General features: G+C 41.9%; 2 protein-coding genes across 4 annotated transcripts; one reads left to right on the top strand and one right to left on the bottom strand.

Annotated features, from left to right (window-relative positions):
- The first annotated feature begins 20673 nt into the window (after window positions 1-20673).
- On the top strand, window positions 20674-76095 carry WASHC4 (WASH complex subunit 4). Of its 2 annotated transcripts, XM_065408035.1 has the most exons (34): window positions 20674-20747; window positions 25812-25951; window positions 28152-28205; window positions 28380-28445; window positions 28628-28673; window positions 31883-31950; window positions 36194-36276; window positions 38092-38134; window positions 38575-38678; window positions 40889-41009; window positions 43591-43714; window positions 43828-43955; window positions 44815-44975; window positions 47372-47498; window positions 47841-47843; window positions 49276-49401; window positions 49920-50027; window positions 52958-53104; window positions 53276-53355; window positions 54521-54626; window positions 56107-56223; window positions 57394-57562; window positions 58081-58235; window positions 58926-59000; window positions 59095-59199; window positions 61841-61975; window positions 62811-62919; window positions 63701-63767; window positions 64552-64638; window positions 70191-70338; window positions 71962-72058; window positions 72856-73052; window positions 73886-73985; window positions 76031-76095. In XM_065408035.1, exons 1-34 carry the CDS (start codon window positions 20687-20689, stop codon window positions 76093-76095), a joined length of 3522 nt encoding a protein of 1173 aa, XP_065264107.1. In that variant the 5' UTR covers window positions 20674-20686. The 2 variants fall into 2 exon arrangements, with proteins under 2 accessions (XP_065264107.1, XP_065264099.1); XM_065408027.1 differs by lacking the exon at window positions 47841-47843.
- Window positions 76096-80220: 4125 nt separating this feature from the next.
- On the bottom strand, window positions 80221-132479 carry APPL2 (adaptor protein, phosphotyrosine interacting with PH domain and leucine zipper 2). Of its 2 annotated transcripts, none has more exons than XM_065401943.1 (21): window positions 132187-132479; window positions 123988-124086; window positions 115353-115412; window positions 114854-114925; window positions 108778-108865; window positions 105807-105848; window positions 105639-105697; window positions 103851-103997; window positions 100835-100917; window positions 92897-93055; window positions 91092-91280; window positions 89984-90026; window positions 89846-89902; window positions 89649-89737; window positions 87609-87767; window positions 87389-87438; window positions 85934-86108; window positions 84614-84650; window positions 84316-84456; window positions 82403-82450; window positions 80221-81510 (listed from the first exon to the last, which is right to left on the bottom strand). In XM_065401943.1, the coding sequence occupies exons 1-21, from the start codon at window positions 132238-132240 to the stop codon at window positions 81379-81381; spliced, it is 1983 nt and encodes a 660-aa protein (XP_065258015.1). In that variant the 5' UTR covers window positions 132241-132479; the 3' UTR covers window positions 80221-81378. The 2 variants fall into 2 exon arrangements, with proteins under 2 accessions (XP_065258015.1, XP_065258023.1); XM_065401951.1 differs by lacking the exon at window positions 132187-132479 and adding an exon at window positions 122883-122965 and having other exon boundaries at window positions 123988-124074.
- Between the last annotated feature and the right edge of the window lie 6228 nt (window positions 132480-138707).

The raw sequence follows: 138707 nt of genomic DNA, 5'->3' as shown, positions 1-138707 counted from the left end.
CCTCTGAAACATCTAATTCATTTGAGCCCTCCTCCATCCTGAGTCCCCTCAGTTTTCTCTACCCACTGGAATTCCTTGTTGAAGGAGAAGGCTGTTTTAGTGTTCCATGGGGAGAGGGTGTGAGGGGGGACCTCCTCAGGGGGTAGGCAGGATATTGGTAATCTGACCACTGTTTCAAAATTGTACCAGGATTAGGCTATCTTGCAGGGTCCTAAAGCCCAGGCTGCAGTGTGAGCCCAAACATCTACCCCATAATTAAATAGCCCCTTCACCAGAGTCCCAGTCAGCTGGCAGTAGCTAGCCCTGGGTTTTTAATTGCACTGTAGACATAAGAGGCCCATCTCTAGAAGGAGATGGGGAAGACAGAGGCACATCCTGTTCCAGTCTCTAATACTGTCCCGAGAAGATCAAACACATAGGAGACGAGGCAGGGAAGAAAATGGAGAAGACATCAAGACAAGCTTCCTCAATGAGCTTGTAACCGGAACAGAGCTCATTGGAATGCAATGGATGGTAGGCAAGGCACCGGTAAAGAATATGCACCTGCCCACTCCTTACCAGATAGGAAAAAAACATTGGCTCCCTTTTTAGTGTCCATGGCAAAAATCTTAGGGCTTAATTGTAAGCCCCCTTTCTCCCCTTTCTACCCTTATTGCCCATCTGCGTGCAAAGGAGAGAGCTATCACTGCAGGGCTGCAACTCCCCCTCCAATGCAGGGGGCCAGAGAGTGGATTTGCAGGGATGAGGAGTACAACAGAGCTAGCACAGAGTGGGAAATAAGTCATGCCAGCCCTTTATCTGGTACAGCTTATTTCCCCCTGGGATAAAGGAATGACAAGGACTGAATTGTGACTATCTCCTAATTCGCTCTGTGGTTTGTTCTGGGTAGCACAGCCATGCACTCCTCCTTATTCAGACCTCACTGTAATTCCACTACAATCTAGATTGTGAATGAGTCTACAGAAATTATAACATTTTTAATAAAACATTTCTAATTAAAAGGATCCTCTGGATATTTTTTGGTAGTAAATTGAAAAATCCAGAAAAGGGTGCCCTTGGCCAATTCTTAGTTGGTGTTGTTTTCCTCTCTGGACAGTTCAAATACGGGGCATGCATTTCCCCCCACATTCTTAGAATTTGTTTAAATGGTTTTGGGTGGGTGGATTGAGTGAATACAATTGAAAGGAAGGAGGGTTAAGAGAAAATGCAGAGAGACAAAGAGAACATGGGGAAAGTGATGGAGGGGAAGATTAAGAGAAACTGGGAAGATTTAATGACAACATGGGAAAAGAATTTACAGAAAGAAGAAGAATTGAGAAAGTGATGAAAGCACATAGAAACTTTACATTCAGACCCCCAATACTATCAGACAGGCCCTGGCAATAGACACTGAAGAGGATCCAGATTCTGTGAAAAATAGCGGATCAGCAATTGTATACATTTCTAATATTTCTGGGAAAATCCCTTTGCTCTTTCCATATGCTTGTGTGAGCTAAAATTCTGCATTCCAGAAGTACTGTAGGCAGGAAAAGACAGGAAAGTGTATTTGCCTGTAATTGCAGATTGTGAAGCTGACTTTCAGAAGGTGCATGTTATTTAGTTACAGTTTTTGCATGTTTGTTCACTTGAACCCTGATTAAAATAACAGGACAAAGTGGAGGGAATGAAAGGAAAAACCTCAAGAGTGACTAGGTGGCTGGAGGGATTGATTTATAAGGAAAGCTAAGAAACAAAACCAAAAAACTAGATGTCTAGCTTCACAGAGTTAGCACACTAAGAATAGAAATTCAAGGACCTAGCTACTGTAGTACATGCTTGGGGGCTCAGATGGGATTGTGGCCAGAGCTGCTAGCCCCTCCTACTTCTTGTGCTGCAGTGACACCACTTCTATTTTCAATGTACTAGTGCAGTCAGAGCTAGCATGTGCATGTCTCCTCAAGCTGGGAATCTCCTAGCTCTACTGCAGACGTACCCTAGAGACACCGAAGCAGGGTACATAGCTGTCTGCAGATATTTGAAGGGAGTGACAATGAGGATCAGATTGTGCCTGCCCCACATGGGTATGTGAAAGGGAAAAGGCATAAGGAGCACTCCTCTCCCTGCAGTCTCTTGTGCCACTGCTGGGCAAGGTTCTAACACAGTCCCCGTTCTGCTCAGGTAGCACAAAGAATGCTCCAGGCTAATGCCTACAGTGGTGCTAGCCTCTACAAAGAGGCGTGGAGAGGCAAGGGTGGGGCTGTGGTCCTTCCTTCTCTGCACCAGTCAGTAGATCCATCTCCATGGAGAAGGGAGCACATGTTGTACCTTATCAAATGGCACACTTCCCCTGTTTTCCCATTGTGCTTGCAGCACACTCTGCTTCTTGGGAACTTCTAGTAAGACCTGGTCTACACTACAGCATTAGATCGATAAATGCCGCGTTAGGTCGAATGTATAATGTGCGTGTCTACACTACCGAGCCCTTTCTGCCGACCTAAAGGGCTTGTAAAATCGATGCCTGTACTCCACTTCAGCGAGGGGAGAAGTGCTAGAGTCAACCTTCCTGGGTCGAATTAGGGGTAGTGTAGACACAACGCTGTGTAATTGGATGGGTTTGGCCTCCGGGAGGTGTCCCAGCCCTGTTCTACACTACAAGTTTAGGTCAAATTTAGCAGCGTTAGATCGATTTAACCCTGCACCCGTCCACACAACGAAGCCATTTTTGTCGACTTAAAGGGCTCTTAAAATCAATTTCTGTACTCCTCCCTGACAAGGGGATTAGCGCTGAAATCGACCCTGCTGGGTCGAATTTGGGGTAGTGTGGACGCAATTCCACGGTATTGGCCTCCGGGAGCTATCCCAGAGTGCTCCATTGTGACCGCTCTGGACAGCACTCTCAACTCAGATGCACTGGCCAGGTAGACAGGAAAAGCCCCTGAACTTTTGAATTTCATTTCCTGTTTGGCCAGCGTGGCGAGCTGATCAGCACAGGTGACCATGCAGAGCTCATCAGCACAGGTGACCATGGAGTCCCGGAATCGCAAAAGAGCTCCAGCATGGACCGAATGGGAGGTACTGGATCTGATTGCTGTATGGGGAGACGAATCCGTGTTATCGGAACTCCTTTCCAAAAGACGAAATGCCGGAATATTTGAAAAAATCTCCAAGGGCATGAAGGACAGAGGCTATAACAGGGACCCGCAGCAGTGCCATGTGAAACTTAAGGAGCTCAGGCAAGCCTATCAAAGAACCAGAGAGGCAAACGGCCGCTCCGGGTCAGAGCCCCAGACATGCCGCTTCTATGATGAGCTGCATGCCATTCTAGGGGGTGCCGCTACAACTACCCCACCCCTCTGTGTGGACTCCGTCAATGGATTCTCACGCAACAGGGATGCGGATTTTGGGGACAAGGAAGATGAGGAGGAGGAGGAGGTTGAAGATAGCACACAGCAAGCAAGCGGAGAAACCCTTTTCCCCGACAGCCAGGAACTTTTTTTCACCCTGGATCTAGTATCCTCCCAACCCACTTAAGGGCTCCTGGACCTGGAAGGCAGAGAAGGGACCTCTGGTGAGTGTACCTTTGTAAATATAATACATGGTTTAAAAGCAAGTGTGTTTAATGATTAATTTGCCCTGAAGACTTGGGATGCATTGGCGGCCAGTACAGCTACTGGAAAAATCTGTTAACGTGTCTGCACGTTAACCTGAAAACCGCAGCCCCTCCTTTTAAATGGCCAACCCATTTTAAATGGCCAACTCAACGGGTGCTTGGTATGGGAAATGAGGGCGCTGCTGTTTGAAACCATCCCCACATGTTATGAAGGTTAAAGAAGCCAAAAGACTGTGGCTTACCATGTCTGCCTGCATGCCGAATTCTCACACCAAACCGGCAGGCCCTCAATATAAGAGGCAAAATGCGACCTTGTAAAGAAAGCACACATGCTATGTAATGTTAACAGCTTGGTTCACCGTGAAAGAGTCTACCCATTGTTCTCTAAAACGTGTCTCTTTAAATACTACTCTCCCTTTTTTTCCTCCCGCAGCTGCAAATGTTTCAACACTCCCCATATCATCTCCGTCCCAGAGGCTAGCAAAGATTAGAAGGTGAAAAAAACGCACTCGCAACAAAATGTTCTCTGAGCTCATGCAGTCCTCCCACACTGAAAGAGCCCAGCAGAATGCCTGGAGGCAGACACTGTCAGAGTGCAGGAAAGCACAAAATGAACGTGAGGACAGGTGGTGGGAGCAAGAGGTGAGATGGCAGGATCAAGCTGATTGGTGGCGTCAGCATGATAAGAGGAAGCAGGAAGCAATGCTTAGGCTACTGGAGGATCAAACTGATATTCTCCGGCGTATTGTTGAGGTGCAGGAAAGGCAGCAGGAGCACAGACCGCCGCTGCAGCCCCTGTGTAAACAACCGCCCTCCTCCCCAAGTTCCATAGCCTCCTCACCCAGACGCCCAAGAACACGGTGGCGGGGGGGAGGGGCCTCTGGCCACCCAACCACTCCACCCCAGAGGACTGCCCAAGCAACAGAAAGCTGGCATTCAATAAGTTTTGAAGTGCAGTGTGGCCTTGTCCTTCCCTCCTCCCCTCCTCCGCCACCCCACCCAGTGCTTCCCTCCTCCCCCACCCCTCCCGGGCTACCTTGGCAGTTATCCCCCCATTTGTGTGACGAATTAATAAAGAATCCATGAATTTGAAACAACAGTGACTTTATTGCCTCTGCAAGCAGAGATCAAAGGGGGGGGGAGGGGAGGGCAGTTGGCTTACAGGGATGTAGAGTGAACCAAAGGGGTGGGTTTTCATCAAGGAGAAACAAACAGAACTTTCACACCGTAGCCTGGCCAATCAAGAAACTGGTTTTCAAAGCTTCTCTGATGCGCAGCGCGCCCTGCTGTGCTCTTCTAACCGCCCTGGTGTCTGGCTGCACGTAATAAGCAGTCAGGCGATTTGCCTCAACTTCCCACCCTGCCATAAACATCTCTCCCTTACTCTCACAGATATTGTGGAGTACAGAGCAAGCAGTAATAACGATGGGAATATTGGTTTCACTGTGGTCTAACCGAGTCAGCAAACTGCGCCAGCGCGCTTTTAAACGTCCAAATGCACATTCTACCACCATTCTGCACTTGCTCAGCCTATAGTTGAACAGCTCCTGACTATTGTCAGGGTGCCTGTGTATGGCTTCATGAGCCATGGCATTAAGGGGTAGGCTGGGTCCCCAAGGATAACTATAGGCATTTCAACATCCCCAACTGTTATTTTCTGGTCTGGAAAGTAAGTCCCTTGCTGCAGCTGTTCATACAGACCAGAGTTCCTAAAGATGCGAGCGTCATGTACCTTTCCCGGCCATCCCACGTTGATGTTGGTGAAACATCCCTTGTGATCCACCAGTGCTTGCAGCACCATTGAAAAGTACCCCTTTCAGTTTATGTACTGGCTACCTTGGTGGTCCGGTCCCAAGATAGGGATATGCGTTCCGTCTATCGCCCCACCACAGTTAGGGAATCCCATTGCAGCAAAGCCATCCACTATGACACATTTCCCAATGTCACTACCCTTGATAGCAGCAGCTCAGTGATCACATTGGCTACTTGGATCACAGCAGCCCCCACAGTAGATTTGCCCACTCCAAATTGATTCCCGACTGACCGGTAGCTGTCTGGCATTGCAAGCTTCCAGAGGGCTATCGCCACTCGCTTGTGAACTGTGAGGGCTGCTCTCATCTTGGTATTCTTGCGCTTCAGGGCGGGGGAAAGCAAGTCACAAAGTTGCATGAAAGTCCCCTTACCCATGTGAAAGTTTCGCAGCCACTGGGAATCATCCCAGACCTGCAACACTATACGGTCCCACCAGTCTGTGCTTGTTTCCCGGGCCCAGAATCGGCATTCCAGGGCATGAACCTGCCCCATTAGCATCATGATGTCCAAATTGCCAGGGCCCATGCTTTGAGAGAACTCTGTGTCCATGTCCTCATCACTCTCGTCACCGCACTGCTGTTGCCTCCTTGCCTGCTTTTGAAGTTTCTGGTGCTGCATATACTGCAGGATAACACGCGTGGTGTTTACAGTGCTCATAACTGCCACAGTGATCTGAGCAGGCTCCATGCTTGCCGTGGTATGTCGTCTGCGGAAAAAAGGCGCAAAACAATTGTCTTTCATTGCTCTCACAGAGGGAGGGGCGACTCACGACATGGCTTACAGGGTTGGCTTACAGGGAATTAAAATCAATAAAGGGGACAGGTTTGCATCAAGGAGAAACACACACAACTGTCACACCGAAGCCTGGCCAGTCATGAAACTGGTTTTCAAAGCCTCTGTGATGCGCAGCGTGCCTTGCTGTGCTCTTCTAATCTAATCGCAAACAGCCTAGTCAGCAAACAGCGCCAGCGAGCTTTTAAATGTCAAAGGCACATTCTACCACCATTCTGCACTTGTTCAGCCTATAGTTGAACTGCTCCTTACTATTGTCCAGGCTTCATGAGTCATGGGAGCAAGGGGTAGGCTGGGGTAGGTGGGGCCGGCTGGGAGAGCAGCCTGAGGCAGAAGCCTCCAGTTGGCATGATATTCCAGGAAGGACTGAATCTCCATTAGACAAAACTTAAAGAAGAGAATGACTTGGAGTCATTCCCATTTTTGTCTAGGCGCCCCTCACCGAGGTCGGCCAGGAGCACCCATGTCTGCCCAGGCGCCCCCGACCAACCTCACCGAGGTCAGCCAGGAGCACCCATGTCTGCCTAGGCGCCCCCGACCAACATCACCGAGGTCGGCCAGGAGCAACCAGGAGATGGCGGCAGACGCTGCAGTACGACTGCTAACCATCTTTGCTAACTTGCAAAGGCAAGAAGTTGCTGCTGCTGCTGTGTAGCAATGCAGTACCGCGTCTGTCAGCAGCATCCAGGAGACGTATGGTGACGGTGAGCTGAGTGGGCTCCATGCTTGCCGTGGTATGTCGTCTGCACGGGTAACCCAGGAAAAAAGGCGAGAAATGATTTTTTGCCGTTGCTTTCATGGAGGGAGGGAGGCCTGATGACATGTACCCAGAACCACCTGCGACAATGTTTTTGCCCCATCAGGCATTGGGAGCTCAACCCAGAATTCCAATGGGCGGCGGAGACTGCGGGAACTGTGGGATAGCTACCACAGTGCAACGCTCCGAAAGTCAACGCTAGCCTCGGTACTGTGGACGCACTCCACCGACTTAATGCGCTTAGTGGGGACACACACAATCGACTATAAAATTGATTTCTAAAAAATCGACTTCTATAAAATCGACCTAATTTCGTAGTGTAGACATACCCCCAGAGTGCTCCAATATGACTGCTCTGGACAGCACTTTGAACTCCACTGCACTTCAGCTAGGTACACAGGAAAAGCCCCGGGAACTTTTGAATTTCATTTCCTGTTTGATCAGCATGGAGAGCTCACCACCAGAGCTGATCATGCCTGCCCAGGGCTGCAAATGCACTCCAGCATGGAGCATACATGAGACACTGGATTTGATTGCTGTGTGGGGAGAAGAGTCTGTGCAGGCAGAGCTCCGAACCACCAGAAGAAATGCTGACATCTATGCCAAAAATCGCACAGAGAATGGTGGAAAAAGGCTACATCATGGGGACACAGCAGTGCTGTGTGAAAATAAAGGAGCTCAGGGAAGCGTACCAGAAGACAAGGGAGGCAAATAGTTGCTCTGGTTCTGAGCCACAGACATGCCACTTCTATGAGGGGCTGCTTGCGATTCTAGGTGGGGACCCCACCAGTACCCCAACACTCTCCATGGATACCTCCCAGGGGACCCAGGCAGCCATGGGCAACAACGAGGAGGACATTTGTTGATGAGGAGGAGGAGGAGCAGGAGAATGCGCAGCAGGCAAGTGGAGGATCCATTCTCCCCGACAGCCAGGACCTTTTCCTAACTCTGGGGCCAATCCCCTCCCGGGACCGACTGTTGCTAGACTGTGATGGTGGGGAAGGCACCTCTGGTGAGTGCACACTTACATTTAACCCCTGTAGTGTGATTACAATTGTGGTTAATGTTTAATTTGAGGTAAACAATTGGGATTCAGTGGCGGCCAGTCCAGCTACACAAAGGGTGCTCCCTGGAAAATCCTGTTTATGTGCCAAGTGTTTCCCCACCAAAAAATGTCCCCGGGTGTGCCCTGACACCACCTACTCTTTCTTGTGTGCTTACCATGCCTGCCTGAAAACCGAAATCTGCTGCCCAGCGCTGTGCCATGTGTTGTACCTTACTGACAGGCGCTTCTTTTAGAAGACAAAATGTGGCCATGTACCTCAGCGAATGTATTTACTGCTGTGAAGTGTTTCATTCATTACAAGAGTTAACCTTCTGTTTTCAACAATGTATGTTTTTCCTTGCAGCCGCAACATTGTCTGTGGGTGCTTCCTCCACACCAGCACAATGGATGTCCCAGATTAGAAGGTGAAAAAAGCAGACAAGGGAAGACATATTCTGTGATTTGATGCGTTCCTCCAAGACTGACAGGGCCCAGCTGAATGCATGGAGGCTTACACTGTCGGAGAGCATGCGCACCGACCAAGAGGGCAGGAAAGCATGCAGGGATCAAGAGCGTGACACGCAAAAGGAGATGTTGCGGCTTACGGGGGAGCAAACAGACATGTTGAGGCATCTGGTTGAGGTACAGGAAAGGCAGCTAGACCTTAGAGTCCCGCTGCACCCAATGATGAACCAGCTGCACTCTCACCAAGTTCCATATCCTCCTCTCCCAGACGTCCTAGAATCCGGGGTGGGGGGGAAGGGAGAGAAGGGGGGAAGCTCTGTTATCCCTTGAACTCAACTCCAGGGGATGGTTCATGGAGCAGAAGGCTCTCATTCCCACAGCTTTGATTACTAGACAGGGCAATTGTAGTAAGCTATGTGTCCTTGCCCCTCCCCTCCATGTTATCAGGCCCTTAGACCCAGGTTATCTTTGCTATTTATTGCTGTCTCTGTTCAGTGTTTGTTAGCATAATAAAAATGCATGAATTGAGGACAAGAGGCTCTTTATTCACTGTGCACACTGTGGTTGGTGCGGGTTTAGTTTACAGGGCAGTACATGCAAAAAAGAGTAAGGAACAACACACAGAACTGTCCCATCAGTGTTGGATCATTCATGAAACTGGTTTTCAAAGCCTCTCAGAGGCGTGGTGTGTCTCAATGTGCTCTTATTGCCCTGGTGTCTGGCTGTTCAAAATGAGCTGCCAGGCCACCTGTCTCAACCCCCCACCCCGCCAGAAACTTTTCCCCTTTACTTTCGCAGATATTATGGAGCACACAGCAAGCAGCAACAACAACAATGCGAATAGTGCTTTTGCTGAGGTCTAACCTAGTGAGTAAACTGTGCCAGCGGCCCTTTAAACGTCCAAAGGCATATTCTACCACCATTCTGCACTTGCTCAGCCTATGGTTGAACTGCTTCTTACTGCTGTCCAGGCTGCCTGTGTATGGCTTCATGAGCCACAGGAGCAAGGGGTAGGCTGGGTCTCCAAGGATAACTATTGGCATTTCAACATCACCAACGGTAATTTTCTGGTCTGGGAAGAAAGTTCCTTCTTGCAGTTTTCTGAAAAGACCGGAGTTCCTAAAGATGTGCCCATCATGTACCTTTCCCGACCACCCATGTTGATGTCGGTGAAACAGCCCTTGTGATCCACTAGCGCTTGCAACACCATTAAGAAGTACCCCTTGCGGTTTATGTACTCTTTGGCAAGGTGGTCTGGTGCCAAGATAGACAGAACACACATCCCTATCACCCCACCACAGCTAGGGAACCCCATCGCGGCCAAGCCATCCACTCTGTCCTGCACGTTTTCCAGAGTCACTACCCTTCTTAGCAGAAGTGAATTGATTGCCCTGGCTACTTGGATCACAACAGCCCCCACGGTAGATTTACCCACTCCAAACTGATTCCTGACTGACCGGTAGCAGTCAGGCGTTTCAAGCTTCCACAGGGCTATCGCCACTCGCTTCTCAACTGTCATAGCAGGTCTCATTTTGGTATTTCTGCGCTTCAGGGCTGGGGAAAGCAACTCACAAAGTTCCATGAAAGTGGCCTTACTCATTCGAAGGTTATGCAGCCACTGCTCCTCATCCCATACCTGCATAACTATGCGGTCTCACTAGTCTGTGCTTGTTTCCCAGGACCAGAAGCAGCGTTCCACTGTGTCAACAAGCCCGGCTGCCGCTGACAGCATGTGCGAATTACTCCATTCCATGGCTTCCAGCACGGCTATTTGCATGGCATCACATTCTACCGTGCGGCGACTCCTGGCTAGGCTCTGCAAATATCGCAGGACAATGCGCGAGGTGTTTGCGATGCTCACAACAACAGTGTATAGCTGAGCAGGGTCCATGCTTGCCATGCTATGGTGTCTGCACGGGTAACCCAGACATAGGCGCGAAAATGGCGAAGGGAGGGGGGAGGCAAGTGCATCATGGGAGGCTGATGATATGTACCCAAAACAACTTGTGAAAATGTTTTTGTCCCATCAGGCACTGAAAGCCTAACCCAGAATTCCAATCGGCAGCAGGAATTGTAGGATAGCTGCTCACAGTGCATCGCTCCGTGAGTCGATGCTAGCCATGGTAGTAAGGATGCGCTTCGCCGACAGAATGTGCATAATGGGGATATGCAGCATCGACTTTGTAAAATCGGAGGCTAAATGTCGACTTAAATAAATTCGACCTAATTTCGTAGTGTAGACATGCCCTAAGATGGGGGCACTTCCACTGCACTCCACCAAGGGCTGTGGCTTAAGGTCCCAAGGAAGGGGAGGAATTATTTAGGATATAATTTAGGCATAAAAACTTATAGAACAGGATGGTACAAGGGGAAATAACTAGGAATAATGTAGTGAAATTAAGAAAGGGAAAATAAAGGACTAATGTAAAGGAGCAAAAAAAAATTTATGATGGGGGTAAAATTTTCAGAAGTGCTTAAGGAGCCTAAGACCCATTTCAAAAGTGATTTAGGCACTGAGAGCCTAAATCTCATTGAAAGTCAATGGACTTAGGCCCTTAAATCACTCAGGTGCTTTTGAAAATTTTAGCCAAGATCTATTGGATTATGGAAGTCTTCCAAAAGAATTAGTTGGACTCCCATTATTTGGGACATTAAAAAAAACCCAACCTAGATTGGACAAAGTACCAGACTATATTCTATAGGAAGAAAACTTATACCTGCAGGTAGATGGATAGAATGTTTTAATAGTAGCATAGAAACCAGAGAAGGAAAAAAATATGAATTTATAAAGAATAGCTATGGAGTAATCACAGTTTTTCTTTTTAAACGTTAAGCACAAAAAGCAAAAATCTCTTAATTTCCAAATATGTTATGCTATCGCTGCTGGTATTTTTATGCAGACACACTAAAATGTCTCCTAATTATATGGTGGAAATTCTTAAATTGTACAACAAAGACCTTGAAAACTCAATATTGTTGCACTAAAATGTATCTTATGACAGCTGTCGTTTATTCTGAAATGTTTGTCAAATTTTTATATTCTATACAATCTGCATTTTTTAAAGATAACTTAAGTTTTACAATTTGGCAGATCCTATTGTAACCATCTGGGGCCATATACATACAGAACTGTAATTTCAGGAACCAGCCAAAAGCATTGAGGTAGCAACAAGAATAAGACCTTCAACTTAAAAAAAAAAAAAAAGTAATCTTTTTCATGAGCTAAACAAACTATTTCGCTAACTCAGCCAGCAATAGGAATTAGTCCATGTGTTTGTCTTACTGATCTATATAGATAGAACTTTCACATATTCCATCCCCAGAATGGAGACTACCTCCACACAGGTTGGTACTAGAAATAGATCTAAGCCACAAAGTTTAGATCTAGATTCAAACTTCTCCCATGTTTAAGAATCTTTAGATACAGGCTTTTGTGTCAGACTGTCAATAATGTGATGTAGCTGCTAAAGATCAATCTAAGAACTGACATTTCAGCTTCATGCAGCATATCTGGGCTTCACAGGTTAGCAACTGGTAATGATCTATGGTGGTATTCTGCACACACCTAAAGCATGGCATTAATCAAATGCACTTGTGAAATACTGGGATTTTAATTACTTAATTTACCTTGGACTCCAAAACACCTCTGCAAAGGAACATCTCCACTTACTTCACAGCCTTTTGAAAAGTAATGCATCAAAGGGGAAAAGAGACCACAGAAACCAGTGTCCCTCTTCAGCAAGGAGAAGGAATACATCCTGCATTAAAGAACACAGAGGGAGCAGGTCTATTGATTTTACTTTAGTTTCCATAGTGATGAAGAGCACAAAGAACTAGGATGCACATGTTGAGAAGTATGTTAAATCACATGTATGGATGACAGCATTCCTACGACTTCTTCCAAGATGATGGAAATCATACAGATGTCCATTTAGTAATCACCAAACCAGTTGTCCCGAATTTCAAGAACCATTACAGCAATTCAGGCCAGTTCCAATGATGTTTCTGCCATAGAGGTAGACCCAGTTCCACAAAGGGATTTAAATGCCCAAGTCCCTGCTCAGCTGTCACCTAACCCTGTAGGTGCCTAAACTCATTTGGTGCCTGCATTTTTGCTGTAAAAGTCTCCATGGTGCCTAAATTTCTGCCTCTGGGCACATGCGCTGCTGCCTCAGGCAAACGTTCAGGTGCTTATCTCATGCCTAAACCCCAGCATGATCCTCAACCAGATGGAGGTAAGTGTTTCCCCATCTATCTTTCTTGTGGAGCCTAATCCTGTAGGTGTGCTCTGAACATACCTAACTCCGTACAGAATGGTCATGGGTGGGAGAAAGAGGAGGGCTCCCTTATAAACTCTAGCCTAGGGTGGGAAGCCCAGATTCAATTCCACCTTCTGTTACCTGCAAAAACCTAGGGCACCTCACTATACCCTACCGAGGGTTCAAGGCATGCCCCGGTTAATTTAGGTACCGCCGCCCATTCCCTACTGAGGGCTCATGGTGTGAGGCACCTACCCTTACCCATAGGGCTCAGGGAGAAACCTGGTCAATTTAAGTATCTGCCCTTTCTCACAGGGCTTAGGGCTCTATGGGTCTGTGGGATCTTTTCCCAGTGAAAGAGCCTTACACTAAACCTTATTTATTAGCAATACACACTGAGAACATATATGCCAAGCAAATCTCTTATGCTCACTACTCCCAATATACAGACAAACTTCACCCAATGGCCAGTCCACTTGTCTGTGGATGCCGATGATGCCTCTGCACGTCACGGTCATGCAAAGGGGTCAGAGATCTAGCAGCTTGATGTTGAACTGCAGTCCGGAGATGATTCCCAAATATGGAATCCCAAATATGGATGATTCCCAAAAACTAGCTACCTCCATTAACTTCACTAAACCTATCACATTATTCGATACCCCCAGGTAACAAAATGTAACCAATTGTGCACTGGCACTTATGTTTCCTCATCCCTGCTCAAATCTTTTTTTACATTTTATCTTTCATGCCCGAATTGTAACTTATTTCTGACCTTTATTTGTGCAGATGGTCAGCATAAATTCGCTGGTCAGAGCTTATCTTATCTATTTTACCATTTGTTGGGGTCTTTCTGTATCCTCCCTAAACTTCCCAGTGCTTGGGTGTCTCTACTTTACAACCCTGGGTGTTATAACTCTTGTTAGGGGCATTCCTGAAGTGGGGGTGCCTTAGCAGCAGCCGAGCATTTTTCTTAATTTTAGTGGTGAAGTCCCAGAGTTTCACCCAAGGCTAATCAAGGCTAGTTTAGTATGGGAGAGAGTTAAGTACCAGGCTTACACCTCTGTCTGATGAGACAAAGGGATTTGAATAGGGATCTCCCACTTCTCAAATAAGTGCCCTACACATGGGACTACGGAGTCATTCTCACACGGTCTCTGGCCCAATATATAAAAAAAAATTAAATATGCAAAGTGGAAAAGCTTCACCAAGAGAGCTTGAGAGACACCCACATCAGACCAGCCCATATTTAGAGCACTCTTCTGCAGTGTGGGAGACAAGTTCAACTCCCTTCTCCACATCAGGCAGGGGGACAGATGAACACAAGTTTCCCAAATCCTGGGTGAGTGCCCTAACCACTGTGCTAAGCCTCCTTCTCTTCCTTCCTTCCTCCTCCCACTTGCTAACGTAAGCAGCTATCCACCTAGTGTGGATTCCATTCTCAGGCCTCTCTCTCTTTGCATGCATTGCATAGGGAGCACAGGCAACTAACCCAGGGTTTGTGGGATCCACTGATTTTCAAGGTACCTATAAGGCACTTTGGTATGTCTACACTGCAATGTAAGTCCAGGGTTAGGAGAACTTGAGTTAGCAGACCCTGGGTGTGTTAACCTAGGTCTTGGAGTGTCTACACTTATTTGTAACCCCAGGTTAGGAATTGTGGAACCCTGGGTCAAATCTGGGGTTCCAGTGTCTACACAGCATTATGAGGGCCTAAGTCATATCCCAGACTTTCTAGCACTCTTCCAAAACATGGCCACGCTAGCCCTTTGGTCATGGTGCAGTGTGGGAAAACTTGACTGTCCAGAGGACAAGCAAAGTAGGCTCATGGGATTGTGGGATACTTTTGACAGACTCTCAGAGAAAAAAATCCAGTGGGGCTGCATCTATACTACAAAGCAATAAGGCTTGAACTCTGGGTCCCAGCTTGACTCAGGCTTGGACCCCCCAGAGACCTGGGACCCTGGGTGCAAGCCCTGAGTTAGCCTAATTTGTACATAGAAAGAAGGGGAATCAGGCTTGAGCCTGAATTCAAACCCTTGGGATTACATCACAGCATAGACACCCTCAGCATTGCAATACTTAAAGACCTTTTGTGGATCTAGGCTGTAATGATTAAAGTGATCTATTCATCTGAAAATGAGCAATAGGTCCTCTTGTGACATAGTAATGTTTCACAGCAGCAGAGTGTGCATTACTCTGTACACTGATTACAATGCACATCTTCTGTGCTTTTGGAATACTACTACTGTATTACAAGTTTTTCACCATTACCCCTGTATCTGTGTGAAAAGATGCCCCTCAGGTTTAGTAATTTGAGATAAAATCTTGGCCTCACTTCAGTCAATGGTCCAGTGGGGCAGGATTGCAGAGCTGGTATTCTCTGTTGGAGATTAAATATTTTGTTTATTTTCTAGTTTAGTAAAATTCTTATTTTTGTGGCTTGATATAAATACAATTTTCAAAAACATTCAAAACTAGGCATGAACAGCTTCCCAGGATGGTTTTCCTTCTAATCTAACTAGTTTCGGTCCCTAATTTTCAGTACCAACTCTATCAGAGAAGTGTATGCGCCAACTGGTGATCTAGTCATACACATGGCCAGAACCCCTCTATACTTACAAGTACACAAACTAACAAGAGTGTGTACATACATGTCCAGCAGCATCAACTCAAAGTAGCATGTACACAAATGCACAGCAACAAATGTAGGGCCAAATCTATTGAAGCACTGAGCACCATCAATTCCCATTGACTTCAGTGGAAGTGGGAGGTGTTCAGTATTCCGCAAGGCGTGTTCAGCACTTTTTAAGATCATACCTGAAGGCTACATTCTGAGAATAAGTGAATACCTGCAACTCTGAAGGTTAATGGGAGCTGCAGGTGCTCAGGACCTTTCCAGGGTTTGGTCCCTCTTGAAAAAAGTCACATCCTGGATTTATTGATTAACTAAGTCAGCTCTGTGTAGTTTTCTTGCAGCTAGAAGCCAGCGTTGACAGGACTTTTGGTCAAATTTCTCCTGCATATTTTCTCTTTCAACCATCCCTTCAAGATTGACAAATACTTGGGCAATTTTGTGTTATAAGTGAGTTAGTTAAAGAAGAAACAGAACAAAGACTATGCTAATTGCGCGACAGTTTCATCTCAAACACGAGATACTGTGGCAGCTTTTTCCCATGTTTTTCTACTTACTAAAGCAAGCTTTCATGAGAAACTTGTATTTCTTGTTTTATCGTTTTTAAGATGCTCTCACCATATATGCTTTTATTATTTCTTTCATCTGGTCTTGACTGGATTTCATTTCAGCCTAGTTGGCTTTGCTTCCATGATCAATGGTGGCAAGATTAACTACCTGATGACAGAATTGTATGCCACCCATACAGCTGTTAAAAGTCACACTTGACTCTCATTTTTACAGAGTAACCAAAAGCAATTCCTGAGACTTGTTTTTTGGAAATCCAGCCACAAGATAAAATTCCTGCCTACAATCTATTAAAAAAAAAAAAAAAAAGCTAACAGGTAGGCTGTAAATGTTCTACAGAGAGTCATTGCATAACCTGTGCTGTTGCAGATACACCAGCCAAGAATTCACCCCACTGTAAGTGCAGCTCCATTGAATCCAGAGGAGTTTTGCCCATTTACACTAGTAATGAATTTTCTCTGGATGCTCTTCTCCAGCAGTTTATAAACTAGCTCCAGGAATAATGTTGTTTAGCAGTTTTGCCTACCCTCTTTCAGATATCCTAAGCTACTACTGACAAATACCAAACAAACTTAAGGTCCAATGCTGCAAGATTTTCAGTATTCTAAACTTCCACTAACTTCAGTAGGAATTAGGATAAGGATGTGTTCAGCACCTTATAAGAGAAGGCTTCTAGTGATTTACAAATCCATAGTTATTTGACCCCAAAGTATTTTTCAAATTCCATCAAGAAAATAGATAACCAGAACACTCAATTAAGTCTTCTGCATATTATTTGTGATAAAATAGTACCTAGAAGCCTTACTCATGGCCCAGGACCCCATTGTACTAGGTGCTGTACAAACACAGAACAAGAAGACAGTCCCTGCCCCCAAGAGCTCAACTAACCACATACATGGAAGATCCTTATCATTTTCTAGTATTCTGTGGTATAATAGTCTTAAGTTACTTGTTGAACTTTACATAGAATGTGACACACAATGGTCCAACATAAATCATACATTCACAGACAATGAAATGACCAGAACAATAAACTACTCTCCCCATTGTATCCCTCTTTGGTAATATTACAATTATCAAACAAGAAATTATTGTAAAAGTTCAAGTCAATTACAGCATTTTCTGAAATTAACAACAGATTTTTTTTGGCATTCCAGCACTCCCACAGACTTCGCCATAAACATGTATGTGAACAGACTCCACCTTCAACTCATGCAAATCTGGGTAGATAAGCCCTCCTGGTGGATTATACCTGACACTACAATACTTCTCCAAGTGTGTTTATTATTGCTTCTTCCTTAAACTCCATATACAACACAATATAGCAGCAGATGAATAAAGACCCCTTCCTTCTCCCTGAGTCAGCTTGCTTTCTTCCCTGGGTTCTCCAACAGGTGAGCTAATTACCTCATTAGCTCATCATGCTCCCTGCGGGTGTAAGTGATCCCTTCTACCCAGCGGCGTATTATCGCCTAGGCCAACAAGGCCTAGGCCGGCAAATTTGCTCTTGCCCCCTCCCCAACTCTGCCCCTTCCCCAAATCCCCAGCCCGCCTCCTCCCCCAGGCGCGCCGCGCTTCCCTCCTTCCACCTCCCTCCCAGGCTTGCCGCGCTGGGAGGGAGGGAGAAGCGAGTTGCAGCGCGCTCGCAGGAGGCGGAGCAGAGGTGAGCTAGGGCCCGCGGGCGTGGGGAGTAACGGGGGGCCGGGAACCGCACCCCGGCCTGCCCCAGCTCACCTCTGCTCCACAGCTGCCGCCATCCCCCGAGCGCGCCGCAACTCCCCTTCTCCCCCTCCCCCCCAGCTTGCCGCGCAAAAGCGCTGGGAGGGAGGGAGGGAGGGAGGAGAAGCGAGTAGCGGCGCGTTTGGGGGATAGCGGAGGTGAGCTGGGGCCGGCGGGCACGGGGAGTAACTCTTGGGGGGGGACAGGGAACCACTCCCTGCCCCAGCTCACCCCTGCTCCACTGCCGCCATCCCCCGAGCGCGCCACAACTCCCCTTCTCCCCCCTCCGTCCCCGGCTTGCTGGGGGGAGGCGGCAATTTTTTGACGGCCTAGGGGCGGCAAATTTGTTAATCCGCCCCTGCTTCTACCCTTCCAAACCCAATCAGGTTACCTAACTCCTTCCTACTCTAACCATACCTGGTGCCCTGGGTAATGTAAATGTCCAAGCTGCTGGCCTTCAACAGGCTCTATTTGTAGATGCGAACAGCACCATGTCACACTGTAGGAAATAAAAACTTTCTAGCACAAACAAAATTCCATAGAGGTTAACTAATTTTCAGAAATGATGCTCAAAATCTCCTAAGAAGCTCAGCTGAGCAAATTGCATACAAACCACCGCTTAGTCAGCACAATATACTTATCAATCAAAGCTAGTCTTGACTGGCTGTCATTAGAAACCTAATAATTTTCACTAGCAAGTCTGAGTCAGTGTCAGATAAAATCCAGCAGCACTAACAACTGAACTACAAGACCAATGTAGCTGAACAAAGAGTGCCACCCAGTGAATAAACTGAAAAGCATTAGTCAGTCATTTCAAAAACTGCATCATAAAAGGGCAACATGTAACTTTAAAAAAATCTAATTGTTACTTAAGCTTAACTCACTTAAAACCTTTTCTCCAAATATTTTCTTTCACTATAACATTTTCATTCAAAAGAATTCCCATTTCTGTCTTCCATTTCGTGCTCACATGGACATCTCTATTTTATGCACATCATAACAGTGTGGCTGTTGTGCGCGCTGGATGGTTAGCTCACTTTGTCCTCAGGTTTCGCAGCCTTCATAAAAACTGCACACACCCTGGAACATTTTATTTTGTACATATTCAGTTCACATATTATTTTATTTAAAAAAATTGGAAGCCATATTCTAGCTTTGAATATACATGAGGGCTCCACTGAGTTCAATGAAAGCTGCATGTACATAGAGTATGGCCCTGAATGTCTAGCCTAAATTAGGGCCAATTCTTAATACCTACTTAAAGATACTGTGCACCCACAAGTCCTATTGATTTAAATGGAAAGTGAGAGATCCCAGTCCTTTGCTGATGGTCAGCATGTTGCACAATCAGGCGCTTAAACTTTTTGTGACCTTTTAAAAGAAACTAAAGTAGATATTTGCACAGAAACCAGGGAATTGAGGGGAGACACTGGTGGTGCTGTGTAACTATTTGATAACACAGACCAAAAATACATATAGCATCATCTCTCTTATTTTAAATTATCTTTGAAATAAAGATTGGTTTATTGTTTCTGTAATTTGACAAGAAATGAATTTCAACGCCATTGTTTCAAGTCTGTTCGGTTCTTTTCACAGCCATTTAAATGAGATGAAAACTGATCAGGGAGATGTCAAATGTCTTAATGAAACACACAACAAAATGTGTCTTCCCCAGAAACAGCTTTAAAATGAATAAACGCCAAATGGTGGATTTGCTGTCTTTACCCAGATAAGTGCAACATGGAGCAAATCTGCTGCTGCTCTGTCTATAGCCGCTGGTGCTGCTGACACTATTGCAAGTAGAACAGGAGTACTTGTGGCACCTTAGAGACTAACAAATTTATTAGAGCATAAGCTTTCGTGGACTACAGCCCACTTCTTCGGATGCAGAAGTGGGCTGTAGCCCACGAAAGCTTATGCTCTAATAAATTTGTTAGTCTCTAAGGTGCCACAAGTACTCCTGTTCTTTTTGCGGATACAGACTAACACGGCTGCTACTCTGAAACCTGTCACTATTGCAAGTGTTCACTTTGCTCTGAATGGTATTGCTACTGCTGCTGCAGTCCCCTTTGGGGCTGTTATTCTTTCTATTGAAATTGCTGCTACCATTGCTCTTGATGTTATTGCTATCTGGGCAGCTGGTACACAGGATGGTGGCGCTGCTGGCCTGGGTGGTCCTATTCTTGCTGCACCTCCTGGAACCGTAGGTGCTCCCCACTACTGCTATTCTTAAACCTATTATTATTGCAAATGCTGCTGTTGCGACTGTCCCTGCTGCTGCTCTGGGCCACTCCACTTGCGGATGTGTTATTTGCCTCCTAGAGGCCGGAGTCGGGACCCCAGTATATATTGTACAAACACAGCACTAACTCCCTGTGCTTGAAGAACTTACACAGGGGTTCTCAAACTGGGGGTCGGGACCCCTCAGAGGGTCGTGAGGTTATTACATGGGGGGTCGCGAGCTGTCAGCCTCCACCCCAAACCCCGCTTTGCCTCCAGCATTTATAATGGTGTTAAATATATTTTAAAGTGTTTACAATTGATAAGGGGGGTCGCACTCAGAGGCTTGCTGTGTGAAAGGGGTCACCAGTAAAAAAGTTTGAGAGCCACTGACTTACAATGTAAGTAGACAAGATAGACACCGGGTGGGGAAACTGAGGCACGGGGGGGAGACGTCACCTGCCCACGGTCACCCAGGAGCTCAGTGTCAGAGCCGGGAATAGCATCCAGGGCTCCTGACCCCCAAGCTAGAGCCAGGGGTACCGGCCCCGGCTGCCGTGTTGCGCGGCTCCTGGCGGGGCTGTTGCGGGACCTTTCCCTGGTACCGCGGTCTCCGGCCGAGCTGTGGCGGTGGCGGCTGCTGCAGTTCCCGCGGCTGCCCCAGGAGGGGGCGCTGCTGCGGCGGCCGTTCCGGGCCGTGCCCGGGCTCCTCTGGCGGCTCCAGCCCTGCGGCCGCCGCACGCCCGCCCGCCTCGCCGCACTCCATTTCCCGGCGTGCAGCGCGCGCGCGCTGCCGGAAGTCCCGTGTCGGAGCCCGGGCGCTGCTGCCATGGCGCTGGAGACCCTCTCCCCGGACTGGGACTTCGACCGCTTCGACGACGGCTCCCAGAGTAAGCGGGGGGCGGGAGCCGGGCCCCGGGCCCCTCCCGTCAGCAGCGGGGCGCGGGCAGGAGCCAAAGGGCCAGCGCGCGGTGGGGGACGGTCGCACCCGGTGCCCCAGCGCCTCCCTGGCGCGCGCGCGCCCTGCCCTGCCGGCGGGGCCGGGGAACGAGCGACCGGCCCAGCCCTGGGCCTCTCCCCTGGGGGGCAGCGCGCCCCTGGCGCCGCCCTGCCCAGAGCCGGTCGGGGGCTCAGTGTCACTGTCCGGCTGCCTGGGTTGAGGGTGGGGTTGCGATCGTAGCAAGGTCACCACCTCCAGCCCCCTGCGCTGCGGCAGGGCCAGGTAACCTGTCAGAGCCCATCGCTGGCTGGCGTCTGCCCCACCTGTTCCTACAAACCGCCAGCGATGGGGATTCCACCGCCTCCCTGGGAAGCCTGTTCCAGAGCTTCGCTTCTCTCACAGTCGGAAAGTTTTTCCTGGTATGTAACCTGGATCTCCCTTGCTGCAGTGTAAGGCAATTTACTCCTTATCTTGGCTTCAGTTGCTATGGAGAGCAATTGATCAACTTCCTCTGAACAACATCCCTTAACGTATTTTAAAATTATCAGGTCCCCCCTCAGTGGTCTATTTTTCAAGATTAAACATGACCTTTCCTCATAGGTCAGGTTTTTTAAACCTTTTATCATTTTTGTTGCTCTGGTCTGGACGCTCCGATTTGTCTGCATCTTTCCTAAACTGTGGCACCCAGAATTAGACACAGTCCTCCAGCTGAGGCCTCACCAGTCCTGAGTAAAGCAAGACAAGTAGCTCCTTTGTGTTACATACCACACTCCTGATAATACCTCTCAGAATATTAGCTTTCTTCATAATTGCATCACATTGTTGACTCATATTCAATTTGTGGTTCAAAGGTTCATCTTTCTTTTGTTTCTCCTCCCTCCACAGGCCCCCATTTGAGAGGTTTTAGCAAATATCCCAAACACTGAGGTGGGAATCAAACATGGGGAGACACTGATTTTTGTCTGGTGTATTTGCATGAATTGGGGATTTTTCCTGCTGAAACAGTGAAGCTTCTTTCATTGCAGTTGCTGTCTTGATTAGCTGGATAAGTCATGCTGGAATAAATTAGTTCCATGATGTGTTTTTGCTGTGGCTCAAAGGGAACTAAGTAGGGCATTCGCTTGCAATTTCACTTCAACTTTTTTTAAAATGATGCTTAACTCTTTGTCAGCCTGCTTGTGTGCCTGTCAAAAATCCATTCTTTCTCTGTCCTTGTAGACAACTTACTTTCTAAACAGAGAGTGCATGTGTTGTAAAATGAACGGTCAAGCTGAATTAATTACACCAGTTATTACTGAGCAAATATGTCTGTTATGAGCTGCTGTTTCACATAGACAGTATAAGTTTCCCAAGTGGTTGTCTGTTCATGCCACATTTATTTTATTTACTTTCAATGAAAACTGACTTGACTTATTTATGATTTCTAACAATTGTATGCACCGAAAAAGGAAAGTTTAAAGTATAGCTTTTCATAAAATGGTGCCTAATCATTGCTTCCCAGACATTAGCAGGTGTGTGGAGCTGAGAACCTCTGACATGAGGTACTTCTTTCACACCAGCTTGATAGAGGACAAGCAGCTTACTTCTCAATGAGCAAAGCGATAGGAAAACAAAATGGGTATGCCTGTTTTTAAAAGGAAGTTTCTTGTATTCCAAGTAAGCTGGATAAAAATCCACAATATGAAAGATTTTTTTTAAAGTTAGTCTCATTTAACTTTACAACTAAATCTTATATCTAACTATTAAGTATTACAATTGTTTAAACAGAGGAAAGGGGGGGACCAAATCAGTCTGGTGTAGAATCATAGACTCATAGAAGTATAGGACTGGAAGGGACCTCGAGAGGTCTTCTAGTCCAGTCCTCTGCACTCAAGGCAGGACTAAATATTATCTAGACCATCCCTGACAGGTGTTTGTCTAACCTGCTCTTAATGTTGCATTAATGTCACATATATAACTAGGCTTGGCAGAATTCAGCTTTTATTTTCTTACAATTTTGACAGATAATATTGATGTTTAAACACAGAAACAGAAAAAGTGATTAAAAATAAATTTTCACTGTTGCAGGAAATTGTGGGAGGGTTAGACAACAATTATATAATGACAGTAGATGTTGAGATTCAAAAGGTTAAGGCTGGTTAACCATTAAAATAGAAATTGTCAACATCACATGTCAAAATAAACAACGTAAATATTCTTATATCAGATCTAAGAAGTTCTCAAGAAGAATTCTTTTTACTTGGCCTATCTGTGAATTTTGATTATCGATGGAAATACTGTTTGTTGGTTTGTGTGTGTACGGTGAAATTCAGGTTTACCAACATATTACCAATAAAAATCTAATCTTTCCATGCCTATATATAACAATGCAGTTATCATTAATGAATCCTCATGGGATGATGTATACCCAGTATAGAAGTACTGTCTGTCTTATTAAAGAATATTAATACAATTAGAGTCAAGTATCAGAGGGGTAGCCGTGTTAGTCTGGATCTGTAAAAAGCAACAGAGAGTCCTGTGGCACCTTTAAGACTAACAGATGTATTGGAGCATAAGCTTTCGTGGGTGAATGCCCACTTCGCTCCAATACATCTGCTAGTCTTAAAGGTGCCAATGGACTCTCTGTTGCTTAATACAATTAGAGAAATTTTATAATCTTCACTGTTGAGTAAGGTTTTGCATTCTCCAAATCTTAGTGGTTTCATTTTTAATGGCTGAGAGGAAATTGAATCAATCAAATCTGAGTACAGTTTATAAAGTGTTGTCTCTGCACTGACTTCCTATCCTTCTGTATAATATCTACATTGTCTGAAGTAGGATTTTTGTTCATTGCATGGAAATGACAAAATAAGATTTACTGCGTTCTCTGCTGTACTGCCAATTAATTTCTCAAATGAGTGAACTTGTCCAAGTGAAGAAAATATTATCTTTGCACCTATATGAGAGGCTACAAACAAAAGCTGCCTTATTACTTCAAACTCTTTCTATAACTGGCTGGCAAACAGCTTCTACCAGTTTAATGGTTGAACATATCTCTAAATTTGGCAGCCAACGACAGGTACTTCTAAATTATTCTAGCCTGGATGTTGGCGTGATTGAGAGATGATTAGTAGATACCATTGTAACACATCAATTGCTTCAGGGGCTAAGCATCTAGCCTGGCATTTTAACTTTTGCCCTTTGGGTGATTACCTTCACAATCATAAGAGCTGGAAATGTTTATATTCAGTTAAAGCTTACATTCTATAGAAATGAATGGGTATCTGCCCCACTACCACGAAGTGGCAAGCTTCCTACTTGCCTCTTGTGAATGAATTTTTTCAAATACTGAGGTAGCTACAGAATTCCTTCTGTATCCAATTGAATCTGCTCTGGTCCTGATCCTGAACACATCTATTTATGTGCTTAAATTTATTCTCATTAGTAGCCTCATTGAAATCAATGAGACTGCTTGTATGCTTAATGTTTTTGTGTGTGTGTTTGCTGCATCAGAGCTTATATTTTTGTCCACTTAATTGTTTTTTATGGGGACAAGATAGAACAGCTATTTTTCTATTCTACAGGAGGCTGCACATCAGTGGTGGAACAGTATAAACGGTGTTAACACCAATTACAAAGTATTTTCTCTGCACTGGCTCCCAGGGGGAAAAAAAATTACTGCACACATTTTACCCACAGCAATGAATAACTAGCAAAACTGATTCCTTCAGACATATTAGGTCCTCATATGGCACTGTGCATTTGACTGTAGATGGCACTGTGCATTTTGATGGATATCTGTTAAGCTTGCATAGCATTATACAAAGTTGTTGCCATCTGTACGTTAATCCGTTTGCTATGATGCGGTGTGTACATTTAATTGTAAGCATTAACCACAATCTCAGTTTTGCTTTTGCTGTTATTACAATGGATCATTGGCTCTATTTGAATCGATGCCTTACTGTTTTTAACAGTTAGTGAGAGTTGCATGTTGATTTTTTTTTTTATTGGTATATGTATTTGTGTGGTGGGAGTCGGGGCATAAACTACTACAGACAGAAAAAAGGTGGGTATAGTCAAATAAGTTTGAGAACCACTGATCTAGGCTGTAAACAATTTGGGACAAGCATTCCATTTCTTTGGGGCATTTTAACTACAGTAGAACCTTAGAGTTATGAACACCAGAGTTATGAACTGAGCAGTCAACCACGCACTTTATTTGGAGCCAGAAGTATGCAGTCAGGCAGCAGCACTTATAAAGATCAGTGACCTGCATACTTAATTTACCATCTAACACAAATATTCTTGATATTTGCCCAATGGAATGTTGCTTGAATATATCACCACTTTTGGCAGTGAGTGGGCTGCCATGCTTCATTTGGCCATCTAATTTCTGAGTGGTGGTAGAGCAGAATGCTCTGACAGAGGGAGAGTTAGCTTGAAGATGGTTAGAATTTTGGGTGGTGACTTAAGACAACGTAATCCTGCAATCAAAGTAGGAGGTAGTGGTAGGAACAGCTATTTTTAATGCAGTTACCAGTGAGTTCTAAGAAGTGATAAGACACTCATTGCCTCAAGGGTATAATATTACCATAGATGTTTGGCTAGGGATCTCTCTTTCAACTAATGTGCAATATTAAGTTTAAGATGTCATAATTTGTGTTGTCTATATATGCTATCTACTTGGTATCTTCATGTTGTAAAGTTGACATCTCTGGTAATTTAGCTTGTTTAAGGTCAGTCTTGAAAATACGCATAAACTAAAAAATGACGTAACTGTTTTGCTGCTCCTGGCAAATAACATAACTTCCCTTTAAATTGATATGTTTGAGTTTATAAACCAAGGGAAAAACTTGCATTTTCTTGGTGTCAGCCTTGTTAACTGAAAGTGATTTCAGGAGACAATGTTGTAAACTAAATAACGGATTAAACTAGATCTTACTTTAAATAATCTGTAGGATATTGCAGTTCAGTGAGTGTCCTGTAAAATACTTTAACTTTGTGATACTACATAAATATTACTATTTACTCTTAGAAATTCATGCTGAAGTACAGTTGAAGAATTATGGGAAATTTCTTGAGGAATATACTTCTCAGCTGAGGAGAATAGAAGATGCATTGGATGACTCAGTTGGAGATGTTTGGGACTTCAATCTCGATCCTATAGCATTAAAGGTCTGTATATATTTAATGCATATTGGAATTATCTATGTCTTCTACAAATTAGAATAATGCATTTCAGAGGAATTCAGTTGTGATTTTACTAATGAAATTCTGGAATGATCAGATTTATTGGGCAAACGTTTTCGTATTCAATCAATACAGAACTGTCAAATTAAATGGAGAAATGTGATTGTCCAATAGCTTATAGTTCTGTTACCAAGCATCTATGAAAAGCCTTCAGAGATGGAGCTCTCATTTCAGAATACAGTACTTATTCTCTCCTGGGCTGCATGAGAACCATAAGGCTGAAGCTGTTGGTATCATGGTGTGCCAATCTGGAAGCCAAAAAATCTCTCGCTTGCAAATGAGTTGTATAGTTGGAAGAGAGTTTGAAGGTATTGCAAGGTCTCTGCTGTTGAACTCTACTAGTCAGATTTCTGAGCTGCATTTATGAGAGAGTAGAGTCACCCTGAGCATATGGTCTTGGCCTAACGGCCTCTTTATCTCTGATCAGTGGAATGCCGTTGTCAGCCAAGCTTTGCCTGTATATTTCAGGCTTTAGAGTATTTTTCCCCAAATGACTGAGGGCAGGTTGTTTTCTGATAATGTTAGAACATTGGGGTGCTAAATGAGTCCTGTCCCTCCATCATTGATAATTAGGCTCTTTGGAGCGTAGATGGCGATTGTGTTGGTCAGACACAAACTCTTGGGAAAAGGGTGCTTGCAGGGTGTCTAATTTGGCATTCTACAGCTGCTGGAAAAAGTGTACACCATCTCTTTCTTGTACCCTGTTCAGACCTTTTAGAAGAGTTAGTAACCACTGTCTGTAGAGTCTAGGATGTTCATGGCACTTCTATGGGCCAGTAGCCATTGTGCCTTCTGTCTGGAGTGGACCTGAAGCCTTTTTTAGTTGTGATTTATTTAAAGTGATGCTTCTGTTGGTAGACCCAAACAGAACTATAAACTTTTTTGAATCTTACAAATTACAGAAAACTGTTTCAAATATCTTTCTAGTAAAGTTACCTTCAGGTAAAATATTTAAAAGTATATTAGCATTAAGATATTTTTAAAGAGCTAAAACAAAAATATTTTTGAGGCTAAGCTTGCACTGTAATCAGACAGTCACTAATATATATTTTCCCTGTACCCTGGAAGGGAAAAGGTCCATGCAATTGTGCCCTTATATTTGTTCAGTTTTTTTAGTTGTGCCAAAAAAAATTCCCCTAACCCATTTTAACCATAAAATAGCAAATCATTGTTGATTGTCAGATAATATCATTTCACATTATTATTTTTTCTCTGTCCTTTGGAGCTTAGTGAAACTTAAAAAAATCCTACATTCTGAGCAGTTAGGGAACCAAATTCTTGCATACAATTCTTGTTCCGTACAGAAGAACAGAATATTTGAGCACTGTGGTGTAAACTGAGCCATGCTTAGATATATTTGCAACTAAAATACAAGTTAGGTTACATTTTGGCTCACTAGCCTCAGTGATTGCATTTTAAAGGAGGGCAAAAAAACTCTCACAATAGTCCTCCTCCTTCTAAAGCCAGTTATTTCCCTGGTCACAAACTTCCTGTCCTTCATGAAGTACAAAATGTTAATTCTTTTTTTATGTTGAATTTACAGGCATTATTTAAAAACAGAAATTAACTTTTATCCCCTTCTGGGAACATGCCTGCCCAGAAGCCTTAGCAGGCTAAACTTTGAACGTGTGCATCCAGACTCAGTGTTAGCATGCACAAATGGGGTAGAAAAGCTCTTGACTGACTTTCAAATCCAAAATAAGTGTTTATGTATGCAAATACATGCCCTGCCTGCACAAATAGGTATGCACACATTTTTGTGATTACAAAATTAGAAGCCATTTAAAAATTGGGCCCAGTAGATGTCTTATAGCGGTCATGACTTTTTGCTTTAATATTTCTATAATTGTTAAACATTTCACATAGTTCATTTGTCTTTTACCCTTACATACCTTCATGAAACATTACATGGACTCATCAAGTCCTATGAGAACTGGATATTTTCTCCACGGTAGCCTGCCAGTAGCATATACTCAGTGTCTTTTTGGTACTGAGTGCATTTGGAACTAGGTTGAAAAATTAAGTTGCTTAACATAATCATATAAATGGTGATTCCTTTTAGAAATTAAACATATGCTTTTTTAAAGAAAGTCTTCTAATATTTCTATTTTCAATTAATGTTTAGCTTTTGCCCTATGAACAGTCTTCCCTGCTGGAGCTCATAAATACAGAAAACAAGGTAAAATGCTTTAAATTTAGAATTTTTTAATTACAAGGTCTCTGTAGTAAAATATGTAAATATTTTTTTTCTGTAGAGCGCTTTGAACATGAAAAATGTGTCAAATATGTTTTTATTTATTACACTTTTATACAACACGTGTAACTCTGTGTTTTTTTTCCTTGATGAGTCTAGGTTCTGAACAAAGTAATAACTGTGTATGCTGCCCTTTGCTGTGAAATCAAGAAGTTAAAATATGAGGTAATTCCTACAGCCTGTCTCTATTACTGTTATAAAAATGTTTACAGTTTGGCAAATTGAAATATAGATTTTACATCTTGGCTTTTTTTAGCTTCTAATCCTGCAAACATAAGCCATGTATTTTTGTAAATTGAGTATTTATACCTTTTTAATCTGGAAAAAATCTCTCCTTTTGTTGGTAGGCGGAAACTAAATTTTATAATGGCCTCTTGTTTTATGGAGAAGGAGGTAAGTAGTTCCATTTATAGTGTCAGTTAGTGTTTTCTTATGCTGTTGCTGCTTCTTATATTCAAATAATTGCACTCTTATGTTATAGGCTTAGAAATGTACTTTTACTACATTTTGTCTATTGATGAAAACCTGAACTCCTGGTCTCTGTTACAATACAAGCCCTGCATATCAGTGTCTTGTAACTACATTGAATTAACATCAAACATCATTAAGATTTTAGCCAGAAATAGCCATTATCTGCTGTGAAGCACTGGTATAGTAGTGGGAACTTCCTTGATATTTTGTCTCTGCTTTATGTATGTGTTGACTGCTTATGTGAGAGGCAGGAAATGGGGACTGATGACAAGAGAGTGTTTGAACACTTTTGGCTTTTAAGGAAGGATTTGGAGAGAGGGCAGGGCACTAGGCATACAAAGAGAGGGAGACAGTTTCTTTCAGAAAGTGCAGCATGAGGCTTTTTTAAAAAAAAAGATTTCATCTTCCCTTTAAATGCTGAAACCTTTAAAGTAGGTTCACACTGTCTTGTATTTTAAAAAACGACTTTGTGAGCACATGTACTATCAGGGCCGCACGGGGGGGGGCAAGTGGGGCAATTTGCCCCGGGCCCCGCAGGGGCCCCCACGAGAGTTTTTCGGGGCCCCTGGAGCAGGGTCCTTCACTTGCTCCGGGGGCCCCGGAAAACTCTCGTGGGGCCCGGACCCCGGGGGGGGGTCCTTCCGCCGAAGCGCCGGGTCTTCGGCGGCAATTCAGCGGCGGGGGCTCCCTGCCGTCGAAGACCCCAGGCCCCCTGAATCCTCTGGGCGGCCCTGTGTTCTATTGCAGTTATTTTTCAAGGTTTATATATTGAATATAAGTTATTAGTCCTAAAACTCGTATCTAACTCCTCCTCCCTAATGAATAGATTTTTGCAAGATATCTTCAGACAACATGTGGCAATATATACAATGGACCAAATCCTCCTTGCCTTACTCATGAAGAGCCATAATGGCTTCAGTACTTCATGAGTAAAGTGAGCAGGGTTTGACACTGCTTGTGCTGTCAAAACATAGGCATATTAGTGCTGGTTAATCACTTGAGTCATTATCTTGGCATGAAAACCACTGGTGTCAATGGATTTAAGGCCATGATACTACTGAAGGATGGAGGCCTACCTATACTTAATTCTGAATTTCTGCATTTTAAGATAGTGTAAGCCAAATTGTAACACTTTAACATAGACACTTGTTTTTAAAGTAGTAAGGGGTGGGTTATAGTGCCTCATGCCTCTGTGTGTGTGTGTGTGTGTGTGTGTGTGTGTATATATATATATATATATATATATATATATATATATATATATACATACACATACATACATACATAATGCAGGACTCTGCTTTTTTTCCCCCAATTGATAAGTCATAAGATCTCACTCTGGGTGAAAGTTACTTTTTTTTTTGAACAGCGTAAAACTGATAACTCATACATGAAGGGGTTACTAGTGACATCTTGCTTTTAAGCATGGTGTTTGGGGTTAAAGCACAAGACTTAAGAGATCTGAATTCTCCTCCTGACTGTGCTACTGACTTCCTGTGTGACCTCAGAGCTAGTCACTAAACTTCTGTTTTTCCCATCAGAAAGATGGGGAAGATAATGCCTCTTTTACAGTAGCCTTGTGAAGCTCAGTTCATTAGAGTTTTGTAAAGCCTTTTGAAATCCTTGGATAGACAGGACTATAGAAGTGTGTAAACTCTTTGAGGTTGAGACTGTGTCTAGCATATTCTAGGTGCGCTGTAAAATATGACTATCTTGGTTCTTTTGATGAATCATTTCTCTAACTGCAGATAACTTTTTAAAGCAGACTTCTACCAGACATGTTTAAAGCCTTTTGAATCATAGTGACATACTGCCAAACTGTAACAAAGGTCTCCCTCAGAAATGTTCTGCCTCATTGGCAGGGAGAAAAGAGGGCTGCAGCAGCTGTAAGCTGCTTATTCTCTGACAGCAGTTTGGTCCTGCTGTTTCTCCTCTTCCTCCTGGAGAAGCCAGCAACAGGGAATGGATGGGAATGCAGTCCTCCAACCAACAGCTCTAGATGCATGAGAGCCAGCTGTTCCTCTTGTAGCAGCTGCCATAGCAATTGTAGGCTTACCTGGGTGAGCAGCAGCTAGCTAGGTCCCTGTCTTGGCAGGGTCTGAAAATAGGAGGCAGAGCATTTTTGAGTTGGTCTCTGGGGAAAAAAAATTCTGTTCTCCTCTCCCGATGTGACAAATTCCTGTCCTCCACCATCACATCACTATGCACAGGGCTGACCTAGGGGAGGTCATAAACAAGATGTTTATTTGGGGTACACATCAAATTTAACAGAATGACTTGTACATTAAAAAGTGTGTGTTGGAGAAAGATACAGTCTTTAGGAATCTCAGAGCCTTCTACTGCAGAAGAGGGGAGCCTAGCTGCTTGTGCCTTTCATCCCCATTGATTGGTTTATATTGATGTAGATTTTCAAGGCTATCTTCTTAAAGCAAAGGGGGTAGAATTTAAAACGGCTGAGATTTTCTTTCACTGGACCTGAAGTCAGCTCTTTTAACAAAGGACTTGCACAAGCCCCCTCCAGACTGCCATTAGAAAAGCAATTATTGTGCATACTATAGTAAGGTTTCAAATTAAATCCACAATACCACAGGTGCTTAATCCCTATTGTGGATTAACTTCTTACCCAATTTAATTTTTAAAATTAAAGCTATTGTTATTCATAGTGGTCTTGTATAAAAGTCTTATGCATTAAGTTTTTAATAACTCCCAGGTTGATGCATTTTAAGACTCCGTATGCCAGATTTTGTCAAATGAGATTTTATGGCCAATTATAATTGCCAGAATAATGTGTTTACAGACATAAATGCTGACACAATGTTAAACTGGTGCTCCAGGAAACTTGGTACTTTGTAACATCCTATTATTTATGTTGAGGCTAGTGCTCTGGAGCCCCAGTCATGGACCAGGACCCCATGGTACTAGGTCCTATAGAAATACAGAACAAGAAGATGTTCTCTGTTTAGCAAAGCACAGTCAAGTCTTTGTTAAGGATTCATTGGAAATACATTGCTTTATAGCAGTGTGCTTTAATTAAAGGTCAAACAAAATTGGTTTGTCATCCAGGCTTCAGTGTAATGAATAGGTTTGTCTGATATTCCTAAAGTCAGTGAAGCTTTTGTTTATCTTTCAAGCTACAGATTCCAGCATGGTGGAAGGTGATTCCCAAATACAGATGGGAAGATTTATTTCATTTTTACAGGTAAAGAGTGCATCTTGGCTTTGGAGAAGTTGTAATCTGTTTTTTTTCTTCTACTTGTTAAGTGGACTCATCAATTATGATATCCTATTTACATCCCATTCAACGGTACTGGGAGTCACTTTTGTATGCAGATTACAACTTCTTGCCTGCACAGCTATCAAACCAACCTCCTTCACTCATCTTTTCAAATAGAGAGCTGTTAGGTGCAATTTGTTTACTATTGTGTTTCTGCACTTGAAGCTGTTTCAAGCACCGTAAGCCCAGTGTGAGAAGTCTAAAAGATTTTCAGATTCAGTGCCCAAATAAACTAGTTTACCTAAACACACTTCAACAGGAGAAAATATAGTGGGACTCTGTCATTTTATGTTAAAGGTCTAGCATTCTGTTGCATGTTTCTGATGGTAAATTTTAGTTTGCCATTGAATAATATAAAAAGTGGTAGTGCTAGCATGGAATAAACCATTTGTTTGTTCATCTTCCTTCAGCTCATAGAATGAGGTAAGATTAAAACAAATGATTTAAAAAAAATTGTTGATGCCTCACAAAAAAAATTCTGGGGAATAACATGCCTTTTAGAAACAATTGTGCTTATTACCAAGGACATTTGAATGAAAACAGGATCTGTGTTTCTGAGGATTTCCTTTGTTCTTGGTGTTCATTCTACACTAGAAGTTATCATTCTTTTTCTGGCATGATTTCCATAGCAAGTGATTGTGCAATCACAACCAGGATCCTGTTGTCATGAAAAATGTACTTGTAGTAAAAAATGAAAAATATATACTGCTTAAGCAAAACTGTGTCTAGAAAATGTCATTTCAGTCTTCATTAAACAGGACTTTATTTACTGTCTTGTAAATATCGTGTATCAGAGTTCTTAGTGGTCCCCTTTGGTAGACCAAATATCAGAGGAAAATACTTGCTAAGCTCTCCTGCATGCAGTTGCTAATATCTCTGCCTTTTATTGTCCACTTTCTGTCTCCTGATTTTTGTTCTCTCCCACCCAGCCATCAACTTTCTCTTTCACTTTTCACCTCCCAATTTCTCCTACTCATCTGTTCAGAGGAGAAGATTTGTTGATGGCTCTGTGGGCCCATGCTACATGTGCTCCTGTGGCTCAGCTGAGAGTTCTGGGAGCCAGGAGGAGAGAGTGGCTGAGTGGGTGTTTGCTTACACTCCTGTATGTAAGATATCACCCCAGGACCATAGAGGGAAGGTTGGGGAGCTTTCAAATAGCTGTATCCAATTCCTGCTTTATAAGAATCTGTAGGAAGAATCTCTCCTTACTGAGCCTGTCCTGTTCCCACTGCTGTGCTCCATTTTCTATTCCCCAGTAGGAGTGGGCTGGTGGCAGTGTCTACCATCTGAGAAACACTGACATAGTCAATGATGTGCAGAGCTGGCAGAGGGATCAGAAAATGCTGTTTTCGTATAGCTGCTACATAAACGTATTGGCTATTTGTTGCGGATTTGACCGTTCTTGGTATCCAGAGATTGTTCTCAACAGACGTAACAGCTAAATATTTACTGAGGTGATATTAAAGAGACAAACTATGATACTAATTTAGGAATACCTGCCAATGTTTCACTACCCTCTGCAGGATTAAACCACATAATGTTTAATATACTTAGAAGATTTTCAAAATCTGTCAGTTTGCGGCATAGTCTGTTGCTGACAGTTGGATATGTGCCATGAAATTGGACTTTCTGCATTAAGGGTTTAAAGGGGCAATGTTAACTGGTTCTAGGCCTGACATTTAGGTTCTGTTTTTAAAAACCTAGAAACCTCAAAGCCAAATAAAGAAAGAATGTTTAAATGAAAATGAAATTAAAACGCAAACAACGTTTTTAAGCAAAGGAAAAGCAGAAAGTGAAACTGAACAGGCTGTTTGCATGTCCAAGATGAGTGAAATGCAAAATGTAAAACAACTGCATATATGATAAAAAGCCAATTTCGATTTTTTTTAACTCTTCCATAGATTAATATAGTTTAAAGCCAGAAAGTACCAATAGGTCATCTAGTTTGACCTGAAATACCACAGGCCATTACGTTTCACCCAGTTATCCACGTGTTGAGCCCAGTAACTTGTGTTTTAGCCAAAACACATCTTCCAAAATGGCATCTAGTCTTGAGCTGAAAACTATCCACCACTTCCCTTGGTAATTTGTTCTAATTGTTAATTACCCGCATTTTGAATCCCCCCCCCTCATTTCTAATTTGAATTTGTCTGGCTTCAGCTTCCAGCCATTGGTTTTTGTTATACCTGTCTCCACTAGATTAAAGAGCCCTTTAGTACCTGGTATTTTCTCCACGTGAAGGTACTTATGCACTGTAATCAAGTCACCTCTCAATCTCCTTTTGACAAGCAAAACAGATTGAGCAGTTTAAATCTCACTGTAAAGCATTTTCTCCAGCCCTAGAGTCACTTTTGTGGCTCTTTTCTTCCCCCTCTTCAGTTTTTCAACATCCTTTTTAAAATGTGGATATTTGAACTGGACACAGTATTCCAGTGTCGGTCTCACCCATGCTGTATTAAAAAGGTAATAATCACCACCTACTCCCAACTCCCATGTTTATGCATCCAAGGATCACATTAGCCCTTTTTGCCACAGTATCACACTGTTTATTTGCTTGTCCACTATGACCCCAGATCCTTTTCAAAGTCACTGCTTTTGAGGATACAGTCCCCATTTTATAGATATGGCCTGCATTCCTTGTACCTAGATGTATTTACTTTTGGCTGTATTGAAATGAATTCTGTTTGGATGGGGCAAGCTTACCAAGTGATCCAGATCGCTCTGTATGACTGCCCTGTCCTCGTTATTTACCACTCCACCATTGATTCCAGTGTGTATCATCACTAGTGGAGATGTGCCAGATGACTTCATAATCCTATCCAGTCTTGCGGTTGCATTTCAAATGTTCACTCCTGTTCTTGTGTCCCTGGCTGAATTCTCTGTCCTCTCCACTTTCAGTTTTAAATCCAGCATGTCAGTAACTCATGAAAATAATCTTTTTTTCTGTCTTGAACTGTAGCTGTTTATCTGTAATCTGTCTGATTTGTGGCTTAAGCTTGGCATGGCTTCAAAGAGAACAATGGTTGTTTAGAGCTAGAGCAGTGGTTTTCAAACTTTAGGCTGCGTACCCCTTTCCAATTAATGTAGTCCCCGCGCATCCCCATCTGAGATAGACAGAGGCGATGCGTGGAGGGGACACGCGGAGTCACGTGCCCCCCAGATTTCTGCTTTCCATTTAGCAACAGCTTCTAGAGGGTTTCAAACTGTGGGGTGCGCCTCCGTAGGTGGGCGTGGAGGAATGTTCGGGGCGGGGGGTAAGTGGCGACGCTAGGCAGCTCAGGCCAGCTCCGCATAGTGGGGCTTAGGGAGGGAGCACCACCTCCACCCTCTGACTCACTTCAGTGGGCCACCCAGCCTGTTACAACCAAAAATTGTAACTCAAATTGTAACCCAGGCTGGGTGGCCCTGCTGAGGTGAGTTGGGGGTGGAGGCGGCACTCCCTCCCCGAGTCTCGCCCAGCGTCACCGGCCTGAGTCCCCCCAGGGGGGTGCACCTCAGAGTTTGAAAACCTCTACTAAATAAAATGCATTGTCTGCCATTACAGGATTTTTCTCGCGTACCCCTTGACAAGAGCTCATGTACCTTTAGGAATACGCGTAACCCAGTTTGAAAACCACTGGGCTAGAGCATGCTTTTGTCATGGAGTTCATAGAAAGCGGTGGTGCTTACACACACTGCCTGAGGGAGAGTTGTAGGAGGCCTTGTGCCTCAGAAGCGTAAGGCCTTCTAGGGCTCTTTGTTTGGGGTGGGGTGTAACTTATTGTATCCATTTTAAAGGTGTACTATACTCCCCCAAGCAACCAGCCGGCTCTTGGCCACTGCATGGGTGAGCTGGGGCAAAGCCTTGCCCAGTGTCTGCACATTTATTCTGGGAGGAAGCATCTGAGTGACGCTCCCCTGAGCATCAGGACTGTGGTTCTAGCTAGCCCTATTGCTGGCCACTCAATAAGGAGAAGGATCCTTACTCCCTCTTATGCCTCTGTGTAGCTTCATTAACCCTAAATCCTAAAGAAACACGCTTCAGGAAATGTGTCTGACTTCCTGTCCAGGCTGCAGTTTTGAGAAGCCTCAGGCTGGAATTCGGAAGTTGAACTTGGGGTTCTGGTTGCATGATTGTTGTTCACTGTCTTGGAAATAATACCAATATATGCAAAATTTGTCATTTCAGGAGCTGTCTTGTTTTGTTACACGGTGCTATGAAGTGGTGATGAATGTAATTCATCAGCTGGCTGTTCTCTATACCAGCAACAAGTAATTATTGGCAGAAATGCTATATCCCCTTTTTATTATTAAACAAAGATGTTAGATGCAAGATGTTATGATCTCCCTAAAGCATGGTAAACATTGTTATACTCTAGTCAGAAAATGTGGAGAGTGGTTTTTAATGCAGCCTTATGTGCCCACATAAGCTACTTTTTAAAAGGATTTTATTTATTAAAAGAATCATAGTCTGCTTTAAGTGCGTTTTTGTGATGAGATGCAAGAATGTCTTTTAAACTAAAAGGCATATTTCAGGAGAGCTGTCTCTTTTCAGAAGGAACAAATCTTGATGCTAATGTGGCTGACCTTTATATCCTTATGCCTCTAATTATTGGACTTAGTCCCTGCCCTACTGGCAGGAGGAATGGATGCCTTATGTTAGCTGAGAGATGCTGTGGAGATACCAGTCTAACATTTTGAAGAAATGGTAAAATCAAATAGCTTCAGAAGCTTAAAAAAATTAGGTCACATTATTTAATTTTAATATTATAAATATGTGATCATAACATGTACTTGAGCAAACATGATCAGTTTTTTATTTAAACATTAGTATCATAAGTATTGTCTTGAGTATGGCTTTATGGCTTCATATGCCAATTTGACAGTAATGATGTCTTGGTATATGGGAGACTGTCTTACATCAGAGGGTCTTGGGCATTTACTTACTTTGTCTTTGGTTTCATCTGTAGGATTTAGAGCTTATGTTTTCAGGTGGAGATGCTATGATTGCTAATTAGTCTTAGTTATTCATTTTTGTATTGTCAATTTTAGTGTATATCACTTGAGAGATTAAGGGCATGATTTTCAGACATGAAACTCCAGTTGAAGTGAGTGGGAGCTGTGGGTGCTTGACACCTCTGAAACTCAAGCCAATTTGTATATCTGGTCTCAATGTACTAGCAACACTCCTAGGTTAAAGTCACATGGAAAGCATATTTAGACTGAATGTTTGCAGTTTATAAATTTTAAAAAAATCATGCAGTTTATAAAATGGTTGAAAAAAGTATGCATACAACATATTGTATTGAAGGGGATGTGCACCCTACATGATATGTGCATAACTTCTATTGTGAGTCATTACTATAAATGAGTCGGTACTAAATCAATGCAGTGTTACTGTGGTAGGGGCCACTGTACTCCTGGACCTATTATCTTACAAATCAGATGTAAAATAAAAGAATGGGACTTGGTCGTTGAAAGAACTCATGATGTTTTAGAGTTAGGGATGTGAATGCTAGAGCTTTGGCCATATTCTGAACAGATTAATTCTTTCTGACTAAGTTTCCTCTGCTGTTTTAATTGGTTATGGTATTCTTCTACCCGAGGCTGCTATTTAACAGTACTTTGCCATCTCTACACAGCTGCTCTGTTTCAGTGGTGAATGAAGTGAAGCTGGGTGTCTAGCTTGCTTATCAGTTGGTTAAGTTTGTAAAGTGTTTTGGGACCTATGGGATAACAGACACTATAAAAATGCTAATTATTAACGTCACTGGGACTTAATACACATGCGCAACAGACTAGACCTACAATTTAGCAAACCAATGGTTCATTATGATTTGGAAAATATCAACCTGATATTGTTACATTGGTTGTCAAAACCAATTTTTAATATGCATTTTTATTATGTATTGGAATATATTTTTCTTTACTGATAACAATTACCACAATGACTTTCTTGAAGTAAAATATGCAAGAAAAACCTTTAAGGGACTGATACCTCTAACAACAATTAAAATGTGCAAAATAAATAAGTTCTAGCTAATAATGGAGAAATAAGATATTGTTTTGTTTCCTTATCTATTGCAGGAATGCACCTAAAATTATAGAGACATCAGGAGTTCATTTCCAGGTGAGATGGTTTAGAGCAACACTGGTTTAGAGGATTTTAATTTTGTTTTAGTTTTATAAACAAATCTGAAAAACATTTCTAAGTTTTCTTGTGAGAGAGACTAGAAAAATGAATTAAAGCATCATTTTCAATGTGTGTTGGAATCCTGCTCTCAGGATAGAGTTGTCCAGTCACTGTTTCTGATTATTATATGGAAATGGTCATTACATTCAGATATGGCAAATGCTAACTTTCTTAGATCAAAAGTGGATGGGACTTGTGCTTCTGTGTCACAAACACTTTTTGAGAATCCTACCTTCATTGTCAAGACAGGTCAGCTAGTTTGAGTGGCACCTCCATGCTAACTGTAACATTCCTTCTCTGTAGTGAAAGAACACTAAAAAAATCTTTGTTTGCATTGCATGAAACCATTTGAGTAACTACTGGAACTTCTTTAACAGACTATGTATGAGCATCTAGGAGAGCTGCTGACAGTCTTACTCACGCTGGATGAAATAGTTGACAATCATGCCACTCTGAAAGACCACTGGACCATGTACAAAAGGTATGCAAGTGGAGCCTTAGACGTATTCCCACAGTATAAATATTAAAAACAGGTGGACAAATTTTGGTCTAAAGAAAATGAGTTTGAAAGCCCTGGTATTTGCTAAACTTCTAGGGCTTGAGCCTGTGTCAGTGAGAGTTGCCACTGACTTCAGTGGGAGCAGAGTTGGGGCTTCATTGTGTCATCTTACTGGCGCAAGTAAAAATGTACAGTGCCAGATCGAAACCCCTACAAACTCAGCCTGTTACTTGGGCTGCTGATACAACCTTGAGTAGAAGGGTAATGGCTGCTGATGTTTGAGAGAGAATGTATTTGATAAGAAATCTTATCTTAAAGGGAAATGTGAACTGTGGCTAAAACTACAGTATCCTGTCACCCTTACTTGAGAGTAGCCCTATGGACTTGAATAGAAATATTTGCTTGAGTAAGGGTTGCAGGATCAAGTGCTGTGTGATATTACTGTAGTGCAAAATCAGTTGAGATTTCATAGAAATCTTCCAATAGGGATGGATTGTTCTGCAATTTGCCTATGCTGACACAGTGACCTTTAAATGATTAGCTTGTGAAGGGCAGACATGGATTCTGTTAGGGATACGTTAGTGCTGGGGGCCTACATGACCATGTTTTGAGACTTATCGTTTCCTGCGACTCCAGACAGCAACAAGGCAACATAGTGACCAAGGAATCCAAGGAATTTACACATTGAGTATGTTTTCTAATGCTCTCTACTAGATAAAGTTTTTTTTTCTCTTACTTAATTGGCCTCTCAGAGTTGGTAAGACAACTCCCACCTGTTCATGCTCTCTGTATGTGTGTATATATATCTCTTCAATATATGTTCCATTTTATATGCATCTGAAGAAGTGGGCTGTAGCCCACGAAAGCTTATGCTCTAATAAATTTGTTAGTCTCTAAGGTGCCACAAGTACTCCTGTTCTTTCTGTAGATAACACTGTGTGACACAGCAGGCATTAAGGCCTTTCTTCATTCTTGACCAAAACACTGGTGAAGCCATAATCAAAGAAAGCCTCATTATATTTGCAAGCACGTTTCTCAGACACTTGTTTTCCATTAATAACTGCATTACTAGACTTGCTGCTGGAGGTTGAAGCAGCTACTCTGTGTAAAAATGAATGCATTGTGCCTCTTATCACAAATCAGAAAGAGGAATTCACTGTTAAGCAAATGAGGCCACGACTTAGGAAGGCCATGTGCTGATACTAGGGCAGCATGGAGACAGTGACTTACTATGATTCTTTATCCTTGAGTGCCAACAGGGTACGCAGGGTGGCATAAAAGAAGATATGGGTGCTGCCTTAAGGAGCTTACAAGCCACTGCAGAGTCGCATCTCAGAAAAGGCTACCACAGGCTCTTATCAGCTCAAGCAGAGAGGATGCTCTATTGATGAGGCTTTTGATAAGGGACTTCTGCATTCAAGTCCCTCAGCTGGGTGCTTACACAGCCAGATGGTGCAAATGGCCAAATTGGCATCTGCACAGCCACCTCCACATGGCCAACATGTCCGGACCTGCTCCACAAATGCTGCACCAGGAGGCAGTTGTTTTGATCTACAGCATGGCACCCTCTGCACATGCTATACATGTGAGGTTGTGCTGTGCAGACGGTGCCATTTTGTAGATCAAAATGGCGGCTTCCTGGTGCAGCATTTGTGGAGCAGGTCTGGACAGGTTTAGGGGCAGACAGCATCATCTCGCAGGCTGAATCTGGCCTGTTGGACCCAGAACCCCATCTGCTGATGGCGCGACCCTATTTGGGGTCACAACTCACAGTTTGCAACCTAAGTGTTAGTGACTCTAGACTCTTAGGATACATCTATACTGCAGCTGGGAGTGTTCTTCCCAATGCGGGTAGGCAGACATGCTAGCACGCTAGCTTTAATGGAGCTAACAATAGCAGTGCAGCTGGGGTAGCATGGGTGGCAGCTCGGGCTAGTCGCCCAAGTATATACTCAGGGAGTCCGGGCAGGTTTGAACTCAGGTGGCTAGCCCAAGCTACCCCGGGCTACACTGCAATTTGTAGCACACTAGCTTGAGCAGAGCTAGCTCGTGTCTGCCTGCCTGTGCTTGGAAGCACTCTCTGCTGCAGTATAGATATACCCTTAGAATGGAGGACTCCTTGAAACAAATATAAGATGCGATACAAATGGTGTTATTTTGTTTTAATTGGATTGTGTATGTTCTTTCTCAAGGCTACTAAAATCTGTCCATCACAACCCTTCAAAGTTTGGGATTCAGGAAGATAAACTGAAGCCATTTGAGAAGTTGTTATTAAAACTGGAAGGCCAGTTACTTGATGGGATGATATTCCAGGTAAATAAATTTAGATTAACACACATTCCACAGTACTGTGGGGAAGCTGTATCCTAGGGACTTAATTTCTAAAATGTTGTATAATAGGATATTGATCTTCTGTAAGTGCTTTGATTTTCTTTAAACTGGATATGATTTAACTTCAGATATTTTCCTTACAGCTACAATATTTCTGATTTTGAAAGTATTTGTTAAAACATGAATCATACCCCTTAATCATCATCAGGCTTGTACATATGACAAAATAACTCTTGGCTAAAAGGTAATTGCACCTTTCTTGTTCAGCCCAGAAATGTGCAAGTTCATAGCTAGTATTTCTTGCCATGGAGAAAAACCTGAAACATGTTTGAAAATACAGTTTAAATACATATTGTTTATAAGCCTGCTGGTACCTGTCTTATTGAAAAGTGATTGCATTTGTGATGCTGAAGTTTTAGCCAGATTTATGATATTGACAGAGCATAGGGAAAATTGTGTTGATCAAACTAGTTGGCGCACTGAACAGTAAATTATGAAGTCACAAAACAGTGCCAATAATGAGCCCAGACCTGCACTTCTGTTGTAGTCACTGGGAGTTTTTTCTGAGTAAGAAATGCCATACTGCAATTAGGTTTGTAACAAGAATTTCATTGATGTGGACACAGTGGAAAAATGAAAATAGACACATGCATGGAATTAAGCGACAGGTCGCAACTTTTATTAAACTTTAACACAAGTGTGGGGTGCTACCTGCCCATCACCTACACTCTCCTATACCAGGCATTTAATTGGTTCCAGTGCGGGAGTTACAGGGCTTCGAACCATATAACCCATTATGGTGGGTAACACTCTTGAGTCTATCCCCCAGGATTCTGCTCTGAGTCCAAGCACCCTCCCCCTTTCAGGTGCAGCAGGATGGGGACCATGAAGACCACAAGGTCTCCACTTACTACATGAGCCTAAGGCCCATCACCAAAATCCCAGGTCTGTTACCTCTGGGAACCATTCATTGTATTCTCTCAACTGTACTGGAAAGCAGCTTCAAGTTGCAACAAGTAAACAGCACCACCCAGTACCTCAGTTAGGTATCATACGCGTTCCTACTTAACCCACTGTGGCTTGCAGGTGCTGCGAGCCAGGCACAAAACTCCCTGGTCCTCCACCAATTGGCCCCTGGGAGGAAAAGTTCCTAAACAGGCAGTTGGCTAGACCTACAGCATCTATCTGGCTGAGTTCCCATTCCTCATTTTGGTGGGTAGGGTGGGCTGCTGGAACGGAGTTGAAACAGGTTCCACGTGGCCCCTGCACTGGGCTAAATCCTGGGAGTTGAGGAATGCTGACCAATCAGCACACCTCTCCACCAGTTGGCCAATGGGTGCCTGAGGCTCCCAGTGGAGGAGCTACCTATTGTCCCTTGGCGAGTGTCTCCCTTCCTTGCTGCTGGGACTGTCCCCACTGATGCAGGCAGGTGGCATGTAGCGATGGCAAATAATTTGATTCTACAGGCATGAATAGTCTTTCAAGCCAAAAATTCCTTGTTTTTCTTTTACAACTTAACAGTCTTGGATATTTTGACTTAAAACTGTGTGGAGATCTTTGTTTTAAGTAAAATCTTTCTTAAACTTTAAATATGGAAATTAAAGGGGCTCAGATGGTGGGAATCAGTGTAGCTGCATTGTCTCAGAGGAACTATGCTGAAATACACTATACAGAGGATCTGGCCCTTAATAATTAAATTTGAAATTGTAAACAAGCATTGAAACAAGATAGACATTTCACGTTATGTTACATTTAGGTCTTTTCTAATTGTTATATCCTAATTAATGTCAGTCCCCTCTTCCTACGAATAACCTCCTAGATGCCAATTGTAAGTACACTTTATTGTCAAACATAGTTCAGTTTATTCAGCGAGAAATGCTTCTTACTTCATGGAATCATATTGCCAGCTAGCTAAGAAGAATTTTCCATTTTAATTCTCTCCAATGTCACATTTACTTTATTGTATGTTTAATTTGGATGGCTCAGTGGGAATTTGTCCGGTATGCAAGCAAGACAGCTTTTTTCCTCCTTGACCAGAACAAAGAACGTGAAGAAAATATTAAAACTAAATTATAAATCTAGTAAATATTTTCCATTATATCCACCAACATACTTTTGCTCTTTCCTTACTAAGGTTACAATATCATGTCTGTCCTGTTGTTGAACATTTCAGCTTCATGATTCACATCCTAAAAACAAATGAGGCAATACCCTTGATCAGCCAAGAGCTTTTTAGTAATGTATTTTATTCTGGAAATGCATATAGTCTCCCATAACTGAGTTGTCTGAGTGCCTTACATAAGCAAAACCAATCAATAACAAAACATAAAGCCCACATTCTTGCTAAAAAAAAAAAAAAAAAGTCTTATCCCCTAATACTAAAATTCATTCAGTGTAATGAACCAGACAAAACACATTTGAACATTGACTTCAGCTGTGTTTTAAATTGAAACTGTGACTTTACAGATTCATGCTATGAGACAACCTATTTGCAATAACAATATTCATTGGATGCCCAGACTTCATGGAATTAGCATTGTAAATGAGTCTTGTTTTCTTTCAGGCCTGTATAGAACAACAGTTTGACTCTCTCAATGGAGGAGTGGCTGTCTCGAAGAATAGCACTTTTGCCGAAGAGTTTGCACATAGTATTCGCACAATTTTTGCAAATGTTGAAGCTAAACTTGGTAATTCAAGATGTGCTTTTTTTCATGCGGACTTCATTGTTTGTAAAAGTTTTTATATTGTTTGTCTAGAAACAGATTTCAAAAATATTTTCTTCTGTATGTATTTATACAAGGTGAACCCTCAGAAATTGACCAGAGAGATAAGTACGTAGGAATTTGTGGTCTCTTTGTACTGCATTTTCAGATTTTTCGGACAGTAGACAAGAAATTTTACAAATCGTTACTGGACATTGGCAAAAAGGTGAAGATTTTGCTGTTTCCTTTAATAATTTAAAAAATATATTAAAAGCAAAATGAAATTAAATATATTTTAGTTTTTATTAAAATGCAGTTTGGCTAGGTTTTTCAAAAGTAAAACATAATTATTCTGAGTACAAAAGGAGGTTGTGTCTACCTCATCTCCATTTCTTTGCTATCGGTATTTGATGTATCAGCTTTAATATTAGTCTAACTTTTTAAAAGCTTATTTTTGGATAAGTTAACTTGTTTACTCTCTTAATGGTTTTAGATTGGGTTACAAACTTGGCTAAGTTACAAAAGTGAAATGTTTTGATTTTATTAAAGATAGTTAATGTTCTTGAGAAAAAATATTTTTTTATTGTGGTTTCTGTATATGTATTTTTTCTAATACATTAGGGGATTGAGGAAAGACTTTGTACCTTAACACTTTGGTCGTAAGATGTTACCGTTTCTTGGCATTAGTGGAAAATGGAAAATCTTGGCTACAGTAGAATTTATTGTAGCTCGTTCAAAATGCATGAACATATGAGCAGTGCATGGCTTAACACACCTGAGAAACATTTACAATAATAATTCTGCATATTGATGTAAATATATGCTTTTCAGGGCAGGAACTTTTTTTTCCCCACATAGCACTTGTGCTGCATACAAGGAATAGTTGATTAATACTGTTAAAGTTTTGCACTCTTTCTGACGTATAACAAATAGTTCAAGTAAAAAGGTTCTGAGCTTGTGGGGGGTGGTATAATGTTGATTTTTAGATTTTTGTAACTGGAATTAATTTCATGTCAATCATAATTATTAGGAATTGCTACCCTGTTTGTTTGATTTTAATTTTTTCTCCTCTTTTGGTGCTCTAGGTGCCAGCCATCACATTAACTGCTAATATTATTTGGTTTGCTGATAACTTTCTGATCCAGAAAATGCCAGCTGCTGCCAAACTTCTGGATAGGAGAAGCCATCATGTGATTAAAACTCAAAGGGAGAATTTTCTACAACAGAAGGCTCAGTTACTTACCAAGTAGGTTTTATAAAGGACTGCACCTTTTGAGATACTGCTTATTATCATTAACAAAATTAGAAGAACATAGATGAGCATGATATATTGGGGAAAAGTCAACATGCCTTTTGCAAAGGGAAATCATGCCTCAGTCTGTTAGAATCTTTGAGGGTTTCAACAAGCATGTGGGCAGGGAGATCCACTTGATAATAGCATACTTGGACTTTCAGAAAGCCTTAAACAAGGTCCCACATCAAACACTCTTAAGCAAAGTAAGCAGTCATGGGATAGGAGGGAAGGTCCTCTCATGGATCTGTAACTAGTTAAAAGATAGGAAACAAAGTATAGGAATAAACAGTCAATTTTCCCAATGGAGAGAGGTGAAATAGCAGGGTCCCCCAAGGATCTGTACTGGGACCAATGCTATACAACATATTCATAAAAGAGCTGGAAAAGGGGATAAACAGGTGGCAAAGTTTTCAGACAATACAAAATGACTCAATAGTTAAGTCCAAAGCTGTCTGTGAAGAGTTGTAATGGGATCTCACAAAACTGGGTGACTGGGCAACAAAATGGCAGATGAAATTCAGTGTTGATAAATGCAAAATGTAATGCACTTTGGAAAAATTAATTCCAGTGATACATACAAAATGATGGGCTCCAAATTAGCTGTTACTACGCAAGAAAGATCTTGGAGTCACTGTGGATACTTCTCTGAAAATATCTGCTCAATGGTCAGCACCAGTCAAAAAAAAAGTTAACAGAATGTTAGGAACTATTAGGAAAGGAATTAGATAAGACAGAAAATATCATAATGCCACTGTATAAATCCATGGTACGTTCACACCTTGAATGCTGTGTCCAGTTCTGGTCACTCCATCTCAAAAAAGATATATTAATATTGGGAATGGTACGGAGAAGGGCAACAAAAATGATTAGGGGTATGAAACAGCTTCCATATGAGGAGAAGTGATTAAAAAGACTGGGCTGTTCAGTTTAGAAAAGAGATAATTAAGGGGGAATATGATAGAGGTCTATAAAATTATGAATGGCGTTGAGAAAGTGAATAGGAAAAGTAATATTTTTTTTATTGGACCCACTGCTGTTGGTGAGAGAGACAAGCTTTTGAGTTTACACAGAGCTCTTCTTTGGGTCTGGGAAACGTACTCAGGGTGTCCACTCAGTTGTGATGCACTGAGTACATTTCCCAGACCCGAAGAAGAGCTCTGTGTAAGCTCAAAAGCTTGAGTCTCTCCCCTACAGAAGTTGGTCCAATAAAATATATTGCCTCACCCACCTTGTTTCTCTAATACCCTGGGACCAACATGGCTACAACACTGCTGGATACATAGGGGAAGTGTTACTTAATCCTTCACATAATGCAAGAACCACGGTCACCCAGTGAAATTAATAGGCAGCAGGTTTAAAACAAACAAACATAAGGATGTACTTCATACAACGCACAGTCAACCTGTGGAACTCCTTGCCTGTGGATGTTGTGAAGGCCAAAAGTGTAACTGGGTTAAAAAAAGAACTAAATCATGGAGGACATGTCCATCAATGACTATTAACCAAGATGGTCAGAGATGCAACCACATGCTCTTGGTGTTCCTAAACCTCTGACTGCCAGAAGCTGGGAGTGGATGAAAGGAGATGGGTCATTTGATAATTGCCCTGTTCTGATCATTCCCCCTGAAGCATCTGGCACTGGCTACTGTTGGAAGACAGGATACCGGGCCAGTTGGACCATTGGTCTGACCCAGTGTAGCCATTCTTATGTTCTTAACTTTTAATGAATTTTTAATAATATCCAGTGTAATCAGTATATCCATCCTCTACAACTACAGTATTTAAAACAAATTGTACAATACTGAGTCAGGCATTAATATGGTAACAGATGATATAGGTGCTTTGTTTTATGGTTTAAACTTGGTAAAGCTTTTTACCCTGAAATAACTTTTTTGCACAGTTTATTTTTGCAGATTTATTCACTACTTTAATAAAAAAAAAAAAAAAAAAAGTAGTGCATCTGAGTGGGCTATTCATTCAAGGTATTAACAATGAGATCTTATGCAACATGGCCTTCTGTTTTAAAAAAAAATTGGAGGACTGAAATACCAGGAGATCTAAGTTTTAATTCTGACTCTGACTGACTTGGATTCATTGTTCAAGCTTGTGCAAGTTTCTTAACTTCTGTTTCTTAGTCACCCCACTTGTCACATGCAGGCTAATACTTACCTTATGGAGCATTTAAGGTTGTGTTTGAGGTACTCTAGTACCCATTGCAAAGGGAGCAAAGTATTGCATTTGGAGACTGAATATTCCTATGCATTTTCCTTGGGAGGGACTAGCTATCGATGCTTGGTAACGGCATTCAGCTGCTCTCTGAAGTGAGTAACCTATTTTTCTTTCTCCAGAGAGGTGCAGTCATATTATGTCTTTGTGAGCTCATGGATGACAAAAATGGAATCTATCTTGTCTAAGGAACAGCGGATGGATAAGTTTGCTGAAGACCTTTCTAACAGATGTAATGTCTTTATACAGGTGGGTTATTTCTTACTATGCTGCTAGTTTAATTATATGTAGTGTATTTGTGCTGCTTTTTGCATTAAGAACTCGGTGATTAGAAGGAAGCTAGTGAGTATTGAAAACGAATCATAGAAGTTATGTGGTTGTCTCGGCATTCCCTTGCAAATGCAGGGTTTTTCCCTGCAATATGTTCTCAAATGTGTTGTCCAGTCTAGTTCTATTAAGAACTAGAATGGTATAGAATAGAATGGTAGAAATGGGGCTTTCCGGGAAGTGAAAAAAGTAATAATATGTCTGACTGAATCTTCATGGGCTGAAGCTGGAATCTTTCCACTGAAGCTTCAGTGATTTCCCAAGGTTGTTCCCATTTCCCATTCAAGTAGTCTTTCTCAAGTATAATGTCAATGCTGAGATGCTTACATTGGGGCGGGGATGGCGGCCTAATTTAGTTGTATTTATCATATTCTTATTTCTGGCAACAAGTTCCAGGCTATTGCCTAATTGTGTTGCACTCAACGACAGTGCTTTGGGATAATCTCTTTAGCATCTGATGCAGTTAATTTTCTTTTCTGGTAAGAGTGCATAGTTTTGCTGTATGTGTACACGATTCCTGCATTTATTTCTTGCACATTTTGTATGCAGCTTCCTGACAAAACGTTGATTGAAAATAAATGCAAGTTTAATAGAGAATGTACAATAGACACACAACATTAGTGTCTTCCCCATTCATTTGTAGCAGCTCTGTCCTCACTTCTGCCTTTGTTGATGGATACTGCTAGTTCCAGGCTTCAGTATCAACTGAATTTTTTCCTTCTGAGCTCATAGTATACATGAAAAGTGTTGTTGTTTTTTTTATACTTAAACTCTCCTTAAAATGAGAATAAATAAAGAATTAAGGATCTGAAGATATCCCAATGGGAGGATCTATTCTTCTCATTTTGAGTAGTTACTTTTAATATGCTGTGATACTTTTCTCTATACCAAATTGAAAGTTTCACCTTTAACTTGCTATATTTCTCCAAGTTTTTGCTGTACTCCATTTGAAAGTTGTATTTTGAATACTTGGATGCTGTTCTGGACTTTCTGGATGTAGCCTAAATTGATTGAAAGAGTTTGGCACATTTTAATGTCTATGTTAGTGATATTCTTTGTTTTTTTTTTCAGTTTTCCCTTCCTTTGTTTTTTATTATGAAATTTGGATTTTTAAAGAAGTTGTAGAGGTTTACAATGACTTCATATCTTACTGATTTCACTTATCTCTTGGGGACTTTGCAACTGTTTTTGCTTATCCTAGTCCAATTTCTCCATCTTGATGCCTCTCTTGGTTGGGTTTAGTGTGACCAGATAGTAAGTGTGAAAAATCGGTACACCTTTTTTGTGGGTGGGGGTGGCAGGGCAGTATAGTTGTGTATATAAGACAAAGCCTCTAGTATCGGGACATCTGGTGACCCTAGTTGGGTTACAGTGAACTCAAACTGTGGTTAGTCTGTCTGAATGGTTGGTTCATTGGCTTGTGATTTAATTGTATTGATTGTTTCTAAAGCTATAGTTAGCTGATTTAATGACTTGCAGATTCCTTTGCAGCTTCATAATTACAAACTAACTGACAGATATTCACTTCCAGTTTCACGTGACTATACAAGCTTGGACTGTCCATGAGAGAGCTGCTTATGCTCTGGAGGGCTAGTGAAAAGGCAGGAATTTATGTTCTGTATGGTAATAAAAAAAATAGAGAATATTTACTTGTCTGAAATTACTGTGGAGTTTTTTTCCCCCCCCAATTTGTTTCTAGGGTTTTCTTTATGCTTACAGCCTTAGCACCATCATTAAAACCACAATGAATCTCTACATGTCAATGCAAAAACCTATGACCAAAACCTCAGTGAAAGCATTATGCAGACTTGTGGAACTTCTCAAGGTAGGTTATAGGATTGGCATTATGATTTCATTTAAGCATCATCATACAGCTGCTGTGAGACACCACATTCAAAGAACGGAGTGATAGAATGTGTCAAAGTGACTTCTAAAAGTTTGGATGGGATGGGGGAGAGAAAGGGAAAGTATATTTATGTAATTAAACACCTCCACAGTTTGCTTTTTATCTCAATCCTTTTTTTGCCAGGAAAGATGTTAACTGTTTTGAAGAGTATCTTTCTAAAGTTGAGCTGAAATAGAGAAAACATATAGAGCTAAGATTTTTAAAGAGAAATGGTTACCTCTAGTTAGAGTCTGAAAACCATATATGGACGCCTTAATAAGTGGCCTGATTTTTTGCAAAAGTTTTGGGTGTTCAGCATCTCCAGTTAATATAAAATACAAGGGTGGTGAAGGGAAATCCTATATTGCCAGGTGGACAGTGTGGTTAGTATAGAAAGAAATTACTTAGATTGTCACTTTATAATTAATATGAACCACTGTGTTTTGGAACTGATGCAGGCAATAGAACATACATTTTATAGAAGAAGTATGGTTGTGGCAGATTCTGTGACACACATAACTCAGCATCTCCAGCATCAGGCTCTTAACTCTATTTCTATAGCCAAGGTATGTAATCCAAGTTTCAAGGTATGGAATCCTATGTCACCCTCAATCATTTTATTTAATCTCTCATTCCAAATCAAAATTATTCGCCTGATTTGAAACTGTCTGTGGTCTCGCTCCACCCTGTCTTTTACGATTTCTATTGCTGCTGCTATTATTATTATTATAGCATTTAAGAACCCCAATCAAGAATCGGGGCCCCATTGTTCTAGGCACTGTACTGACATGAACAAAGATGATAATCCTGTTATATCGCTCCTCTTTCTTCCACCAGTGGCACACACTCTCTCTACATTCTTCTATTCACTTGCTCCTCTTATCTTGGCCTTGTTCTGATCTTTTCCTGTGACTAGGGCTATCAGGCGATTAAAAAAAGTAATCGCGATTAATCGCGCTGTTAAACAATAATAGAATACCATTTATTTAAATATTTTTGGATGTTTCCTACATTTTCAAATATATTGATTTCAATTACAACACAGAATACAAAGTGTACAGTGCTCACTTTTTATTTATTTTTTGTTACAAGTATTTGCACTGTAAAAAAAAACAAAAAAATAGTATTTTTCAATTCACCTAATACAAATACTGTAGTACAATCTCTTTATCATGAAAGTTGAACTTACAAATGTAGAATTATGTACAAAAAAAACCTGCATTCAAAAATAAAACAATGTACAATTTTAGAGCCTGCAAGTCCACTCAGTCCTACTTCTTGTTCAGCCAATTGCTCAGACAAACAAGTTGTTTATATTTGCAGGAGATAATGCTGCCCGCTTTTTGTAGGCTCTGAAGCTTTACATTGTTTTGTTTTTGAATGCAGTTATGTAACAACAACAACAAAAAATCTACATGTGTAAGTTGCATTTTCACGACAGATTGCACTACAGTACTTGTATGAGGTGAATTGAAAAAATACTATTTATTTTTTGCCATTTGTACAGTGCAAATATTTGTAATAAAAATATGTACACTTTGATTTCAATTACAACACAGAATACAGTATATATGAAAATGTAGAAAAACATCCAAAATATTTAATAAATTTCAATTGGTATTCTGTTGTTTAACAGTATGATTAAAATTGCGATTAATCGTGATTAATTTTTTTAATTGCAATTTTTTTTAGTTAATCACATGGTGCTGTTTGTTCATTTAGCCTACCTGTTCTTTGTTACTTTACTGTTACTTTATTAAAGTGATTTGTGATGGTATGTATAAGCATGCACACTGTTACAGTTTTAGGGCTTCACATATACAGTACTTTCAATGATTACTATATAATGTTAAACTTCTTTGAAAGGAAAGGGTAGGACAAATTTAATGCTTATGGAAGTGCCAGTTGCCTGATATCAAATGTACACAGGTGCTGTGCACGCTTCCCCAGAAGTGGGACCAATGCACCTCACTTGGAACACTTGCTGTCCTTGGATTTCTGAATTACGTTATGTGGGCAAAGGGAAAAACGGGATTTCAGCTTAGCTCTCCTGATGTGAAATGCTAGTATATATGTTCTCTTGCAGCTGAGCTCCAATTTGCATGATGTAAATGGTGCTATTGGATTTTCCATTTCTCCTGTGTGTGCGCATAATTCTGCTCAGTGTTAAATACATTACATATTTAAACAGTAGATGTGCATATTATTCAGATTCTTACTTATTATATGTAACAGAAATTTAGCTATAATCTAGCACATCTCCTCTGTCACATTTTGAGTATAAATAAAATGTTTGTTTTAGTTTAATAAACAGATCTAACACATTTCAAGGGTATCACTGTTGAACAGAGAACCAGCAAACCTGTCTGAAACAATAAAGCTGCTATGAAAATTACACATGCTTTAAAAATGGGCAATACCCATATGATCAGATAATTGTTCTATAGTTTTTTTACAGCTTTAAATAAATTCCAAGCTTAAAAAATAGCAATATGATCCAAGCGCATTAAAAGATTTGTATGTCAAACAGATACCAGGAGATTAACCCCCCCACCCTTGTATGAATAGATTGATGTTTAATTCCCTTTTTAAAAGGTAAACAAAAGGCTCATATCAGTAAACAACAGCATAAAGTCACTTACTGCAGGCCCTCTGTGGTACTTGCTAATCTGTTAATGTGCTGTTCCAAATTAATGCAGCATTAGGGTGTACGTAGTGTATTCCGCAGCACAGCAGTTGTTTTGCTGCATGTACCTGGAGCATCTGACATCACTGAAGGGGAAGAGTTTCAAGCTGAGCATATATCCTTATAATCAGAGAAGGAATTCTCTCCTATGGCACCAAATCTTTCAGGGAGTCGTACCTCTTTTTTGAATCAAATCCATACTCCTAAATATGAGCCTAGCTTCCTAACCAGTCACTGATCACGTTCCCACTGAAGTCCATTGCAAAAAATTCCACATACTGCAGTGGGAGCAGAATTGGGAGCTCACTTTGGCAGTCGGTCCTTGCTATGTTTTCCCACTTATACGATGTCATAGAAAAGTGCAGGTTGACTTGGGGACCTTCTTCACATGTGCACTTATAGATTTGTGGTTATTCAGCCCATAAAGTTGGGCACTGCTGGATTTCTTCCTAGTGAAAGAAAGCGCTCCTACAGGAACACTAGGGATGGTGTATATAACAGAAGTGATGTGTACATGCAAAGCTATGTGCAGGCTTGCACAATGCCTGTTTACTGTATACCTGTCTTATGCCAGTGCTGAGTTATGTATATTTACCAGCATTTACAATAGAGAATCCAATTAAATTTGGGAGAGGAAGTAATCTGGATTCACTTAGCTTGGTTCAAAAAGCCTAATTTATAGAATATTACTGGAAATGGTGTGACAAGTGCCCAGATTTTCGAATAAAAGAATAGGCTGCTGCTTTTGGTCTCTGATAACTTTTCCATGAACATAAAGTGTGAGCTGCTATTTTTGTTTCTCCCATCAAGAAAAGAGTAATTTCTGACAAAAAATACAGTGAGCAGCGCCTGGATGTGCTCTCTGCTCTGGTATTGGCTGAGAATACCCTCAACGGGCCAAGTATAAAACAGAGGCGCCTTATTGTTTCCCTTGCACTGAGTGTGGGCACACAGATGGTAAGTGCAACTATTGCTCAAACCCTCACTACTGTGTGTTACCTTGTTAGCTGTAATAAACAGCTTTTTCACTCAACTGTTGTGACAACTTTAAAAGTAATTGTTATTTTCCAATTAAACAATAAATGACTCTGCCCATTTTCCTCTGCTGTTTTTTTTTTTTCTTAACAGAAAACATTTAAAGATGAAGAGCTGCTTCCCCTCCAAGTAGTTATGAAGAAACTGGACTTAATCAGTGAACTTAAGGAGCGGTAAGCAGCACAAAAGGATGGGGGGGGGGAGAAAGCAGTGTCGGCTCGTGTGTTGAGATTTCGTGGTGCAGTTTATGAAATCTTGTAGGATGTTCTGTGTTCTACACTTAGCTACATATAATTGATTGTTTTCATGTACATTGAAGACCAGGGTTGGCCAGCATGTGGGCCACAGAATTCTATAATGACGTCTGTGGCTTCCCTAATCTTTAATAAGGAGGAGTAGCTTGCAGAAATGCAGATCTTGTTGACTGGTGCACCCTGCTTTTTGTTTGATCTGACATGGACCATCACTTTTGGAACCTATAACCTCCTTGGTTTTTATACCTCCATATTAAAGATTAGGCTTCCTGCAGTATGTTGCATTTTACATAAACACCTCCCTCCTAAACTGCTATAAATTGTAACTGGCTGTGAAATGTTTAGCAATGATTTTGTGCAAACACTGCTATACACAGATTTTATTCATAGAATCTTGATGGTCTGTGGACCTACACATATACTTTGGACATGTCATGTAAACGCCAGTAATGTAAATGAATTTGTACCATGACACTGTACCTTCTGAATGCTTTATAAATTGTCAGCATTTTCAAGTTCAGTATCTACTACTAGCATCAGTGAGGAAGATGCTTGTCTGCATGTGGCTCAGTATTTTGGCACTGTTGAACAGTGCCGGCTCCAGGCACCAACGAAGGAAGCAGTTGCTTGGGGCGGCCAACGGAAAGGGGCGGCACGTCCAGGTCTTCGACGGCGGGCCCCTCAGTTCCTCTCTTCCTCTTTGAGCTGCCGCCGAATTGCCGCTGAAGAGGAAGAGAGGGAGCGAAGGACCCGCTGCCGAATTGCCACTGAAGAATGAAGTGGTGCGATTGAACTGCCGCCGAAGTGCTTTATCTTTTTTTTATTTTATTTTTTTATTTTTTATTTTTTTTCGCTTCACTGCTTGGGGCTGCAAAAAAGCTGGAGCTGGCCCTGCTGGTGTACATCATCTGATCAGAGACTAGAGTAATTCCTTTACTATAATGTTGCTGTAGGAAGCATAAAGATATCATTACAGATGATGTGCTGCAAAAATATGGTCTTGCTGACGTGCAGTTCACCATCCTTTACATGTTCTTTTGCGCTGCTTCGGGTTTTGTTTAATAACGAATATCTTGCATTTTAGCGTCCGAACACAGTGTGATTGTAGCTTCTTGTACTGGCATCGAGCAGTCTTCCCAATTTATTTAGATGATGTGTATGAAAATGCAGTTGATGCATCTAGATTGCAGGTAAATACGAAATACCCCTAATTGTTCAGTTACAGTGGCTTGTTGAACTGGGGAGGCGGGGGAAGAAAACCCTTAAAATTGTAAAACAGTTAAAAATCACAAGTCCAGTGTTACAAATAACTGAGCCTGAGATTTTTAAGAGCATTAAAGGGGTTTAGATAGACTTATCTTCCCTTTAAAATTAATGAAAGGCATGTCTGATAAACTGCTCTGAAAATCTCAACCAGTACTTTAAATAGTAGGCATCACTTACAATGGTTTGTCTGTCTCTCCTTACCCTGCCCCTCAGTCATTTCATTTTTTAAATTAAGGTCTTTGGCAGATTTAAAACAAAAAATGGAAAATTCTTAGTAATCTTTTGATTCAGTGTGCATCTATTTTTATATTTAGGTATTTATAAGGTACTTATTACCTGGGTTCCAAAGGATTGCCATAGGGGCCACACTGGAGTTTTATCCCCTCCTTGTGCAATATTGCATAACTAGATAATTGCATTATAACTTTTTTTTAAAACTGACTCAGAAGCATCCAATACTGGCTTTTACCAGGGATGAACCACTGGTCCAGGATGTTAAACTTGATGAATCACTTGTCTGATCCACTATGACGAATTTATGTTTAATCACTATTTTAAGTAATGGACTTGCAAAAGGCTAGAACTGAATACTTGTTAATCTAATGATTGGGGGGCAGGGACGATAACAGATAGTCAATTCAAATTGGCTTACAGTACTTAACATTCTTTCCTTCATTGTTTTAGGATAACTGAATCCATCAGTCTTCCAGTCAGGGCTGGCTCCAGGCACCAGCTGAGCAAGCTGGTGTTTGCGGTGGCAGATTGTTGGAGGCGGCATTCTGCCCAATCCTAGGGCGGCACGGCGGTTTTTTTTGTTTTGTTTTGTTCTTGTTCCACTCCGGCCGCCCTGTAGGGGGCGGCAGCGCGGAGAACCAGAGCGCCCTGCAGGGCAGTCCTCTTCCTTCCCTCCCCGCCAACTGGAGCGGAGCCCTCGCGGGAGGGGCCGCGTGGCAGCGCCCCTGCTGTAGCCCTGGCCACCCCCTTCTATCTCTCTCCTGCCCGCTCCCTCCCCCTTCTCCCCCCCCCAGCCGGTCCCCCTGCACCCACGCTCCGGCCGCGCCGCAGGTTTTTTTTTTTTTTTTTTGCTTTGCCGTTCTGGCCGCCCCCTTTTTTTTTTTTTTTTTTTTTTTGCTTGGGGCAGCCAAAAAGCCAGAGCCGGCCCTGCTTCCAGTCACACAGATTATTTTTAAAAAGCTTAAAGCTACAGTATGTTAGGTTTTACATTATTGTAGTGACTAGTCATATGAAATAAAATCAGCTAGAAAGTGATCCTTGTTCTTTGGATTTGAGATTTTAAACTGTTTAAATTGGGCATATTTTAACCTTCACATGCTAAATATTTTGAGATGTTTGTTGACATGTCTGTCTTATGGTTTGCATATTAGTTTCTTTCTGGTTTTTTAGTACATGTTTAGTGCATTACGGGACTGTGTTCCTGCTATGATGCATTCAAGACACTTGGAGTCCTGTGAGGTACTTCTGGAGTGCTATGACAAAGAAATCATGGAAGTTTTAAATGAGGTAATTGTACAAGTTCGGGGTTTACTGTGAGTAGGGTCTAATGGTGACAGTTTATTTGGATTGTGTATTAAAGTCAGCTTTTATATAAAACCTATATAGAAGTCTTTGAGACTGCTGTGAAGTATGGTGATAAATGAGAAAATGAACATTTTCTCAATCTCATGTTCTTACCTGGCCTTGTTACCATAGTATCTGAGTATCTCAATCTTTAATATATCAATCCTCACAGTATCCCTGTGAGTTAGAGAAGGGCTATTACCCCCATTTTACAGATGCTGACCCACAGAGAGACTAAGTAACTTGCTCAGGGTCACACAGGAAGAGCAGGGAATTGAACCCAGATCTCCCAAGTCCTTAGCTAGTGATTTAACCACTGGACCACTCTTTCTCTCTGTCCAGTTCCACAACAAATGTAATCTATTCTGGGATTCTAGAGAAATCTCAGACAAAATAATATATTGAAGGTTTTGCTGAACTGTACGAAGTCTTATTGGAAATGAACCACACCTTTCTTAGTAAATCACATCTGTTGTACACTCATTATATAAACCAGGGGTTCTCAACCTAGGATTGCAAATAGGCACTGGTGGCTTGCAACCACCCTGTCCATCACATATTGTTGGTCCCATCTGAGCTGTTGTAACAAACATGGTTTGAATTTGGTTGAAGCCAAATGGGTTTTTAAATTAGTTTGAATGGTCACAGTAATGGGGGTGTGTGTTTGCAGGGAATGGATGGGCCTCTGCTTAAATCTAGGTAGGAACCATACTGGTGTAAAAAATTGTAGAAGCCTCACTTGGCCACAAAAACATTCTAAATCCTCCTGATTAGTCAATGTAAATGGGTGTCCTAGAACTGACACTGTTCATTTAGAAGTTGGGCATCTCATATTATCTCTAATAACAGGTAGCTATCCATGTAGTTTCTGAATTAGTCCTCAGTTTGACTACTAGGGCATCAACATGGCCTCTTTTGCTAGTGCTAGTTCCAGTCCCTGGAACTCTCTGAAATTTTCAAACAAGGACTTTCTGCTGCAGGTTCACCTATTTCTAAGGTGTAGTCACAGTCACTAGTGTCATTAGCCTTCTTGCTCTGTAGGCAAATTTCATCTCTCTTAAAATAGGATTTTGAATGGACTCTTAGCATAATTTTTGTCACTCCCTTGAATAGCACTTGCTGGACAAATTGTGTAAAGAAATAGAAAAGGATCTACGTCTTTCTGTGCACACACACTTAAAGCTTGATGACAGAAATCCTTACAGAGTTGGGATGAAGGATCTGGCCCACTTTTTCTCTCTGAACCCAATTCGATTTTTCAATCGGTTCATTGACATCAAAGGTAGGTTGCATTTAATATACTTTTTTTTCCCCTCAACCCTTCTCCGCATCTCTTTAGTTTTTCTGATAATCCTTCTGGTATTCCTTTATTTTCTTTTTGCTTAACTATTTCCTTTATGGATTTCTGTGATCTCAGTTGCACCCTAATAATAGCTTAGATATACAAAAGTGGCGTTGCAAGCGTAATCCATAGTTGTTAATGTTGTGGCTCTTTACCCACCTCTAGTGGCTAGCTTATATAGAGAGGTTTAGGAGTTTGTTGCCTCTGAGCTAGTGGGCTTGGTCCTTCAGCTCAAGTTAGTAAAGGCTCATGGCTTTTAGATGCAGAGGTCCTGAGTTCAGTCCCCACAGATGATCCCACTTGGGCTATTGTTACAGTCTTTTCTTCGAGAGAACCCAGTTTTAAGTGCCAGTGCAAGAATTTATGGATTTTCCTTTTTTGTTTCTTTGCTATTCCCCAGCAATTTAAGAGCTGCAGTTAATAGTTTAATGCATACTTTATTATTCTTGATTTTACAGTTTATGTAACACACTACCTAGACAAGACCTTCTACAACCTAACAACTGTAGCTCTTCATGACTGGGCCACATACAGTGAAATGAGGAATTTAGCAACTCAGCGCTATGGCTTAATTATGACAGAAGCACATCTTCCCAGTCAGACTTTAGAACAGGTGAGGTATATGTGTGGGTATTGTATGTGCCACTTTATTCTGGAAGTCCTAGATAATTATTCAAGGCATTAACAAAGTACAGAAACTGAGGAACCCAAAATTAGATGCCATTTTCTAAAATTTTTGCCTAGACGATTTACCCAAGACTAACAAGTCTGTAGCATAACCAAGGTAAAACTCCTGATTCCTAGATCCATACTTCTTCATTTTGAGCAGTGAAACGGTGTAATTAACAGTAAATGATTTTTTAAAAAAAAGTAGCTATTAATTTGTGAACCTTGAATATGGAGGCTTTTACATTTTTATTTGGAAGCTGAGAAAATGGTCCAATTTTTCCCTTTTTGCTTTGCACTTATTAGATATGACTAAAGAACCTTGACAATCAAAAATGTTAAAAGATACAAGCAAAAAACCTGAATTTTAATGTGACACTGACTATAAAATTTAAAACAAAACAAACAAACAAACCATAAAATAAATCTAGGCCCTGAAGTAGCCCAGAACAAGTTGCAAAGATATTTTCACAAAATTGAAAGGAAAAGTGATGATTTTCATACATAACTAATTACTTTGCTTCCAAAAAGACTTTCAAGTAATTAATTTGCACAATTAGCAGTTACTTTGAATACATTTGAATGACTCCCAGGAGGCTGTTCTAATCCATTAAGGATTTTTGCCATATTGTTTCAGGGTCTGGATGTTTTGGAAATCATGAGAAATATTCATGTTTTTGTATCTCGCTACCTCTACAATCTCAATAATCAGGTGAGGTGTATTCTGTACTCCTATGGGTAGTTCATATCTGATTTTTATAAGCTTTGGTTTTGATATGGGGTATATGATGACCTTTTCTTTGCAGATCTTCATTGAGAGAACTAGTAATAATAAGCATTTGAACACTATCAATATCCGGCACATTGCTAATTCCATTCGAACTCACGGCACAGGAATCATGAACACAACAGTAAGTATCTTCTGGACTGTTTCTTTTTAATATGTACAGAACAGCGTCGGAACTCCAGCATGTCCTGACCTTTGAGTTTTTAACTGTGCAGTTTTTAATATTGCACGAACATAGCTTTTTGTATTAAATATAACAAAGTAGTCCTCAAACACCAAGCAGTCAACATCAAAAGTCTCTTATGAGTTATATTACTGGTAGTTACTCTCTAAAGTCAGATCTTTGTGCAAATGCCACAGCTAACAAGTTGTTTAGAAATGTCCTGGAAGACCTCTGAATTGCCCTGAAGATGAAAATAAATGTTATCAAACAGAGGTATTATGTTTACAACACTTTAATTTCTAAATAATGGCCCTTATAATTAAAGTGCCATATATCGCTACTTGTTAAAGTTTGGTAGGATGGGGGTTTTATAGCATTTCATTTAAGCAGATCAGGAGATGCTGATGTCTACTAAGTCAACTTAGACTGCCATTTTAGAATTTGGGAAATGCAAGGTCATTTTTAAAGTGGCTTCTATTAAATATGTATTTCACTTTACTTTGGCTAAGATTTGTCATTGACTTTTACTACTTCCTTCTTTCTTTAAATCTAGATGCTGTTCTATGGTATGGGTTATTAGAGAGCTTAGGATTTCTAAATAGAATGAATGTAATGATCTTTGGCATAAGGACAGTAGTCTGGTAAAAATGAACACCATCCTATACACTGTAAATAACAGTACTGTGTTTATTGAGCCTAGTAAAGCTTTGCAGATGTTTGTTACAACTGAAATGTAATCTGTTTACATGTTGCATATTCATAGTAATTGAAGTAATTAAAAAACCTGGTGTGGTGCCAAAGCTTGACTGGAAAATCCAGCTAACCCAAAAATGATCAAATTTTGGACTGCCACTCAATTTCTCACTCTCTCTTTACCCCTCTCTGTCTTGCTGTCCCATTCTTCCTACCAAGCCAGCACAACATAAGAACTTGATGAGCACTATGCACTGAAGGACAAGCACTTTCTCTAAGGCACCATGTACAAAATGAAAATGTTTAGAAATGAGGGTTCTTACTCTTTGTGGCAATGCAGGAAAGTGCTTGCTTTTACAAGCATGATGCTAATAATATGTTCCTCTCGTATTGGAGTTGGTTGTCTCAGAGATATCAGCGACTGATAGAGTTATCTTGCACATCACAGTACTTCCTGGCCAGGCAGACACCTCCTGCTTTATTCGCTTTTGCCTGTTGTCTAGATCGGGGTGGGCAAACTATGGCCCGCGGGCCGGATCCGGCCCCTCAGGGCTTTGGATCTGGCCCACGGGACTGCCACCCGTGGTGCTGCGGGCCCTGCACCACTGTCAGAAGCGGCCAGCACCACTTCCCTGCGGGTCCTGGGTGGGGGTGGGGCAGAGGGCTCTGTGTGTTGCCCTTGCCTCCAGGCACTGCCCCCCCCCCCCCCCGCAGCTCCCATTGGCCGGGAACGGGGAACCGCAACCAATGGGAGCTTCAGGGGAGATACCTGGAGGCGCGGCAAGGGCAGCGCACACGGAGCTCTCTGCTACCCCTCCTCCAGGGGCTGCAGCGCTTCCTGGAGTGGCATGGGGCCGGGGACAGGGCAGGCATGCAGGGAGCCTGCCCATGCCCCAGTGCGCACTGCTTCCACCCCGGCGCCGCTTTAGGTAAGCGGCGCCGGGCCGGAGCCCAAACCCCGCCTGCACCCCGCCTCCAAACTCCCTGCCCTAAGCCCCCTGCCTGCACCTCGCACCCCTCCTGCACCCCAACTCCCAGCCCTGAGCCCCCTCGTAGCCTCGCACCCCTCCTGCACCCCAACCCTGTGCCAGAGCCCCCTCCCGCACCCCGCACCCCTCCTGCACCCCATCCCCCTTCCCTGAGCCCCCTCATACACCCTGCACCCCTCCTCTGCCCCAATCCCTTGCCCTGAGCCCCTTCCTGCACACCGCATCCCCTCCCACACCCCGCACTCCCTCCCACACCCCAACCCCCTGCCCTGCATACAATTTCCCCATCCAGATGTGGCCCTCGGCCCAAAAAAGTTTGCCCACCCACGGTCTACGCAGACCAGGGAATGAACTGTAACTTGGGGGGAAAAAAGGAGGGGGCGGTTAATTCCAAGGGACAATATTTTAGAAAATGTTGAGCAAGTGAAAAGAAGGTGGGAAGGTTATAATGAAACTTTGCATGTAATCTTAGCTATAGAATTTACTACAATGAAAGCAGACATTCAATGAGATTCACTGTTGCCCCACTGTTATGAATCCTGGTCATGAGCCACCTGAGGCATGTTTCCCATACGCTAAAAAGAGGGACAGCAACTGGATACTCCAGAACTAGTTCCTATACTAGTCGTGAGCTTTAAAAGATCAGCCTATATTCCAGATTCCCTTTGCCCCCTTATTGGCCTTTCTAAAGGAAATTAAACCTTCCAACAAAAGATTTACCTTCCTTTAGGAAAAAAGTTGCTCAGGTTGAGTCTCTTTGAGATCCACAAAATGGGGCAGGCTGTGTTGAACTGTCCACCTACAAAAAATATGTCATAATATGGAATAAAAGCTTCAAGAAGCTACTGAATGATAGTCACTAGAGAATCATGTTAATTTGAAAGGGTTTTTCTAATTCTGAATTTTTAATTTTACTGCAGGTTAATTTCACTTACCAGTTTCTGAGGAAAAAGTTCTATATCTTTAGCCAGTTCATGTATGATGAACATATCAAATCCAGACTGATCAAAGATATCCGATTCTTCAGGGAAGTCAAGGATCAAAATGATCATAAGGTACACTACCTTGGATAAACAATAACTTGATTAAAAACTGTGCTGCCTTTGCACTGAAAAGCTGATATGCACTGAACTACAAATGTCACTTTTTAAATAAAAGGAAAATTATATGTTTATAGACAAGTGGCACCTTCCGGTCTATCAAAATACAGTGTTGCAGTGTATACAAATTCCTGCATTGAGACTGGCTTATCTGATTCTAATTGCTTACTGAACACTAGATGGTACTCATCAGCAGACACAACATGGCACTCCTTTGTATTATAGGATGGGGTACGTTTATTCTCTTGTTAACCTGATAATGATGCTTGGTGCAGATCTAGTCTAGTGTTGTTCTAAACCTCCAGTCCAAATCAAGTTTACCAAAGTTAAAATAAATATTCCTGTCTATTTTGTAATAGAGGTCACTGTTGACACTAATGCACAAACTTGGTATACGACTACAGTAGCTATCCCTTTCTCAAGGCCTTGTGCCTAATTCTCATCTCCCACCATTGCACATCTAATTCTGAAAAATTTGAGGCTTAATGTTTGGAATAAAAATGTACTGGAATGTTCTTTGTATGTAGTTTGCTCTTATAAGAAGAGTGCTGTCTTGTTTATATATAGCAGTAACAAATCTCATCTTTGCAATTTGCACACCTGACCTGGTCAAATGACACTTTCACAAACTACTATGCACAGACAGGGTTACACTTTCAAAGATTGAACAAGGAATGTGTGTGAATGTTTGTGGGGTGGTGGTGGAAGGTAAAATGGTGTTTGACATGAAAAGTCAAGTAGATTCTTCAAAGATCAATATTCTTACAAACTGCAAAAATTGTTTCTCTAGTATCCCTTTGAGAGAGCAGAGAAGTTCAACCGGGGCATCAGAAAACTTGGAATAACGCCTGATGGACAAAGTTACCTTGACCAATTCAGGCAGCTCATAAGTCAGATAGGTATGCATCACTGTATCTAAAAATATGGTACAAACATTTTAATGGCAGAGGTCTTTGTAATCCTATAACTACACTGCTTATTTTTACCTTTTTTTTAAGGTTGAAGCCCAAATTCAAGCCTGATATAAACAGGTGCACTTCCATTGAAGTAATTGGAGTTTTACCTAATTACACAAAAATAGGTCCTAAATGTTTTAATATAAGATGTATCTAGAGCTTGTATGAATGTTTTTGGTTTTTTTTAATTTGCTTTGGGTTCAATTTTTATTTGTTTGACTGAGGCAACATTCATCCAGGTTGAGTATCTTTCCCACTAAGTGAGAAGTACAGTTCTGTTAGACTCAGATACTTCAAAAGGTGTTTTGAATCAAATACAAATGTGTGCATATATTATAATAGTTAAATTTGATTTACTAGTTGTAGTAATACTTTTGGCACACTGATGCCACCAATGGTGTAGGGATCTAAAGCCTGATCTTACAAACATTTCCTGTATCTTACTGGACCTTAGTTAAGGAGTTTAAAAATGTAGTGCGTGTGAACATAATCTCTTTAGATGAAGCCAGTCATGGCTCATGTTTTGTTCCTCTAGTTGGACTTTGTGCCATTAAACTCTAAAGTATCTGCATTTTTTCTCCATGTAATTAGCTTCAGAATATTTCTCTTGTAAAACCATTCTGGCTATCCCAAGGCATCAGAATTTCAGAGTTAACAGGGATTTTGAAATGTGTACATGTAAATATCTAACTTAGGTATGTTCCTGTTTTTCTTGTTTTTAAAGGCAATGCAATGGGCTATGTGCGAATGATAAGATCTGGTGGACTTCACTGCTGTAGTAGTGCAATTAGGTACCTACATGAATATATTTCATGCTGCTACTAATATTTTATATCCCTGTGCTACCCAATTCATACTGATATTCCCTTAAGGACACTGTATAAGGATACAAAGGAATTGTATCTCTTGTCCTGCAAACTAGTTCAGAATCCCTTACATTGCAAAACCATAACCTTTTGTATAGTATAGCACATTACATAGGTGAGCTCTTAAAGACCAAAATGATTATTTATCTTTGCATATAGTGCCATAGTGTACATAACATTTTACAGAGAGAACAGGACACAGTTTGTACCCTCCAAAGTTTACAAGCTAGGTGTTGTACCATATGGTATATGGCAGAAAAAGAGATGGCGTCAGGTGAGGGGAGTGGGTGGTTTATGGGCAGTATTATGAGGCTGGATGTTTTCTCAAGGTGTTCATCATGGTTTCCTCTTGTTTGTTAGCTATGATTTTATTTGGATGGTGTGGAAGTATGGGTCATGGTTGAAAGATGCTTTTGGAGGAGTGGGAGCTTGTGTAGCATATGAGATTGGGGAGGACACTGCAGGCATAGCAGGGCAGCATGGGACTGAGCGCAGAGATTCTTGTGGAAGAAAGATAGGAAGGGAACAAGGCTGGTAGTGGAATTAACAGACCCTGGGTGAGAAAGAGATAGAAGATGTACGCAGAGCAGTGTCAGAGCCTTGAAGGCAAAGGTGGTTCATTGTGTAATTTATTTATAATTTAAGTTAATTGATGCATCAGTGAGTAAACCACAGTTAAATGTAAACCTAACACACAATAATTGTGTAGGTTTGTTCCTGACCTTGAAGATATTGTTAATTTTGAGGAACTAGTGAAAGAAGAAGGACTCTCAGAAGAAACACAAAAAGCAGCAAGGTAACCCAACATTGTGTTTTGAGATGTGGGGAGGCAAGCGTCTTTGTTTTTAAACTTGTGTTTTGTGCCTTTCTTATTTAAAAAATTCATATGCTTTACAAAAGATAAAATGAAATTAATGTCTTTAATTTGTTTAATCAGACACTATTGCTTTAAAGATGCTAAACTGAAAATGACATTTGTACCAATTGGATCCATTTGGAACTCAGCTGCTCTGTAAAATTATCATTTGGTGAGGAAAGTTCTAGCCTGTAAATGTCTTAAGTTTTAGAAATCTTCTTTCTGGTTACAGAGAGACTTTAAAAACAAACCCGCTTCACTAATCCTATTCTAAGGCCTGTTCAGATATCATTGAGGGCTCTGGGGAAAGCACCACCTGGCCACCTTGGCTTGTGTAGTGGAAGGAATGGAGGAAAATGAGCATTTTCCATTTGGAACACACTGGTGAAATGTGTAGGAGGAAACCATTGCTTTCAACTGTATTGGGCTCTTCTCAAAAGCATTCTCTCATACAGAGAATAGCAATAGCTGGTGGTGGCCTATCTGAACCACATTTGCTAAAATGTGTTCTGAACACTGATGTATTTTAAGTGATTCAAGCTTAGATTTCTGTTTTTCTCTCCTTGTTTAGAGGCATCAGAGTGTGACCAGCAATGGGTACAGGGAATATCTCAATTGGCAAAACTTTCTGATAGTCATCTTTCAAAGCCTGTCTTAAAACTGAACCTTAAACTGCCCTTTTGGGGCTATGGATGGGAAACAAGCAAATCTTCTGCTTTATAGCCTTTACCTGCTGCTAAAATAAGCCCCTTCTTGTTCTAAGTCTATGGATATAACTGTATTCTGCTCACCTATTAGCTGGCTATAGATCCAGTTAACAAAACATGAGCTTTCTTTATCATTTCTGCTGTGAGCAAATACTAGATTTGTTGTCACTTCATCCAAGCAGAAATTCTGAGTTAAACAGAGCGGTTTTGAGGAGGTCGAGGAAAGTTTTACCATGTTGCCATAGAGTTCCACAACCTTTAGTGCAGTCACACTTGCTATACAGGTCTGGCTTAATTCCTTGCTATATGCTTTCTGATTTGAGATGTAAACTAATAAAACTTTGCACTCGTTTTCTCACTACTTCTTTGTCATTGAAGGGAGCTGTCTTTGCTTGGAGTGAATCTCCAGAAAATGTATTCCCATAATTCTGAACTTTTTAAGAGTGGATATGTATAATTTTCTGTTATCCAGCTTCTTTCTGCATTCACCAGTAATGGTTAATACCCCACACTTATAAAATTTGGAGGCAGTCCAGTGTTGCTGCTGGAGGCTCCAGGACTAAGCCTAGCCCTTCAGCTCAGGCCTCTAGATTTTCTGTCTCCAGCAATGGAACAAGTTGGTGGTTCGGTTTCCTCTTACCTTCTTTCTTTGTTCATGCAGCAGCAATTTATCTTCCTTCTCTTCCTCTTCTTCCCCCGGATTGAGTATTTGACAGTGAGATGGTTTCAACCACCGAGCTCCACCAATGAAGCACCCTCCTCTCCAGGACACCTCTGCCCCATTCAGGCATGGCAGAGCTATCCTGAAAACAGCAGACTAAATCTAAGCCGTGTTTTCCATGCGAGGCACCATTTACAGGCTCTTCAGAGGGCAAATTATGTCCTGCCTGTTCTCTGTCAGGGCATGGGGCTCAGACCGGACTGGTATGTCAGGTCCCCCCATCCCAAGAGCTGCAACTCTAATGCAGAGTCTAAGGATGAGGAGGATGTTATCCAGCCAGCTTGGGGTAAGTCCTCCAACAGACGGGAGGGAAGGAGAGGAACAACCTGCCCCCTCCCCCCCCAAATGATCCCAAAGTCCCATCCTCCAGATACTGAAATGGGTCCTCTGCTCCCTGGGGAAAGAAGTGGGGCTCCTACACCATTCCCCTTCCTTCCACTAGGAATTGGGGCAATTTCCTGGTACTCAGGGGTAGGTCTAGCAAACCCTGAGATTCTGGAATCCCCAAAATCAAAAGCTAGCATCACCTTTTGCAAGGCAGCAATTAGTATTACTGAGCAAGTGGGGTGAAAATCCAGGGTCAAACCTCCTCTCCTTTGACTTCACCACCCTGCTCCCTCGAGGGAATGTTTGCTGGTGCTTTTCTCCTACACAGAGTCTCTCAGTGTTCTATATCAAGCTCACTGCCCCTTTCCCACCCGACAGCATGTCTGGCCCTGCAGAAAAACCTGTCGTTCCCAGGAAGCCCTCCCTCAGATTGCTGCATCGTGGAAATTTCAGTCCAAGGACCCTCACTCACAGCCAGGGAAAGGGGTGCAGATTTCAGGCAGCAGCAGAATGGGACTTGTGCCTGCTTATCATAGTAATAAAACCTTGCTCTGCCAGGGAAAGGGGTTTTCTCTCTCCCTCTCTTGCTCCCTGTCCCCCTCCGCTGGCTGGCTGCTCATTAAAGTGTAAGGAGTACTTCAGGCAGCCTGTGACCAGAACAGAGGCTTCTGAGGATTCTGCTCCCCATGAAGTTGCACCATCATGGGATTACAGAGGGGTAAGTGAGAAATTCCTTCCCATGTTCAAAATGATCCTGTTACTGAGTAAAGTCCTGAGTGGTACGGGGCTGCTCCGACAGTACTTACTTGGGAGCTAGCCAGCCTTGGGGAGCAGGCAGGCAACCTTTCATGCGGACATCTAAAAAGTGACTTCTACAATCGAAGTATTTGTACTAGCACCCCTCATTGGTTGAGTGGTCCTCAGACCAGGATACGTAGCATGCTATCTTCCACCTGTAAACTGCCAGGGGAAGTACCACACATGTACTACCGAAAAACAAACAAAACCAAAATTAAAAAAACCCCAACCAAACAAAACAAATCTGCAGGACTTTTCCAGGCCAGGATGCCAGTGGCTTGCAAGCTACTCTAAATATCGTCCCTTTCAAGCATTATGAAATAGATTATTTTCTGTAGATGTCTCCTTTGAGGCCATCATAAGATCCAAATGAGGACAGACTACTGATCTGAAACCAAATATTAAGCTAAAATTTTGTTCTAACCCTTAGCCATCCCTTTGGAAGTTTGTGGCATACATGGACATTCCTAGCACTCTAAAGATATATCTCAAGCATATGGAGTACAAAAGCCAAGGGTACCCTGTTCAGCTCACTCTATCCAAAATGCCAAGGCTCTAGGGCCTCAAAGTTGCTGCAGGCAAGATGTTAGAATTCTGCACCAGTTGGCATGCTAGGAATCTGGGAAACTATTCACAGAAGTCTCTAGGAGTATTGGGGAAAATGTGTGTGACGGGTTGAATCACAGAAACCCCCTTGGGAGCTGCCAACTGATGTGCCAAGACTACTTCTGCCTCTGCTTTCCCAGCCAGCTCGGGACCCCAGCACCTTGTCTCGCTGAGCTAGACATGCCCGTCTGCTCCAACACAGACCCAGGGTCTGAATTACTTGCCCCAAAGCTGCAGACTTGACTGAAAGCAGCTAACAGAAGTGTTCTTATCTTTAACACTCAGATGCCCAACTCCCAATGGGGTCTAAAACCCAAATAAATCCGTTTTACCCTGTATAAAGCTTATACAAGGTAAACTCATAAATTGTTTGCCCTCTATAACACTGATAAAGAGAGATGCACAGCTGTTTGCCCCCCCAGCTATTAATACATACTCTGGGTTAATAAGTAAAAAGTGATTTTATTAAATATAGAAAGTAGGATTTAAGTGGTTCCAAGTAGTAACAGACAGAACAAAGTGAATTACCAAGCAAAATAAAATAAAACACTCAAGTCTCTGTCTAGTACAATATACAATATGATGGGGGCTAATTTAGCTACAAGAAGTCAGGAAAAAGATCTTGGAGTCATCGTGGATAGTTCTCTGAAGATGTCCGCGCAGTGTGCAGAGGCGGTCAAAAAAGCAAACAGGATGTTAGGGATCATTAAAAAGGGGATAGAGAATAAGACTGAAAATATATTATTGCCCTTATATAAATCGATGGTACGCCCACATCTCGAATACTGCATACAGATGTGGTCTCCTCATCTAAAAAAAGATATACTGGCACTAGAAAAGGTTCAGAAAAGGGCAACTAAAATGATTAGGGGTTTGGAACGGGTCCCATATGAGGAGAGATTAAAGAGGCTAGGACTCTTCAGCTTGGAAAAGAGGAGACTAAGGGGGGGATATGATAGAGGTATATAAAATCATGAGTGATGTGGAGAAAGTGGATAAGGAAAAAATATTTACTTATTCCCATAATACAAGAACTAGGGGTCACCAAATGAAATTAATAGGCAGCAGGTTTAAAACAAATACAAGGAAGTTCTTCTTCACGCAGCGCACAGTCAACTTGTGGAACTCCTTACCTGAGGAGGTTGTGAAGGCTAGGACTATAACAGCATTTAAAAGAGAACTGGATAAATTCATGGTGGTTGAGTCCATTAATGGCTATTAGCCAGGATGGGTAAGGAATGGTGTCCCTAGCCTCTATTTGTTTGTCAGAGGATGGAGATGGATGGCAGGAGAGAGATCACTTGATCATTGCCTGTTGGTCCACTCCCTCTGGGGCACCTGGCATTGGCCACTGTCGGTAGACAGGATACTGGGCTAGATGGACCTTTGGTCTGACCCGGTACGGCCGTTCTTATGTTCTTAATTGTCCTGGTTAGTGGGAGTCATCAAGATTCCAAACCACCATTAATGGCCCACACTTTGCATAATTACAATAGGCCCTCAGAGTTATATTTCATATTTCTAGTTTCAGATACAAGAGTGGTACATTTATACAAATAGGATGAACACACTCAGTAGATTATAGCTTTGTAATGATACCTTACAAGAGACCTTTTGCATGAAGCAGTTACATTAGCATATTTTCATAAAATCATATAGAGTGCAACGTCACAATGTGTATGAGCCTCATCCAAAGAGTTGCAAAGTAAATTTCCGTTCATCTGCAGAGGGGAGCCTTTGGTAGGAGGGTGTTCTGGGTTGGTTTCTACCTAATTCCTTGCCTTATATGTGGGGAAACCTTTCCCTTCCTGACTTTTATTCTAATGTAGTAATAATAATAATAATTAATAATAAACTCTGCATATTTCCCCCCTCCCCCCCACTTCTAAGATTCACTGCTGGCTACTTCCCGTTAGTGATGAATTAGGAGAGAAGTTGTGCAACAGAATGAGAAATTTCTTGCCTAATAATTTTCTTTCTGTTAGCAGTTTCTCTCTTCATTCAGCCACCCTGGCAATCTGATAAATTACCAAAATACAAAATGGAATTTTTCTCTTAAGGGAGATTTAGACATATAATTGTTTTGGGTTGTTTAATACATTATACCCAGTTGTCTTAATACTAATAATCAGTTGCTGGAATGTTTCTACAACTGTAGAACAGCTCTTCTGGTTGCCTGGACTGAAGGGCTGGGTTTACTCCTGGAGCCTCCAGCAACAAACATTGGACTGCCTCCAAATCCCATAGGTGGGGTACTAACTATTAGTGATGAATGAGGAGAAGAGCTGTGCCACAGAAAATGATCAGATAAGAAATTTTCTCATTCTTTGCAGGCAGTTGGATTCTGTCCTCACTGATCTCACACGTAATTCTGCAGAAGGGACAGAGTACTTCAAAATGCTTGTCGACGTGTTTGCTCCCGAATTCCGCAGTCCAAAGAACATGCACTTGCGCAACTTTTACATTATTGTTCCCCCACTGGTTAGTATTTTTGCCACTTTTATTGATGTGAATTTTTTTTTTATTTATGATGCATAACATTAAACCACAAGTACATGTGTAGTAGGCTATTCAAGCCGACTTAAGGACCAACTCCCAACAGTGCACAGATGGGACCTCTGGAAGAGTAACTTTAAAAAATCTTTCCATCCATTACATTAAGTCAGTGGAGGAATCTTAATGGGAGAGAGAGAAGAGAGGCATCTGGGATAGCATGTGATGAAAAAAGACAGGAATGAAAGGAGAAAAAGCAATGATATTAAATGCCTCTTCCCCAAAAGTGTTCTTCCAGCAGCAGCTTGGGGACCTCCAACCACTTTTAACTCCAAGTTCTAGTGTATAAACTCTAAGGCCCGCATCCTGCAGTTGGATCTGGTCAGGAAGATGCTTGCCTCTGTGCAGAGCCCCACTGACTTCAGCAGGATTCTGCCCACTTGGATCGATTGCATGATCAAGGCCAAAATTGGGAACTGTTCATTATTCCAAAACTAGATTTTATACTAGAAAATTAGCTGAAGGTGGCTGAACCTCCAGCTGTGATTGTGGCATCATGGGCGATGTAAATGAGGAAAAGGGGGCCACATAATCCAAGGAAAATCTAGAAAAATAATGAATGAATATATGCAAACAACTAGGGGGAACGTTTCTCTTCTTCTCCCTACATCTTTCAGCTGTTTTTCAGAGATGGCTGCATTTCAGAAAGCTTCATTAAATATCTTTTTGAACATTTAACTATATTGAGCTACACTCTAATGAATGCACCATTCTGGTGTGTGTATTAATAAACTATTGGTTTGCCCACTGGGTGATTGAAGAGAATTGGCCTTTCGCCTAAAACACATCCATTGTGTGGTAGTGCTACAATGATATGAAAGAGTAGCTCCATCTAAACAGAGTAATAAAACTGCATGAGACTCTCCTGTGTGACTTTCTAAATAAAATTGAGTAATTCAATACTAATTTAAAATACTGTCTTTAGTGAGCTTTCAAAAAACATCTTAGATCTTTGGGTTAGGTTTAAGAAAAGTCATTTATTTTGTTTATATTTAGCTTTATTTAAACCTCCATTGGACACCTGTTCTGTGCTCCTATTCTATGTCCCTTATATTAATGTAAAGCACTTGACATCACCAGCAAATATAATGAAAATTATACCGTACATTATTAATTCTATTGTGCAAACTCAGAACCCTCCAATCCTCAGCTGACCATCTCCCCCAAAGCCTAGGAAACAGATGGGCTCTCCATCCAAAACCCTTATAAATCAGGGTCTCGGAATTTAGCTTGGGTTTTTGGCTGTAATTATATTTTACAACTGACAAAATTGCAAATGACCGCCTTTTATTTTACAAAATCTTACTCTCAGGTTATGTCTACACTACAGATCTTACAGCGGCACAGCTGTACCACTGCAGCTGCGCCACTGTAAGGTCTCCCTGTCGACTTATCGCTGTCCACACTGGAGCTTTTGTCGGTGAAACTTATGTCTGTAAGAGGTGTGTTTTTTCACACCCCTGACTGACAAAAGTTTTGCCAGCAGAAGTGCTAGTGTAGACCAAGTCTGAAATGACATTCTTTGGGACAACTACCTTTCCTTCATTTCAGACTCTCAACTTTGTAGAACATTCAATTAGCTGTAAAGAGAAGCTGAATAAAAAGAACAAAGGTGGAGCAGCTTTCACTGATGATGGTTTTGCCATGGGTAAGTTTGAGCATACTGTCTAGTCTTCCAATCAATTGGCGTGATCAAGACTTTACAAAATAATAATTTGCCAAAACTTTTATGTTTAGCATTGCCCACTATTTGTGATTTTAAAATTTGAACAGGAGTACCTGTGACACCTTAGACACTAACAAATTTATTTGAGCATAAGCTTTCGTGGGCTACAGCCCACTTCATCGGATGCATGTAGTGGAAAATACAGTCCACTACATGCATCCGATGAAGTGGGCTGTAGCCCACGAAAGCTTATGCTCAAATAAATTTGTTAGTCTCTAAGGTACCACAAGTACTCCTGTTCTTTTTGCGGATACAGACTAACACGGCTGCTACTCTGAAACCTTTATAATTTGAGTTGTCCTTACTTCAGCATGACGGACTTGTGTAGATTATTGCTTTCCAGTTTCAATGCTGTATACTTAGTTCTCTTACGTCTCTACGTGCACTACTAGGACAGACAACACTTCACCACAGGAAAATGGAATTTTACACAAGTCTGTTTCATCATTTGTTGGGTGTTTTAGCCATTTTATTTATTTCAACATTTTTATTTTTAGGGGCGCATGCATAAAAGCACATCTAGCTGTGATGTTTTATAAAGTAAAACTTGCTCTTTATTGTAGCTTCATAGTTAAGACTTAATTGTAACGTAGCATGTAAAGCGAATAGTCCCAATACTGATATTAGAGGATTTTCAAGGGGGTATATATAGAATATGTACCTGCATTTGTTCAATTTGTTCAATTTGACTTTGGTAAATGGTTTGTTAATGACTGCAGGTGTGGCTTACATTCTAAAGCTTTTGAATCAGTACCAGGAGTTTGATTCACTTCACTGGTTCCAGTCAGTCAGGGAGAAGTATGTGAAGGAGATAAGAGCAGTAGCTAAGCAACAGAATGTGCAATCAACTAGTCAAGATGAAAAGCTACTACAGACTATGAACCTTACTCACAAGCGACTGGAAGTTTGTTTACAGGTACATTATGGTTCCAGTTATATGACTTGTATTGAACTCCACATTTGCTTGTCTTGGTTCAGCTGGTTATTAGTGCTATAGAAAGCACCATCAAGAATTTGTAGAGACCATTAAACTATTTACTGCTGCCTAGCACAAAAAAATGCCCTTCTCAAAAGAAGGGATGAGCTGGGTGGTATTAATTATATATTTAATGCTGTAAGCGTGCTTGGTGCTTTAAGATGTGTTAGAAGAAAAATACCTTGCTCCTAAGAGCTTGAAATCTACAATAGATGGCTAACTTGAGAGAGAATGACTGACCATGGAATTAGGAGTAAACAATATGATGATGTATATGTTTGTGTATAGAGAGTCAAAGGAGCTTGGTTCATAGCATTGGATATTATGACTTCTGTGAATTGTGAAGATGAATAATGTCTCAGCTATCAAACCAAGGAAAGGCAAGCCTTATTCAGTATCTTGAAATATAGTAGTTTTAACTTCAAGGCACAAAAATTACAATTCTTTCTGCCTTATGTAGATAATACCACCCCTTATATCTGTAAGGTCACAGTAATTCAAATGTATAGAAGTAACACATGTGACTCAAGACTTAATCTATTTAATACACTAATATAAAGTTCTTTTGGCCAGTCTAAGTGCTTTGTAAAACACATGTGAACAAGGTATAAAGTAGGATTTCCAAAAGCACCTAAGTGACTTAAAAGCACAAATCCCATTAACTTTCACTTAGGTGCTTCTGCAGATCCCATTCACATATGCTGTAGATAATAATTCTGTGATATACTCCTGCTTACTGAAAGTCTCTTTCTTGTCTCAATATTTTTAATTAGGAGTTTGAACTGCTTTATTTCTCGCTAAGCAGTGCAAGAATATTTTTTAGAGCAGACAAAACTGCAGCAGAAGAAAACCAGGAAAAGAAAGAGAGAGAAGGTTAGTGAATGTTGTAGAACTTTTTTAGAACTTGACATTCTTGTGTCTTCAGAGATACCCTGATTAGGATTTTGTTGTTTCCTGTGCAATATGACTCAGACTTCAACATGGGGCACGCTCTCCTTGTCCTGTGTAACTACATTCTTCTTACTATCAGCTGATTCAGCAGAACTCCTACACACTCCAGATGTTGTCAGAACCTAATGGTGATGATATCTGGAGTGGAGTGAATTTTAAAGTGGATTATTGAGCCCAAAAGCCAGTGATAGGGGGAGGAAGGCAAATAACAGTAATATCACTTAATGGGCTAAATGCATTATCATTCTCACCATCACCAGTTTGGTAATGGTATACTCCTCCCCTCCACTGTCTTTATGATAAACTCTTTGAAGGAATGCCATTTGAATTATTCATCATTGCTACTAGCTACAGTTCAGTGGCAGTGATTAGGGCTCCATGTCTGTCACGGAGGTCACGGAAGTCACAGATTCTGTGACTCTCTGCGACTTCAGCAGCGGCCATTGTGGCTGACCCCCGGGCCACCCAAGCAGCTGGCCCCAGGAACAGCTGCTCTGGCGGCCCTGGGGACAGCCACATTGGTCGCTGCTGGAGCGGCCCCACAGCCAAGATTTAGTCATGGGTATTTATAGTACAATCAGGGACAGGTCACAGGCCATGAATTTTTGTTTATTGCCCATTACCTGTCCATGACTTATACTAAAAATACCCATGACTAAACCGCAGCCTTAGCTGTGATTAAGGAACTATTTTTAACACTCATACAGAGATCATTGGCAACATGTAGGGAGATAAAAGCTTGAACATACTATACTTCTAACATGCAGATGCTCACAATCTTGGCAAATGAACTGCTAATATAGGATTTAAGGAGTATATTATCGATTCATGGTTTAGGTGAAGCACCCAATTAACATTAGTAGGCGTTATATATATTCAGTGTCAGGAGAATAATCCTACCACACAAATTTCTATAGGCTTTCTTGGGCAGGGAGAGTTAGCATGCTGTGGTTGAAAGCCTGTCTCTTTAAAAAATGAAAAGTGCTCACAAGGATTGTGAGGTAGATGTATGGTTGTCCCAAGGGATTTAGGAAAATTGCTATAGCTAATCCCACTCAGGTGAATGTAGTGAAGCTGAAAACAGAATTAGTAGCACTTGGCCAGAAATGCCTCTTTTAAAGGTAATACAACATAAACTTCCTGTCTGTAGTTCTGGTAGGTTCTTATCACAGATGTTATGAGTTTTCAGCTAAAAACACACACACTTTTTCATTTTAAAAATGTAAATAAAATGTGCCACTGTAAGTCTGCCAGAAACATAAAGGGAGTAAACAGATCAAGGGGACTGTCCTGAAAGGATCCGTTATTGTTTCTACCAAGGGAAGCTGGCTAGTTCACTAAGGAAACTTTTTTTAGGATGAAATAGCATTAGTTTTTCATGTACATTTTAAAATTTCTATTCACTCTGGGTGGAGATGCTCAAATTACTATTCAGACTTTAAAAAAAGAGAAAAAAAAAAGTTAATAGAAAAGGACAAATACTGTGGTAACTTTGAGTTAACCAGCCACAATTATATAGAGTATTCCTCTGAAAGACACTTCAGGGTAAGTATTCATAGTCATGGTAAACTTGCCAGTCGTGTGCAAAGTGTGTTCTGCAGTAGTCAAGGCTTGAAAGTTTATGCTAAACGGAAATGCTGTGAGAAGCAATATCATAGGCTTTCCCTTCAGTGTTTAGACCTTAATTCTGCAAAGCACTCCAGCACGTGTATAACTTTGCTCATGTGAGTAGTCCCATTGACTGGGACTAACCACAGGAGCAATGTTGTGCATGTAAGTGCTTTGCAGGGTCAGGGCCTTATTGCTGCACAGTCAGTTAGGATATCTCAGCCAAGAGAATAGAACTGGAACATTCCTGGTATATAGCAAGCTTACTTTTTATAATGTCTGGTTAAAACAAACTAATAGATATATTCTATTTAAAACAATAGTTTCAACTTTTTTTCTCTTTTTTTCTTCTGTAGAAGAATCTGTTAAAACAAGCAATGGAGACCTCTCCACCGCTGCACATGCAGATCCTGTTGTGAAATGATATTGCTGGTATGCATTATTTGTATGAGCTATCAGAATTATTCATTATCCTGTTCTTGCCAATAACTTTTTGTAGGGATAAAATCTCTAGATTTGATTTACCTCTTGTGTTAAAATCAATAGAAAACGGTACAATACTGTAGCAGTACCCAGTGGGCTACTATAGCTGAGTTTGTGTCCGTATTTCCTTTGGAAAACCCTATTTTTCAGGACTTTATTACATTATTTACAAAATTTTGCTCTGAGCTGAAACGTAGCATGTAAAACCTTGGCTTAGGAACAACCGTTATCTTAAGTTACAGAAGTGCAGATCAAAATTAGTAATTCCCTAATTTCAGATGTTTTCTTGCGTCCCTAACTTTAAAACATCACTTAAAAAACCTTGTAGGCCTTTGTTCCATGGTTAGCCCTAGGGCATTTTGATCTTTTCAACCAGGAAAAACAATTAAAGGCAGACAATTTGCATTTCTAGTATCTATTGTCTGAAAAATAATTTGGGTGCTGGGAATGCATCATATCCAGCGCATATGTGGCACCTAATACCATAATCACATACCACACTATAATAATGCTCGGCATACCTTGTGAATGTAAATTGAGACTGATACACAGTTCAGAAACCCTTATTAATATTAGCATATCACAAAGCCTGTATTCTTCATTGATATTGATCCATTGGCATATCAGCTGACCTAAGGGGATTTAGGGCCCCTTCAGTAGCTCATTTTCCCTGCCTTTTCTTCTTTCATACCAAAAAAGGGGGGGGAGGGGAACTAAGCTAATGAAACTGCTTTAGGTTTACACTGAAGGCCTGACTTTCATCTACAAAAGTAAGGAAATTCAGAGAAGAGAAAACCAGAGTTAGTGCTTCCTCTTATGACCAGGCACTGTATGAACGGGTGTCTGTGCATATTAAGTAATCTTACATTTCATGAATGCTGTAGTACCTAAGCACAAGTTTCAGCCTCAAGTCTATATCTCCTTACCTTTGTAGGTCTGTTACACCCTTTGTGTTGTCCAAACACAGTCTTACATGCTTTATGATCAACAATAATTGCACTGCAGGCTCTAAAAGCTGCTGTACACTGTGAGAATTCTGTATAACTTAAACATGTGCTGACTACAGTTCTGTAGATTGTGCAAGAGATAGACAGTAGTTATCCAGATTCCTGACTCAAGCAAATGGCTAGTCTTATCTTAAAATTAAGTGCCAGCTACCACTAACTATGAAAAGGTACTGTTATGTTTTAATCACCCAGAACATAAAACAATATCTTGCTAGCTAAATAACACGTCAGTTAGTTTAACTATGACTTGCAGTTTTTTGGCACATATGGTATATTTTATTGGACCACAGTTGCCAGCCTCCTCTCCTAATTACAGTGCAAGATGCTGTTTTATAAATATTTCATAATTACTCCAAAGCTGGTCACTGATTATGTATATATGACTAATGTAATGTGTGACACACATGATATTTGCCCCCGTCAGTCACTGATTCATGTAGAAATCTAGGACAAATGATGTTTTGTTGAAACTGAAGGGACCAGACTGGCATGGAATTTTTTCCCCTAATGCTGAAAACATGACGCAGAAGCATCACAAACCGTTTACTTGGCTGCACTCATTAAATCCTTTATTTGCAATTCGTCATAATTGCTGAGATGGCCCTAAAGAGTGCTGCATACCCTAATTTGTATTTGTTTGAAGTGCTGTTTTATTTCAATGAGACTTTCATACTTAATTTGTAATTATTTTTAATTATTTGTGTCTAGTTTGACCTCTTTGGGCCAATAGCAAACATTTTCAGCAGTGCTGCTACTACTGCTAACTTCCCTGCTCCTGTATGTGCATATACATATGTCCCTGTTCCAGACCAATCTTCAGTCGTATAGTTCATAGGTTCTTGGGGATCTGAAGAATCTATGGCTAGTCTCTCTCACTTCTCCTGTAGATTGACTCTATGTAAACATGTACATTCATGGCTCACCTATGCTATAATAAAGTTTGCACTTTTCCCTTTTGCCCTGTAATTTGGAAGAATGCTATTACAAACCCTTAATACTTTGCAGTTAATCTTGGATAGTGTATATGCCTGATCTGTACAGTGCTAACAGATTAATGTGGTTTTGATGAGCAAAATTCCACAGAAAGGACTAAACTAAAGGCTATTTTTAGTACCCTGTTTAGAGGTAGCATATGTGGATGTGTAATGTATGTGTGAATATATACATATGTACAATGATATAGCTCTTCTTGCTAATATAGGACTGTAGCTAATGTATTTGAAACATCTCACTATGCAGTAGAATCTCACTAATGGGGGGAACCATTGTATGGATTCATTCAGTTTCAAGCTGGAGTACTGGGGCACACTCCCACATGTGCCAGTGGGGGAAGAGCTCCATATTAAACCTGTCCATTTCACTAGGGATTACAACTGCATGTGGTGCTACTACAGTGAGAACCTGGTCCAGTAGCTCTTGCAGCTTGGGCACAATCATGGAAATGAGGCTCTGGTCTGGAGAAAGGAGAATCTTAGGAAAGCTGCTGTTGCCACTTCACTCAAAAAAGCCATTGGTAGCGAGAGAACAAGGATGGCCGCAGCTGGCTTCATTTTGCTGAGGACTGATAGACTAGCTCCCCCTTTCCTTTCAGTCAGGAACAGGGGGGCATTGCTGAAAGCTGCCTGTCTAGCAAGAAAGCAGCAGCTGCTGCCATCTTTCACTTGTTTCTGTGGCTGGGCTGAGTGTGACAGGAAACAGACGTGTAGCAACAACCCTTTTAAAAGCTCATGCCCCCCTCCTGATTGGCTGTCATATTCTTCAATCAAGCAGCAACGAGAGTCCAGCCTTACAAGTCCCTTTTCCTTCCCCCACAACAGCAGTCCCGGGGGGACGAGTCTAGTATGTGCTCTAGTCTGATTTCAGGGACTTACTGAATGCCAGGACTAATCTCATGTGCCCTTTCCCTTGGCCCAATTGTGGGGGCTGGGGGGAGAGATTCCACTGTGCTGGCTCCACTAACAGCTGACCCATCTACACTTCAGTGAGCAGCTAATATGCTTCCAGTGTATAGCTGTTGGCTCATGGGTTGCTGAAGTGCAGATTCCTGAGATCCTACTGCATTCTGTAAGTTGGAGGGAAATTAGAACTTTTCATTGGATGGCCATTGATGACAACCATTTTCAATTTCTCAGGTATGAAGGACCAAATGTAACATGTATTATCTAACTCATTTTACAGAAAGGGTATTTTGTTACCTCAGTCTTTTTTTTGGTTCTGTGAGTAGAGTACACTATGTACAGAAAGTTAATAAATGTAATTTTGAGAACATCATTCTTTGATTTTTTTTTTTTTTTTTTTTTGTCGGTAACAGTGTGACTGTTCTTACAGAGCAGTGCTTGTGTGTCAGTAGTAGTAACCTGAGCAAATCAATACACAGAGGGTTGGAGAAATAATACTTCATTCTAATTATAATTAACTTGCATGGTGCTCACATTCAAACATTCAGTGATGAATCTGATGGGTGTCTGGCCTTCTGCCATACTGATTCCATGCAAAACGGGCATCTGCAAAGATATTTTGGAAGATCATCCTCCTTGTCTTGTTCTAGTTAACCTTAAGCTCTCTAGAAAAGGGATCAGCAACCTTTGGCACGTGGCCCGCGAGGGTAAGCACCCTGGCGGGCTGGGCCGGTTTGGTTACCTGCCGCGTCCGCAGGTTCGCTGCTCCATGCCAATGGGGGCTCTGGGAAGCGGCGCAGGCTGGGGGATGTGCTGGCTGCAGCTTCCCACAGCTCCCATTGGCCTGGAGCAGCGAACCACGGCCAGTGGGAGCCCCAATCGGCCGAACTTGCGGACGCGGCAGGTAACCAAACTGGCCCAGCCCGCTACGGTGCTTACCCTGGCGGGCCACGTGCCAAAGGTTGACAATCCCTTAAGTGCCCAACAAGAAATTTAGATTTAATTCAATCAGCTGTTCCAGCTAAGTTTTTTAAATGAAACTAGATATAGAGAACAGCATGAACCAATGCTGTATGGGTTTTCCTCCCTCGGACAGTTTTAGAAGGTTTTCCTGTGATGTCTGTCTTTAAAGTATTTGCCACTGCATACAGTCTTTAGTGATCCAACCGACCAGCTGCTTCTTGACTACGCAACACAAAATGGCAAAACCTCCATAAGCAAGTCCTGTATAACTTATTGCAGATGAAACTGGAGAAAACTCCTTAGCCAGTGCACAAAGTGCCTCAGTTCAGGCAAGCTATGTGAAAACACCAGTCACTATACCACAGATTTATAATCTAGCATTTTATTGGTAAACTTTTTTTTTTATTGAAGACTGTTGCAGACTGTCAGACTTTATATTTCACCATAAAATTAATGTTATACAACCATACTTAATGCTATAAACATACTGACTTATGACCGTTATCCCTGGCTGTTACTTTCAAGAAGCTTAACCATGTAAAAACCACACGCAAACATGCAAATTCCTTCACTAGTTCTGGATTCTGTTTGCATTTTAGTTGTATTTAAAACAAACAAATCCAGGAGTTGTGTTATATCCAGGATTTATACATTCTGTAATTGAGTAAGTGTGGTCCCCATGAAGATGAATAGGCACTTAAATTTATTTTGTAAGCTTATTCTAGGTGCAATACAAAAATAGATTAATAGGAAAAAATTAGTGTTTATCAAATAGTTTTGTAAATAGACTAGCACAAAAGAAATTCTTGTTACACTTAAAGTACACTAGAAACTAAAAAACTTCATTTGAAAATAAAGTAAATAGTGCATTTTTCTTAACCTTCATTCAGATACACGATCATGCAAACTATGGAAGTTACTAATCACTACGGGTACAAAATTTCTACAGTGGCCTGATTTTCAGAGAGACTGAGCATCTACAACTCCAACTGAAGTCAATGATAAGGTGATCAGCACCTCCAAACTAACCGAAAGTGTATAAAACTGAAGAATGTGACATTAACCCTTTGCTTCGAACAGTCAGCATTTTTCAGCTGACTGTCAGCATCAAGGAACTAACATTGAAACACTCCACAAAAGATTGTCAGCTATTCCAAACAAACCCAGAAGGCAAAATTCTGCTCTCACTCTACTGTAAGTCAAGAGAAACTACACTCAGTTACTCCTTATTCTCATTACTGTAAGAGAAAACAGAATCTGGCCCAGGGTGTGCACAAACATTTGAAAACCAGAGCGCTCTGCAAAAAAGACTCCTTGCTTTCCCCCTTCCCAACCAGCATACGAGGCATGAAAAGTTTATGCTTCTGACTCCTCCCCCCTCTCTTCAGGTATGGCTCCATCCTCTTCTGATTGGTCATTCAATAATTTGAATTTGCCATCATTTGTTAGCGGCATGGACATCATTAACTGAGCTAGTGCTTCTGGATCCTGAAATGAAGATGTTAATGAACATTAAGTTCAACAAGCTGTGGTATCTTTCTTCTTTTAGCATATAGAGCTTCTGTTCAGGTTTGTGTTCTCTGCATGACATATTTTAAAATATGGCTATATATGTATATGAGATTTTGGTCCCAACTTTGCAGTACAGTGGGACTACTTGTGCGAAATTAGACACATGCATGATTGTTTTCAGGATTAGAGCTTTTATTTGCTGCTCTTGCTTAGAATTACTACTCCAGCCCTTGAAATATTTGGTGAAAATTGTGGGTAACTTGTCAACTATTGAAGAAATAATGAGTTTACCCTGTTTCCTGGGAGAAGGGGACTTTGCTTATTATGTAAACTATTGATACATCTAACTTGCTTTGGAACTCCAGTGACACCAGAAATGTGTAGGAAAATTTTGGTAAATCATGAAGTTTTGATATGAATCTTCACAATTGTAACTTCCATTTATTTTGGGTGGAAAAAACACATCCTAACTTTTCAGCCCCGAGGAGAAGAGTTGGGGATAGTTACAGTGAAGTATTAGTGCAGAAATCTCAATTTTTCATTTTTAGGTGCCTTTTTCACTAACTTAGAGGGCTTATTTTTAAACTTGACAAGGACTTTCTCCCTGCAGTGGACAATTGCATATATATTTAAATTTGATTTAGGTTGGTGCAGAATCAGATTAAATGTAAACTTGTGCTGTTTAGCTGATGACTGAGTTAAATGCATGTCTGTGTTCAATGTGCAGTAGCAGCAGTAGTCTTCAGTTTGTACTGTATTTTATACACTGTAAGAGAGCCAAACAGTGCAGTCAAATTTACAGGACGTAGATGAGCATTACAATGAGAGATTGGTGAGAAGAAATCAAAATAAAACAAGTATACTTCACCTTTTGAGCCTCAATAATTTCCTTTCCCAAACTTATTGCATAACAAATCTGCAAAAAAAAGAAAAAAGTGGACTTAGTTTTTAGTAAAACTTTAAAAATCTATGCTAACTTGTATGAAGCATCATCAATGAAAATTCATCATCTCTGAGACTGTTCATATAGCTAGAGTATCTCTTTTAAAAAAAAAAACTTATCATAGGAATGCATGTCTAAATATGTCTGTTTTACAAAGCTAGGGTCTGCTCCAATGCTCACTGAAGTCAATGGACCCTTAGTGACCCAAAGCATCACGACACTCAACTTTTTAGATGCTTGGGAAATCACAGGAACAACACTCAGCTCCACAAAGCCTGAGTCAGGCACCTAGACTCCCTGTACAAAGAATGGGGAGAGCCACAAAAAACCAGCACGCTAGGCGGGGAGCCCCCTAAGAGGAGATGCCAACAAGAGGGGTGTATCCTAAGAACCGCTCCCTCATGGAGATAGACACCTAATTCCAGACTGTAGGGAGGTGCCTAGCTCTGGCACCTGGAATCAGGCACCTAACGTGTTTCCTGGGGGAAGGAATTAAACACCGCCTCACTCTGCACAAAACAGCTGGAGGATGTGGTGGTATCCACCTCTCAACTTCTAGCCCAATGGTTAGAGCACTCGCATAAGATGAGGGAGACCCAGGTTCAATCTGCCCCCTCAGGCAGATGGGGAGAGGATTTGGTTGAAGAGGATCTCCCATCTCTCACCAGAGCTCTAACTACTGAGTTGTGGGTTATTCTGATGTGGGCTCCCTCAATTTCTCCTGTTGAAGCTGTTCCATTTTGGATAAATACTTAGTCATTGGGCAAGAGAGAATGATGCTATAGTTCAGTGGTTAGGCTACATACCTGGGAGGTGGGAGACTAAGCTCGAGTCTCCCTGCTTCCATGACTAATTATTCATACACAGTTGAACAACTTCAACAGGAGAGTGAGAGAAACACCCACATCAACTGGGAGGCAGGTGCCTAACTTAGGTGGATCAGGGCCTTCGTTACTAATGAAAAAGTTCTTCCACATCAGTAGTGGTCTTAAGAATGCAAAACAAAATGGTGGGCTTGGTCTCTCCCATCTTTACTACTAGTTTTTTGCACAGCCTTCTGTTATCTCATGTGCAGCTGTATCCATTAATATCAAACCAGAGACACATTCTGCATTGTCTTCTTCCCTATAAGAAGTTGTAAAGTCTGGGAGATTAGGAAATGAGTTAACACTCCCACTCCCCTGTCAGTCTATTTCAACTATCCCACAATTCTTGTTTTCTTAAAGGTAGTTAGAGAGAAAATATGGGTGAGGGAAGATCTTCTATTGGACCAAAGCCGGTTAGTGAGAGAGACAAGTTTTCGAGCCACACAGTGCTTTTCAGGGCTTGAATGGTCCCTTAGAATATGTGTTAATTACTTATGCTAAACAATCTGTTCCACCTTGCATTTAGCTGTGACACTGGATGTACCTTTCCCAGACGGGAAGAAGAGCTCCGTGTAGCTCAAAAGCTTGTCTCTCACCTATACATATTGGTCCAATAAAAGAGATTCTCATGCAACTTCTCTCTCTAATAGCCTGGGACTTACACAGCTACAGCTATACTGCATACAACAACTTAAAGGTAGCCGTCACAATACAGGTGACAACCTTGCTTTTGCCAGCTTTGCTGCTGGACACTGACTCCTAAGACCTTAGATAGTAGGATCAGCATTCACATAAGTTCCTTTCTATGTGCTTATGCCATCACATGTCCCTCAATCATTAGATTAAAGGAAACCATCTGACTCTGTTTCTGTAACATTCCCCCTATAGGAGGCTTCCAAAAGGCAGACTGACACTAGGATTCATTTTTTTTTAAAAACTGTATAAAAATACAATATAAAACAATCACAAGACCTTTTCGCCTTCTGTGTTGCTCTCAAAAATATTCGCACTCATGGATTCTTCCCCCAGAGACTCGGTGACACGGACCACAAAACCAAGCAGTCTCTTGTTATCCTGATGGGCAGCAAACTGCGTCACACTGGCAAGTTCAAACTGGAAAAGCATATTAGAGAACTTTAAAACTAGCAAAAGCTCAACTAGGTTGGGAGACCAATCCTCTCTGCGATTAAATGTTATCAGTGCAGAGGGAAACAATCAAAGAGATGTTGCAATTATTTAAACTTTACTATCACGATGAAGAATTACTTACAGTTGTTCGTGTAACTTGGGTTTGAGGATCTATTAACCTGCAATTATAAAAAGTTTTAAGTAAGAATACTGAGCACTTCTGTAATGAGTTCGGCCATATAGCTTAAACCAGGGGTTCTCAAACTGGGGGGTTGGGACCCCTCAGGGGGTCGCGAGCTGTCAACCTCCACCCCAAGCCCCGCTTTGCCTCCAGCATTTATAATGGTGTTAAATATATAAAAAAGTATTTTTAATTTATAAGGGGGGTCACATTCAGAGGCTTGCTATGTAAAAGGGGTCACCAGTAAAAAAGTTTGAGAGCCACTGGCTTAAACCTTTTACAAAAGAAAGAGGATCATTATACCTATTTAACACATGGGGAAACTGAGGCACGCCCTTGAATTGATTTGCCTAGTCTTGCAGTAGGTCAGTGGCAAAGCCAGGAATGGAATTCAGCTCCCCTGACTCCCAGCCCAGTGCCCTTTGCCATGCTGCCTTTCTGATGGCATAGGAAACTTGGAATAGCCTATGTGCCATGAACTAGTACTACACAGGTTTGTACTTGTACATTATCAAATTAATAAAAACACCCAAAATAAAGGTTTTTTTCTCCCCAAGTGTGTGTGTGAGAGACCTGACTTGTGCACTGGCTCGCTTATCTGAAAGTTTTGATGGGAAGGCAGCTTTGACGCTTATTTAAAAGCAATAAAAACCGGACAAGTGATCTATTTTGCAGTATTGTGTTTCAAATTCGAAGGGAAGTAGGAGTGTCTGCACAGAGGCGATCTTTCTAGACCTCTCTGCTACTGTTCTTGAAGTAACATGCAGCCTTGCTGCATCCTGAAAGTTTGGATGGGATGATTTCTAACTTGTGAGACAAGAAAGGACCCACTTTAATGTGAGTTGGAGTCCTCTACAACAGCAAGTCCCAGGAGCTGGGGCCCACCCAGGTAAGGAGAAACCCCCAATTTCAAACTTTTAGATGATACCAGAGCAACTTTTGGATTTGTTTATTGCTAGAACTTACAGTCTCACTCTAAAGAGATCTGAGTGGGGGGCCCAGTCATTGGTCTGTTACAAAAGGCAATGGTTACAGCGTGGATGCTATAACCTCCTCCACTGTAGTGACACAATTGGCTTTATAATTAAAAAAATTATGCCTGTAACAATGGGGCTTTCCCTGTTCAAACTTTTGTTGTTCTGTCTGTAGAGATCCATATGTGCAAATCTCCTACCCTTTGGGGAAACAAAGGTGGTGTATTTAAAAACACCCTGTCGCCTGTAGATACCTCAAATGGAAAACAGAATGGTAGGGCTGTGTGTGTTAAGAATTTTACTCTACCTGAGACTCTTGGTGGTGACCATTAGATGGGATTCAGTTGTACGGAAGATGTTATGGATGGCACGAGCAGCCAACACTTGCCTCATAGCTTCATAAATCACCTCATTTGTATCATCTGATTGAACAGCCATAGATCCTAAAAACCGAACTACAAACATCTGCTGCAAGAGTGAATCTGGAATACAAAGGAATGGGCTCCTGTACTACATTGATTCATGCCTGTGTTCAGAGTTATCAAATATCTAATTACTACCAGAACTGTTCTGAAAAACTACGGTCAATTATCGGGTCCTAACTTGGGATAACTGTGCTTTTCACATCATTTCCTCTTCAATCATATTCCCTGTTAGCCAGGTTTTAGTCTGACCCAGCTTTACCAAATGCTTGGATTGCGTGCAAGTGTAACAAATAAGAATTACAGCAGAGAAATATATATTAAATTTAACTGATTAATTTTTTATTAAAGTTTTTTTCTTTTTGACTTGTTGTAATACCACCCTTGGTCTTTCTCTCACTGCTGCTCCAGCTCTGGGATGGCTGATTATTAAGTAGTTGGACTGACTCTTTATTTATCACTCTTAAAAACTGTACAATAATTTTGCATAAAGCCTCAGGTTCTAATCTCATGTGATAAAATTTCTGTTTAAAATTCCTCGCTTATTGCATACTAAGCTAAGTGCCCATCTCCATCACAAGCTCTTATTTACTATTTGTATTATACAGCAGCACCCAGAAGTGTAGGGCCCTACCAAATGCATGGTCTATTTTGGTTAATTTCAGTCGTAGGATTGTAAAATTACTCAATTTCATGGTTTCAGATATTGACATCTGAAATGTCACCGTGTTGTAACTGGGGGCAGGGGGCGTCACTGGGAGGAGTCGCAAAGCTGTTGTAAGGGGGTCACGGGATTGCTACCCTTACTTCTGTACTACCTTCAGACCTGGGCTCTGAAGGCAGCAGCCACGGAGCTTGCTGCAGTCGGCGGAGGTACCCGGAGGTGGGTCTGATTTCCCCCCTCCCTCCCCCCCATAGTAGCTATACAGGGGAAGAGGAAGTTCCATTCCTCCCCAGCCCTGCCGGGACTAGCAGCTGGAGCCTGGTGCATGGTAGGAGCCCCCAGCTGGGGCATCCCAGCCCTACCCCTTCCCCCCCCTCCAATAGCTAGATTTCATGGTTTGTGATGCGTTTTTCATGGCCATTATTTGGGTAGAGCCCTACCCATAAGCCTCAGTCGGGATCAGAGGCCCCTTATATTAGGTCAGCGTTTCTCAAACTGGGGGTCCCAACCCAAAAGGGGGTTGCAAGACTATTGTTGGGGGGGGGGGGTCGTGAGAACAGCGGCTGCTGGTCGGGCACCCAGCACTGGGCTGAAAAACCATCTATAAAGCCGTTAATACCACTATACATATGCTTGTGACTATTACTCCATTATAATGAGCCAAAAAAGTGTTTACCTTCCTCATCGTTCTTGCTGTCTTCAGATTCTCCAAATGGGTTTGTGCGCCTGAAAAATATTTTTAAGAAAATCTAATCACATATGTGCTCAGAGCAGCAGATTGATTTTATGAAAGTTCTCATTATCGGTTTGAATGATCATACACAAACGTTGTAAAGGGAATAGCCCTTTCCTCTCAAACCGTTTGGTCAAATTTGTTGAACGTTAGCTGGCTGTACCTGCCACCTCTGTTTTGATCCAGGAATTCAGTTGCAGGAAGTACCATGTCAAACTGAATCGGCGTTCCAGGTGCTATTAACTCTGTGCAATCGGGTTTGGTGGACAGTTCTTTAGGGATGATCTTGTCACTCTCCATCTCCATATTCTTCACATTCTGGCTACATTGAAAATGGAGAAAGGTTTTGAATGAAAATGTAATGTCATAACGTTGGAAGGAAGACAGGTTTACACCAAATCCCAGTGTTCATTGCCCCCAATAAGCAAACTGCAATATTAACACGTCACTGAGGCTACTAACTGAATTTCTCTTCCTCTTCATCGTCATAAATAAAATCACTTACTAGTGAAAAGAAATGTTGCTACATCCGAAAAGAAGGGGAACAAATTCCAAATGAGCTGCAGTGCCTGCTCTTGGTTACATGTTACCATGGTGAATGATGTGCGCACCACTGCCTTCTATTGGTTATAATCAGAACTACGCCAGTGTATCTGCTCACGTATTAGAGACCTGTGTTTATTGAGCAGAGAGGATCTGAGCTGCCTATCTGTGAAGTCCTGAATGGCAAGGGAATGGACATAATGACAACCACTAAAGTTCCCAGATGTCACAGATTTGGTACAATACTCAGGAGCAAACTGTGTGTTTTATGTAACATTCGTCCCTGTTTTTCCTCCCAGAGTTCCTCAGGGTGTGGAACTGCTTTTGAATTTCCTGCAACTGCAGAAATCCCCTACCGATATTTAAGCCTATTTATTTTGATAGCAGAAACTTGATTTTCTGTTCGTACACAGAATAACGCAGAGCTAACTCTCTGCAACCCAACTAACATTTTTCCTCCATGTAACAAAATTCGATGCAGGTATTTTCCCTAATTATTCATTATTAAATCATCCAGGGCATCGTAAAACTCCGACCAAAGTAAAATTCCCACCTCCTGAGTGAAATGGGAAAGCAAGTATGCAGTGTAGTTGTAGCTGTGTCGGTCCCAGGATATGAGAGACACAAGGTGAGTGAGGTAATAGCTTTTATTGGACCAACTTCTGTTGGTGAGAGAGACAAGCCTTTGAGCCACAGATATTCTCACCCACCTTCTCTTTTTCATTTGACTGGCACTTCCTATGGCTTGTGGGAGCCTATGAGGTCCCTAAGGAATCACAGTAAACTGGGAAGGACTAGTTTTTAGCTGGAGGTCAGTATGGAGTCAAAAAAGGTGAAACCTTTGAAGGGTTAGAGATTAGATATGCACAAGCCAGTAAGAAATACATAAGCTGGAAAAAATCACAGCAGGACTGTATACAAAACTCATACAGACGTTTTTACCTACTAAAGTTTGATAGAGACACTCTACTCTAATTTGCTCTACTTTATTTAGTGCTCTGCTTTTAGGGTCATGCATTCAGAGCATGAATATAGTCAGTCTCTGGAGCTGGCTTTGGACCCCAGTCACAGAGACTGAGGAGTTCTTGCTGGTCAAGAGGCTGGATTTCTCAAGAAAAATTCAATGGAAAACGTACGTTTGTTTGTTTTTTACATCCAGGTGCACGCAGCTTCATTAACAACCTCTATTTGGGGATAGAGGCTTTAACACCTGACTTGAATGGGTCCAGGAGCAGACCCAGCGAAGACTGCAAGACGGCTCCTTGTGCTGGTTTCAGAGTACACACAGGAATAGGGCAAGGCAGTCTACATTAAATTTGTATGGTGACAGCACTCAAGGGCCCCCAATTAGTAATCAGGACCCCATTGTGCTGGGCACTATACAAGCATATAATAAAATTGTCCCTGTCCCGAAGAGTTTACAATCTAAGTACTGTGTCTGTTTCATGACAAATGAACAGGAGAAACCCCACCTGTATGTTAAAATTGGAAGTGGCTGGGGCCTCGATCCTGCAAGCTGGACTGTATGCAGCAGAGCCCTGAACTCATATGGGATCCCATTGCCTTCACTTTGGGCTTCCCACATCTGTCTTGCCCCGTAAGCAGAGTCTGACTGACTGCACAATAGCAAAAACCACTCCTACAGAAAAGCAAGTGTTACCTGGGACGCAAACTTTCATGTTTTTTTCCGAAGCTTGTGATGGGGGTCACTGCCTGAAGGGCCGTCTGATTTAACTTGATTGCAACAGCCTACAAAACAAAATGACATTTCACCCTTACAGCAATGCATGCTATGGGTCCTGTGCTACACCAACAAAGCAAGTTGGAAAGAACAGATAAAAACAAACAAGCTCTCACCTCTGGATTGTCGGTGAGATAGATCTGCCTGGAGATGTTGTTGATCGCACATATCCACTGTAAGGAGAAAAGAAACTGAACACTCCAAACTATTTAAGGGATAAGAAAGTAAAAACGTTAACCAGTGAAATATTTTACCTCCTCGTATTCTTTTTTACTTTCTGCTTGAAGGGTTATCCCCCTAAAACACAAATACATTAGATTCATGTTTTTCTTGTATCATTGTTATATTACATGCACTCACTCTCCCTGCACACAGAGACAGTTTCAAGGGGGGAGACTCAATAATCTCGCAAGTTCATCTTTAACTACTGCGATTCTATATCACAGATAAGGCTGTAAGAAAATCACAAGCCGTGATTTCGCTGGGGAAACTGCAACTTTTAAACACACACCACAACTTTCTATAGCTGCCGTGAATTTGAGTGGTGTTGCGCCAGGTTGCAATACCACTCACTCAGCTTTGCGAGCTGCTGTGCAGGGTTGCAATGCCATTCAAACCTGGTCCAGCTGCCCTTCCGTCATGCTGGCTTTGAGAGCCAGGCAGGACACACGGTGTCCCTTCTGTGCTGCTGCCCTGCTCGGGAAGGCCGGCTGCGTACCTTGGCAGAAGGTGCTGCAGCTTACATGGTGGTGTACTTGTTTCTATTTTTGTGTGCGGTTATTTGTTTTGTGGTACTTGAACTGACCACACCAAAACCACAGCTTTAACAAGCCACGGCTGCAACTTTCGCACCAAAAAAATCATGACTCTGTTACAGCCTTAATCCATAGGGTTATACTGGATACCTGGCTCTGCACTTGTGATGATGGTACTCACGAGTACTTCAGCTAATGAAGCTTTCACAGCACTCTGAGGTAGGCAAGTCGGTATTATTCACATAGAGAACTGAGCTATCATAAATCTAGAGAGGCAGTGAATGTCAGAGCTGGCATTATTCTGGAGTACCGGACTCCTAAGTCCTACACTCCAGCTACTAAATTGTGCCTCTCTGTGAGCAGCCAGCTGTGTGAATACCCTATTCCTAAAGGACACAACATTCATCATTTATGCAACGTGCGCACTTGATTTAAATGTGCAAAAATACTCTATTTCCTGTAGGTCAGCGTTATGATGGCAATCCAGCTCAGTTCAAATGGCTGTCACTAAGGAACTGTGTTAACACAACCATTAGGCATTCTGAAACCCCATCTGGTACACCGGACATGACTGGTTGCTCTCTAACAGAAAACTTGTGACCCATACGATTTTCCTGTAGGAGTGGTGATCTGAAAGCAATATCGTCGGTCTTCACAGTCCACTGCCATTACAGAGCAGTTATCCAGATCCTGAATCAGTCCTCCAGCTACTGCTCCCCTGGGCTGGCACATCAGGTTTCCCCCTTGAGTGAAGAAATAGAGTCTGTCCCAGGTTGTAGTCACCAGGCCTGTTTTACTATAGGGAACACACAGTATTAAGACCAGTTAGCACAGTATTTCTAGTTAGAAATAACCCCAATTCAATTCCTGGATCAGAAACCACCCCCACCAAACTCTGAGCAGGTCCTGCTGCAGATGCAGGGCTGATCCTTATTGTCAAACATGGATCTTTGTAACTTGTAAACTAAATTTCAACAAACATGTCAAAGACACCCAACCACAATGGAGACTCATCCCCAGGGCAAGCTGAAGGGTTATGGGGCAGTTGGTTTTGAGTGATCCAAGTTTAAAACGAACAATCATTTGCAATATTTCCTAGCTGCGAACAGCAGAAGGTTTAGGGCCAACAACTGAGATGAGGCGGCATGGAATTTTATTGTACTCAATAAAAAACAAAAAAGATACAATAGAACCTCAGAGTTATGAACACTTTGGGACTGGAGGTTGTTTATAACTCTGAACAAAACGTTACGGTTGTTCTTTCAAAAGTTTACAACTGAATATTGACTTAATAGCTTTGAAACTTTACTCTGCAGAAGTAAAATGCTGCTTTTAACCATCGTAATTTAAATGAAACAAGTACAGAAACATTTTCCTTACCTTATCAAATTTTTTTTTTTTTTTTTTTTTCATTTAACAGTACTGTACTGGCCTTTTTTTTGTTTTGTTCTTGCTGCTGCCTGATTGCAAACTTCCAGTTCCAAATGAGGTGTGTGGTTGACCGGTCAGTTCATAACTCTGAGGTTCTACTGTACTTTTCAGTGATCAGGAGCAGCAGAAATTTCAACACAAATGGGCATAAATTTTGAAAAGTTACACTTCTACAAAGAGACTCTTATATTGAAAGTACATTCTTCTATGGAGTCATTTACACGATGCTGTAACCCATCTCTTACACTGCTGTTAAACCGTAACATTTGTAATCCAGTTAACTAGCAAAAACTGTTCAAATTAAATGGAAACTGACATTTAAGTTATTTCAAAAAACACAATAATCAGACCCCATCCACCTCTGCTCCTCTTCCATATACATAACTGAAGTCAATGGGAGGGTTAGTAAAAGAAACTCTGCAGGATTGAGCTCTAGTGGGGTACACGTTCAACGCTATGGACCTGGTTTCTCTGTACCACTCCTGATGGTGTAAAGGGAAATTTGTGGTGAAAGCCCTAAAATCCAAAATCTAGCTCCTCCTTGTAAGCAGTATTGCATTTTCATTAGCCCATAAAAGAGAGAACATCCTGATCCCAGTCTCAGAGGCTCCAATGAGCTGCAGACCTCAATCCAACATGACATTTTATTTTTAGACACTCAAATGCGCGAATTCAGGCCTTGTAGGTGAATTCAGGTAGAGGGAAAACCAATTAGTCACAAAGAGGAAGACTTTCAAAAGCCCCTAAAATGTCTTAGGCTCCTAAATCCCATTTTCTAAGGTGATTTAGGAACTGAAAGGTAAAATTTTCAAAAGTGCCTAAATGATTTAGGAGTCTTAATCCCACTGATTTTCAATGAGATTTGGCCCTGAAATCACTTAGGCGCTTTTGAAGATTTTACTCAAAGAATCTTCAGGGTAGAAATAATGCAGAAATCAACCACCAGTCACACAGACAAACAAGGTGGACTATCCTTCTTACTTTCTAAGATTAAGGTAGCCAGCCTTCTGAATAAGGTTTCTGTTGATTGCTGGTGAGGTGACATCAGAATCGGGGGTGTAAACAGACTCATTAACTGAAAGCAAGTCCTGCTGGGATACTCTCATGGCGTCAGCTTCAGCATCCAACTCTCCCTGTATGCTGGAAAAAATCAAACCCGTTTTACTGTCAGTCAGTTAACCCAGGGACACATAACGTATTGTATGCTACTGTGGCACAGCTGGATTAAATGCACAAAAGGTGTTTACACACGGTTCCCTGCTGGTTTGGAGTAGTGGAAAGAGAAAGTGATTTTTACATGGATTTAAATAGGAAAAATAGTTATAAGAATACACATGAAGGGATCTCTATGAGCACTTGGTCAATGAATACAGGAACGAAAGAAGGAATGGAGAAAGATGAAGATTAAGGAATTGCTCCCAGTAAATTAATCTGGGATTACAGAAACAAGATGCACCTGCAAAGGAGACATTGAAAACTTGTGTAACACAAGTAAGGCTGTGTTTTTAATTTGGTAGTGACAGTATCGCCAGGTTCTTCACTTGGTGTTTGTCCTGAAATTCTGGTGTTTAAGAACATGTGTGCTTGGCAGCTAGTTTACTGTAGGCATGCTGTACAAACACATTTACTGTATTTCTACGAAAACAGCATTTACTGTGAACATATTTCAAACAGTACTGTGTTTTTTCTTGGAATGAGTACTGTTTGCACCAAGGATGGCGGTTTTCTTCCCCGAACATTATAAAGGAGAGTGATACGGAGAGAGGAGATATGAAAATGACCAAAAAGCATGATATGATGGCAGGATTATTTTCTGTTTGTCACAGGAACAGCCAAGAAAGGGGCCCCATTGTGGTAGGCACTGCACAAACACAGCGTAGTACACGGTCCGGGCCCCAAAGAAGTTACAATCTAAATAGAGATGACAGGCACAGGGTGGGGGAAGGGGTGGAATACACAAGCAGATCAAGCAATGTGATAGCGGCAAACAGCATGTTAGTTCCATTATTTTGGGGAAGGGGGAGGGGGGTGAGTGAGCAGTTTAGTTAGAAGGGGATAAGCTACATGGAAAGAAAAGGGAAGGGGCTGAGGGGGACAGGGCAGGATAGTGGAGTGAAGCTGAGGTGAAGAGACTGTGAGGAATGCGAAATGCTAAACATGAACCGTGAAAATCAGGCTGGGTTGCTTTGTTTTTTTGAGACACAAACAAAGCTTCAAGCAGCCAAACAGCATTGTGCATATGCGTTTTGATGGAAGCTGAGCAAACAGATGCAGTCATTAATACTAAATCGGTATGTTCCTAGTAATGTTCCTGCTGGGCTTTATAATAATGTGTCTTGGCTTTCGTAGAACTGGTTTGGTTATTTCTGAGAACTGCGTGATTAACTGGAGTTCCTGTCACTGAACCACTGATTAGCTGATCAGAGCCTTTCAACAGTGTGCTACTCACTTTCAGAAACGCTCTAGTGGCAGCTGTCAGCATACAGAAGGAAAACCAGAGTTCTCCATCAGTCACACAGGCCTGGACTCAAAGGGCCAGATTTTTCACCCTTATTCACACTGAGTTGACGACTTCCATGATTTACTCACCTGAGAGTTATTCCATGTGAGTATGGTTTGCAGAATCTGACCCAATCTGAAGCTGCCACAACTGTCTTATCTACAGAGGTCTTGGAGGAACAATACAAGGAATTGCTACTTAAGGAAACACAAGTGATTTGGGGCTAAAACTTAGGTTCCCTTTTTTTAGTAGGGGCTCACAAAACCTCTTACAAATAGACTTTTTTTTTAAATCACTGTAAACAGGAGGGCAGAGTGGGTTCAAACATTCCCCTGCATTACTGGAAACCCTAACCCCGCCGTACTGGTTAGTGCATGAAAACCAGAAAGTGACACAGACTAAACAAAAGTCTGACCATTCTAGATTCATTGCTCAATATTAAAGAAATGGAAAAAGGGAATTTGGAAGCACAAATCTTGAGAAGTATGTTAGATTTTAAAAATTCTTTCCATTGTAACACTGTTATTGGAAACATCAACAAGTTTTTTTTTTTAATTTCTATTTTCCTCTTGACAGTGTCCCTTCCAGTGCAGTGAAGTCAAGTCTTTCACTTTTGTAACAAGTTTAAAATAATAAAATCTTCCACCTAGACATGATTTAGAAAGCAGACATGGTTAGAATTAAACAAGCAGAACCCAAATCTGTCTTCACATCCCTGCGTAACTCCCATTGTGGTGAATGGTAACTGCAAAAGGGTCTCAAAGTACAGAATTCAACCTGGAGAAATAAAAATACACAGATGCAGCAACAGACACACTACAGTGCTGTACAAACATGGATCCAGTCTCTCACTATTATGCATTTTCAGCTTCGGAGTAAATTCACATTCATTGATGCTGCCTGTACTAATGTGAAAAGAGAGCTAAGAGGTCTGTGTCATTAAACGCTAGCAGACTACCTCTATACTGTCTTTTTAGTCCTAATGCTTGAGCCAATCAGAAGGCAACATTTTAACTGATTTCCGTGACCTGATGGACCAATCAGACATACTATTAGACTTTAAGTCCTACCTCTGCAATGCCTCCATTAGAAGCTCATATTTGGCCAGACATCCCTCCTGCCCAAAGAGCCATTCTGGGCTCAGTCAGGAAGCGACTGTGGGTCTGTATGCCCTTCTGTGTGGTGCCGGCCATTTTGAAAAAGCCTTAAAGACCGACAGGGTAAGTTTGATGATATTCTTCCCCGGTTATAAAAATGGTGGTTAGCTAAAAGTGAGACACGATGGGCGCGATCCCCAGGTGCACCGCAACAGCATTCGGCTCACCTGGGGAGAAGGGGAACATAGGTGACTTTACACCACCTTCCTGCACCCTCTGGTTCCTGATGCTGGGGTCTGCCAGCCCTATTCCGCTGAGAATTCCCCTAGTACAGGCTAATCCAAAGAGGATCAAAGCAGCAGCTGGGGATGATGTTCTAACCACAGTGTCGTTCTAAAATAATGAACAAGGAAGGTCACTGTTTTCAGAATAGGAAAGAAGAAAGCAGTTTAATATTAAGACCAAGGTATATTATGGAGCACTATTAATAACATTCAGGGTCAAAACGGTACCTATTTAAGCCTGTCTTCTAAGAAAAATGAACAAAGAGGATCCCTTATAATAGGGTTGGTTGCTAAAATGGGACTTTCAATCCTTTGTGGCCTTCTGATGTTTTGGTAGCTGTTGCTGGGGACATGGGAATCTGTAAACACCAAGCCGACTTCTGAGCTGCGGAGGCCATCAAATGGAAAAAGGAGGTATAGCTATACCTGACCTATGCAGCTGCTACTCTGATTGTCCTAACAAGTAAAGGGGTGAGAGCAGGTTCTACAGCTAATAGACTTATGAACCCGGAATTACAGAGGTGGGTCCCAAGACTTGTGACATTTCACTCCCCCTAGAGCAAGACTCTGGCTAGATGGAATGAAGAAAAAGTTCTTCCTTTTTTCAGCAATGGAAAGCGGTTTTCAAAACATAGGCTGAAGATATTAGACCGAATAGTCAGCCTTCTGTATCTGGAAAGGTGCTTCGCAAGGACAATACGCTAGAAGACATTCCCCTCCTTTCAGAAAAACTATCACTCACTCACTCATGCCCGTCACCCCAATCGGGGTATGGGCCGCCAACCACAGATCTCTAGAGTCCTTTATCCTGGGCCATTTGCTCTAGCTGGTTCCAGGTATAACCCATTTTTATGCTATCAGCCTGAAGGTCACGTCGCCAGGTGTTTCTTGGACGGCCTCTTTTCCGCTTGCCTTGGGGGTTCCACCGCAATGCCTGTCTAGTGATGTTGGTTGGCTGCTTGCGTAGTGTGTGTCCTATCCAGCCCCACCTTCTCCTTCTAATTTCTTCCTCTGCTGGAAGTTGGCGGGTCCTCTCCAAGAGGTAGATGTTGCTGATGGTGTCTGGCCAGCGGATCTGGAGAATCCTTCTAAGGCAACTATAACAGCACAAAACATCGGATTTTTCTACTCACTTTTCCAAGCCCTCCAGGAGTTACTGACTGCACCCAATAGATGGCAAGGAGAGGCAAGAGAAGGAGGTATCAAATAGTTCTGTCACTTAGCTTACAAAAAGAAAATCGTTCTGGACCTGCACATATAATTTATGCTTATTGCAATGTTTGGACTTCTGCTGGCTGGGATTCCCTCACAGCTTGTGTGTGAAACCTCTGAATGTGTGAGGCAGCAGGAGCGCCTTTAGTGCTTCCAAGACATAACAAATACTCAAAGGAACCCTACAGCCCATAGGAAATATGGCACCCCTAGAGCTGGTGACTGCCTACCTGAGCCAGACAGCAAGCTGCTTCAACTGCATTTGGGGCCAGTTCTTCCATTACTGAGACCACAACCCTACACTTGATCTGCTGCTTGGGAGACTACACTTTATAGCTCCTGTAGTTGCTGCTGTTCTTTTGAGGGTCACAGCAGTGACAGTAACCTGGATGAAGAAGTGCATTTTAGTCCAGGTTAGGCAGGATCTGACTGACTCAAGGCAGATTCATTCTTACACAGCGTTATAGCTCTGCTTTGCAATGGCTCATTTCCAGGACTTCCCAACTTTGAAAAGCCCCACCCCCAGAAAAATAAAACCAACTGTGTTCCCTTCAATCCCACGATGTGAGGTTAAAGGCTGATCAATAGATTTGAATTTTAACTAAGTTCGATTGTATTTTAAAATGTGTCAGCTTTTTAGTGTAAGGAACGACAGTCAATATTGGATATGAGACGCTTGAATACATTATTTAAATTCTATTTAAACATGAAATAGAACATTACTTTCTCTGTTTAGAACAGTGTTACTTAGTGATTTTTTTTTAACAGTAGTGATTGAGGCAACACTGATATTTTTCCTCTAACAAAACCTCTCTCATATATGGAGTTTATGTGGGGCCTCAGGCTGGGCTTCCTTTCAGTGGGCCTCTGCTGGGCTCCTGGGGCTTGTCTCCTCCCTAATTGCAGGGTGGGTTGGGAAGGAAAGGCTGGCATCTCCTAAGCCCATCCACTTGTGGCACCAAAAAATATGGATCACTCGGAGGATGTATGATGATTCCTTTCTTTTTTTATAGGCTTTGATCACTGAAATAGTTAACGGTGTTGCTATTTAAAAGTATCATCATCTGCATCTCGGTAACTCATTGAGATGAATAGTGCTATTCATGCCTCTTCAAGATATTGTTTCAGTCTTGCTGCAAACTCACGCAGACACCACTGCACTGGTTATGCTTGGGTTGTGTTTTCAAGCTTCTATTCACAATCACAACAGCTAGAGACTTTTTGTTTTTAAATGAAAGCTGAGACTCTGGAGCACAAGTGAGAGTCCCATCTGCCTCTCTGCCTCCAGCTAGTCCTTTGTGCTTCCTCACAGGAGTGTCCACTGGCAGCAGCGTAGCTGGGGGGGAGCAGGAGAGCGGCTGCTCCCCTGAGCACTCACTCGGCGCTTCCCAGCACGTCCGGGTCTTCGGCGGCACTCACTTCGGGCTCCGCTGCGTGCATCTTGCGGCGGCTCCTGCGGCCGGTGCTTCTCCTGCTCCCCCCGCCCTCACTTTGTGGCGGCCGGGTGACGCTCCTCCCTGTGCCTGCTGTGGGGCGCCTGCTACCTTGCAGCGCCAGCTGCGCTTGGCTGAGGACTAATCCAGTGCGGGTTTCCCGCAGCAGGTAGCTCCAGGTCTTTGGCAGCAATTCAGCAGCGGGTGCTTCAGTCGCTCCGGATCTTCGGCGGCAATTCGGCGGTGGGTAATTCGGCGCGGCGGGTTCTTCAGTCTTCGGCGGCAAGACTTGGGTTTTTCTTTTTTTTCCTTTGCTGCTTCGCAGCGGGTGGCGCCTTTTTTTAATGTGTTCGCTCCCCCTGCTCTTAGAACCTGGCTACGCCACTGTCCACTGGACTTTGGGAAACCCGGGCTTACTCTATAACATGTTTCTATGGTCTTAACTAGAGTGTGAAAAGTGCTCTGTATAAACAAATCTACTGTATATAGACAAAACATTCTGGCATCTCATAAATAGAAGGTACATGCTATCTCTTGGGAGTTTAAAAAAATGAACTTTAGCCTACATGAATGATTTGAACCATAGGGAGCGATCTTTGTAAGGACTGTTTAATGTGGAAAGGATAAAAGTAAGTCAAAGTAGGAAAAAGGTATATAAAATAAGGAACAGTTTAGTGAAAGCCAGTCACATGCTTTTACATGCCTTTTCAAACAGTCCAGAAACAAGACGGGCGCTCGTTGGAAGTTAGAAGGCAGCAAAATTGAAGCTGAAAAAGAAAATACTTTTGTGCAAACTGTAAAGGGAACTCACTGTTGCGGGATTTTATTAAAAAGAGAATGGCTTAGTTAAACTGAAAAATAGACACTTCTACGAACAAGAATGGCAGCTGCAGTTACGTGACTGTGGATAAAATTATGACTATCAAACTTATGTCCTGAAGCATGAGGATTGATTGCCAGCTGGGATCAGGAACAAATTTTCCAATCTTGCTATAGTATAAAACCGTTGGGCAAGTGCACTGGAGGGGGTTTTATCCCTTCCTTTGAACCAGCTGGCATTAGTCACTATCACATTCAAGATACCAGAGTACATGAACCATTGATCAATTCTGGTATGGCAACTCCTTTCCAGTACATATTCCAGGTTATTTATGACCTTTGCTCTCACATGAATTTATATTTAGAAGGCCACCAAGCCCAGAACAGGCAGGGATTTGGATATGCCTTTGTTAAAAAACTGGAACCCTTATTTGCTTTTTACAATTTAGTGTCCCACCTAAAAGTCTGTTTAGTGCTTTATCTAATCTGTCCCAGTTAGAATGTAAGATTTAAAATGTTTTCAGGACTGTCTATAAATTTGGATTTCACTGTCAAGTTCTCGTCTAATGAGCATTAATTATAAGGAAACCAATTTCCATCTCCATTAGAAATGCAAGGAAAAACAAATGTTTGCCAAATGCATAAGGACAAAATTGGGAAAATATTCAGTAAGGGCCTGATCCAAAGCACACTGAACTCAACAGAAAGACACCCATCAATTTCAATGTAGATTCTAAGCTAGCTAGCGCAAGGATTGTCTTTCTTCTAGGTTTGTTCAGTACCCAGCATAATGGGGCCCCAATCCTGAGTTTGGGCACTACCATAATATTAATATTCATTAATACTAAATAGGCTTTACATCAAGCCCTAAACTATTAGAAAACAGAAATCAAACAATCAGATTATATAAAACAATGCTATTAAAATGGTTAGGGGTTTTTTTTTGGCTTAGACTACACTTTTCCCCATTTAAAAGTTTTTCAGTGACATCACATACAGGACAAGCTTTTCAAACACAGGTGCTCAACTCCCGAATTTCTGTGCTCATGAAGGGAATTAGGTGTTTATTTACCCTCTTTATGCTCCTAAATGCTGATTTGTGTGTCCAAAGATGGGGTTTTGGATGTCCTTTAAAGGTACCCAGATTTAAAAAATTGGGCGTATGGTCTTATTTAATGTACAGTATTTGGGCTTTATTCCAAAGATCCTCAATTGCCATTGAAAAAAAAAAAAAACTCTGGCTCTGCTATGCACGTATTCTCTGCAATGCAGATAGTATATTCCTTTTATATATATATATATATATATATACACACACACACCTCCCTACCCATCTGTTCTTTCACACAGTGAAGTACAAATGAAATAAAATAAAATAAAAAAATCAATAAACTCTGTTAGTCTGAGCCCAACCCTGCAGCCGTCTGGTGGAACTCCTCTCCTGAGTAAGGACTGCAGGACTGGGCCCTGTGTGGGGCAAGCCCCATCCAGGCATGGAAGGACGTTAGTAATCTTGCTTGAATTTAACACAAATAAATACAGAAAACCAAACTGAAACCTAGGTGTTGTGTTACCTTTGAACCATGTTTGAAACTGATGATAAAAAGCTGTCCATTCTTTTGGAAAACATCTCTGCTCCCTTCTTAAAAAAGTTAATCTGAAAAATATAATAAGGGTATGCTGGAAATTATCTAAGAAAGGTTTGTCAATCAAAAAATGGATGGTGGGGAAGGTGCCAAACATGATCCTGTGGTGACTCATGTCACAGACTGCCATTCAAATCTAAGACATTATTGAAACACCAACCTCTCCTGTCCCACCTCTTCCCCCCAAACATGAAGGGTAGTGACCACTGACAGTCAAATTACTAATATTAACACTATTAACTGGCCTAAAGAACCATGTCACCCCTCTTCCATCCTCCAGATTTGTCAGCATTGTGCAGAACCTAGTTATGTGGCAGTACGCACTACTGTGCCCCATACTGCTGCATAAGCTGGGGCCAGGATTTTCCCCTTAATTATGCTTATTAGGCCAGGTCTACATTAGAGACATCTGCTGGCACAGCTATGTCAGTCAGGGGTGTAAAGACGTGTATCCATGACCAACATAGCTGTGGCAGCAAAAGCCCCTACTGTACCTGCAGTTATACCAATAAACCTGTGCTTTTACCGGTATAGCGGGGGGAGGGGGTGGGGCTGGCAGTTTTGCTGGTATAAGCTGTGTCCATACTAGGAGTGCTTTGCTGGTATAGGATACCCATATAGCTACACCACCAAAGTACTCCTAGTGTTGACCTGGCCTGAGATGATCCTCCCTAGCAACTGTGCTCTTAATCAGCATAACCAGATGACTGCTATGGAAGAAGTGGATAGGGGGCGAGGAAAACAAACCCTACTCATTCTGACCGACTACCCTTCCCAAGAAGAGTTCAGTAAGGCTATTTTAGTTAGTGGCTCTTGAGTTAGATGGAAACCTATAAAACCAAGTGTTAATTCATTATTAAAGAATCAAACACTGTTCATGCATTAACTATTGGTTCACATTAGATCCCGTATCTTATCTTACTCCCATCTCCATGCACAGGAAGAAGCAGCTACAGCATATAGACACTAACAGTTGCTCCTCCCACCAAATTATTTCCAATATGCTAAGCCTCATCCTCATCCTCTCTTTGGAATCATGAAACACAAGGCGCGCACATTTTAGCTGATCGATTAATATGGACAACTTACAGTACAAAGACAGATAGGCACTTTACAGCTTCTTATGTATGAATATGAGTTGGCTTCGGGCTGGCCTGACACTTTGCATTCTCACAGTAACAAGGCATTACCGTATAGGGCATCCAAAGTCCACGATTCCAGCTTGGCACTTTGTTTCCATACAAGCAGATAAATGGGAATGCCTTGTGTTACTCTGCAGAGAGGCCTCAGTGATTAAAGTAGATTGAAACAGGAAGGGAAGCGCTTGCTGCACCAGCCCGGGAGGGGGAACTGTGAGAAAACACTACTCACTCTAGACAGGAAGAGGGAGCATCATTTGATTTTAGCTGGGGGAAATCAGTGCAGTCTTCCCCTGCTGCGACTGACACCTGTGCCAAGAGGGAGTAAACTCCCTCTACTGGTGTAAGTGGACAGAGAATTCTTATGTTACACACCTTTTGCACAGGTGGAGATGATTATGCAAAGTACAGGAGAGTTAAGAAACAGACCCACTCTATTTTTGTCCCAAGTGGAAGTATGAAGCATCAGAAATCTCATGCAAAGGCCTGTTCTCATGAGATTTCCAGCAGTTTTGCAGACTAAAGCAGTGCGGATAATTTGCAGAGAAGGCCCTGAACTACTTGACTTTTGAGTTTTTTGTGGTTTCCCCCTCACTAGATAATACTGCATAGACCAGTGGTCCCCGAACTTTTTACCTCGCGACCTCCCCTTACTCCTGTCCGCACCCCCACCCCCTCCAGAGCCATGGCCAGGAGCAGGCATGTGGCTCCAGGAGGGAGGGAGGGATGCGGACATGGGTAAGGGGGCCGAGGCTGGAGCCATAGCTGGGGGCAGGGATGGAGCCTCAGCCACGGGCCAAGGCCAGCAGCCGGGGCCCCAGGCGCAGGGCTGGCGGCCGGGGCCAGGAGTGGAGATGGGTGGCACTTCCTCCCCGCCCCCTGTGGGGGCTGGCCCAGGCCCCAGCCATGCCTCGCCCCAGCCGTGCCTCCCCCCGCCCAACGTTTCTCCCTGCCCTAAGGGGGTGTGCCCCACAGTTTGGGAACCTCTGGCATAGACTTATTATTTACACTCAGTAGTTTCAGGTCCTGGTTCTCATTTACATTAAGGACCCTTTACATCATTCTGGCAGTGTAAATGGAACTTAAAATAGAGTGCTCAAAGTGCTGTACAAATATTAATCAATTAATCCTCCCAACACTCCTGGGCAGTAGGTTTTTAGTATTACTGCCACATATTATGGACTTGGAAACCAAGGAAGAGACTTGGCCAAAGCCACACAGCAAATCACTGGCTGAGCAAGGATTAGTATATAGGATTTCCAAGTGCACAATCCACTTGACTACACTCTCTCTCCTATTCTCCAACACATGCTCCAGTTCCTGTTCACATAAGACTCCTCATCAGCATGCTGAATATCTCATGCTGGGAAGTAAACTGTCACACAGGTGAGCTTATAAAAGCACAAAGTGAACAATGACAAATTTTGTTGTGATGACAGTTTAGTGTCCATACCATTCAGCCTACAATGTGCTGATTTTGCTTTTGTGTGTGTTTTTTAAAGTAGTATCTTTATGAATAGCTAAATGTCCAACTATCTGACCATAAATAAAGTACAACTTGAGTACGGCCTTGCAAAATTTGGTTCAATATGCACATTGTTTGAATAGAGAGAGGAAACATACAGGTTCACATAGAAAGAATAAAAATGGCAGCACAACATTTTAACAGAAAACATTTTGAATAAGGTTTTCTCTATTTTCATATGTCAGCGGCCACAACTCCTTCTATGCCAAAATGTCTTTCATATCCCAGAGACATGTTCCTTTAAGTGACATTTCCACTATCCTGGCTTTACTGTACATACCTGTCCTTGGGTGTATCCTAGCATAGGTTCCATCATTGCAATTCTCTTCCTGTACTGCAGAGCATTCAGGGCACAGTAATACTGTAATGATGAAAGATGCTGCTTCCTCCTTGCATTTGCCACCTCCTTTACTACTTCTGTCTTTAGCTGAATAAAAATTAGTGCAGAATTTAAAACTGACAGTCATGCAATGCACAATCATATTATGGATATATCCAGATCATTTACTGATTATTTTAATGTCATCATTAAATATTTATTTTTCATTATGGGAAACAATATCTCCATGACAAGATAAAAACAAGCATTAGAAGTAAAACAAAACAATTAATATAGGCTCTACCTGGCAACATATTTAACTGCCTCTCTAACTTTAATTGATGTATGCAGTGTAGTTATAGCTGTGTCGGTCCCAGGGTTTTAGGGAGACAAGGGGGTTGTGGTAATATATTTTATTGGACTGACTTCTGTTAGTGAGAGAGAGAAACTTCCGAGGACCTGAAGAAGAGCTCTGTGTGGCTCGAAAGCGTCTCTCTCTCACCAACAGAAGTTTCACCTCATCTCTCTTCAAGCATATGAGCAGCTCTCTGGGCTATAAATAGCACAACTACTACATATTTTAAATTGTAAGCATCAGGTTATGACTTTGGTTACATCAGCGTAAGTCTGGAGTAATTTCATTGTAGCGGAGATCAGAACCTGGTCCTATGTGTTTGTAATTCATAGAACTAGTAATTCTGGGCACAAGTCACGATCTGCTGCATCTCCAAGCACATACGTCCGATACAGGAGCTAAACACTGCATTCTGATCTGCAATGCAGATCCCTTAAATCGTCTTCTGATCTTTCTAAAAGTGTAAAGCCCCCCTATTGGCCCAATCTTACGTTCTTTGCACACTTTGTACTGAGTGGGAGGCTTGGGTGTGCAAAAAATGCAGGATCAGTCCCACTGACATCACATTCATTTGCTGTAGATGGAATGAGAATCAATATCCAAAGACCTGCCAGGCACACTGAAGAGGAGACTGTAGTCCTTCAAGCACAGCAGATATATGGCATTATTACATCACTTCAGGTACAAACACCCTGCATCAATAATCCTCTAGTACAGTGGTCTCCAAACTTTTTTGATCGCGCACCCCTATCAGTAAAATTATTTTGAGCACACACCCCCGCCGCGCCGGCTCTACAATTTTTGCCGAAGCAAAAAAAAAAAAAAAAAAAAGCCGCTCGGACTCCCACCTGACGAAGCAAAAAAAAAAAAAAAAAAAAAAAAAAAAGCTCCTCCTGCTGCGCACCCCCAAGGATCCTCTTGTGCACCCCACTTTGGAGACCACTGCTCCAGTACAGCATCCTCCCTTTAGAAGGTTGGTAGACAGATGGGTTTTACAGCAGGAGGCCTATAAAAATCTTTGTGGTCATTTTGGATTTCTTCTGTCATGAAGAAGTAAGTCATCCTTACAGTTCCCCTTGCTGCTTTATGGCCTCAAATTCAACAAAACACTTAAGCACACATGTGTGACACAGAGGCTGACTCACAGTGCTGGGTGCCCCGAGAAGCAGCACAACATGCCTTACTTGAAACATGTAAATAGTTCCTTCATGTTAGGCACATGCTTCAGTACCTTTCTCAACTGAGGCCTAAAAGCTTTGTTGCTGACTCAAAAGGCAATCACTGGGAGTCTTGAGCTACTGTGGATTCAATCCACAAAACCCAGAAGTTTGTACATTTGCCAATGCTGTAGTTAAAAATGAATAAGAACCAAACTATAAAAGACTTTTTTTTACCTTTTCATTTTCTCTTCTTTTTGGTAATCGGCTATACTTTGCCATGGAGAGATCATGTTCTAAAAACAAGAAGCATTTTCAGCATCATGGCATGGGTATACACACAACATGTCTCCTGTGACATAATTAGTGCATGCCATTAGAAACAAACAAAAATATGAAACATACCATTGCTAGCAAGGCCGAAAAGATCCTTTAAAGTGCTTACTTCTGAAATAAAAAAAGTCAACACTTCAGAACGAAGAGAGAGCTATATACATTGCTTATTCAAGCAGAATCACAACAAAACTAAATCCCTTTATAGGTACTTGAAGGACAGTTGCCTACGTCATTTTACTCCTACAAACAGAAATGTGTAATTTATGTTCATTTCTTGAAAATAATAAATGAAGAGCAGCACTTACAAAATATTTGCAATGAGCCGCTGGCATCTCCTATGCCCCCCGTTTGTTTAATCCATTTGGGGCTTGTCTTAAATTATAAACACCTCAAGGCAAGCACAAATGAGTTCCCAATCGTAACAGGGCCTTTGGGGGGTCATCTGCAATATAAATAATTTCCACCCTCATGCTCTGCTGTGCTTTACATTACTATTCACTTTACCGATCCACTTCCCTCCTTACTGCAAGAAATACTTCTCTTCCTCCAATGTACCACTTGGTCACATGATGCTCCACTGCCAGTTCCCTGCTGGGACCTCAGGAAAGGAAGCATGGAAGGAAGCACCTGTACACGCAGGTAGGTAAGATTTAGATAAACCTGCTTTACTGTACAAGCTCTGACAATGGAAAAAGATCCCGTATGTACAGGTGTAATTTATACAAGGAACCTGCAGGCTACTTTGTCCATTACCAAAGAGAAGCTGTCCTTTGCCTAAAAAATCTGCTGTTTTGAACAACATATTGCCAGTGCTTAAATGACACATAGAAAGCTGTGTGCCCACCAGTGACTGCCACAGCATATGAACTAGGGCCCTGATCCTGTAACTGGATCAGACCTACTTGGGCAGACCTTTGTGCCTTTGCAGAGCCACAGTGACATCAATGTGGATGCGCTGGGGCCAATATTAAGGATATTGGGCAAAATGTTCTGATTGGGGTGAGGAAAGGTAGCTAAGTAAATAAGCTGATTTTCAAAGGTGCTGCTCTCACTACCCCCTCCCTGTGCACCGTAACTTGCATTAATCTCTTCAGTAAGAATACCCAGTAGGAAATTGTGAAAAGCTTAGAGAGAAATTGCAGGATTTGTGTTCTTCACCAAGGTACCATGTGCTCACATAGACCAAAACTGTGCTTTAGCTCAAGGCCCTCACAGTGTCTGCATTCCTCTAGTGCAAGAAGTGGGAATTCTGAGGCAGCTTCAAATAAACTAGTACATGAAGGTTTTTATTGCATCCAATATGAAAAATAAGGCTGTAAGTAGAGAATTGCTTGTACTATTATAATTAGTAGTAAATTTTATCCTACACCAAATTTTCAGTGGGCTACAGATTTCTGTACTGAAAATGCATAGCTGCTCTCGGGAAACAAGAGATTTTGGCAGCCTGACAGGTAATAGATGGGACTTTGGCATCTACAGAATTGGGAGAAAGTTTGGGTTCTTGACACCTCTGGGGCTTTAGATAGTGGGGATGAGATATATCTCCTTGCCCTCTCCCCTCCTATGAACAAGGGCAGGGGTCATTTGAAATTTTGGGTGCAAATTTCACACACACACACACACACACACACACACACACACACACGGAAAGAGCTGAAGAGAGACAGGAGCTTTCTGAGGGGCTGACCCAAGACTATGGAATGAACTCCCCCAGGAACTAAAGACCATCACAAACCTCACCATCTTCTGCTCCAAGTGCAAGGTGCCTTTCTTTTACCTTCCCTTCTCTGACTCACACACAATGCTATATGTTTGTATGTGTTAATTAAAAACAAGACACACTGCTGTGCATACACACTTTTCCCCCTGGGAAAAGGATGAGAACAAACATGTGACAGATATTAGTCATGTTGCCTAATGCACTACTGAAAGGCACTCAGATACTATGATGAATACATAGAAGAGTAGAATAGAAAAATGTAACCCCTTAAGCTCCAGCCCTGCAAACACTTACTTACATGTTTAACTGTAAGCATGTGAGTGGTCTCACTGAAATCAAGTGAGCAAAGTTAAGCAGATATGAAAGCATCTGCAGGACAAAGATCTTGGTATTTGGACATTATGTGCCTCTTGTTTTGACACCTACCACAGAACTATAATAAACAACATGCATTTGTGAAAGGCCCATTCATGTCATCATAGTCTTAACTGCTCTATAGTGATGTATGGAAATGAAACAAGCTGAAAATCATAATTTCTCCAAAGCATGTTTTCTTTCACAATTATACTGCAGTTGTTTTCTCTTCCAATAAAACCAGTTCAAACAAATGTAGGCACCTAAATGCCTTCTGAGGTGAGCTGAGCATGGGAACTATTTATTATTATTTAAAGTTGAGATACAGTCAATAAAATCTTATGCTTCTCTTGCATGTGCTGATTAGACTCTCTCTGAACTTGCACAGCAACCTGCTTTCAAAATTATTCCAAATATTTGCACTGCTATTTTGTTTTGTGAGCAAGGAATTTCCAATTTTGTGCCATCGTGCCATCTGGATCTTTCCATGGGTGGCACAGAGTTAAAAAGGTTGATTTGCCTAAACAGGGGAAAAACAGGTATGCTTTGTAGTCAGAAAAATCCTGCCCCTGTTTTTCAAACCCAGTTTTCTCACAGTAGGGTTAATATTACCTCTCCTTTCAGATGTTCACAAGCCTGGAGCACCACTGCATTCCTCCAGCTTTATGCAAGTATGACACCACTGAATTCAATTAAGTCACATTGGTATAAAAATAGATCACACGGTGGCGAATGTGGCCTTGTATTTTAAAACAGGTAGCACGTGTGCTGGACTTCTACAAATTTATGTCTGATCAAAAATGCTCAGTCTAGCAGCAAGTAAGAAAATATCAGATTTTTCTGGCAATTAATACAAAACCAAGTTTCTTAATGACAAATTGATAAACAGTCAACAGCTTACAACAAAATGTGTCAGGCACCAAAAGTTATGAGTTGATAGCAATTTGGAATCTAACCAAAACTTACCTGTAAGATCTTTTTCTCGAAATTGTATGATTGGGAGAACCATTGTGTCCGCAAGCTGTTTTGCCAGCTCAGAATGGAGAATGTTAAGCTGAAAGAGAGAGAAATGATCTAAAATACTGCATTGTGCACAGAGTACTACAGACACACTGTCATCAGCCCGTGAGCCATATAGGCCTCTGTCTGCAGTGTAGTTGTAGCCGTGTCAGTCCAAGGATCTGAGAGAGACAAGGTGGGTGAGGTAAATAAATATTTATTATTATTATTACTACAACTACATTGCATACAACAATGGAAGGTATCAAATTTAGCCATCTGAAATGGAAACTCCACAACATGAAGAAAAAGCATCCCCAGAGGTCTCACGTTCTATAACCGCGTGACCACTACATACAACTGCAAATATGCTGAACAGCTCTGCAGACAGACTTCAGAGAAACTGAGGCACCATTTACTGCACTTCACATGCCCCAGAAGGGACCACCTCAAATGAGAAATCATCACAGGCTCCCACACGCTGGAGTTTAAAAAAAAAAAACAGTACAGACACCCCCCGGGTTACGCAAACCCGACTTACGCAAATCCGCACTTACGGGAAAAGTTCCGTAAGCTAGAAATAGGAGGGTTGTGGAGGGTTTTTTTGGGGGGGGGAGGGAGGAGGCGCATAATGGTTGGGGATACGTTTCCGACTTACGCAAAATTCGAGTTACGCGAGGCGTTCCGGAACGTAATGTTTGCGTAAGTCGGGGAGCGTCTGTAAAGTTACTTGGAAATCATGCAAGAAATCCAAAACAACTATAAAAACAAACAAACAAAACAAACTGATGACAGCCACCCAACACAACACCAAAAAGTGGAACCAACTACAAGTACTCCACAACCACAGAACACCACCTCTGGGATAAACCATGGCACCAGTATCCACCAAGTAGACACTGCACAACACCCAAACAGCATCAGTTTATCAAGACTAACCCTCACTGGAGCTGCATTATCTGTGCTCTAAGGGACTGAACTTCTGCCCTATCTCAGAACCTGATACCATACTAACTTGTGGAGAACTAGAAGAATTCTTCCACCCGTCTCCACCTCAAATAATTCTTTCACCAGAATGACGACACCACTCACAATTACCATGTCCACACAACAGAAGTTGGTCCAATAAAAGGTATTACCTCACCCACCTTGTCTCTCCAGGTGTATTTAAAGCATGTGTGTTTACATTTCTCTTGGGATTTAAAAATTTCTCAGGGAACTAGCTATTGGGCCAAATAATGCCAGGCTTGGTGGTCGTATGACATTTCTGATCCCAGATGGAGGGAATACCTCAGAAAGACCAGGTGTCATTAATTTATTATTATTATTATTAATAATAATTTTGACCTTATACCTGGTTACCTGGAGTATTAAAAACCCACCAAAAACAAACAAATACTGAGTCAACCCAAATAGCTCAAATAGTGTTTGGTTTTAAGCATTTTCCTCTGGAAACTGAATGCATAGCACTACTGAATATAATGCAAAATCAGTTGCCACTGAAGTCAGTGGAAAGACTGCCACTGACTGTACTAGGAACTGGATCAGATCTGTAGTCATCAACAGTTTTAACAGCTTCAACAAAAATGACAGTGGTAAATGTCCAACAGTTCCTCAGGACCCCATAAATTAAGCTTGCTCAAGGAGAGGCTTTGAAGCAAAACGTTTACCGCCACACTATTTACTGTCTAAATACTGGTTTCTCACTTGGGCTGCACCTGGCACAGTACACCCACCTTGCACAAACAAAAAGAAAAACGTCCTTGAACATTAACTCAACTTAGGCTCAGTTCCAAATTAAATTGTAAACAAGTGTTGTTCTTCATACTTTTAATGTTTTAATTTTTAAAAACTTCACATTTTATCAATATTTTCTTATTTATTTGGATTGATTTTTCCCCTTTTTTGGTGCGGGGGAGGGAAATGGATTAAGGCCAATATTTAAAAAAAAAAAAGCAGCAGCAGCAAGTTAGACTTCTAAAAGCCACATTTAGGCACCTCCTGATTTTAATAAGTGCTGAGCTCCTATTAAGATCAATGGATCCTACACTCTTGATTCATGCAACTCTCTCTATTGAAGGCAATGGGAGTTTTGCCCGAGTATGGACTGCAAGATCAGGGAGAGAGTAATTTAATCACTGCTTAAATGAACACTGATTCTATGCATTACGTCTTTCCCCCACCTCCTCATCTATTATTGGGAGTGGACTACATCCACCCTGATTGAATTGGCCCTGTCAACACTGGTTCTCCACTTGCGAAGTAACTCCCTGCTCTCCATGTGTCAGTATATAATGCCTGCATCTGTAACTTTCACTCTATGCATCTGAAGAAGTGAGGTTTTTACCCATGAAAGCTTATGCCCAAATAAATCTGTTAGTCTTTAAGGTGCCACCAGACTCCTTGTTGTTTTTGTCATTTGGAGTGACTCCCAATGAAACTCAACAATGGTTGGGTAGCAGGTGTGTTGGTCATATGGTTCATAATCATCTCACTGTTACCTTGTGTTTCTTGTCTGTCTGTTGTACTTATCTGTTGTCTCATCTTATACTTAAGGGCTTGTCTACACGGCGAAGATTTTTCAGTGTACCTTTAGTTTTCTCGGCACAAACTGCCTTGCACCCACACATAAAAGTTCTTTTTTTGATTCATTCAGTAGCTATGTTTAACCCTTACTGGAAAAACTTTCCCCTGTAAACAAACTCTTAGTCTATCAGCTCTTAGAAGCAGGGACTGTCTTTTTATTCTATGTTTGTACAATGCCTAGCACAGTGGGGCCATGATGTGTGACTGAAACCGCTAGGCTGCTACTACAATACAAATTAAAAATTCATCGTTATCTTCTTTAATGCATGGAACGGGGTGTAGGGGCGGACTACGGAGGAGATAAATAGAACCATTCAATAACCAGTGCAAGTCCCTGAGCAGTGATCCAGGGAAAAGCCAAATAGGTAAGGAGGAGTGTCACAGTGTGTTACAGCTGCTACCACAAATCACACACCGTAGCAGTGGCCACAGCTTCTGCACCCGAGTTCAGTGGGTTGGGTGAGAGGATACTATGCACTTCAATCCCCAAAGCTTGTTTACTCAAGATGTGCATGGTTGATGAGGATTTCAGCCTAAAAGCTTAATTTAATCCTTGCCTGATCTTTTTAAAGGATTCAAAGAGCATTTCGGTTCCTTCACACTTGAGCCTTTGAGTAGATTTCATTAGTAATTAGCCTCCATTAACCACGTTCTTTGTTAATGCTCTACACAACAGAGTCAGGATCATTTCCCACTGCTAGAGCTTCTCTTTCCTTTCATTCCTGTAAACTGAAATGTATTCACAATAGGAACCATTACAAATAAAGGACCCTATTCATAAATGCTTTACTCTCATGGCAAGTCTCTCCCTCCGTCTCCCCCCCACCCCCAATTTCTGTAGGTGTCTCTTTAAAATCCAGACCAGAATGTGATCCAGCACATAAAGACATGTTTTGTGGCATGTTGTTATATATGAATGGGGAGGTCCCTTTTTCCATGTCAATAGCAGCAGGGAGAGAGGGTCAGACTGGGCTCAGCTAGGATGCCCATGATCATGCTGGGGCTTGGCAAAAGGTTCCATAGATGGGACCAAAGATGTGATGTTCTATATACTGTCAGGGATCACTGAGACCCAGGATGCTACTTGTCTGGATCCCTAAACGTGGTTGCCCGGTAAGGCCAAGTTCTGCAAACTTGTTCTTCCTGTCAAGTCTGCAGAGGCAGGAAACCAGCTTGGAGGGGTTAAGTGGCTGTAGAGCAGCCGTAACTGGGATTCAGTAAACTCCAGGGGCACAGCTGACAGGAGGCTGAGGAAAGGAAGGAGTGGGCAACTTAAGAGGAAAAGCCTAGATTCAACAAAATGGATTCTGTGCTCACAGCTAGCAAAGAGGAGGGCTTTGTTTGTACCTTGGAAGGGAGAAAACATTGATTTTTGACCTGTTTATACTCCAGTAAGAGGGGGCAATGCTTTGTGTGTGTTCTGAGAGAGCCTGTTATGTAACATTAACCATCAGTCCTTTTAAAGATCACCAGAAAGAAATGGCATGGCAGGAAGCAAGTAAGGGCTAAATTAATCTTTGGGGTAACTTTGATTAAGTCAATGGAGTTACACCATGCTAATATTTGAGCTTATTTAACCAAGTTTTGTTATTCTGTCTAAATTAGGCCCCAATACAACCCTTTGCCTTTTTACTTAAATGGCAAACAAAAGTTAAAAGTAAACAAACAGGTAGCAGTGTATTTCTGATTATACAAGCACAGACCCCGTGGAACCTAGAAGGGATGAGGTAAGACCAAAAAACCCTCTCCGACACTAAGGTCATACAAGCACCTAGATACTCAGACCACCCGGGAAACATTATTTCATGCCCAGTGACGCCATATTTAGAAAAACTCCCATTCCTTAGCAGTGACATGCACTGCCTGGAGAGAACAAAAGCATTGTGTACTCAACTCTGTAGCCTGATTTAAACCAACCCTCTTGCCATCAAACTCCTGCTGAATCCTACAGCATAAAATTCTATGTCATCTTGTGGTGACTATTTGAAACTTCATTAACTGTTGCTTGTGATGCTCCTTTCCCCGGAAAATCTGGGCACCGATTGCAGAGTTTAATGCTTAATAGTGTAAAGGCCTTTTCTATCAGAAGGAGGAGATCATAAACTAGCCCAATCCGGTTGATACTTGACCCATTTCAGAATCTCCCCTAATTCCCCTGCCTGTTTGGCACAGCCCTTGCATTGAGGATGATGCGTTGCAAGGGGGGGGGGATGCTCAAAGAGGTTGAATGGCCCAGATTCACAAAGACCAGGACTTTCAATAGAAGTTATGAGTCTAAATACCTTTGTGGATTCTGAGCCAATATTCCCAGCACTCCCCTAGTAATACAAATTGGCACACCTCTTAAGGAATGCAATCTACTCCCCCTCACACATATGGGAGTGGGGTGCAGAGCTGGGGCATTGTTCTCCCACTGGAGCGGTATGCTTCCACTTGGGAGCATCCCAGTAGCAGTTCTACACTCCCCTGGGCACTGGGGTTGCAACTCTGCCCAATCCTTACCTGGTGTAGGAGAAGTATTAAATTAAAGAAGGAAAGTTAGCTTATTGATTAAGGAAATACATAGGTGTCGTAAAAACGGACCTCAATAGCATGTAGAAGGAAGGTCTTAAAAATAATGAGTTATAAGGCAAAATGGAATGAAGTAGGCAGGATGTCTGGTTCAAAGAATAACTAATGAAATAAGGGGAAGTTTCTAAAAGGAAGGCCTCTGACTGATAGGGATGACTACAGGCAATAAGAGAAAAAGAATTTCTCTTAAAAGGAGCCAACATGGACCTTCCCACCCCACCTACCAGTGTTACGTCCTATGTGAACCCAGGTGCAACAAAAAAGCTGTTGGTCAGCAGGAAGGAGGGGACAAGATAAGAAGAAAAGGCCTAGGGAAGAAAGGAGGTGGTAAATCTTATCTGGATTAAGACTGGAAATAAGGGTGAACTGTCTCAATTTGGTTTTTAGCTGCAGTCAGTAATTGGCAATGACATCACTTGTTTGTTAAAGGGTATAAAAAGTGAACTCCTCAAGGGTTCATTGCTAATTCCTGACCATGCTGGAGTCAGCCAATATGGGTCTGAGCACTACTGGGATTAGCCTGTTTTATAAGCATTTGATCAAGATACTTACAATGTTTTGTTACTATTTGGCTGTAGTAAATTGCTTATTATTTAGGCTTTTAAGGCATGTTTAGAGCAATTGTATCAGTACCATTTGGCCTTTGGATTTAATAAAGGAATTTATGGTTAAATTAGTGTTCGGTGGTTTCCCTTATTAATATTTTCAAATATTATTAATAATTCCAACACGAGGGTTATATAAAGGGAGTGGGATTTATTACTCCTTCCCTTCCATTACATGGTCACACAAAGGCCAGGCAGAATTTAGCCTTTAGTAGTAGTCAGACGAAAATGGCTAAAGAGACAGAGAACATGATGATATTGCTATAGGCCATTTAAATTACCTCATCCACTACTTTTGAAAAGTAATGAAGGGTGGATATCACTTCTTCATCTCCTTTACCCAGGGCAAAATTCTGAAAATAAAAAAATATATTGATACTGTAAGTTAACAAGGTCATTATACAGACAATATGTCGTACTACATATATGTACAAATAATATACTACTTTCATACATGCACTTTATATTTTAATTTCCTTGTCTAAAGGAATAACGTTTATCTGATTTATTTAAAAGGAATGGTCGTACCAAGAATAGGCTGCTTTGCATCTTCATTAATTTACTAATGTAAACATTTTGGATGGGATTTTCAAAAATACTCAGCGCTGCTCCCACTGAAGTCAACAGGCGATTTCCCCCAATGGCTTCAATGGGACCCGAGTTAGGCCAATGATGAGCCATTTTGAAAATCCTACCCTTTGAATAGATTTTTCATATGCACCATCTAATCAGCTGAATGTTGAGACTGTTACCCTTGCAAACATAGAATTTTAGACGTACCTGCTTTTCATATGCAAGAAGCTGCTTGGAAAGCTGTTGTGTGGCTAGACACATTTCATTCTACAAAACAAAAAGGAGAGTTTAGAAGAGGTAACCAAAAATATTTAGAATTATTGTTGTTACTACTTTATTATTTGGATAGTGGTAGTGTTTATAGGCCACAAACAGGACCAGGACCCTGGGGGATATACACACACTGCAAGTGACCTTCCCTGCCTCAAAGATCTCACAGTCTATGGGTATGTCTACACTGCGATAAAAAACCCACGGCACCAAGTCTTAGAGCCCGGGTCAGCAGTCTCAGGCTCGCCAGCCTGGAATTGATGGAACTCACATTTGAGTTCTTTCAGAATGCCATCTGGTCCCGGTGACTTGTTAATGTTAAGTTTATCAATTAATTCCAAAACCTCCTCTAGTGACACTTCAATCTGTGACAGTTCCTCAGATTTGTCACCTACAAAAGCCAGCTCAGGTTTGGGAATCTCCCTAACATCCTCAGTTGTGAAGACTGAAGCAAAGAATTCGTTTAGTTTCTCCGCAATGACTTTATCGTCTTTAACCGCTCCTTTTGTATCTCGATCATCCAGGGGCCCCACTGATTGTTTAGCAGGCTTCCTGCTTCTGATGTACTTAAAAAACATTTTGTTATTACCTTTTGAGTTTTTGGCTAGCCGTTCTTCAAACTCCTCTTTGGCTTTTCTTATTACATTTTTACACTTAATTTGGCAGTGTGTATGCTCCTTTCTATTTACCTCACTAGGATTTGACTTCCACTTTTTAAAGGTTGCCTTTTTATCTCTCACTGCTTCTTTTACATGGTTGTTAAGCCACGGTGGGTCTTTTTTAGTTCTTTTACTGTGTTTCTTAATTTGGGGTATACATTGAAGTTGGGCCTCTATTATGGTGTCTTTAAAAAGTGTCCATGCAGCTTGCAGGGATTTCACTTTAGTCACTGTACCTTTTAATTTCTGTTTAACTAATCCCCTCATTTTTGCATAGTTCCCCTTTTTGAAATTAAATGCCACGGTGTTGGGCTGTTGAGATGTTCTTCCCACCACAGGGATGTTAAATGTTATTATATTATGGTCACTATTTCCAAGCGGTCCTGTTATAGTTATACCTCTTGGACCAGCTCCTGCGCTCCACTCAGGACTAAATCGAGAGTTGCCTCTCCCCTTGTAGGTTCCCATACCAGCTGCTCCAAGAAGCAGTCATTTAAAGTATAGAGAAATTTTGTCTCTGCATTTCGTCCTGAGGTGACATGTTCCCAGTTGATATGGGGATAATTGAAATCCCCCATTATTATTGAGTTCTTAATTTTGATAGCCTCTCTAATTTCCCTTAGCATTTCATCATCACTATCACTGTCCTGGTCAGGTGGTCAATAATAGATCCCTAATGTTATATTCTTATTAAAGCATGAAATTACTATCCATAGAGATTCTATGGAACATGTGGATTCACTTAAAATTTTTACTTCATTTGATTCTACATTTTCTTTCACATATAGTGCCACTCCCCCACCCTGCACGACCTGTTCTGTCCTTCCGATATATTTTGTACCCCGGAATGATTGTGTCCCATTGATTGCTCTCAGTCCACCAGGTTTCTGTGATGCCTATTATATCAATATCCTCCTTTATCACAAGGCACTCTAGTTCACCCATCTTATTATTTAGACTTCTAGCATTTGTGTACACGCACTTTAAAAACTTGTCACTGTTTATTTGTCTGCCCTTTTCTGATGTGTCAGATTCTTTTTTATGTGAATGTTTATCATCTGATCTGGCCCTTACATTATCCTCCTCCATCCTCTGCTCCTGACTATTAACCTAGAGAATCTCTATCAATAGACTCTCCCCTAAGAGAAGTCTCTGTCCGATCCACATGCTCCTCTGCAGCAGTCGGCTTTCCCCCATCTCCTAGTTTAAAAACTGCTTTACAACCTTTTTAATGTTAATAAACTTGCTTCTAGGCCTGGTGACAATTCCAAAGCTCACCAGCAACAATGAAATGGAGTTCCACGGCGTTGTAAATACAATATTCATCATCCACTTAAATCCTGTTTACCTTTAACTGTCTTCTTATTTACATGTGGAGAATACATCACAGGAGGTGCCCCTCATATAAATAATGCACACTTGTGATCAATACGGCATCATAAACGTACATGGTGCTTTACAAAATCAGTGTTGCCAACTCCACTGATTTTATTGCAAGTCTCGTGTTATATGATATCTGATTTAAAGCCACACATGGTTACGTGAGAATCTCAACTTTCACTGAAAACAAAAGCCCTTATGGTTGCAGAGAAAAGCTTGAAAAGATGACCAGAGTGCAGCCACTAAGCTTAAAAACCAGAAGGCAAATAAAAGGAACACATTTATTATTATAATACTATTATTAATAATAATAAATACCCATGATTTTAAACCATTCTCATGATTTTGTAGAGCCTGACTCACAATATTTGGATGTTTCAGATTGCAATACGGCAAAATAATAAGTAACAAAGTCTATGTTCCCAAAGAGCTGGAAACTCATTCATGGATCCAAAACCTTATGAAATCAATGAAAAGACTCCCATGGACTCCAAAGGGCTTTAAATCAGGCTTTCTGAGCCCCAGAAGTGGTCTTAGAGCCAAAAAGAGGCATCACTGAGAGAGTGTAAGGATTCATGAATTAAATATGGGTGGTGGTGGGATGAAACTAGTTTGAAGAACAAACTAAAAGAATCCTAGGCAGCTCCAAATTACATAAGTGATGCTCAGTGCTGTCACTTTGCTTGGTAGCACCTCCTAATCCTCAGGACATTTTCTCCAATGTCTCTTTGCACAAAAATATTTTCTTTCTGCATTGCTAAAGGCAGCATTAGATTGCTTCTAGTTCTCTCCCCCCTTGCTCCCCAGCAGCTACGAACACTGTTAGTATACAAATATATTTATTGGGACTGCTACAGAAAATGCCACAGCACTGACAATGTTCAGCATCTTATTGCACTATAACTTGTTTCTAGGATTCCCCTTCAGGTGCCTAGTTGATACACTTTAGTCGACTGTGAAATGAAATGGAATTACCGATTAAAAAAAAAAAATCATGTTTATTTTGTGGTGCCTTCTTTTCTTTATTCTTGGCATATGAAGGTCCCTATTGGGCCATTACTGTAGCATGATGAGTGGAACTGGAGAATGACATTCAGATTTCAGGAGGGACTTAATTCAGTGTGGCACAGCACCTGGTGATTGGAAATGCAAGCTGGGGCACAGGCTGCTTGGTTTTAACTCTACAGCCTTATCATGTAAACACTAGCTTCACTTAAGAAAGATCTCTTTCCTACAATTCAGCCTGTCTGACACATCACTATTGCTAATGGCACAGTCACTTCTGTGAGTTCAACCCATCAATAGAAATGAAGCAGCAGTGTTGCCAACTCTCATGATTTTGTCATGAGTCTCATGATAAATACTGTTTTCCTTAGAGCCACAGCTCCTGGAGTCAAGTGGATATGGGATCATTTCAGCCTTCATTCTTAAAGAAAAAGTAAGTTTGCAGCCCTTGTGGCTGTGGAGAAAGCTTCAAAATGTGACCCCAGTGCACCCTAAAGGCTCAAAAAGCAGAAGGCAAATAAAAAGTACACAAAATCTATTATTTTTACATAATCTCATGATTTTAAAGCCAATCTCGTGATTTTTGGTGAGCCTGACTCATGATTTTTGAACATTTGGGATTGGCAATATTGGCAACCCTTAAATGGGCAGCTGGGATAGACTCTATTGGGAAGCTTTCTTCCATCAGAACATCACAAAGCTAAATTGCTTCTGGCTACAATGCATAGGCAGGAGCATACAAATAAAGCAGGAAGTATAATCTGAACTCATAGACATGTGATTTATTTATCTTATATGACCAAAATCAGGTGCTTCTCTGTATTTGTATCCATGTGCTAGTGCATGTTTACTGAACACCTAACCAGATATTAAACAGTTTCTAGTGCTTGCAACTAGAAATGGCATTAACAAACATGATTAAGTTGGTTGATACAAGAGGCACCAAAAATACACATGTACAATTCAAATAATTAGGCCCCACTACCGCCTAATAGGATCCTGTAGCTTAAAAAAACCCAACAAAAATCATAAATTGCACTCAAATTATTATAAAACTGTTACCTTAAAAAAAAAAAAAAAAAAAAAAAGGCCATCCATACTGGGGAAATACTTCCAGTTTCTCCTTACATGATTTTCAAGCGATCTGATAAATCTTTAAATAAAACTGTGACTGGCAGTTTATAAGCTAGCAGCCAATTAAATGAACAATTTGCACACACAGCACTGTTTCTGGGCAACTACAAACATGTTTCTGGATGGATAACAGCTTGCATTTAGTGCTGATTGCTACCCACAGGAAGCAATACAGTACAGGTGGGGTGAGATCCACACTCCAACAAGGTCAGTGTTGGCTGGCTTCATAAAAGAACTGGGTTTTAAGTATGACAAGTGGAGAGTGGACAGGAGCATGGATATATGAGAACTGAGAGGCAGTCCCAAACAGAGGAGGTAGCACGAGAGGTGTGACTCAGAGGACACAAAGGGGCAGTAAGGAGTAAGATGGTTTGGGGGAGGCAATGTGGGCATATATAAACTCAAGCTCTGGGGCCTCCTACTACTTCCTGATGCTTCAGTTGGCTTTTCTAGACAATGATTCTTGCCTGTGGCCAGGGCGGCTTTAGCAGAGGCTTATGGGCTCAGTTGCACAAACAGAAATCCCACAGTGGTGGCTTTTGTCCTCCGGGGCTGGGCCTGGTTCCTCGCTCTAGGCATTGTGGTTACTGACCACCTGCAGCAGCATCCTCTGCCCCCCACACCTCTTCTCAGGGAGCCAGGCCCAGCTCCCGGGGGCAGGAGCCGTTGCTGTGGCATGGGTTAGCTCTCTAGGCACCCGCCCCTTCCCAAGACCCTGCTCCGCACCGGGCCAGGATTTCGGTTGCGGTACCAGGATACTCCATGTGGTTGGTGCCCCTTCGGTTGGGTGAGGAGGAGGCAGAGTGGCTGAGTACACCCACTGAATTGGGAGGCTCCACCCATCACTGACTGTGACTCATGAAACTTGCTGTCTCTGGTGAGATACGTTCCTTTGTCTTTTCTCTTCTTTCTCTATTTCTTGCTTCCCCATAATCTTTCCTCTTCTCACTGTCCCACTACACTCTCCCATGCTTTGCTATATTACTGAGTCTCCTACTCCTTGCCAGATCTATTTCCTCCTTGGCCACTCTCCTCCCAAGCACTTCTTGCATTAGCTGTTTTGGGCTCTAAATTTTTGCCAGTGACTATTGATTTTGAGTGCCTGACTTGAGAAATCTCATTTTCAGCAAATCAGACTCCCTTAAGGCAGTGGTTCTCTACCTTTCCAGACTACTGTATAGGGTGACCAGATGTCCTGATTTTATAGGGACAGTCCCGATTTTTGGATCTTTTTCTTATATAGGCTCCTATTACCCCCCACCTCCTGTCCCGATTTTTCACATTTGCTGTCTGGTCATCCTACTACTGTACCACTTTCAGGAGTCATATTTGTCTTGCATACCCCCAAGTTTCACCTCATTTAAAAACTACTTGTTTACAAAGTCAGACATAAAAATACAAAAGTGTCACAGCCACTATTACTGAAAAATGCTTACTTTCTCATTTTGTCTGTATGAAATTTTAGTTTGTACTGACTTTGCTGGGGCTTTTTATGTAGCCTGTTGTAAAACTAGGCAAATATCTAGGTGAGGTGATGTACCCCCTGGAAGATCTCTCTGTACCCCCAGGGGTACACATACCCCTGGTTGAGAACCACTGTTTTAAGTCATCTAAAGTTGGGAATGCAAAATCAGTCATTTGTGAAAAGTCATGTCCTAGTGGCTAATGTTGGAAGCATTGTCAATGATAATGTCTTACTGCTAGCTGCTTTCAGTATTGCTTCTTGCATCTAATGTGAGCAGCATTGCTAATGATCTCTTTGTGGACAGTGTGCTGTCCTGGGGAATAAATATCCTATGACATCAGATTGGGTTTGAGTGCCCAGGGCCCAGAAATGCAGTTTGAAACGAACCCTGGATCAGTAGCAAGAAAATACTAATGTTCAGAGTATCATATTGTCTGTGAGAGAGACAACCCCAATAAAGTAGTTTGTTTTGCACAGTTTTGCTGTAAATCTTTATACTCGGGTCCTTATATTCTTTGCATGTAATCTTAAAGAATATGTGTTGGTTTATATAGATCCTGATTCTTTTTTTTATTAAAGGTAATGTAGCATGGCTGAGAATTTCAGAGATGCACAGAACATCTGGAAACCAGTTCTGATGGCAACTGAGCATTGAAAATATCATACTAGACTTTTTAGGCAGCTCTTTTTGAGCCACACACCTCTTGTTGCAAAATGAATTATGTTTGCTTGCCTCGATGGGGAAGGGGAATAGTGACTTGTAAGAGTATTTATTTTGGTTCCAAAGAGAATGTCCTGAAAATAATCTCTGTGTGGATTGCTAATATGTAGTAGACTCTGTCAGTGATATCTGTTGTATGTTCATGTTTTATTATTATGAATTCCTCAGTTGTGAATAAACTAAATAATCAGGTTCATAATATTAATTGCTAATTGCTATCTGTGTGTGGGGCCAAACACACTTTAGCAGTTGTTTCATTAGAATACATCATGGTTGGCCTCACCGATAGCCCACCAGGAAGTCCTAGCAGTCTTGTTCCTTTTTAAGAGGGAATATGATATAGAAGAATAAGCACAAAAGTAGGGAGCCTTGAGTTCTGAACCTGGCTTTTTTACTGACTTGCCTAAGGCAAGTCAATTCCCTTTGCTTTAGTTTTCTTATCTGTAAAATAAGGGTTATATTTACCTGCTTCCCAAGAATACTGTAAATCAATGTTTACACAGCTATTAAAGTCACTTACCTCTGAGCTGTGGAAGTCAAAGACAAGGGCAGTGGGTTTTGCCAACCACAACTATTGAAAAATCAGGGGTTAGGCCCACCAAAATCACAAAATTAACAAACAAAACAAAAAAACTAGTGATTTTTAAAACCAAAGTAAGAAATCTTGTTTTCTTTGGCCCCAATACATAAAGGTATTTTGGCTTCTAATTTCCATTAAAATCAATGGAAGTTAGGAGCCTGAATATCTTTGTGGATCTGGGTATTTTATTTGCATTGTGGGATTTGAGCTTTCAAGGTGCACTTGGGTCATATTTTCTGTCTTTTCTCCATAAGTATGAGGGCTAGAAATTTACTTTTTACTGAAAGCTGAGATTTTATTTTCGTCACTTGTCTGTGGGAGCTGGGGCTTTAAGTAAAACATCAAATATCTCAAATATGACTTGCAATCAAATTGGGAGAGTTGGCAACACTGGACCCTTTCTTTTCTCCTATAAAGATTCCAAGCATTCATTTGAATACAAAGTCACTTAAGTTTAAGGAAAAAAATAGAATAAGATGTCTGATTCTGCAAACCCTTACTCATTCAAGCACGCCTTACTCACCTGCATAGTCCCATTACGGTCAAAGGGACTTCTTGTGAGAGCGGAGTGGTGCAGGTTTGGGCCCAAGATGTGGATTCTGTTTCCTGTTCAGAACATTAGGGCAGGGATTTTTAAATTTGATTGCTTAAAATTAGGCATCTAAATCTATATTTAGGCTCCTGATAAAGGTACCTAAATAAGGATCAAGGGGGAAAACTGGAAGGTGCCTCAGTGATTTGGGAGTTTGGGTGTCATTTTCAAAAGGAACTTATGGCTATCTTTTCAAAGGTATTTAGTTGCCTAAAGATGCAGAAAGATGCCTAGTAGGATTTTCAAAAACATCTAAACTAGTCAGGTACCTAGGCACTTTTGAAAATCCCACTGTCTATCTGCACCTTCAGGTGCCTAAATACCTTTAAAAAACTGTCCCTTAGGCACTTGAGAGCCTAAAGGCTTGTCTGCACACAACAATTAATCTGGAATAAGGTAGGATATTAATTTAAATTAGATTAACGATTCCTGATTAATTCCCATGTGTGGACACTCTTATTCTGGAATAAGAGTGACTTATTCCAAATTCGTTTATTTCAGTGGATCAAACTAATCCAAGGAATCCAGTGGAATTAGCTAATTCAGAATAAGACTGTCCACACACTGAGTTAATCAGGAATAGATATTCCAGAATAGCTCCCTGTGCAGAAAAGCCTTAAATTTCACTACTATTCAGTGGTATTTAGGGTAAATTTTTCAAAAGCATATAAATGACACACATGCCTAAACCCAGTTTTCAAAGGGGATATAGGCATCTAAGTGAAAATTTAACCCTAACTTTAGTCAGCCAAATTTGAAAATGTTGACCTTGCAGTATACACAAGAGTAAGTGTGCGCCACGATTCTTATTTTATTTTATTTCAGTTTTCTGAATAAGTGGAGGAACACCAAGACAGGAGTGACAATATCATCGAGACTGATTTTCAAAAGAGCAGAGCAACCACACAACTTCTGCACAAATCAAAGGGAGCTGCACATGTTCTGCACTTTTGCAAATCAGTGAACCTGTTAGGAACAGATTAATAAGGTTGCCTCTACTGCTTGCCAAACAAAGTCAACACAAATGAAAGATTACCTGAGCCCCATAGACCCGCTGCATTGCTTGAAGCAACTGGTTTGTATGGTCTGTAAGGGTTCCTGCATCTTCTTCAAATACACTAAGCAAGGAGCGAGTCTTTAATAAAAGAAAAAGAAAAAGGTTTTACTCCCAAATGGAAATATTAAAAAAATGTAAATAAACTGTAGCAAAACAAATTAGTCAGCATAATAAGACTTTGAATATACAGTGTACAGCTTCTTTTATCCAACAATGTAAAAACACAACAATTGATCACTATAATGAGATGGTAAACTGATGCACAAATAAGTTTACACTGCAAAGCAATGGCAGAGTCCTCCTGACAAACACCTTCTTGCTCTAATTGGTAGACACTCCTTCCAGCATAGTCAGGAATGTAACAAATCCTGAAATTCCTCTTGCTGATTACAGTAATCAAAGCCATGCCAAGGTCTTGTGGTCAAAACACCATCGCTAGTTTTATTTCTCTACTCTTAGAATGAATTAAAAGCACCCCTTGGTAATAAAACAAATTATCTTCCATTATGCCATCTCAGGAGGCTTCTGTGTTGAACAACTTTTAAAAGAATACTGCCAAAACTGGTAGACTTAAAATTAGACCCAACAGCAGTATGTTGGTTTGTGACAACAGTCATACATATACACTTAGTGCTGCGTGTCCGTAAGCATGGTTTCTTCACTCTGCCATTCTGTTTTGTTCTTGTGAGCGGAGGAGCAGCAGAGAGGAAAACATAACTTGTGTTATCTTGGAGAAATGCATCCACTTGGCTTGTTTCAGTGGAATTGCCAGGGACAGCAAATTACAGTGTTGCAGTGCTACATGCAAAGGAGGAAACCAAGGCCAGGGACTAGTGCTGGGCAAGTGAATTTAATAGATCAGGACAATACAAGTAAAGGGGAGGTAAAAAGTTGGGCTGGCAGTGTAACTTTGACAGTGTCTCTTTCAGAAAGTCATTCTGCATCTTGGTAATTCAAAGTGTCCTAACTGGTCAATCCAATCTGTTTGATACTAAATGAAAAGGTCTTCCCTATCTGCACAGCTAAATTACTTTGCATTAGTTCCATCTGTCTACCATAAACTCTAGTACTTCAATAACTATATTAGACCTGACATCTAGTCAGTGTTTTATCTGTCCTATCTTAGTCATCTCTAATGTGCCTGAAGTATGTAGATGCTAATTGTGGGAATTTATTTTACAGTCTTAGGAAAGCTATAAGAAGCATCACTATTTGGGAGGATGCAACCTTGCTTCTCCAGGACATTTACTTTTCTTTGCAAATCTCCTTGCAGAGATTTTACATTGCTTCTGAGAGATTCAAACCACCTCTGGTGAGATTTTTGAACTAAGACAATGTCTGATTTCATCTGTGTTGAGAAGTGTCTATTTACGGTGTGAAGTAGTGTTGTCTAGTAATTAAAACAGGTGACTGGAGGTCCTATTTTAGACTCTGCATGGCTGTACTTGCTTACCTTGGGTAAATCACTTAATCTCACAACACCTCAGTTTACTAATGTTAAATGGGTATATTACTACCTATCTTAGAAACATCGAGGGGGATAATTGATGCTTGGAAAGAACTTTAAGATGGTAGGATAAAAAGGAGCATTAGAAGTGCAAAATATTGTTTTCATTAAAACAACAGCACATACAAATCAAAGACGGAAAGAATTCAAAACACACCAACAGAAAGCTACATAAGGCCTGATCCTGCAAGCCCTTGGCATGCAGCACTTCCTTTCAATGGGAGCCCCATGTTCTGAGAGTTTCCAGAACAGGGCCCCAGTCTGGATTTTAATAATTGAAACACACACTAATTTGCAAAAATACCTGGATTTGAGTTGTTGCAATCACTGACTGTAGTTTTACTAATTTAAAACTTCTATTCTCTATAACCCCATCTTTTCCTTTACCTAACACTGAACATCAAAGGGGTCCAGGAAAGCTGGCTGTATTTTAAAGAATCCTTATTGCGGTTGCAGGAACAAACCATCCCGATGTGTAGAAAGAATAGTAAATATGGCAGGCGACCAGCTTGGCTAAACAGTGAAATCCTTGCTGATCTTAAACACAAAAAAGAAGCTTACAAGAAGTGGAAGATTGGACAAATGACCAGGGAGGAGTATAAAAATATTGCTCAGGCATGCAGGAGTGAAATCAGGAAGGCCAAATCACACTTGGAGTTGCAGCTAGCAAGAGATGTTAAGAGTAACAAGAAGGGTTTCTTCAGGTATGTTAGCAACAAGAAGAAAGTCAAGGAAAGTGTGGGCCCCTTACTGAATGAGGGAGGCAACCTAGTGACCGAGGATGTGGAAAAAGCTAATGTACTCAATGATTTTTTTGCCTGTCTTCACAAACAAGGTCAGCTCCCAGACTGCTGCACTGGGCAGCACAATATGGGGGAAAGGTGACCAGCCCTCTGTGGAGAAAGAAGTGGTTCGGCACTATTTAGAAAAACTGGACGTGCACAAGTCCATGGGGCCGGATGCGCTGCATCCGAGGGTGCTAAAGGAGTTGGCGGATGAGATTGCAGAGCCATTAGCCATTATTTTTGAAAACTCATGGCGATCGGGGGAGGTCCCGGATGACTGGAAAAAGGCTAATGTAGTGCCCATCTTTAAAAAAGGGAAGAAGGAGGATCCGGGGAACTACAGGCCAGTCAGCCTCACCTCAGTCCCTGGAAAAATCATGGAACAGGTCCTCAAGGAATCAATTATGAAACACTTAGAGGAGAGGAAAGTGATCAGGAACAGTCAGCATGGATTCACCAAGGGGAAGTCGTGCCTGACTAACCTAATTGCCTTCTATGATGAGATAACTGGCTCTGTGGATGAGGGGAAAGCAGCGGATGTGTTATTCCTTGACTTTAGCAAAGCTTTTGATACGGTCTCCCACAGTATTCTTGCTGCCAAGTTAAAGAAGTATGGGCTGGATGAATGGACTGTAAGGTGGATAGAAAGCTGGCTAGATCGTCGGGCTCAACGGGTAGTGATCAATGGCTCCATGTCTAGTTGGCAGCCAGTTTCAAGCGGAGTGCCCCAAGGGTCAGTCCTGGGGCCGGTTTTGTTTAATATCTTTATTAATGATCTGGAGGATGGTGTGGACTGCACTCTTAGCAAGTTTGCTGATGACACTAAACTAGGAGGCGTGGTAGATACACTAGAGGGTAGGGATCGGATACAGAGGGACCTAGACAAATTAGAGGATTGGGCCAAAAGAAACCTGATGAGGTTCAACAAGGACAAGTGCAGAGTCCTGCACTTAGGACGGAAGAATCCCATGCACAGCTACAGACTAGGGACCGAATGGCTAGGTAGCAGTTCTACAGAAAAGGACCTAGGGGTCACAGTGGACGAGAAGCTGGATATGAGTCAACAGTGTGCTCTTGTTGCCAAGAAGGCTAACGGCATTTTGGGCTGTATAAGTAGGGGCATTGCCAGCAGATCGAGGGACGTGATCGTTCCCCTTTATTCGACATTGGTGAGGCCTCATCTGGAGTACTGTGTCCAGTTTTGGGCCCCACACTACAAGAAGGATGTGGAAAAATTGGAAAGAGTCCAGCGGAGGGCAATAAAAATGATTAGGGGTCTGGAGTGCATGACTTATGAGGAGAGGCTGAGGGAACTGGGATTGTTTAGTCTCCAGAAGAGAAGAATGAGGGGGGATTTGATAGCAGCCTTCAACTACGTGAAGGGGGGTTCCAAAGAGGATGGAACTCGGCTGTTCTCAATGGTGGCAGATGACAGAACAAGGAGCAATGGTCTCAAGTTGCAGTGGGGGAGGTCTAGGTTGGATATTAGGAAACACTATTTCACTAGGAGGGTGGTGAAGCACTGGAATGCGTTACCTAGGGAGGTGGTGGAGTCTCCTTCCTTGGAGGTTTTTAAGGCCCGGCTTGACAAAGCCCTGGCTGGGATGATTTAGTTGGGAATTGGTCCTGCTTTGAGCAGGGGGTTGGACTAGATGACCTCCTGAGTTCCCTTCCAACCCTGATATTCTATGATCATTATACTGTGCTGTGACAAAAGACTGATTGACCAGACACAGTAAACAAAGGATTGTGGTTACAGGATAAAGCAACAGAATTTTGGGTAATGTTAAGCAAGAAAATTCTCAGGCCAAGATTTTCAAAAAATAGATGCCTAAAGTTAGGCTCCTAAGTATATATTTTTATAATACAGGGCACAGATGGCCGTTAGAAGCCTATATCCTATTGAAATTAGCACAGGATCCTTGAAAAATCCCAGCTTTACTTATTCAGATGCCTAAATATGGAATCAGCTACTTAATTTTAGATACCCATTTATTTAGTCATTAAACCTTGACCTCAATTAGCACTTTTGTTCAAAAATAGTAAACCCTATAAATGATTCAAATAGTTTGGATGTTAAGGTTCAAAATCTTTATGATGTTTCTTTTTAAAATCACTATTTGTTAGTTACACTGGTTTAAAACAGATGTATAATTTACTTGTTGCTGTTTTGTCAAATTCTTACATAATAGATAATGGTGCACCAGTGAACCATGGTAATCCAAACATAACCTTTTAACATTTCTCTGGAGGCTTCATTAATCATGCCACCACCACCCTTGCTGCTGGAAACATCCAGTCTTCACATGAGTATTCAGCATGGCTACTTGGGTCAGTCTGTCTCCTAATTTGCAGTCAAACACTTTAAATGGAATACATTTAAATGGTGGGGGCTTTTTTGTATAGTGCTTGGGGACAATGAAGATATAATTACATTACTCTTGGAGAGAAAGTGAGCTTTGCAAACCTTATTAATAAATAACTTATACCCAATTCTCCACTGCCTGGCACCTTGTTGGAAAGGAATTGTTTTATATCCATTTTGTTCTCCCTTTGCATTTCTGAAAATGACTATACAAGGTACAGACCAAAAGAGGACCAGGCCCACTTTGTTCAGGAGTAAATTACTATACAAGGTGCTAGACAGTAAGCTCTTTGGGGGCAGAGACAGTCTTTTTGTTCTGTATTGTACAGCATATAGCAAAATGGGGTCCTGGTCCATGACAGGCTCCTAGGTGTTACCACAACACAAATTAATAATAGACAGTGGAGAATCAGGCCTCTTGCATGCAAAATGTTACTATATTGAAAATGTAATTAATTTTTGTGAATTAAAAATTCATGTGAATGAATCAATTTATGATTAAAAAAAATCAGGACCATATGGCAATTATGCAAAAGTGAAATTATTTTTTCAGAAACCTAGATAAAACAACAAATGATGAAGGAATCAAGTGAAAAATGTCCTGCAAACGTTTAGGTTTATATAGTCTTTACTCTTCCAGTATTTCTACCCATTGTAAAGGAAGGGTTAAGCTCCTTTGTTTCAGGCCATGAAAGACTGGGGAGCCTTATAAACCCTAGCCTGTGCTTTCTTTGGTTGCTTTCAATTTTTGTTAAATTTTTAATCATGTGAGATGGTGTTGATGGAGCAGAAAAATGAGTTTACTTAGTGGCTGTATAAAGTTCTTCAAAATTAGTATTTGCATTGAGCCTTGGAGATGTAAACACCATAGCTATTAAGTAATATTAATAATAAATCTACTCTAGTTCAGTAAATTGTGGGGTGCCCCCTGTATCAAAAAGAAGGAGGCTGTGATTCCTCCAAGCACTGATTTTCTTCCTCCTGCTGGTCTAGGACCAGCCAATTTGGGGTGGTAGTAGAATGGGGTCGCAGAGCCTCAGTAGGTCCATCCTGGTGAGACTACTGCTTCTCCTTGCCATGGATCTAGGACTTCTCTCCCAATTACCACTCACCCCATCCTCCTTTCTTTCCTCCCTATACTGCCACTTCCTTTTGTTTCTCTTTCTTCATCATGCCTTACACACACGCACACCCCTTCCCACAAGTGCCCCTCTTCCCATCCCTTGGTGAAGTCCCCTCTCTTCCCCATCCATAAACCCTACCCTGTGACTTCTGTTTCCCCAGACCTTTCCGTCTTCCTCCCCGGGTCCCTGTAGAGTCTCCCTGCCTTCCCTAATTTTCCCCTCCCCACTCTTTTTGCCCCCCTTTTTGCCCCAACTCTCAGGGCTCCTCCTTCTCACCCTTCTCTCCCTCTCACCATCAATACAAGTCACCTGCTAGCCTCTCCTGTGTGTGGAGTATTCCCCAGGTCCCTGGTTCGCTTTTCCAATAGGGATGCAGCATTGGCTGCAGCTGGCCTAGCATGGAGGTCACTGTGTGATCTAGAGCAGAGGTGGGCAAACTACAGCTCGCAGGCCACATCCAGCCCGCGGGACCCTCCTGCCCGGCCCCTGAGCTCCTGCCCCAGGAGGCTCGCCCCCGGCCCCTCCCCTGCTGTTCCCCCTCCCCCACAGCCTCAGCTTGCTCCACTGCTGGCGCAATGCTCTGGGCTGCAGGGCTGTGAGCTCCTGGGGCTGTGAGCTCCTGGGGCAGCACAGCTGCAGAGCCGGGGCCTGACCCGGTGCTATGAGCTGTGCGGTGGTGCAGCTGGCTCCAGCCAGGCGGCGCAGCTGCCTGTCCTAGTGCTCTGGGCGGTGCAGCTGTAGCGCTGCTAGCCACCGGTGCTCCAGGCAGCGCAGTAAGGAGGCAGGAGCAGGGGGGGTTGGATAGAGGGCAGGGGAGTTCAGGGTGGTGGTCAGGGGGCAGGGGGTGTGGATAGGGGTCGGGGTGGATAGGGGTTGGGGTGGTCAGAGGGCGGGGAACAGGGGGGTTGAATGGGGGCAGGGATCCCCAGGGGGCAGTCTGGAAGGAGAGGAGGGGTTGGATGGGGCGGCGGGGGGCAGTCAGGGGACAGGGAGAAGGTGTGGTTGGATGGGGCAGGGGTCCCCGGGGGGCAGTGAGGAATGAGAAGAGGGGTTGGATGGGGTGGCGGGGGTTCCGGGGGCTATCAGGGGACAGGGAACAGGGGGGGTTGGATGGGGCAGGAGTCCCTGGGGGACCATCGGGGGGCAAGAAGCAGGAGGGGCCAGACCACGCCATGCCTGGCTGTTTGGGGAGGCACAGCCTCTGCTAACCGGTCCTCCATACAATTTTGGAAACCCAATGGGGCCCTCAGTCCAAAAAGTTTGCCCGCCCCGGTGTAGAGCATGCTAGACAGAAGGGAAAGGATCTAGTCTAATACAAGGAAATTCTTCTTTAGCCCCCTGGGGTGGAAGTGGAGAGGGCAGTAAGAGTCTGGATTTAGTGCTATGAATCCACTCAGCGACTGTGTCCCTAAGACCCAGGAACATCCCTGTTTTCAGCAACTGCCCTGGTGTCTCTCTCAGTTTTATAACAAACAATATTTTGTCCCAGTTTTATAAACCCTGCAGTTTCTCACCACCCTGGTCAGAGGAGCTAGGGAAACGAACAGCAGGCTGGCTAAGTGCACATGCACCTCAAGCACCATCGCCTGTAAGACATGTCATAGGCTGGCACTTTGTTTCCCCCCCCACAAGTCCCTCCTCTTGGAGCCTGCACAGTCACATCCAACCAGTGAGAGGGAGGGGGCAGTTTGACAGAGAACAGGGCACCTTTTTCTCATCCCAGGTGCCATCCCCTATCAGACGGTCTATGAAACCCTCCCCCGCAGTCCTGCCCCCGTGACAGGTGACCTAATTTCTCCACTTTGAGAATCTGCTCAGCCTACTCCTGGGTGGCTACTTCCCCGCCCCCACAGCAAAAAGATAATGTTCACCTAGGCCGCTGTAAACCACTTAACCCCCGCCGTGCCTCAGTTTCCCCAATCTGTAAAACGGTGGCATGCTCCCCACCCACTTTTTTCCATGCACACTGAGAGCTGCAGATGAAAAGCGCTGCAGAAGCACAACGTGGTATAACACTAACTCCTGCTGTTACCATTTGTTATTCTTGCTCAGCGTCTGCCCCAAACCACCAGCCTGGATTGTTGCCCCCCGCCAGGATTGGAGGTTTAACACACACACCCCTTTGCTCGGGCCTGCTGAATCCCGTGTGGCCTTCACTCCGCTATAAATGCAGGTGCGTCACGGGCATCGGCGCTGCACGGCCCGAGTAGGGCTAGCCCCAGAGTAGCCCCATGGCACGGCGGGATAGTGAAAACAACCCCCCGCTCCGAGCCGGCCTGTGAAACGCCGCGCGGCACGGACAGCAGAGGCGCCTACCGCCAGCCTGAGAACGGCTCGGGGGGCTCCCCGGAGGGAAAGGTCAAGAGCGGCGATAAGACAGAGGCGGGGGGCGGGTACCTGCGGGCTGTCTTGCAAAGCCTCTTCCAGGAGGAGTTTGTCCACGGCGGGCATGTTGGCTCTCCGCGGAGCGTGAGTAACTGAGCCGGATGAACTCCGCGGCGGCAGAGCGTCCCAGCCCTGACACGTATTGCTTGGCTGGCTGCAGCGGGGAGCGAGGCGTCCAACCTGGGCTTCTGTCCCCTCCCCGCGGCTGCTTTGTGCCGGAGTCAGGTAAACACCGCCGGGCGCCCCAGCCGAGCCTGCTACCCAGGCGCCGAGTCAGGAGCGCTCCTCCTCCTCCCACAAGGCAGCGAGTCACGAGGAAGAGTGACAGCTGGGGAGATCCCCTGGCAGGAAGTGTGGCTGCTGAGCGCTTCCTGCCTGGGTTAACTCTTTGCAGAGCCGCAGACGCGAAACTCTCTCCCACGCCCAGCGCGGGGTGGGTGACTCAGTGCCTGACCAAGACCCAAAATGAGGGACGCGGGGAAATTACTCACGCACAGGACACCTAAAATGCCGGGGGGGGGGGTTCCAATACTTTCACTTTCGTGTGTCCCTGTAGCCGGTGGGAAGTCCAAGAAAAGTGAGGGGATGCTAAATTTGAGTGGAACTTGGGGACTAAACTGAGGGATGTGCCTGGAAATGAGGGGTGGCTGCTAGATATGCACTGACCCTTTGAGTTGCTAGCCTAACTTCCCAACTGAATTAAATGCGACAATAAAATTAGTTTAACAGCAAATCCAGTGGTCAGCCTTTAGAGCAGTGGTTCCCAAACCACCAGCTGCATTTTGTCATGATGTATGGAGAGGTGGCCAGGAGTGGGTCACAATGCCCAGCTCTCGAAGCCAGTCCCAAGCCTCCAGCACAGGAGCTGCCTCTGGGATGAGTGCAGGGGGTTTGCTCTCCAACACGCCAATCCACCCCTGGACCTCCCCCTGCACCAGGCCAGTGACCTGTCTACAACTTTCCCATGGAACACTGCTTCAGAGGATTTATTAGAACATAAATCTGAGAGTCACTCTCCCGAGGTTTCAGTGATCGGTTCTCCCCACTCTCGCATCTGCGGCCCTGTCCACTGGCACAAGCAGAACGGGGCATGAGGCGACGTTTCCCCTCCCCCTCCAACTTTTTATTCTCCTAGGGTTGTCCCCCTTGGTGATGTTGTGGAACTCATACATCCTGTCTGTCCCCACACACTTTGTGTTTAGACATGTTGTCTGTCTTGTGTGGGCCAGATTCTGTGCTCTGCTTTTCAAGCAGTGCAGCACAGAAGTCACAGTCCAAGAGTGGAAGTAAAGGGGGCTCCCATATTCTGTGGGCTACTCTGTAGGCCCAGTGCAGCCCCTGGTGTAAGTTAGAGCAGCCTTACTTGTCTGTCTACTTGGCAGCCCAAAATTACAGAAGCAGCGTGCTCCTGGCTCGCTCCTACAGTGAGAGGGAATGTGCTGAGAGCTTCATCCCTTACTAACAAGGGCAGATTTTTAACTTGAAGTATCTTAATTGCGTGGGGTGTCTAAATTCCACATTTGGACACATGCCAAGAAGCATTTTGTGACCAAGGCTAACGACTTCTGATTTTTCAAAGGTGACGAAGAGCTGTATCTCTCATTGGTCCAAGACCAGTAATTGAGGCAACCAAAATCAGCAGCCCCTTTAAAAAGAATGGCCTTAAGAGTCCAGAGGAACTACACATTGATCAAACAGGAAACATTAAGGGAGGTAAAATTTTGGGTCTAAAATGATACGACACTGGCCCCACTCTCTTCATATAGTTATGATGTTGCTCTCGCCTTTTTCTTTTTTTCTTTTTTTAAGTATATACAGGGTGGAAATTTCAAAACTGCTCAGCATTGGCCTAACTCTGCTCCCATTAATCTCAGAGCCCATCTGTTGCATCTAAATCTCTGTTAATTTTTCTGCTTTTGTGTTTCTTAAAACATTATAAACACCTTAAAATGCAAACAAGGTGACTGCTAAAGCAGTCTGTCCTCCTGATTGCAGAAAGTACATAAGCGGTGGGGCATAAGGAAAATTTTGCAAATCAACTGAAAGACGGTTAATGTTAATTAAGTTTGACAAAGAGTCATCAGGCACTGTACTTCTGACTAAGTTATATTGCTTTGGAATTTATGTTGGTCTGATGTTGAATAGTATTGCTTTTGAAGCTTCTGATATGACCCTTTAACCCAATGTGCCAAGTCTGCCTTGGCATGGCTTTGCTCTGCCAGCACTGAAGTTGGACTCTCTGTTCCAGTCCCTTAATTAAAATCAGCAAACTGGATTGTCACGTTGACTTTACTTTGCCTCCCTCAGGAAAGAGACCGCATAGCAACAAAGATAATCAGCTAGTATTTCACACGTATCAAGTATAAGAGGCGGAATCAATACATTCATGTCTGAAGAAAACAGAAATAACAAAGTTTTAAATATTAATTGTGTTACAGAGGTCTTTAAGATGGTGTGGTAAACTGTGAAGAACACTTCTTTACAGAAGACCCTTATGAACCTGTCATGCTAGCATGTGATAGAGTCTGTCTCCATTTGTCTTGGAGTCCTGGCTTTTTTTGTTTTTCTTAAAAACTTTTTAAAACCCCATTTGAGGCTCAGACTCCATGCTATGGCCAGAGGGTATTCATGCCTCTTAAATTAGCTTCAGGACATTTGTGGATTTCTTAACTGTGTCTAGCAGGCCACTTCCTTCCTCCGATAACTGTCCACTTCTTTTTCCTCATGGTTTTGCATACGGGGGAGTAGTTCAACAACAAAGTACTCTGAAATACTTCCCAAACCAAGGTAATACCCGTGGCTTTGATTCATGTCTTCGACACTCTCGAGAGCACAACCTTTGAGGGCTCACCTGTTTTTCTTGGTGGCTTTGTTTAGTTAATGATTCAAGTTCGGAAGCCTATAATTATCTTTCCAGCACTGCACCATACTTATTTGGTATGACTGGTTCTGCTAGTTCTGTGCAAACAGGACTCAAAGGTATTTAGTGTGCGCATGATCACTGGAGAGAGAACTAATTTTTTCATAATTGTGTGTAACAGGGATTATTCAGCTTCATGAATGGAGTAACTTTGCCTTCAGTTCTAGTGAAGGGTAGTGTAACTATTTTAATGTAAAAAATAAAAACTGCAAAATCGTAGAGAAAGTAGAGCTTTTTTGTCAGAAAGGCCTAAATTGTCATAAGTGACTAGCGATTTTTGGTGTCTTAATTTTTGGATGCCCAACTCAAGTCACTTTAAATACTCCTGTCTTTCTGAGGATGCTCAGCACTTCTGAAAATCAGGCCCCTCTATTTTATTTAGATTTTAAAACTCAATATTTAAGCTCCAGAGCTCTGAGCGTGCTTGACATAAACTTAAAAGCACAATAAAGAAAAGTTACACAATCAGTCAAAGCAGCAGTACCAGTGGGCAGACTTGCTATACATTACATTTAAGGTGTCTCAAGTTGAGCCCCCTCACCCCCAATCGATGCATCCAAATTCAACAGTCTCTTTAAATTGGTAGCCAAAACCCTTTTAAAAATAGGGGCATAGGAATTGTTACTTTGTATTCTCGAACCACATAGGAGCTCCAGTCATGGGCCAGGACCCCATTGTGCTAGTCATTATACAAATACAGAACAAAAAGGCAGACCCTGCCCCAAAGAGCTTAAATTGCCCTAACGGATCATACCAACGGTTCATCTGGTCCAGTATCCTGTCTCTGACAGAGGCTATTACCATTTGGAGGAAGGTGTAAGACTCTAAGGCCACGTCTACACTACCTGCCGAATTGGCGGGTAGTAATCGATCTATTGGGGATCGATTTATCGTGTCTCGTCTAGACGCGATAAATCGATCCCCGAATCGACTCCCATACTCCACCTCGGCAGGTATAGCGTAGCTGAAGTTGCGTATCTTAGATCGAAACCCCCTCCCCCCCAGTGTAGACCAGCCCTAAATAATGGCTAGTTAGGGAATAGTGTATCCATAGGGGAAGTTAGGCAGTTAGCAGTTGGCTTGGTCCCTAAAGCATGAGAGTTAGTACCTCTTAATATTATCTTTTATCAAACAGGTGGAGTTTATTTTATCCATATAAATGTCTAATCCTTTTTTGAATCCTGCTAAACTCTTGTAGTCAATGGCATACTGTTTCAATGAGTTCCACAGCTTAACAATATGTTGTATAAAAAAGGAATTCCTTGTATTATTTTTATTTTGCTGCCTTTCAATTTAATTGGAAGTTCCCTTGTGCCTACTTACCTTCTCATTGTTTTGTGTACTTCTTTCATGGTAATTTCGGGTAAATTTTTCAAAAGCACCTAAGTGACATAGGAGCCTAAGTCCCATTTTAAAAAAATGACTTGGGCACTTAGGGACAGATTTTCAAAAGTATTTAGGTGCCTAAAGATAGAAAACTACTGGGATTTTCAAAATCGCTTAAGTAGGTTAGATGCCTAACATCCATTGAAATCAATGGGATTTTGAATATCTGGTCCTTAGAAATGCAAGTTTCACTGTATCAATAAGAGTTGGGCTCCCAGATGCCTAAATCATATTTGAAAATGGGAATTATCTTCCTAAGTGTCACCTTTCTCAAAAGTTTACCCTTAACTTTTCACTGTCCTCAGATAGAATTTTTCCATGCCTCTCTATACTTTTCACTGGCCATCTCTAGAGCCCTTCCATTTCTGCTGTGTCTTTTTTTGAGATAGCTTGACCAGAACTGAATATTTAATTCAATAGGTGAGTGAACTATTGACTTATATAAGGGCAGTGTAACATTTTCTATCCCATTCTTTATATATCTTAATATTTTTTGATTGCCCTTTGCACATTGATCAGAGATTTTAATTGAACTGCAGACAGTGATGTCAGGGTCCTTTTTCCTGAATGGTTGTAGTTAATTTAGAAATTAGCAATGCATAATAATAGCCTAAATTGCTTCTTCCACAATGTTTGTTCCCTTGCATTTGTGAACACTGAAATTAATCTTCCACTTACCTAGTTCTCTTAGATCCCTCAGGAGTCCTCTCTAGTCCTGACTGTTCTAAATTGTTTTATTATATGCAAAGTCTAATCATTATAATTTAGCTATAATGATCCTGAACACTGCAATATTTATTTTTAAAGTACCATAGCTATTTAGCATTTTGTGAAATATTTATTCTGGATGTGTTGCTAAGTAGCATTATGGTTTTCATTAAATATATGCCATGCTCTTTGTATGAAACAGGGTTTTCAGTAATTTTGCAAATCTAATGATGATTTTTTCCAGCTACACTAGTTATAGAGGAACTCATATCACTGTGTTTTCTCCTTTGCATATCCCATTGTAACTTTAAAGAGCAGATGGCATCATACTTCCTTTTCAGCTGCATATCTTATACTTAGCACTATGAGAAATGGCTGAGTAGTAATGTACAGATCATGTGTGCTAAGTTAGCCAAGTCTATTTATGTATTTAAACACAGAGTGCCTCATATTCTTGAGCTATGTGCTTAATAACAAGGAGAGTCGTAGATTCCAAGGCCAGAAGGGACCATTGTGATCATCTAGGCTGACCTCCTGTATATACAGGCCATAGAACTTCCCCCCCCAAAAATGGGACACTGTGAGATCTTTGGACTAGGGGTGGGTTTTTTTGTGTAATAATCTCTCCTAAACACTGTAACTATCCTGGGTAAATAAAAAGGTTAAACAACCTAATATTACAGCTTTGATGTTTTAGTCAACAGGATTGCTGCAAAATGGTGGGTTTGAAAAAAATAACAAAGCATGCACTGTGCAGGGAATTTTAGCTGTTGAGAGAAAGGAACAATATCTTGTGATTTTTGTGTTATGAATCACAAAACAATACCAAGACAAAATAAAATACCACTGAGATTTTTGATTTCCATGTAAACAAGGTCTTATTTTCATTTTAATGTAAAGCACATGGCTTTATTTATTTCCATTAGCCTGTTAGTAATCTCCTAAAATTGATGTTTACAGATGCACTTGATTTCAGTAAACATGTTTATCCTGTATATGATTTGCATTGATTGTGTGCAGATAAGGTGCAGTTTGCAAAGTATATGACTTCAACAGCGCTTGTCAGTATCTATCTGTTTTACCTCCCTCCCCGCCAGAATACCTTCTTCAAGGGAAGGCTAACGTCCGTATTCAGACTCCTAAGAGGAAGCCTCTCTTTTTTGTGATTTATTTTAAGTTTAAAAAAAAAAAATCTTAGAATAATTTAAAAAAAGTAATTGGCTTGAATTAGGGAAGGGAATGCGGCTCTTCTAGTGAAGCTAGATAAATAATGCCACCAAAATATATGTATGTGAGCATGCACTGGCATGCTAATAGAGCCACATTGCTACCTGCCTGAGTGTTTGAGCCTCACCAATGAAGAACATTGGGGTTAGTTACATTGTCCTTCTTGCATTTGACTGTGAGCACCGCACACTGAGTTCCTCAGAACCCCTTCCCCTGCCTGAGGAAATGCTCAGTCCTGTTCTCCTGATTGGTGATGTAGGTGAATGTTTCTTCCCTGCAGTATATTGGAATT

Source organism: Emys orbicularis, chromosome 1 (genome assembly GCF_028017835.1).
Source record: "Emys orbicularis isolate rEmyOrb1 chromosome 1, rEmyOrb1.hap1, whole genome shotgun sequence".
NCBI lineage: Eukaryota > Metazoa > Chordata > Testudines > Emydidae > Emys > Emys orbicularis.
Note: the sequence above shows the minus strand (reverse complement) of the source record. Positions and strands in the feature narration are given on the sequence as shown.

Coding starts and splice junctions, on each gene's coding strand:
- WASHC4 (XM_065408035.1), top strand. CDS start 20,687: ATGGCGCTGGAGACCCTCTCCCCGGACTGGGACTTCGACCGCTTCGAC. Junction 28,446..28,627: donor TCAAGAAGTTAAAATATGAG/GTAATTCCTACA, acceptor TTTTGTTGGTAG/GCGGAAACTAAATTTTATAA. Junction 38,135..38,574: donor CATCAGGAGTTCATTTCCAG/GTGAGATGGTTT, acceptor CTTCTTTAACAG/ACTATGTATGAGCATCTAGG.
- APPL2 (XM_065401943.1), bottom strand. CDS start 132,240: ATGCCCGCCGTGGACAAACTCCTCCTGGAAGAGGCTTTGCAAGACAGC. Junction 108,866..114,853: donor TTTCAAAAGTAGTGGATGAG/GTAATTTAAATG, acceptor TCTCTCTTTCAG/CTTAACATTCTCCATTCTGA. Junction 87,768..89,648: donor CATGAAAGTTTGCGTCCCAG/GTAACACTTGCT, acceptor TTTTCAATGTAG/CCAGAATGTGAAGAATATGG.